At 41.1% G+C, this 126082-nt stretch overlaps 5 protein-coding genes and 1 long non-coding RNA gene across 12 annotated transcripts; 4 read left to right on the top strand and 2 right to left on the bottom strand.

Annotated features, from left to right (window-relative positions):
* Positions 1 to 11230: 11230 nt before the first annotated feature.
* Positions 11231 to 76571, bottom strand: LOC124252789 (monocarboxylate transporter 12-like). Of its 7 annotated transcripts, none has more exons than XM_046686448.1 (6): positions 76066 to 76571; positions 17663 to 17892; positions 15660 to 15803; positions 14164 to 15190; positions 12174 to 12224; positions 11231 to 11920 (listed from the first exon to the last, which is right to left on the bottom strand). In XM_046686448.1, exons 4-6 carry the CDS (start codon positions 14855 to 14857, stop codon positions 11844 to 11846), a joined length of 822 nt encoding a protein of 273 aa, XP_046542404.1. In that variant the 5' UTR covers positions 14858 to 15190; positions 15660 to 15803; positions 17663 to 17892; positions 76066 to 76571; the 3' UTR covers positions 11231 to 11843. The 7 variants fall into 7 exon arrangements, with proteins under 7 accessions (XP_046542404.1, XP_046542402.1, XP_046542406.1 ...); XM_046686446.1 differs by lacking the exon at positions 76066 to 76571 and adding an exon at positions 31864 to 32181; XM_046686450.1 differs by lacking the exon at positions 76066 to 76571 and adding an exon at positions 31831 to 32181.
* Positions 42745 to 44814, top strand: LOC124252791 (complement C1q-like protein 3). The gene is made up of 2 exons (XM_046686455.1): positions 42745 to 43423; positions 44366 to 44814. The coding sequence occupies exons 1-2, from the start codon at positions 43081 to 43083 to the stop codon at positions 44773 to 44775; spliced, it is 753 nt and encodes a 250-aa protein (XP_046542411.1). The 5' UTR covers positions 42745 to 43080; the 3' UTR covers positions 44776 to 44814.
* On the top strand, positions 56245 to 58587 carry LOC124252790. The gene is made up of 2 exons (XM_046686454.1): positions 56245 to 56644; positions 57537 to 58587. Exons 1-2 carry the CDS (start codon positions 56302 to 56304, stop codon positions 57944 to 57946), a joined length of 753 nt encoding a protein of 250 aa, XP_046542410.1. The 5' UTR covers positions 56245 to 56301; the 3' UTR covers positions 57947 to 58587.
* On the top strand, positions 73083 to 78543 carry LOC124252794. Its single transcript, XR_006892028.1, has 3 exons — positions 73083 to 73366; positions 73872 to 73966; positions 78122 to 78543. It is a non-coding gene; the product is annotated as an uncharacterized LOC124252794 (long non-coding RNA).
* Positions 78544 to 83660: 5117 nt separating this feature from the next.
* Positions 83661 to 99232, bottom strand: LOC124252793 (peroxynitrite isomerase THAP4-like). The gene is made up of 6 exons (XM_046686458.1): positions 99148 to 99232; positions 97063 to 97104; positions 94664 to 94817; positions 93571 to 93680; positions 86775 to 86878; positions 83661 to 83954 (listed from the first exon to the last, which is right to left on the bottom strand). Exons 2-6 carry the CDS (start codon positions 97073 to 97075, stop codon positions 83844 to 83846), a joined length of 492 nt encoding a protein of 163 aa, XP_046542414.1. The 5' UTR covers positions 97076 to 97104; positions 99148 to 99232; the 3' UTR covers positions 83661 to 83843.
* Positions 99233 to 99549: 317 nt separating this feature from the next.
* On the top strand, positions 99550 to 117084 carry LOC124252787 (cysteine protease ATG4B-like). Its single transcript, XM_046686442.1, is given in 13 exon segments — positions 99550 to 99586; positions 101989 to 102100; positions 102671 to 102742; positions 104856 to 104954; positions 106862 to 106960; positions 107798 to 107841; positions 107843 to 107871; positions 108885 to 108964; positions 110675 to 110979; positions 111914 to 111992; positions 112825 to 112964; positions 114294 to 114459; positions 116812 to 117084. Coding segments are annotated over 13 exon segments (1299 nt in total). The 5' UTR covers positions 99550 to 99583; the 3' UTR covers positions 116883 to 117084.
* The last annotated feature ends 8998 nt before the right edge of the window (positions 117085 to 126082 follow it).

A 126082-nucleotide genomic window follows, 5' to 3' on the forward strand; every position in this document is an offset into this window, starting at 1 on the left:
TATTCTCTCGCTGCGTCGTCGACATCGTGGAATGTTTTAACGGCATGGTTCTCACGCCTGAGTTGTTCGTTAATGTAATCGATCCTCTGGACACGTTTTTTCGTGTACTCAGATTGAGCTGCTTGTAATTTCTCCACGGCCAGGTCATGCCGCTTACGCTCTGCCTGAATCTCAGCCGCGTGTGACTCCCTTAGTTTCGAGAAGAGGAAATTACTCCCGGAAAATGCCAGGGCGTTTACTAACGCCCCGCCGACCATCATGGCGATCGTAGCCATCCTATATATAATTACATTTACTTCAAAATATTTTCCGGCAGGATGCCTTGTTTTACTAGGATGTCCTTGGTGGCCATCGCCATACCCAGGTTCATTATGAGCATACCCATATCCTGCAGGTTTAAATCTAGCTTGATAGTCGGTTGTTTAAGCACCATTTTGGTCAACCTAGCGTACCCTTCAGCTAGACCGGCGACCACGTCGGCGTGGTATGAGTCGTTGACAAACGTTTTCCCCTCAGACATTATGTATATTATAAAAAATATATATTTATAACATGATATGTGGGTTGACCTCTAATTGTGGGGGTTCCTCCCGGGGCTCCCTGGGTGGTTGCTTGTTATATAACCATGAGATAGGCACGACAGCAGTTGCGCCTGCAATCAACAGGAGTGGAGCCCGGCTCCACGTGTTACTTTTATGTTGGTTAGACCACCTTTTTTTACCGGCAGCTACTCTCTTAGGGTTCTTCTGCCTGGTGACTGTAGGGGGTTGGAGTTCCCCCAACGTGGGGGTTTCCTCTGAAGGGGTCTGGGGTTCCCCCAGTTGGGGTGGGGTCTCCTCCTGAGGTGTCACCTCCTGTGCAGCATCCATCTTGTATACTATTTTTATTATTTTTCCCCTCCTTAAATTGGCAATGCTTTGCCGTGATAATCGCCGCCGTCACGGGGCTAAAAACATACCGTATTTGTGGTACAGCACGCAGCTGATAGAGCTCAAGGCGTGTTCAATAAAAGGGTCTTTCTCAAGGTCCTCCCACAGGTAAAGTCGGCGTTCCTGGGGAATGGGAAGGAAGTACGACGCAATACCAGTGTATATCTGGGTCATAGCCGATCCTATAGTCTTTGTCATCTCGGCTCCGAGTCTAGCCTCGTATCTAGCGTACAGCTTATCGATTTCTTCGGTTGACATTTTGTGAATTTTATGGGAGTGTATTCCCCAAAGTAATGTTTGGCTTTACCACCGACTGCCAACGCCACCAGTCTCTCTCGCTTGTCGTCACTCACCTGTGGCGATAGTTGATCCTGTGGCACAAACAGTTGTTCTAGCAATTCATCACACTCCATCTTATAATGTAATAAGCAAGTTTTAGTTTTAATAATATAATACCCGATGCAGGCGAAACACAGCGAAATGAACGTTAAATTGCACACGACGAGAACTTCAAAAACAACCATCACCCTATAGAACTGTAATAATTAATTGCTAAGCATTGCTAAGCATTGCTAAGCTTTGCTAAGCTTTGCTAAGCATTTGCTAAGCTTTGCTAAGCATTTGCTAAGCTTTACTTAGCATTGCTAAGCTAAAACACCCTATAGGCCACGGGTTGGTCGGTCTTGAGCACTAGCTTAGCATGTTTAGTTTCAGCGAGCTGTTTCTTCACACGTTCCGTATCATGTTTGCTCATCACATCGTTCTCTCTCAAACACTCCTCGAACAAATCCCTGTCCTTGCAGTGGAATAAGGCCACCCATCGCGTCTGCTCCCTGAGGTCTTTCAACACCGAGTTGAACTTCTGCGTTAGTACCCAGACGCTGTGTTTTGCATGCCGGCCGGAGAAGGCCAGGTACGATAGCATGTCTCTCTTTTTGTTATCTCGCGATTAGAGCTGCAGTCGTCCAGTATGAACAGCGTCGACTCCCCTTTAATTTGTTGTGATAAGCCTTCAACGTCTGTGTCCGTCATCACCCAAGGTCTTTCCGTGTACGTGCTATTCATGTGCAGGGTAGGGCACATGATAACGATGTTATCGAACACATCCCGGTAGTACCCCTCCAACTGATCCAGCACGAAAACGGTCTTCCCACAGCCCGTCTGCCCGCACACTATGGCGCAGTGTGGGTCGCGGGGCAAATCAATGCAGGGGGGCAAATCAGTAGATGGCTTGCACGAATCTCCCATTGTCTATATTAAGTTGCACGTGCATAATAACGTACAGATATAATTTCAACTTGCCCGCAGGTTGAGCCTTCTTGGTGATCTGGATTGTTATCCCCTCGCTGCCGTTGTCGATGCGGCGACCGCTACCGTGCAGTTTCTCGTCATCCGTGGATCGCATGTCCAACCATAGCGCGTACTTGGTGGTCAGGTATTCACCGATCTGCATGGAGGATAGGTCCAGGTCTTTGGTTATGTGGTGTTGTTTGGCCGGTAGCTTTTTTATCTCATCCCACAGCTGGTATGCCCTCATACTATGACTGAACAGCTGGTTGGGCATGCCCTCGATGGTCCCGTCCACCTTTTCAATCTCGGGGTTGAAAAACTTCTCGCTGTCCCTTCGGAACGGCTCGTAATCCTCCATGGGGACGACCAGGATACCTTTCATCGATCGCGCTGGCACGTTTAGGTTGATATTCCACACAGTGTCGCTCTTATCCCGCACGACCGATCTATGCCGCAGGACCCTATCGTACAGGATGGCCACCTTCCCCGAGTACTGGCTTCGAACCTGCCTGGCCAGCTCCTGGCTAGTGACCATGTCGAACTCCAGAGAGATGTTGTCGATGGTGTAACTGGCCTCATCACCGTTCAGCGTACGCACAACTTTGCTGTAGTCATTAAACGTGAGCTCGTATTCAAGCCTATCACCCAGCCCGGCCTGGTAAAACGGCGCGTGTTCCTTGAGCAACTCGAAGTCGAGCGGCACGCAGAACCTGTTTCCGTATGCTTGGGCGATGGCCCTTTTCACCGTCCGTGATCTTGTCTAACTTGTCTTGCGTGAAGCCGTATCCCACGCGCAATCGGGTCGATTTGCTGATGCCTTGGTTCACGTCATTGACACGTTCTCCCTCGCTTTTCCAGAGGTCCCCGTAGCAGTGAAACACGTCGCTGTCGTCGATGCTCAGCACTTCGTTACCGCTGATCTTGATGGTGGTTTTCTTGATGATGGCCCGACCTACGTTCCGCACTAGCTCGCGTTTGTCGTTGTCGGAGGTCAACGTGAGGTTGAACGTCAGTCGAACCGTGCCTGGTACGATAAGGTCCTTCTCGCCCAGGTTTGGGAATCTAACCAGCAGCGTTTGGTTCTTGTCTATCTTGCTGGGATTGTTGGTGATGGTCACCGACTGGCGCACAGCTCTGACGCCTAGAGGCTCTCTTGATCTTCGGAAAGGATCTAGTTTCCTACCATACATTGTTATATAGATAAAATATAAAAGTTCAATATTAAATAATGGCTGAAGGTGGTCATGAGTACATCCCGATGGATGATATGTGGGATGATAGTGCCCAGGCGTTCGGGGAGGATGACATTCACGAACAACCCCTTAAGTGCTGAACTTGTACAGCCGGCCGTCGATGATTATTACGATGCAGTTGAAAAGAGAGACAACATCAAGCCGTTGGGGCGAGACTATGCCAAGTTTACCATCGATAAGAAGGGTACGCTGCGATTGAAGGCTCACCCGGGTGTCGATATCATGAAAAAAGACGCGAAAGGACCGTATGCTTTGTCAACACTCACCAGTCGCCCTGGTGGGAGTCAACTGATCCGTGATGAACTAGGCTTCATAGATTACGGTGGCGCACGGCCTAAGCTTCCCCCGAAGGTCGTCCAAGATCTGCAAGCAGCCAGGGCCGAACTCAGTAATACCGGGGACGTACCCCAACGTGCTAAAGAAACATCTGACAGTCTCGAAAAAATATTGGCCACGTACCATGCCAACCCCTTGCTGGGTCTCGAATTTACCCTGAGGGAACTGCGAGGCCTAGACGAAGCCTTGAAACATGTACGCGGAGAACTCGTGAACAACATGGGGAAACTGAACGAAGTCGACGAGCACATCGCTCGCGAGAAAATAAAACTCGCCGAATCGGACGGTGATATGAAACGTCGTATCGAAGAGAGAATAAAAAACTTGGAAGACGAGACACGGACTCGGTTGGAATCCACTTCCTCTAACGGGGAAGCCCTCCAATCCCAGATCAGCCGCGTGCGGGGAAACCATCGATCGAGTCCTAAATGAAGACACCACGTTGGCCAACAGGATCCGAATCCTCTTCCGAGAGCAAGGGATCACCATCGCCAGCATTCTGACTGCATTGGGCTTCATCATATCAACCCTGGTGGTGTCATTGACGCCTGTCGGCGGCAGTGGTACACCAGCACCAACACCCCCAAGTGGTGGTGGCGTCAGAGACTGGATAAAAAAACACCTGAAATCCTTCGGGGAGGCCCTGGCTAAACTGGCTGGTAAGGCCGCCGAAGCCCTTCCCGGCATACTGGGTAGCATCGTCTCGTGGCTGCTGAACGCTCTGGCTAAAACTACCACGTGGCTCGGCCAAAACCTGTGGGCAGCCATCGTCGCCGTTGCGGGTCTGGTGTACGTAGCGGCTAAGGAATTTTTTACCAAAAGAGTCCCAAACCGGCCGCGACCCCGCCAACCACCAAGGCTTTTTTACGGTCGATGTGCTGCTGATTGGATTGTGGGGGCTGGGGCTGTGGGGTGTTGGTTGAACCCTAGGCTCCGGGGATGGTACGACTATACCCGTTTCACCGGTCGTGGGTGGTGGGACGTGCGGGGTGTTAACATCGGGGTTGACACCCAACTTTTGGTCTGCCGTGGCTATGACTATTTCGTTGTTGTAGCCCACCACTTTTTACTCTCAGTTGCATATCGCTCGGAGCCGTGTACAGTCCCACGTCGAAGACGTAGTCGACTTTCGACCAGGCGTATTCCAACACGTCTTGGTAGCGTTTGATGGCACTCGGGAGATCAACTGGACCATTGATAGCATCCTCAACGTTAACAACGAACTGCGCGTCTGCGCGCCCAACAGCACCCTCACGTACGTTCGAATCGAGTCGTTCAATCTGGTGACACCGTCACGCACGAGTAATTCTTTCGACGCGTCCAGCATGAACATTTTCCAACCGTCTGCGGTTGACTGCTCCACTTTCTGGACGGTGAAAGCAACACCACCTTTAAAGTTCATACGGTCATCCCGCCATTCATTACTCGACAAAGCAAAGTCCTGGCGTAGTACATCTCGTTTCAGTAAAACATCACTGACTTCTTTCACGGGTCGCCCCCCATTATATGGAATACCCAACCCGTGGTTCGGCCCCGGCAAATGCCAATCCGTCTTCGGGTTTAGTTCGAATTCGTTGCAAATACGTTCGTAGGCCCGTCTATCGTACTGGCTGTTTACTGCGTCCCACGCCTTGTCCTGTGGGAGCGGGGCGCTGATCTCTTTAAGGATACGCCTGACCTGGTAGTACACGTGAAACATGAACACAGACTGACTCAGCGGTCCACGCCAAGTGTCGGTCAATGCCACACCACACCCCGTTGTAGCGCACCACACGGCGAAGTTGAGTTGATTCTGCCAGAACTGCATCGGGTTGTTGAACCAAGCGTGGACTGCCTTGACGTTAGTCACCGAAAGCTTATACCGGTCGAACACATCTATAAACTGGGCGTCGAAATACATCCCAGCAGCGACCACAATCTTCATGTGGGGGAAATCTATGTCCAGTTTAGGGTAAAACACTCCCGGGGAGTACATTTTAAAAGTATTATATAATGAGTATATATACTCTAACATGTACATAACACTTCCAGGAATAACGAGCGGCGAGGCCGTTCAGCTGATGCACGCGATCGATAAATCGTCGGGTCAACTCGAAGTCGCACTCTGTGACATCACCTACCTACCACGATGGACTAACATCAACGTCAACAACAACAAGCTGTTCGTCAGTGGCGCCCGCAACCAGATAACTGGCGGTTACTACAGCGTGTGCTCGCTAAGCGACGAGGTCTTCAAACCCTTGGGAGCCGAACTCAAGATGAACGACTCAAACGGCACAGTGGTGTTAATCAACAACGGAAGAAACTCCTTGAGGCTCGGCCGACCATTGGCGAGGACACTCGGTATGCTGCCGGACGAGATAAAACCCACAACTACCGTCACAGGCACGAAGTTACCCAACCTAGTACTGTACCGAGAGCTGTGCATTCATCTCGGCCAGCTAAGCACAACGGACAACATTCAAGGGGGCCCCCTTCCACGATACTGAGAGCCGTACCGGTGAAAACGGAGAAATACAACGACGGTAGAACCGAGTCGTTTTCACCGCGGCAGTATAAGAGGTTAACCCGGGGCAACATCCCTGAGCTGATAATATCGGTGTTAGATATAAATCATAACCCTGTGAATCTAGGGTACCTCAGCATAATGCTGCACATAAAATGACTAGCGCACAAGGCCCCGGGATGAGGTTGAAAAAATGCATCAATACGGGGATCTCCGACCTCGGGGACACACGCGGATTCGACGACCCCGGAGAAGATGGTAAATTATACGCCTTGCAACAGAAAAACAACATTTACAAACGCGTTGAAGTCCCCTCCGGTGGAACCCTAGGTGATATAGTAGATACCTCAAGAGCGGTCGTCAACACTCGGTACGCCCTAGTCAGCACCGGTGATGATAAATGGATAGTATACCCATCGTTCGGGGGCAAACTGTTCGACTTAGATGTTGAGAGCACTACCGTCGCCCGAAACAAGCCATAGACGCCCGTCCTCACCGACGATGATAAGTGGGTGTTGTTACCCGCTAAAGTCGACTGGTTTCTCAATATTAGGCTCGGCTCCCCCTACGTGTTCATGGAGAACAAAGACAACTACCTAAACAAAGTCGTGAACAACGGAACCCTGCTCGTGGCTTACGTCCCGGCTCAGAGGCGTAGCGTAGTCATCAGCCCAGCCGCCAGTATGGCAGCCCACATACTGTCGAGTAAACCGGGAGTCGAAATCGTGAAGGGGGTCAAACTCAGGTGGGTGAAACGGCACCAGTATCAGGTTTGCACTGTTTACGTACGGGTGGGTGCTGACTCCCACACCAGTCTGCAGGGGGTCATCGTGTCCGTGGAAGACACAATATCACTCACCAAGATCTTCCTACCCAACAACATACACTTCATGGGGTTGAAGTGCGCCCCTGAGAAATTATCAGAAAAACAATTGGAAACTATCTCGTAATAGTAATATATCAATGTCCAATCATCACCCCAACGCCACACTTAACGATCTAGGGGACACGGAGGGATTCGATCAGCCTGGCGAGGAAGACACCTTGTACGTCCTACACTTGAAAGACAACGTTTATAGTCGAGCAGCAATGGCCGATCATCTACCCAAAATCACACTCGGGGGTCTAGGAGGCATAGAGGGTTTCGATCAGCCCGGCGAGGAAGACACCTAGTACGTCCTACACTTAAGAAACGGCGTGTACATGCGGCGGCGTCTGCCAGACCACTTTATAGAACCCAAATGGTTGCTCAACATGACCCTCACCAAACTTTATATCTCGTTTGACAAAGATAGGCATATCTCCGAAATTAGGAACAATGGTATCTTGTTCGGGGCTTTCGTTCCGAAGTATGCTATAAGGGCTCAACTAATGGGGGATCTTAGTTACTTCAGGCTTGGAGGATGAGTTAAAGTTTGACGTCCCCAATTCCCAATTGGACCTTATGAAGGTGAAACCAGGCTCCACACTCGCCATAGAAGTCTTCTTCATGGGGGGTGATCCTGTAGAACAGCAACTTTACCCAGGGTGACAAGCGCGGGCAAACATTGCCGTATCGTCATACAACCGGACCCCTCAACGGGTTCTATAGTGCCCTCAATACACTCCTTAGAAGGCTCCCTCGATAGGGTTCATGTGAACGCACAGTTACCTATTTACCTCTCCCCTATTTCCCTGTACAAGGGTCTAAGACTTGTAAGCTTCAAATACACTGAGCAAAAAGTAAATAACGCACATTTTAAAGATATTTTTAGAATATATTATATGCACAGTATGGGTCTGTACCCAGTCGCAGAGAAGTAGCGAAGCCCCTGGAAACCGTAGACGGGTTCCGCTTGAGCCAGTTATGCGACATAAAACGCCAACTAGAACAAGACCGCGACACACGGGCAGCATTGTATAAGAAGTACCATAGAGCTTTCAAAGTCGTGGATGGTGTTGATACTGCCCTTATGGCTACCAGTATGGGGTTAGGGGCAGTAGGTGTGGGGTTGTTGGCCACCATCATAGCCGCAACCGCAGTGCTAGGCATTGAAATAACAGCTGGGGTGTCAGGGTTGGCTGGATTGGTGTTTAAGTTTGTGTCACGCAGACTGCACCGGAAGGCATTGAAACACGACGAGATCAGGATTCTGGCTGAAGCAAAGCTGAACACGGTAAGTGAGCGTATTTCTACAGCATTCACTGACAGTAAGATCTCAGAGGAGGAATCTCGTTCAATCCTCTCTGAACTCGACAAGTACCGTAAGATGAAACAAGAAATCCGGCTCAAGTCTCGTAAGTCTGCTATCGGCGAAGAGGAGAAAAAAAAGTACATAGAACAAGGGGTGCGAAACATTAAACTGTTTCACAACACATAGTGCCACGTGATCAGGTTCGAGGTCATAGCTGCACAATAGTGCCACGTGGAGCCGGGGAGTTAACTGGGGGTTCAAAAGTAGTAGATACAATGGTGGCGAGATCTAAGGGCTTGACAAAAGCTTTTTTTGTGAAGTAAAGCTTTGCAGAGGCTTTTGTTGGACTTGATCCCGGACTATCATTATATATACTACTAAAAACATTGAAATTTAAAAATAAAAAAAGGAAAAATTCAGGTTCTGTCCAACAACCTTGGCACGCTTAAAATATCTGTGGAATTCCTTGCTTTTATCATGAGTCTTGACATGCACCACCAGAGGATCATCCAATAAATAAATATGTGCAAAAGTACACAATAAAATTCTATCATGAAGAGCCTCCACATTAATCAAACCCCGATCTCCCGAAGTGATTGGCATATATAATCGATTGAGAGAGGACCGAGGGTGGTGAGCTCTATTATCAGACAGGATCCTTCTGGTCAGGCGGTCAAGACTCTGGATGTCTTGTTTAGTCCAATCAACTACTCCAAAGGAATAGGAAAGGACTGGCACAGTAAAAGTATTGGTGGCTTTGACCTTGTTTCGATCATATAGCTCTGAGCTCCAGATTTCCTTTAAGCGAGTTTTATACTCGGCCAAAAGTTTATCATTATTATGAGTTTATGACCGCTAACCATGACATATTATTGACGTGAATAGCGAACCTTGTATCTTGACATACCGTGTTATAGCAAAAATTACTTTGTGAGCAAAATGAATTGAAGGTAGGCAGTTCAAGACAGAATGTAATTTTAGTGCATTCTAAAGTGTCCGTGAAATAAAATAATTTAAGCTTGTGAGGTTAGCTCGACACTTACTTTGAATGAGACACAAATGCATATATCTACACACCCACACCCCCCTCTGTGTCCAACTGGTTCACATCAGTCCTTGTTCATTTTGCGTCAAGTTTCGACTTACCGCTCCACTATACACCATACTTTCATATTCACAAACATGCACAAAAAGCATTTCAGCTCCCAAAGGTCCATTCATGCAGACAGGATTTCGAGATTACATTTTTCACACATGATCACCCAAGCTCTCAGTCACATGTGCTAAAAAAAGTGTATTTTCTGAATAGAGGCATTGTGTAATCATATTTTCTGAACTTAGCTAAAATACACTTCAGCTGATTCAATAATAAATGTCAGATCATTCCGTGTAGGTTATCGGACAAAATGTTTCGAAATATTGATCTGTCGATCCTTCATAAATTATGCCACTGAAAGTGATTTCACATAGGCCTTTGTACAGTGGGGCTCAGTGGAGGAAAATCTGGTCAGTTAACAAGGGAAGTTAACTTGATATTCAGAAAGTCAAATATCTGGACAATATTTGAGAAAAGCCAAGTGTTGCTTTAGGTTATTGCCTTTAGGTTATACTTTCAAATCTAGCAAGTCATGATGCTATATCGAGGTTTACTGACATGGTTGATGCATGTCATCGTATCCCAATTGCACAAATCGTGTTCATCACATCAACCACTAGCTTGTCTGGTCCAGGTTCTGTTATTTACAGACCGCCGTCATACAGCTGGACTATAACGGTGTTTAACAACAAGCGAACTTGATTCGCAACCGCATGTTTGTAAAATTCATATCATGCTATGCTTTCAGACATTAACGTGACATGACCAAATGGGAAATGTAACACGTCCCACATACTGTTCACACTAAACTCACAGATAACCGCAAGGTTCGGGTTAGAACTGGTCTTTAGTAACCCGTGTTTGTCCTGAGAGGGGACTAACGGGATCGGGTGGCAAGGCACGCTGACTTGGTTGAGGCAGGTCAGTGTATTCCAGTTGCTCATGATGTCAGTCGTTGTATTATCTGATCCAGACTAGAATGTTTAGTCCAATGTCATAGAGCAGTCTAGCCTGCTTTACAGGCAAGTCATACTTCCTCGTTGAGACTAACTTGCAACTCAGATACCACCATTTCAAGCGCAGTGTTGCAGTCAGAAGTAAATACAAAATACAAAACAACACAAAAATACAACACAATTTAGACAACAGATGGTGTGAACGATAATAAAACATTCTTGTTCATTCCGGCAAGTCCAGACACACTAGATAACCAAGGCATACTAAACATTCGGCCCGACAACATGTAACAGATCAGTGGCAACAGAGCTGGAATGATACATGCCACATAAGCTTGATTCCATTAAAGTGAGTGAGTGAGTTGGGTTTTACGCCGCTTTTTAGCAATATTCCAGCAATATCACAGCGGGGGACACCATAAATGGGCTTCACACATTGTGCCCATATGGGGATTCGAACCCGGGTCGTCAGCGTGACGAGATTCCATTAAACCCAACATTTGACAGGATCCCCTTACTGGACCAGCTCAACGCATTCGTTTTAAAAAAGGATCCACCAGCATGCATACCCTGCTACAGGCCAAGTTGCAGCACGCATATATTGCTGGAATGTGTTGATTTTGTACGATGTCCCTACTTTAGGTCCTAACTATAATTTTAGCATATTAAAAAGAAATCAAACTCCATGAGAAATATATAGATGTTTATTTCAGCAGTCATTTTACATTTGAATGTGACATTTCACCGAGATTTTAGTGATTTTGAACATCACATTCATTGTGTTTAATATTCTTTCCGTCGTGATATTGCTGGAATATTGCTAAAAGCGGCGTAAAACTAAACTCACTCACTCACTCACTAATATTCTTTATAGCAAAAGACATTTCTCGCCGATCTTTGCTTAAGCAATATTCACTCACTCACACACTCGCTAAAAACCGGAAATAGAGACTACTATATCTGTGTGTCTTGCTATTGCAAATTACACATTAGGGATAGAAACTGTCAACAATTTGACGGTAGTTGGACGAGACTAGTCGCATTCACTTAGCAGTAATATCTTACCCTCGCCATTTAGCTGGGACCCGTTTCACAAAGCTATCGTAGCACTACGACTGTCGTAAGTCTATGTTACAGGGGCCCGTTTCACAAAGCTCTCGAGCTCGTAACTCTAAGATCTCGTAACTTTTCTCGTAGCATTCATACTTCATACACTGTAACATTGACTTGCGATAGTCGTAGCGCTACGTGAGCTTTGTGAAACGGGCACCTGGAGTGCGGCGTAAGATAACAAACCAACCAGCTAATAGTAATATCCATGTGACCTCCGGTATACGGGAACAGCTGCTGCACACACTGAAGCTGCCATTAGACATCCGCCTGTACAAAGTAAATATTCCGTTATAACTGATAATGAAATATACATGTTAAATGGAGCATGTAAAATGAAATATACATGTTAAATGGAGCATCTATATGCTGTTGGTACCACTTGTATGGCCATTTTCACTAGCAATACAATTATCCAGCGTAAATGTGATTCACACAATACAGAACTAAATCGTATGAACCAACATTAGATGGTTTAAGTTTCTAGATTTTTGTTTCTGCAGTAACCTGTCTGACGTCTCACCTCCAAAGAAATAAGTGTGGTCGTAGTCCTTACTGCTTTCATAGATCATACCTTAAAAGGAAGGAAAAATACTTGTTCATGATCCATTGGAATGTATGTTGCGTTTCTATTATCTTATCAAATAAATACTATTTTCCCCTAACATCAGTAGATCGGGGAAGGGGGGCTTCACACCGATGTGTTGAATGGAACCCAGGTCTTTACCCATTAGGATGCCCCACCACGCAGTACCCAGGAAGACACTTAGATTTAAACACACATACCCAGGTGTCATTAAAACCCTGCATGTTCCCGCAAGAGAATATAACGTTGAATACGTGATCCGTTGTAGAAAGTCCTCATTTCGTCGATTAATTTCGCATCTGAAGCCTGTTCTCGACCTAACGGCCTCGACCATAATCATGATCGAAACTAAACTAAACGAATCTTACGTCACTATAACCTGCCATGTAGCTGTCAGTGTTCAAGCTGACGCATATACATCTACTGTTAGCTTTGCTTGTAGATATACTGTAATGAAAATTTATGGATATTTCGATTCCATTTAGGTTTAGTAAATAATTATATCAGTTAAAGGTCACATGCAACGTAAAACACAACTTTGCAGATTCTGATACCTTTCGGTATGGACTTACCGAAAAAAAGCGTCAAAAATGCAAATTCAACTTATAAAGTTGAAAAATAACGCGATGAAAAAAAACGCGCGAAATCGGAGTTCAAACGTTTCACTAATTTTCCCCAGACTTTTCTGGGGAATACGGGTTTCAACAGCTGGCTGCGCTCATAGCACGTGCGCAGTGAAATAGGTTCGCGCAACTTGGAAGCGGGCTGTCTGGTGAATACTCGGTGAAGGCTTTGGTGTGAGCTAGTTTCATAATGTTTTGTTGATATCTCACAGGCGCGAGCTTTTTATATGTTATGACAGTAAATAAACTGTTTATATAATTTCATTTGTCTATTTCACCACACGTTCTTCTTACCGAGTCACTTTCTCAGTTCGATACTTAAAAGCAATGTCATTATTTATCGTTGACACAATTTCTAACTGTGATTTAGATATGTCGCTGTCACAGACAAAACTCAATGTCTTGTTTTATTGACACCAGTGTGTCTGCCTGCCTGTCTGCTAATGACAATATTCAATACACAACTGCGATCACTGACCACATGCAATTTGAACTTAACGCCAATCAGGCTATACACCATAAATAAAACGCATTGATTTATGGCCCGAGTTCGGTCTCTGTCACATTATGTAATTACACAGACAGGCAGGTGTGATACTTGAACACATGACATGTTATGATGTCTGTTGATTGCAAAATGTTATACACAAAAAATGAGCATGTATTTACAAAACCCAACTTTCTATATATACACACACACAATGACCCGTGAAGGCGGCATCAGCTAATGAACCAGCCGTTACACTTGAGTGCACACCCACCCGCTCTGACTTGGTTCGGTATCCCGGCTGCTTCGTTTCGAGGGAGGTAAACCCAAGTACAAAATATTGCACTTTTGATTTGTGATTATACGCTTATAATTTTGTTTATATGTTTTTTCATAATCAGCAATGCATATTATATGTCATGAAGAAGTGATAATTGTGTTTTAATTATGTTTGATTTTTTGGTTGCATGTGACCTTTAATAATTATATATTTATAGACGATAAAGAAAGTATATTGAGTGTATTGTACACTAGTATACCTCTCCAACATGTTTCCCCAAGAGAACAAACGTTGACGTCCTGTTCAGTTGCAGAAACTCCTTATTTCGTCGATTAGTTTCGCATCTGAAGCTTGTTCTCGACCTAAAGGCCTCGAACCATCCTCATGATCGAAACTAAACCACAGATTTCGGACTTATAACTACACGTATCTTAAACGTAGTGATATGCACTGTACGTTTAATGATTATCCAATACCCCAAAGAGCAAACATTCAGCATCCTAAACCTGAATGCAAGATTACATTAATACATCTTACTTGCGAGTGGCGGGCCAAGAATATATCCAATTCCTATGGCGAAATGAGTCATCCCGTATCCAACAGCTAGATGAGACACCCCTACACATTCCACAGTCATTGGGCTCAGGATGCTATGAAGGCCTCCCCCATACAAGCCATACAGCGCACTGAACAACATCTGGAGAGGATATGTATGTGAGAACAGTGGGAACAACAGGGTCAGGATTCCTGCTATTCCCAATAAGCTGACATGGAGCAAGGTGATGCTTATCTCTTTGTCGTTGGATATGATACCGGTGATTAATCTCGACAACAGACTACATATACCCATTGCAGTAAACAGATTCGCTGACTGAAGGCGAGGGGTCTTCTTTGAGTGAGCGTAATTAGGTAGATGGAAGAGGATAGCATTTTCACCCAGACCCATGAACAGAAGACTGATGTTGTAGAAAAGAAATCCATTCGCTGTTATTAGAAACAAGTTTCTTCTCAAATAATTCAAACATCTTGGCAAGTTTGAATTACGAGTTTCGGAATGTAAAATTCCTGAATCCGTTTTAATGTTTTCACTTCCTTCGGTCACAAACTTACTTCTGGAATATTTAGTTTCCTCGCAGGTCCCAGGTTTGTTTTCGGTTACCTCAATCTGAATCTTGTCATGCAAATTTTGGTCATCAAAGTCATCCTCCACATTTTCATAATGTTCCCTCATCGTATTCGATTCATCCTGAACTTTGTTACCTTCAATAAAGAGCGGATCTGACTGGTAATCGTGGTTGTTCTGTGATAGTTGCTTCCAATGCTGCTTCTCGTCGTGGTCTCATCAGAGATCCTGCCACACAGAAGTTACTCGCAATGCCACCAAATATGAGAAACGCACCACTGAGAGAATAGGTTTGTAGTAATATTGCAACTAAAGGGCCACCAGCAAACAAACCCATGGCGGTTCCGGCTGTGGACACTCCAAATGAAATGGGGAGACGTTTTTTAAAATAATACCCAGGTATGGTACCCGCTGCATTTACTGCCAGACAAGCTCCCAGGCCTGGATAAAAAACAACAACAGCAACAAAAATACACCCAAAAATATGGAGAAGGTTGAATGTATTTTGAAGTTAAGTACCACTGTGCGTTAAACCTGATCCAATCAGTCAATCACTAATTTGGATATCTCAACATCTACATATTACGAATTGTCTCCTCATAATATCCATCTCATTCTGTCTCCTTTTGATAACTTGTGCTTGAATAATGTATTAATACTAAATATGGTATGTTTGGATATTGTAATGTCCTAAATAATGTATACTTTTAAGTCACATGCTAGTTTTAAATCTCTAACTGTGATATTTTAGTTCTTTTACTGTCCTTCGCAGACAGACTTTAAGATATAACATCATAAATTATTTAAATATGATCCTTTTCAGTCACGATATGGCTGAAACATTGCCAAAGTGACTATAGATTTTAACTCACTCACGCTCACTTTATAATTTTACAACGTCTGATATTACCTGTCAGGATGCCATTCGTGAGCAGTAGACCATTAACACTCTTTATAAAGGAAGCTGCACTCATCCCAATTAGAACCAACATTCCTCCGGTACATGTAGCCACCTTGCAGCCAAATCTGTTTGTGAAAACTCCAGCTACTGGACCTGATGAAATAACGGTCAATTTGGGGGGAAGTAATCAATAATCAATCAAAATATGCAAAATACACACACGTAAGAGTACCTAGACATTCAACCACGGTAATACACGTGTTCTCTACACAAACGTAAGAGTACTTAGACAGTCAACTACGGTAATACACGTGTTCTCTACACAAACGTAAGAGTACTTAGATTCTTTATCATAGATGACGTCTTCAATGCAAAATAAAACCAATCCGTTATACTCGTTTGGGCTAAATAAACAGAAGTGTAATTTTACCAAAGTCCTCGTACAGAACACCTACCACCTGGGATTGTGATTTTTCCGACCAATGTTCTCGTACAGAACACCTACCACCTGGGATTGTGATTGTTCCGACCAATGTTCTCGTACAGAACACCTACCACCTGGGACTGTGATTGTTCCGACCAATGTTGTCGTACATAACACCTACCACCTGGGACTGTGATTGTTCCGACCAAAGTCCTCGTACAGAACACCTACCACCTGGGACTGTGATTGTTCCGACCAATGTTCTCGTACATAACACCTACCACCTGGGACTGTGATTGTTCCGACCAATGTTCTCGTACATAACACCTACCACCTGGGACTGTGATTGTTCCGACCAAAGTCCTCGTACAGAACACCTACCACCTGGGACTGTGATTGTTCCGACCAATGTTCTCGTACAGAACACCTACCACCTGGGACTGTGATTGTTCCGACCAATGTTCTCGTACAGAACACCTACCACCTGGGACTGTGATTATTCCGACCAAAGTCCTCGTACAGAACACCTACCACCTGGGACTGTGATTGTTCCGACCAATGTTCTCGTACATAACACCTACCACCTGGGACTGTGATTATTCCGACCAAAGTCCTCGTACAGAACACAACGTCCACCTGGGACTGTGATTATTCCGACCAATGTTCTCGTACAGAACACCTACCACCTGGGACTGTGATTGTTCCGACCAATGTTCTCGTACAGAACACCTACCACCTGGGACTGTGATTGTTCCGACCAATGTTCTCGTATTACCAGAACACCTACCACCTGGGACTGTGATTGTTCCGACCAATGTTCTCGTACAGAACACCTACCACCTGGGACTGTGATTGTTCCGACCAATGTTGTTCGTACAGAACACCTACCACCTGGGACTGTGATTGTTCCGACCAATGTTCTCGTACAGAACACCTACCACCTGGGACTGTGATTGTTCCGACCAATGTTCTCGTACAGAACACCTACCACCTGGGACTGTGATTGTTCCGACCAATGTTCTCGTACAGAACACCTACCACCTGGGACTGTGATTATTCCGACCAAAGTCCTCGTACAGAACACCTACCACCTGGGACTGTGATTGTTCCGACCAATGTTCTCGTACATAACACCTACCACCTGGGACTGTGATTGTTCCGACCAAAGTCCTCGTACAGAACACCTACCACCTGGGACTGTGATTGTTCCGACCAATGTTCTCGTACAGAACACCTACCACCTGGGACTGTGATTGTTCCGACCAATGTTCTCGTACAGAACACCTACCACCTGGGACTGTGATTGTTCCGACCAATGTTCTCGTACATAACACCTACCACCTGGGACTGTGATTGTTCCGACCAAAGTCCTCGTACAGAACACCTACCACCTGGGACTGTGATTGTTCCGACCAATGTTCTCGTACAGAACACCTACCACCTGGGACTGTGATTGTTCCGACCAATGTTCTCGTACAGAACACCTACCACCTGGGACTGTGATTATTCCGACCAAAGTCCTCGTACAGAACACCTACCACCTGGGACTGTGATTGTTCCGACCAATGTTCTCGTACAGAACGCCTACCTAACATTGTGATTGTTCCCACCAAAGTTGAGCCAATCCAAGAAGTCCGTGACAGATCATGTTCTACCTCCTCCAAGATGGCGGTGTTGAACACACCAGGAGAGTATACCAACATCCCTGTGATGAAGTTGGAAAATGTGGCAGCAAACAAAACGACCCAGGCATATCCACGGTCAATGTCCCTGTCTTGGTCGGTATCCATGACAATAGTACCTCCTTGACTATTAGCGCTGCAAGTCACACAAAGAAAAACCACGGCATAGAATGTGTTAGCTTGATAATACCAAACTGACGAATTCATATTGATGAGTTATATATAAATTTATTTGAATTTACAATACATATTCCCCTATAAAGAAAACACATTGTGCATCCTTAATGGATAGTAACTGATATTAATACATTAAGCATTGAACATATTACAGCAAGCACTCATAGAAATGAGTTGTTTGTTTGTTGTTTTAACGCCACACTCAGCAATATTCCAGGCATCAGATCGTGTACTTAGGAAGACGAACTTACTCTAAAATAACGACTGGATCAAGTTCTGAAGCAGCTTCTCAGACGCCCAATGGGAATCACCCCACTTACATCAAGCAGGCTACTTTTGAAAGCGACAGACAGCTATCCAGTGTAACATGAAACAGTCGCCCATGAATACAAACATTTTTTTCACACGAAGGAACAGTATTTCCCAAATTTAACCATGATAGGAAATCATCCGAGGCCCATGTGACCAACGTTTGAAATGTACGTATCATTTGGCCTCCAAATTTACATTTTTTGTGGCAGGTCATTCATTGATGGCACATGTTTAAATACCCTTGAATCGTACTTGAAAGATTTACAGTTTACTTTCTTCCATAATCTCCCAAATGTTCGGTCATAGGTAACTAAATTAATACCAATCCGACAGAAATTAGCGTTTATTTAAATGGTTCGGTAATATAACTGCATTAATATTACCAGCGATTGCTGGTTAGCGCGCAGCATCCACATCAGTGACGTAATGATGTAATTGGTAACATGTGGCGTGGAGATCCACAGACATTTCAAGATTCCTTGGTTGAGTATTTCTTAAACCAGACTTCATCGACGCACTGCAGTAAATAGATAGGAGGTTTAACTTATCTAAGCCTTACAGGGAGTATAGTGACATAAGTCTTTGATATGACTAAATAATGCTAAACGTATGGGATGATAAAATTGGTCATTGGTAGAATTGGAATAAACCCATTCTGTCCGCATGAAACGTTTGTAGTTTTTCCCACTGACAAGGCCACAGATATCATAACCATTATATGTGAACATCATTGCATAAATTGTTTGATCCAAGAGTTGGTATACGTGACATGTCAAATAATACCACATATAAGACCAGTATGTTAACTGAGGAAGAAATCTGCCTAAACCATTCAACGGTGCTATCAACGTTTGACTTGACTCTAAAAGCTGAGGACATGTCCATTCCTCTTTCTTACTGGATTCCAAAACTACATAAAAAATCCGTACAAGGAGAGATTTATTGCTGGTTACAGCAAATGTACCACCAAATCCCAGTCTCAGAGATTAACCATAATCCTTAATACTATCAAGGAAGGAACTTCTCGATATTCACAGAACATTTTTTGAGACAAGAGGAATTAATACCATGTAGATTCCCCAAAACTCAAAGGATTTGCGTATATTTTTAGAATCTCAGAAACGGACCGAGTTCTGTCAGAGTTAAAACATTTGACTTTTCAACATCGTATACCACTATCCCACATAACAAACTCAAGGAAAAGCTTCATCCCTCGATTCATGGAGCTTTTGTAAACAAACGTGGTGAATAAAGATATACCTGCATATCTATCTTCAGAGGTTCAGGACAATTTGTCATGAAATGGAAACAAACGTCATTTGAAGTGTACCGAGAAAACAATACTTGAAATGCTGGACTTTCTGATTGATAACATCTTTGTGAAATTTGAGGATAAACCATTTCGCCAAGAAATAGGCATCCCCATGGGCACCGATTGTGCTCCCCTCCTTGCGGATCTGTCTCTTTATGCATATGAATCAGAATTTCTGCTTGGGTTGGCTAACTCAAAACAAGGTAATTTATCAAGAAGTTTAACTTAAGCTTCCGGTACATCGAAGATTTAATATCGTCCAATAACTATCAAATGGCCAATTGCCTTCCACTGATTTACTAACCTGAACTTGAAATTAAGGAGACAAGTGAGACCGCCTCAACTGTCTCATATTTAGCTATATTCAAAAAGGTTCAAAGTGACAAAAAATCTCCACAAAGCTGTATGATAAAAGGGATGATTTCAACTTTTCAATAGTCAACTTCCCTTTCATGTCGAACAATATTCCAACAGCTCCAGCCTTTGTTGTTTACTTTTCACAACTTGTGAGGTACAATCGAGTGTACTTTTTTAAGGATTTCAAAGAGCGCCGTGCCACTCTCGCTCAGAGGTTGTTTGAGCAAGGTTACAACATTCAAGGCCTCAGTTTAGCTTTCAAGAAGTTTTATGGTAGACATGTGGAGGAAATTTCCAAATTGGATGCACCAGTGGCAAAAATGATATCCGATGCAATTCCCTATTTTGCCTTATACCATACGTTCCCGAATTATTTCAGGTGAACAAATGACTAGACTTAGCATGTGTTTATGACGGGTGCCAGCAGATATGATTGCTTAAAGGAAATGATGTATGTTTCCATACACATAATCCAAGCACCGACATCTGCCATCCCATAATATCATAGTCAATTCCAAAGTTAAATGAGGATTTTAATTTTAACTTATGCCGTTTTTTAATCCTACTTTGTCAGATTGGATCATTCACGTCAGTCACATGCGGAAGTTTGTAAGATATGGCGCGGAGAACCATTTTTTCAGTGACCTTTCAGATTTCCTCACCAGGCTGAGTATTTGTTACCCCAGACTTTATCGGCTCATTGCATTGAATTGATATCATGTTTTAGCTTTACAAAGGCATACGGAGAGCATATAGAGATTATTTTACACGAGCAAGTGTGTCATACGACCTGTGCGAAACGAGTGTGAATTTTTGTAAATTTTGCACGAGTTTTGTATGAGCCATATGACACACTTTCTCGAGTGTAATAATTTCTTTATTATCCATTTTATTCATGTACATTTGTGCAGTAAAACACGGTAAGGAAGTGTGGCGAGCCTCTTCATTGACGTCACGTTCAAATGTTTAATGACGTCACAGACGACGAAATACAGAAACAATGGTTGCAAGACAAAAGCGATATGTGCACATATGATATATATAACACTGGTTATGTTCCATCATACGGGTATTAAAGTGATATATGTATTTGACATGAAATAACGATATAAATGTTTCATATGACTTAAATGTGCTAAACGTGAGGGTACACTCCCCAAAACAGTTATGGCCATGCCGGGTACATCTGGAACAATAATTTGTTAAACAGTCAAATGATTTTACAGTTGCATCATAAGAAAATTTGATTAAAACCCGAACATCCGCTACCCCCAGAATATCATGATCAATTGCAAAGTAAATTCAGGGTTTTATTTTAAACTTATGGTGGGGCACGTAAGTCCCAAAACTTTCAAAGTAGATTTAAGCTTACCAATTTTTGAAACGTAGTATTTTTCTTATTTCAAATTTCAGGTAAATTTTACTACTGTCACCAGCGGTTGAAGGGATGGTGTAAATCCAGCTAGGGTCCATGCAGGTACCAAAAGCACTGTAAGTCCCCATGGTCCCTAGTATGGTGATCAACCTTCAGTTGTTGGCGACCTATAGCCTTTCTTTATATTGTATTGTCTTCGTCAAATAGTTTTAGATTTACATGCTAGTTTTAGACACAATCTGCGGTAGTCTAGTTATTTTACAGTCCTTCGATGACTGATTATTTAGCATTAGTGTATGCAAAACATTTCTCGTCACTATATGGATGAAATATTGCCGAGGTGGAAAGGGTTATGGGGATTTCTATTTGACACGACATAGGGCGTAATTGGATGAGCTTTTTGGGCCATCCTACACATTCTAGTTGAATGGCTGTTGACCATGTTGCAATTTAGACATACATGTACTTAAGAAAAACCTGCCAATTAAATCCAATACAGTTCTCAACACAGTGCTAACATGGCGAATGTGAGTATGCAGCTCTTATGCCCCTGTACTGTTGAGGTGTCTCGATCTGACGTCTTGGCTGGTACTGGCGGGGAAAGTCCTGACAGCAATCCTGCATATGTTGTGACTAAAATTGTTGCTGTCGATAAGACTTATAGTTGTTTCTTCACGTACGTGATGGTGGTACTGAATATGCAGTCTGCTCTGGTACTCTGCTGGCTCCGGGATTGTTGGTAGCTTTGACTTTGATACCCTGGCATTGGAAGAGGATGAGGTCTGAAGGGTCGTCTGTACTGTTCATGCCTGGCCGTTGTCAGTTGGTCTTGTTTTGGTTTGGTGGTTTGTCACTTTCAAGACATTCACGAGGCTGCCCATTTGTTGATCCTTAGTAGACATGGCACTGACGGCAGCGTGTATGAAGGTCACTATCTCTTTGATGTTAGGCTGGAGTCCGTCTATGATAAGGGTTACTGCATAAGTTTCATCCATATTAATGTGTTGAAAGTAAGAATTGGCTCTCAGTAGTCTTCTATACTTTTGTCCTTCTTTTGCCCAGGGTGCACATTGGATGCATTTAACTTCCTGCTTGTAATATACTTAATTTCGAAGGCGGGAGATAAATGCTGAAATGTGTCTTTTGGCCTGCTTCTAACTTTGTCCGCCACATGTGTGAGCCATCCTTCATAGACAACATAAATGCAGCTCACTTTTTCTGGTCATTATCCGTGTCATTTAGCCCACTGGTCAAATCTACTGAGCCAGGTTGTGGCACAGGCTTGCTCCTGGCCATGAAATTCTGGCAGTGTCAGCAGGGCAAGTGTGGTGGCCATGTTCTTACTTCGTTGGTGGTACTGGGTGTGCTGGATTTGTTGTACATGTTCTTGTTCTTCTTGTTGAATTTGTAGATGTTCTTGTTGTTCTTCTGGTTGTAGTTCTTTATGTGATAGCCTGGTTTGTGATTGTTCTTGCTCTGCTTGGACTGGTCTGAGTTTCCACAGATGATGACTGTTCGTAGGCGTCGCTCCTCTAGACATGTAGTGCTTTTTCGAGGAACGAGTCCACCAACTATAATCAAGCTTATGACCTGTGTTTGGGAACTTGATTATACCCTTAATAATAAGAAGAGGAACGATTACAGTCAGTGGTTTTGTGTCCACAAATTGAATACGAATCATAAACAGCAATACATGACATATAGATTGACGATTATAAGAATACATGCAATACATACAAACAGGCTAAACAGTAATTTAATAGTTGTTATACTTAAGGGGAAGCTAGATAGATACGGGATATAGCTATAGGTAGAGCTATAGGTATCAATCAGTTTATTTCGTCAAAAGGCCTTAGGTCCACGTACAAAAACATAATATACTCAGCAGCAAAACAAACGTCAGTACGAATTCAAAATTTAATAGGAACTGTAATCAAATCATTACAGAAATGGACATAATAAGAGGATCAAAAATATGTTTGGTGTACAGTATCTTGACACATCAATGAATAACTCAGCACAATTACAAGACATTACGTGAACGTTTGCAGTCCATTCAGACCTTTGACTTCAGTATCTAGTGTGACCACCACGAGCGGCAATAACTGCAGCACAGCGTCTATGCATTGAGTGCACCAATCAATTGATGAAGGCCACTGGCACCTGGAATCACACACTGAGAAAGGCCTCTGAATTTCATTCCAAAGATGTCCAATTGGGTTTAAATCAGGACTAAGGGCTGGCCACTGCATAATGTTGACACAGTTCTGCTGAAGAAAGTCCCGTGTAGCTCTGCCAGTATGGGCCCCGGCGTTATCATGCTGGAAAATGTTCCGGTGACGAGCGAAATGTGGTATGACGTGGGGTCTGAGAGCTTGGTCGATGTAGCGCACCACTGTGATGCCACCTCCTCTCCCTAGACCAAGGTTCTGGAACACCACAGGACCCACTCTCTGGTTCAAGCCTATTCTACCCCATACCATGATGCTTGCACCTCCCCATGAGTCTCTCTCCATAACACATTGGCCTGAGTAACGCTGGCCACATCGTCGCCATATTCTTGTTCTGCCATCTGCAGTTGATATGCAGAAGAGAACAGTTCTCCATTCCCGTATCGCCAGTTTTGGTGTTATAGGGCAAACTGTAGACGTTCACGCCGATGACGAGGGATGAGGATAGGTCCACGGTAAGGACTACGGCAATGGAGGTTCCCGCTGTTAAGACGTCGGCATACTGTATCAGTACTGATTGGTTTTCCGTGTGTTCCCACTGTCTGGCGTGCTGTTTCGGATGCCTGCAAGAAGGGATTCTGTACATGCTGTCGCACAACATGGCGGTCTTGTCGTCTTATGGTCACACTTGGTCTGCCAGTACGGGGGCGATCATTTGTGGTGTTGGTGGCCTGGAAATGTTGCTGCAGCCTGTAGATGGTCCGAACGTTGACCTGGAAGTGATTGGCAACGGCTTGTGCAGTGTGACCAGCTTCAAGTCTTCTTAGCGCCTGGTTCCTCTGATCTGTCGTGAGAAATGGCATCCTGCTGACGTTGTAATGTGAATGTTTCAACCAGGTTTGGGGGTGCATTTTATAGGGATGGTCTTTGAGAACAGCACATGCAGCATGAGTTGCATCAAAAACACGGAGAACACCGTACCATCTCCGAGATCAGGTTGTGTGTTTGAGACCATTTCCTGGGTTCCTGCTCAGGTACAGTTGGAGATGTTGTCAAAAATATGCAATCAAAACATTAAATGAGTTTACAGTTGTCCGTCTCTGCGAAGGAAAATTCCAAACTGACGTTTCTTTTGCTGCTTAGTATATTTCAATATTAAGTTTGTACTACATATATGCTGTACGTAATGCAAGCGCATCTTACTATCTTACAATACTATTACAAAATCTACAAAGTCTTTGCTGCCTGGGTACTCCATCCTGTCTACCAGTATTTTTAAATAAAGGAAGTCAGAACTTCTTAAATTTGATGAAACATTATCACTAATGTCATCAAACTTCACATTGCTTGCACTTTCATCAATATTGTCAACATGTTCACCATTGTCTTCAGTACAATCAGTAACTGGAGAGAGTGTGGCAATACAATTGACCTGTTCGGTTTCTAACCTGTCATGGTATTTCTTAATCATGTTTACATGACACAATCTCTTTTGCTTACGATGGCCAGGCGTCAGGATAACATAGTCTGTGTCGCTAACCTGTTTGTCAACAATATATGGACCTTGATATCTAGCTCTCAGTGGTGGCCAGGAATGGGAAGTAAGACTCACACTTTCTCACCATGAATGAAATTTCTCACTTTTGGCTTTCTGTCATAACTTAACTCAACATCCTCAACCTGCACACTAATAAGCTGTTCTCTTGAAAGAATGTGATCACCACCTGACAAACTATCAGACTTATCAAGAAGACCTGAAGAGTTACTACTCTTTGAAGATAAGTCATCAGCCTCTGCCTCATGAAAAGAATGATCCATTAAAGTATCTGACAAATCATTAATGGAATCATTCGGCAAAGAAGTCTTGGAAGAAATGCCTTTCGACATTGAATGAGTCACTGCACAAGAAGGAAAAATACCCGGAAATTCATCCTCCAACTTTTCTGTACTAACTGAACTCTCCGTGAAACAGTGACAAAGGGATCAGCACCAACTTTCGCCCCTATAAGATCATTACCGATCAACAAATCGACACCCGGAACTGGGAGAGAGTCAAGAACTTTCACCTTACCAGATCAGATCAGATCTGAAGTCAAATTCACAAAATGGAGAGGAGCAGAAGAATTGCCACCTATACCCTGAAGCAAAACATCCGAGTTTGCTGAAGACTCATCAGAAAAAGGCAAAATATCCTCAAAATCAGAGATTGGAGAGCTCCCGTATCCCTCAAGATAATAACCGGCAGTGGGGTAGACTTATGTCCCATAAGCGACACAGAATCCTTAGAAACAACGGGCAAATACTCCTTCGAAATTACAGAATCTGGGGACTTACTCTCACAGGGAAAACTCTCCTCAGAACCACCTAGAAAGAAAGGCTTAGGCGCGATAGACACAAAAGCATTTGGGGAACCTGCAGCCTGATTTTTAAACTGGAGTTTGTAACATACAGAAATCAAATGACCTGGCTTCTTACAATATGCAGAGGATCAGAACCACTGGATGTCTTAGGCTTAGACTGAAAATAATGTGACTGCTTGTCAGAAGAGTTTGAACCTGTTCTAACACCACTGTAACCTGCATGTCCTAAAGTCTTACCCGGGGAAAAGCCCTTTTGGCCAGAAATCTTGGTATAACCCGGAGACCTAAAAGAACTCTTGTGAGTCAAACAATAATCATCTGCCATCATCGCTGCCTCATGTAAGTCATTAACCTTATGTTCATCCAAATAAGTCTTGAAATCAGAATGAACACTCTGCTTGAATTCGTCCATCAAAACTAAATGTCTCAAACCATCAATATCTGTGACTTCCTTAGACCCACACCACCTGTCAAACAAGGTTTCCTTTTCTCTAGCAAATTCTACAAAAGTCTCATTGTCCCTTTTATGAGCATTTCTGACGATAAGCTTCAGGCACTAACTCATAAGCTTTTAAAAGTGTCTTTTTGACAAGATCATAGTCTGAGATTTGCTGTATCGACAAGGCCGAATAAGCATCCTGAGCTTTACCCTTCAAAACAGCTTGCAGTAGCATAGTCGATGATTCCCTAGGCCACTTGAGGTTTTCAGCAACTTTTTCAAAATGTAGAAAGTATTTGTCTGCTTCTTTCTCATTAAAAGGGGGTACCAGTCTGGCATGTCTTGCAATGTCAAAAGAGGAATGGTTTGAGGGAGGAGAAGGGTTTTCAACCTTTTTCAGTTCAATTTCTTTGTCAATTTTCAGTTTTCTTAATTCTCCATTTCCAACTTTTTCAACTCCATTTCTTCCTTTTGAATTTATAGTTGGATTTCAAGTTTTTTCATCTCAAAATTTTCTTCTTTCACCATTTCCAAAACCTCATGCCAAAAACCTCCGTCATCAATAAAGTGATTCAACACAAATTTCAAAATCTGAAATTTCCTCATAGCAAGTTTGGCCTCAAGTTTGAAATGTGCAGAAATTTGCAATAAATCTGATTTGCGCAAATCACCGACTGTTTCAGGGATAGGGGATTTCAGAAACTTCTCAAGTTCAAACACCATTTTGCTGGTTTCACAATTTACTTGTTTGCAAAATTGCAGAAATTTGAAAGACATTTCACAATAGGTCTCCAATGTCAAATGAATTCTATCCCGGACGAGCCCCAAATTTTGTTATGGTTAATAAATTGCCGTGATAGAAGGTTTAAGAGTTCCCTTTTGAACTAGCAGAAATAGAACACAGACAAGTCTAAAATAATCAATAATATATGGAACAAACAATGAGCAAGCTACAACGAATGACAATACATATCAGGTCGGGGAAAACCGCAAAACGACCTATAATAGTTAGAGCGAGCTATAGTAGTTCAAACGAGCTATATGCCTATAGGTTGATCGAGCTATAATAGCACACACATGGAAGAGGCACTTTAAGAACAACTTTCCGCACCGCCGTCATGGCATTGCTACACACGACTGGAATCGTCTTACCCATATTTGAAGCGACTTGCACCACAAACCCGAGCGTTTGTGATATATGAGCTGCTAAACTACCTAACCCTATGGACAGTTACACTTGGGAGACAATATAACACACCTGAAAACTGAAAATATACCCCAAAACTTGGAGTCCCACTTCGCGAACAGCTGAACTTGACGATTGCATGACTTCCGGTTTGGAAATAGTACTCGTTACACGTGTATTTTTTGTTTTCCACTACCGTTAGACGAATAAACAAAAACACTATGCAAGCCCAGTGTGGGACACATTTATCTGTCGCGCGAATTCTGGATCTGTTGCGTAGTGATCAATAAATAAGGTCTATCCTTGTTTTGTATCGCGTTTGGATGTATATGTGTACTGTCGCCTTATAATATCACGCTTTGAAACCAGGGCTGGCTAGAAAGATCGATAATCGGAAATATCGTCAATGGGAAAAATATTATCGATATGAAAATTGTATTACCGATAATATTTTTCATGAACTATTGTGATGAAAAATAGTTTTGATTTAAACAGACAATACACTCGTACGTCTTCATTCATGGGCTGCCTCTAAATGATTTCCAAAACGTTATTTTGTTGGTAATCTTTGTATAGATATTTTAACACGCATCAGCTACATAAAATATGTTGATATTATTTAATAGACCTTTTCTGCATTTTTCGTCAAAGAAACTTCTCCGATTTTTATCGACAATCGATCGATAGTTAGTTAACGATTATCGGTTTCCATGATCTATATCGATAGCCCGCCCTACTTGAAACAGATACACAGCCACATGTCAATATACCAAAATTGGTTTACAGTGTCACACGGTCTCGTTTACAAGTTAGTTGTAAAATATTCCCAGTCGTGATACAGGTCACATCTGTTCAGTCAAAGAAGTTGTTATTGTCATCTCTAACCATGACACGTCCACGGCCCAGATCAAGCAATTGTGGGATGGCATGCGCATCACACATGTACCATATGAAAGAAGGCACACCTGTCCTGCGTTCTCATATATTATCACACGATATTCGAGATTAAACTCGTCATCAGCAGTTTGTTTTGTTGTTTAACGCCGCACTCAGCAATATTCCAGCTATATGGCGGCGGTCTGTAAATAATGAAGACTGGACCAGACAATTCAGTGATCAACATTATGAGCATATATCTACGCACAATAATTGTAAATCTAACAACAAATAGATCTAATTACTTTTGCAGAATTTTGAAAATCAAGACAATATGTAAAAACTAACGCAATATGTAAAAACTTAACGCTAAACGTAAAATATAACGCAATATGTAAAAGATTAACGCCAAATGTAAAAAATGGTTTTAACGCAATATGTAAACACCTAACGCAAAATGTAAAAACAATTTTTAACGCAATTTGTAAAAGATTAACGGAATCTGTAAAATACAGCTTTATTGTAGTTTATTGTTTTGGCGACTGAAATTGATTTTTTTAGAAACTTTATTTAATTGTGTTTCAAAATAACCAAGCTATTGCAATATTTCTGACAAACTAACCTCATTTCTAACTTAACTGATATCTGATCTTTTGGGTCGTTTAACATCAAAGTAAAGCCGATAATTGTGTAATATACATATACATAGGGATACTTGATATCATAATCTATTTTCGACAGTATCCAAGGAAATAATTTTATTCTTCATAGTATTTTTACATAAATGGTCATATGGGTTGTAATTATTATGTCCTAGGAGGATTTACCTTTTGGCCGTTTTTTAAAGTTGGGGACAGAAAATGACCCTCCGCATTGGGTACGGTGACCAAGGTTCAACTTGGAATTCGGTAGATAGAAGTTTTTGTATTTTCTTTCATTTTCTTTTCATTGTTTTGGCTGAGAGACCAGTTTTGCTTTCAAATTTGCCCTATTTAGTGGTGAATTAATAGCAAAACATGTTCCTTTATTGAATTATTGCATAAGTTATTTTCCTGGCAGTGTGTTTTTTAATCTCACCTCAAAATACTTAAATGAAATGCAACAAATCCTGATAAAAAGTTTGAGCCATCCAATAGACATTACGAGAGACTTTTTCTGAATTTGTTTCACAAACACTTTGAATGAATTTTAGAGAAAATACCATTTTTATCATGATGTATTTACAAATATTATATTACTCCAAAATGTGAAAATTACTGTTTAAGTATAAATGTGTCGCTGGACACAAGTATCTTTGATTTAGAAATGGTAAATCCATCTTGCAGTTTTAGGTATAATGGACATGCAAGATGCATTCCTTCAATCAAGTCACAGGTAATATTGCTGCCAATGAAATCGAGTATTACCAGAGACCTTTGAGATTGGATCCCGATGCTGATCGCTCAAATTTAATGAAATAAAGTTATTGTATTTGATGCAATTTAAGTAATATGTAATATTGATGTAAACGGGTAACATGACTTGTTCAATCCATCAAACATGCCAATGCCAAGATCAATGATACCTGAATTGAATTGCAAAATCACAAAGCACGCCTAAGAGATTATATCGTAATTCACCATTTAATCAGATAGATTGCCATTCGCTGTGTATTCTGTGACATTCATGTGATTATTTGACGTAGTACCAAACATTAGTATAAATGGAACCAGTTATTCTATTGCTTATCTAAGTCGAGACATCTCTGTGTAATTAACGTCTTCAATATCTGAAAAAGTGCTGAAGGGGTGTTTAACCATATTAACTCACTCACTCACTCACGGGACGTATGGTGATCACCTAGTTTTCACGGTTGTATCAGGAATCATATGACAGAGGTCACAATCTTTGATGTAAACGGAACAGTGACACAAGTTCATCCAAAACAGATTCTACCCGGACAGAGTCCAGTTATATATCTTGACTACTTTCCTGAAAATGAAGGGAAACACTACATGACCCTAAATCCACCTGATCAAATTAAGAGTGGAACAGGTAGAATGGGCAAAGAGTGAGAGAGAGTCATTTAATAAATGTACACATTGGTTTACTTAAGTTGTTTCCCACCCGCAAATGAAGCTATGACATCTAGGTACTATTCTAGTATTCCCTTAAACCGCCCATCGTTGTTTCATGTACATAGTCAAATCATAACTTGTGGCGCTCTCTCCTAGATCAGTTGCTAGGTCCGAAGTCCAATGGTCAGAGCTACCATCTCGATGCCAAGTACCAATTGCAATTAATTCCAACCCCCATACACAATGAATTAAAATTGGAAACATTACTAAAACATGCATGTTATTTCAAACCAAATTAAGAAGGATCAATAAGTGGTTTTCTTTAAAACCCAAATTCGGTAATCACAGATTATCAACAACGGAATGGACAGTTTCAAGGAAAGGTCCATCCTCCTTGAATAAGACATAATGAATATAACCAAAAATACAATTTATGAAAACAAGTTTGAAGAATAAAATTATTCCTTTAAAACTTTCGAAAATAGACTATAAGATCGATTAAAATATCTCTATATACAAGGAAATTATATGTTTATCGACTCTGCTTACATGTATACTGAACGAGGTAAAATTTTGCATAAAAAGGTAATATGAAGTTTATTTTGTAAGAAACATTGCGATATCTTAGTTTTTGTAAATAAAGTTAATGTTTGCCAAATTTGTGACCTAAAGCTGGATTTTACATATTGCGTTAATTTTTTACATATTAAGTTAAAAAAACGTTTTTACATTTTGCGTTAGGTGTTGTACTTTTTGCGTTAAAGACATCTTTTACATATTGCGTTAATATTTAACATATTGCGTTAGTTTTTACATATTGTCTTGATTTTACATATTGGGGTTGTACAGACCCTGCTGTGCTCTAATGTGTATGTGTTTGTTTCAATTTCAGTTTTGTTGATTTTAAAGGGTGATTAATGATCCCATACAGGTACACAATTAGCTATCAACAACGCCATACAGCTGGACTATTGCTGATTACGTCGAATCACCAATCATCTGTCGAAATCACAACATGTTACATATACATAAGACATGGAATGTACTATTTGGGCTACTCAGTCATAAACATTGCGCCATTGTGACAGTTTCAAAGAAAGGAAAAACAAATCGAAATCAAACTTCTTCAGTCAGCTGCAAACACTCAAGAGTCTGTGGTTGTATTGTTGTATCTCGTGTCTTATCGACAGAATCTGGGACGGATAGCGTTAAATGATGTCAAACAAGCCTTTACACACTATTTGTTTACAAAATGGCGTCCACTCGTTAGATCTATCGTGCTACAATTTTGAACATGCCATGACATACAGTCTATAGTAACTCTTAATGTTCAGGTTCAGCTTGATATTTTTCGTGTATATCAAATATAATATTCACGTTAACCTGTGTATAATTAATAGGGAACATCCCACTGTCGCCAAGGACAACACAATTTGGTGTTGATTGTCTTACCTCAAATACGTGGATTGCAAAAGGTGCACTTACGATATCGCTGTTTCCTTCTGGTGATTGAGGAGGCAGCCCCGTACAACACAACGTGATTATAGCTGGTGTATTATGAGGTCACTGTACCAACTAACCAGAGTTAGCTCATCCAGGCACCAGCTTGTTTGCATGTGGCGGGTTCAGCGATTCGGAGAAAGGTGGATGTCGGAGCTTCTTGGTCGACTGTCTGACGGAGAGACTGTTTGTTGCTGTGATAGTTTACTGCATAATCTCACACGTGACTACTTCGTTCACTGAGAACAGCTTGTACTTCCATGGTACTGGGTTACTGGGTTACTAGCGCGTTTTGAACAAACAATGCACGGAGCTTATATGTGGTTCAACGAACGTTACGTCACCGTAAAGCATCCACGGATCGCTAAGTGAACGGCCATTTGGTAAACCGTTAAGTTTTTGACAATACTGGATTCAATACAGTGAAAAAATATAGCTGCGAGCAGCGATGTAGGGCTCCTTGGATTTACTTCTTTGGAGCCTTGTGCATCTCTCACATATCTCATGAAAGTAGTAATGGTATTAGTTAATATGAATCATATCACTGCTAGTCGAATGCTCTTCGACTGGAAGTACTGGGAGGTCATTAAATTTCGATATACTCATCAAAAAATCCTATTTTCGTAGATTAAATAATATCACTTAGGTACAATGAATATCAAAACAGAAGAACCCTTTGTTCAAACAGTCAGAGAAACAGAAAATTTTGTGGCCTGAACGAAATAATTTGAAAGGTTCACTGTGACTGACATTATGTGAATTTAAATGTACGTCACATGTAGCTGACAAGTCGTGATTCACATTTAACGGTCAGTAAACACAACTCATGTGCCATTTTACGGAAAGAATGACATTTTCGTGCTCTTTATTATGGTGCATTGCCTACTGATAGAGGTACCTGGCGAGTTTAGTGCGGATTTTTTCTGCACTGTTGGTAGACACCATTTCCATCTAAATATCAACAGCAACCAAAAAAGACATGTCGACACGAAGCACTCGTGCTCTGTATTTCGGTAGCGTTTATCAATATCCATAACACTGTTCCTCTCACGCTGACACAAGTGAACATGTGGTTTTACAGCAACTAACGTACTCCAGTAGGGGTATTCTCGGGACGTGGACATCCTAAGTCGTGTAAAAGCAAGTAATTTGAAGTAATTTGTAATCTAACTGTAGCAACAATTTCCTGACAGTGATTATTACTCACCTAGCGTGTACACTTATCGGAGTGAACACATTTTATGAAATCAGTCAACACTACAAGCGATTTCTGAGTGAACTCACTCACCTATCATAGTCACATGCTAACCACGCTTACCAGAGTGAACTACCAGAGTGAACAGACTCACGAAACCTTCACAATTCCGGTAACAGTTAGGATTTTAACACTTCCCGACCAGTTAATCCCTTACTTAAAAACAGACGACATCAAAGGAAACCCGTCTGTCCACGTCCTGAGAAGACAGACAAATATTTTCCTTAAGTCTCACCTCATGTAAAAGTACAGAAGTGGCATATATGATAAAAGGTACACTATGGATTTAGCCGCATAAAATAAGTTTTCTTCTTTGAAGAACGCAGGTTTTGGCTGTAAAATAAACATGTTCTTTAAATAGTAAAATCATTTCTTCATTATCACATATATCTAAGAAGTTGGGATAGCTGAAACACATATGGCAATATAAACTTTCACGTAGATCATCGTACAGCGCACATGCCAACAGTACATGACGTTCGACTTAAATCTTATCACTACATTGAAAACACACTCTTTCATTTACATGCATATTTGAATATCTGCCTGTTTCCAACTTTAGAGGTGCAGAACCGGATCTAAACTTGGAAAGGGCAGATCGATAGGAGCGCGGCATTTGCACACTTACATAGCTTTCGCAACCATACACACTTCTCTCGCCTCCCATACCTGCACGTGAACCACGCTTTGCAGTGGTAGTCTCTTTATTGGACATATCATGAGGGGGAAATTAAGCCGACAAACAGTCGCCAAGGTATCCCATGCACATGTTGATATGTAGATATAGATGTAGATGTTATGACTGCATACTTACCTATTACTTTTCAAGTGCTATCCATGCTGACACGGTGAATAAACGTGCACAACTTGTCTGCGTTTGTGTGGAATCGATAACAAACAGCGCGTTTCAAGGAGCGGCTATAATCGTCCTCGCGCTTTTCTTCAGACTGTCGCATGTTTTGCACGGGTAATGTGCCGTGTGTCGTAAATGTGTGAGAAACTCTTTGAAACATTCGGCAATGTATCCCTGGGCCTTCGGTGATGTAAAGTACTGCCATATAGCTTGAATATTGCTGACTCCGGCGTAAAACTAAACTCACTCACTCACTCTCACGCTGATGCAAGTGAACTTGTAATTTCACAGCAATGAAGGTACTTCAGTAGTTTGTATTAGTATCCATTACACTGTTACACTCGGGCTGTTGCAAATGAATAGTGAATCGAGAGCAGGTATATATACTGGAAATACACCTAACAGCTCGATAAAGGTCACCTATGAAGTTTTAAAATCCATGCAAACAGCACCGAATTGTTAGCAAAAGCGTATTACTCTTCGGGCATTGCAAAGTCGGCGCCTGGTCTTCGTTGAACGATTTTACTAGCGCTTACTTCAGCTAGACCAGAGTTTTCCCCCTTAGACCACAGCTACAACTTTTACCCTGACCCGGAACGCTCAATCATTGACAATCTTTAAAAGCTGCCTAAAGACATACCCCTTACAAAAGATTCAATTACAATGAAGGAATAGCACCTCTACTGCAGTGTATTTTAATTTTGTGTAGCGCTAGCGCTCGTCATTGTCAATTGAAATTTACATCGTCTCCCATATCTGCACGTGGACCACGCTTTGCAGTGGTAGTCTCTTTATAGGAGATATCGTCCTTGCGCCTTCCTTCAGACTGTCGCATGCTTTGCACGGGTAATCTGCCGTGCCGTAAATGTCGATGAAACTTATGACACATTCGGCAATGTATCCCTGGGCCGTCGGTGATAAAAAGAAGTCCCTATTTTGTTAAATCTGTCCAAACTTTGGGGTATTTACTGTAAGTATTATTTATGATCACTGGTACGTTGTTGGAAGCCTCTTTGCGTAATGTTTGGCGTGGTGTGCCTGGAGGTGTGGGTCAGTTTGTTTGGCACTCTTTTTCTTTCGTTTGGGGTTCGTCTCAAATAGTATTTTTTCCTTTTAGCTCCCATACGTTGTATTCACACGGATAATGTTGAACGCCGTAGCGCTTGCAGTGACTTTTGACATAGGACCAAGAACAGAAAATGTTCAACAACCAAAGGCCACTTCAGAACAAGCGTTTAAAGTGTTGTATGTGCTAAGTTTAGTTTGGCACAAAATGGCAAAGAAGCCCGTGAAAGTTTTTGAAGACAACTTTTGCCCAGAAGTAGCGTCCAACATGGCGGCCATCAAATACACATAGCCACATTTGACGATGCTACTGTGTAGTAAGGTGCATAGACACAAAGTATGCAAAGTTTGAAAGCCGTAGCTCTTGAAGTTTCAGTGCAGCACATTTTGGGAGGAAAGTAGTCAGCATTTTGCTGAAAAACATCACCAAAAACTTCAATCCAAAATAGCGGCCAAACGGTGCATTTTAGCGACTTGAGCCGTCCAGGCGAAATTGTAGGCATTTTGATTGCGCATCTGCTCCAGAACTTTGGCACACATTGGAGCATTAGTTTTGGAGAAATTTGCATTTGAAATTGAAATTTTTGAATTAATTTTGAATTATCTGCCCTTTGCTATTGGTCCTACAGCCTACAGATTTTAAAGCGCGATATGTACCCCTCGGTGGGCATTTGGGTGATTTTTGTCAAGGCATTCTGTCCAGCGGTGCTCTCTGTAGCTCAGTTACAAAATACGGCGGAAGAATAAATAATAATAATAATAATAATAATAAAAACACGAACGATTACAATAGGTCTCCTGCCTAATGGCAAGGAGCCCTAATAAAGTCGCTTATTTTTGAGTTTTCGGGTTTTAACCCGGAACTTGATAGTATGTCAAAATGCTTTCTAATGGTCAAGGTCACCAAGGTCACGGGGTCAAGGTCATTTGACCGGTCCGTCACAGGACAAAACACGTTTTTGGCGAGCTAAGACGCCGTTGTTATTGCCTCTAGGGTAAAAGGAATTAGTGTTTCTGCTTTGCCCAGACCCGATGTATCATATGCGCTGGTCAGATTTAGTGACAAATATGTCCGCCGTCTGTCCGCATGTCTGTCCGCCAAAATACTGTATAGTTAGTATCTCCGGAACTATGAAATGTACAGAGTTGAGATTTTGCACACAGCATTCCACTGACTGTGCCTAACGATGCTGTAAAAGTCAAGTCATTTAAATTTCAACTGTTGTTGTTATGGCAACCTGAAAATGAAAAAACTTTAATCCAAGATGGCGGCCAAACGGCTAGAGATATCGATCTGGGACAACCAGACAAAAATGATCGGCATCTCATGACCAAGTCACATACCAAATATGGAAGCGATTGGAGCAATAGTGGTGGAGTTATATGCTGTTTTATGCCGTTTTGGACACATAATGCATTTGTGCAATTTTCAATGCCATATGGCTGCCAAACGATCACACTTTTGAAATACATGTAAGAACACGAAATGTTAAGCATCCTATGTTGATGCATACTGCCAAGTTTAAATGCCTTCTGTGCAGAACCTGACCAGTTATGCTGTTTATAAGGTAGTATCATCAGAATCTGACGTAATCAATATGGCCGCCAAGCAATACACATTTTGACATGAACCCAAGAACAAAAATGTTCAACATACCAAGTTACTTCGTACTGCCAGATTCTAGCTGCATAGTTGAAATAGTAATGACGCTGCCATTTTGAAAATACATTTTAGTACAAAATAAACAACAGAAACAAACATCTAGATATCCGTAACTAATCACGATATCGCAAACATAGCTTATGGGCAATAATATTTGAGGTATACATTGTACATCGGCTCATTTACAGCGTTCTGCAGTTCATACATTCAGAGTTATGGATTGCGAAAATGCCTACCCTACAAAATCTGCACATTTCCGATAAACATCTTCAATCCAATATGGCCGCCGCATCTGCGTGACTTTTGACATAGGACCAAGAACAGAAAATGTTCCACAACCAAAGGCCACTTCAGAACAAGCGTTTAAAGTGTTGTATGTGCTAAGTTTAGTTTGGCACAAAATGGCAAAGAAGCCCGTGAAAGTTTTGAAGACAACTTTTGCCCAGAAGTAGCGTCAACATGGCGGCCATCAAATACACATAGCCACATTTGACGATGCTACTGTGTAGTAAGGTGCATAGACACAAAGTATGCAAAGTTTGAAAGCCGTAGCTCTTGAAGTTTCAGTGCAGCACATTTTGGGAGGAAAGTAGTCAGCATTTTGCTGAAAAACATCACCAAAAACTTCAATCCAAAATAGCGGCCAAACGGTGCATTTTAGCGACTTGAGCCGTCCAGGCGAAATTGTAGGCATTTTGATTGCGCATCTGCTCCAGAACTTTGGCACACATTGGAGCATTAGTTTTGGAGAAATTTGCATTTGAAATTGAAATTTTTGAATTAATTTTGAATTATCTGCCCTTTGCTATTGGTCCTACAGCCTACAGATTTTAAAGCGCGATATGTACCCCTCGGTGGGCATTTGGGTGATTTTTGTCAAGGCATTCTGTCCAGCGGTGCTCTCTGTAGCTCAGTTACAAAATACGGCGGAAGAATAAATAATAATAATAATAATAATAATAAAAACACGAACGATTACAATAGGTCTCCTGCCTAATGGCAAGGAGCCCTAAAAATGTAATTTCAAACCCAAACCCTCCACCAATAACTAGCGTTTAGCTCTATCGAATATATGACACTCCATATTATGAATGTATTCGCTTTTAGGCAGACTATGTAGGCAAATGAACCTTCATAGACATACCGGTATGTACAGTTGGTCAACTTGTCACTTGCAAAAGACTCGTGAAGATCCGGGGTAGAAAAGGTCTTCAGCAACCCAGGCTTGCCACAAAAGGCGACTATGCTTGTAAGAGGCGACTAACGGGATCGGGTGGTCAGGCTGCTGACTTCATTGACACATGTTATCGGTTCCCAATTGCGCAGATCGATGGTCATGCTGTTGATCACTGGATTGTCTGGTCCAGACTCGATTATTTACAGACCGCCGCCATATAGCTGGAATATTGCTGAGTGCGGCGTAAAACTCAACTCACTCACTCACTCTCTCACTCACTTGCAAAACATGTCTCCCGACATATGTAACAAACAGCAAAATTAAATACAGACATCCTTCACTTTCTTGCTTACTGCGATTATGTGCCTGACTCTAAGGGTGTGGGTTGAAATCCCGGATGGGACTAGAAGCTGTACTTTATTTAGAAAGTGTAATCTAAAATAAACCATATGTTACATTTGACCACTTTCTACATGGCGATGTGTATTCATACTGTTTCAAGATACATCAGAACAGTACACATTCAACATCTGTGTGGATGCCATGAGTGAGAGCAAGAGTCAAGTTATAAATAAGCAGGTGCGCCTCATATAACAAATTAATTACTGCTATTATATTGATTATTGATTGCTGAATGACTGTGTAACCCAATAGTCCCGGGTTACCATCCAAACATCTTCCTTCCTTCCGTGTGACCCGTGAAGATCCGGACTAGAACTGATCTTTCACAACCCATGCTTATTATAAGATTCGATTTATGGGATCTGGGTCAGTCTCGCGGACTTAGTTGACACATGTCTGCATGTCCCGGTTGCGTAGTTTGGTGCTCATGATGTCAATCCCTGGATTGTCTGGTCATGACTTGATATTTACAGATCGCCGTCATATGTCGACACTATTGCTGAGTGTGGCGTTAAACAACAAACAAACATCATGATCACTGGATTGACTGGTCCAGACACGGCTATTTAGTCCGTCGTCATAAAGCTAGTATATTGGCGAGTGTGGTCTAAAACAAACAAAAAACAAGAAACCACTAATTGGATATACGATACTGCAGACTCCATGACCCGTAACCATTAACGTACAAAACATCTTTATTCCATGCTCCCGTGTATTGACATTGAAGGGAAAATAATGTGCTTCAGGAACTGTGAGACAGAATAAACAGCTGTGACTTATCATATGAAATTGATAACCATGCGTTGGAAATAACTATATCTATTACTTTGTTAAGATTACATGCTATTCACAACTGTTCATCACAGTTGTCCTTACTCTGACAAATATTCAAAACTTCATCTGTTCTCGATGGCGTGTGGACTGTCTGTTTGCAGACTGTTTGTACCTCCTGATACAACGGCGAAGTGTCCTCAAAGGTGGAAGTTGGGAGGAGGAAGCTTCATCTATGGTTGTTACGCCCTGCATGAGAATCTGTTGGGGTGTTTCTAAAGTGTCAACTGCCTTACGCTTAATGGTATTTCTCACTTTAGCAACTTTTGCTTCTCTCAAGTCAGGTGCATGTGTGTGATCATGCAGTTTAATAAAAACAATCCTATCAAGAAGGGGTGGGGGTGGAGGGGTTGGGTTGGGAGTGCGTGTGTGTCACTTTTAGTTGATGGGGGCACTTGTCCGGGGGCACAATGGACGGGGGCAGGTAGCCTGGGGGCAGTTGTCGGGGGGGCAGTTAGCCTGATACCGTTTTCGAGTTAGTTTGCAATTCATCGGACTGTAATATGGTAATATTTATCTATGAGCAACAGTAATCCAACTTGCAACTAGACCCGGGAGGGTGTACATCATACACAGTGTAATTTGAAATGTAATGGTTGGTTGGTTTTATAGTTTTAGGGCGACGTGGGCCAATAAGAGGCCTATTTGCGCCCTTGAAATGTAATGTGAGAGGTAGGAGTTAACTCCCCTTATAAGCCTAAAAAAGATACATGTACTAGAAAATTCTGCACACGGCAGATGATTCTGGAATAAACTCCTTGCAGCGCTTTCCAGATCTTTCTGTATAAATCTAGCACAAGTCTAACAGCACACAACAGCCCCTCACTGACTATCCACATATGCAATGTATCACACATGAAATATTGTTATAAAATCGAGTAAATACAGCCTAACGGTATCCTAAAACGAACATCAGTGATAATCCTCGAGGATTGGTCCACGTGACCCTGAACAAAATTCCATATACACCGCCCACCAGGTGGATACAGTTTTACCCCAAAGCAGGTCTGATGGAAACACTATTGGAACTCATAACAGACCTGTTAGTGTAAATACAACACGACATCGATTCATTTTTGGGGAATGCTTTCGTTGTCTCTTAAATGACCAACCAAATGGTGTAATCTAACGACGTCTTATTGACATTACGTAACACGTCTGGTATAATAATGTCATTGTATTCACTTCCAAGGACTCGCGTTTGTTTGCAAGTAAACACCAGTCTCTTTATTCACTGTGCATCACAGTTTTACGTGAACATCCTATCACCAACACATACAAGTATGTATCTACATTGGATCCAGCTTATTACTTCCTAAATCCTGCCATCACACTCCAAATCTGCCCCCACATCCTAATCCAGCTATTACTTTCCAAATCCTGCTATCACACTCCAAATCCTGCTCCCACATCCAAATCATTACTTTTAAAGCTATCACACCCAAATCTTCGCCCCATCCTAATCCAGCTTATTACTCTTAAATCCAGCTTACTACACCCAAATTGCTGCTGTCTATATTGTCCAGCTATTACATCCTCCAGCCATCACACCTAAAATCTTGCCCCTACATCCTAATCCAGCTATTACTTTCCAAATCCCAAGCTATCAATCCAAATCCCACAATCCAAATCATCATCCCCAAATCCAGCTCCACAATCCAGCATATCTCCAAACATCACACTCCAATATCTAAATCTTCCAAAGCCCCCACATCCAAACCAAGAACCCATCACTATCAACATGCCCCACATCCTAATCCAGTCCAAATCCAGCTATCACACCCAAATCTCTACAATCCAGGATCACACTCATCTTGCCCCACATCCTAATCCAGCACATTCAAACACATCCAGCTATCATCACACTCCAAATCTCTGTACATCTCCAGCCATTATTTCCAAATCCTGAACCAAATCCTCTGCCATATTTCCAAATCCCAAGAACATCAAAATCGGCTATCACACCCAAATCTTCTCACATCCAAATCCAGCCCACATTCCAAATCCAGCCATCACACCCAAATCTCGCCCCACATCCCAATCCAGCCATTACTTCCAAATCCAGCCATCACACCCAAATCTCGCCCCACATCCCAATCCAGCCATTACTTCCAAATCCAGCCATCACACCAAATCTCGCCCCACATCCCAATCCAGCCATCACCAAAATCCATTCGCCCCACACCTAAATTCCCCACAGCCCCACATCCAATCCAGCCATCACACCCAAATCTCGCCCCACATCCCAATCCAGCCATTACTTCCAAATCCAGCCATCACACCCAAATCTCAGCCATTGCTTCCCCCAGCCATCACACCCAAATCCAGCCATTACTTCCAAATCCAGCCATCACACCCAAATCTCTCCAAATCCCCACATTTCGTCTCCACTTCCCAATCCAGCCATTAATCTTCCAAATCCAGCCATCACACCCAAATCTCGCCCCACATCCCAATCCAGCCATTACTTCCAAATCCAGCCATCACACCCAAATCTCGCCCCACATCCCAATCCAGCCATTACTTCCAAATCCAGCCATCACACCCAAATCTCGCCCCACATCCCAATCCAGCCATTATCTTCCAAATCCAAAGCCATCACACCAAATCTCGCCCCACATCCCAATCCAAATCTCGCCCCACATCCCAATCCAGCCATTACTTCCAAATCCAGCCATCACACCCAAATCTCGCCCCACATCCCAATCCAGCCATTACTTCCAAATCCTGCCATCACACCTAAATCAAGCCCCAAATCAAGCCTTAACATCCAAGTCTATCCCTCATTCTACATCCAAATGCAGCTTCCATATCCAAACCAATACATCACATTCAAATGTCGCCCCACACTCAAATCCATTCCTCACATCCAAACAAATTCCTCGCATCCAAATCCAACACTCACATCGAATTCCAGCATTCACATCATGTGGTGTTAAGTATAGTGATAACTATACGTCTGTGATAATTTTATTTAATTGCACCTCGTTGACAGGTTTTTATGTAGTTTGATTATGTTTCCTATTAGTGAGGTTGACAACACATGGCTGGAATACTGCCGATGTGAGTATATACCTTAACTCGCTAAGTCATTCTAATCACTTTTTTAAAGAAAGACTATGCCTTATCTGCTATAATTTAATGCAAAAGTAATTACAAAACCCAGTTAGATAGATCAAAGTAAACAAAAATGACCTTTCATAACCGTTCCTGGCAAAGGAATTACACATTATAACCTGATATAAATCAAGCCTTAAATTTAAACACATTAAATTTGTTGGGCCAGGGCAAGCTAGGCAAGCGTGCTGTTTCATTCCTTTTCGGTCATCGGTCCTGAAGGGAGCCTTGGAATATGCTTGAATTTCGCTCAAATGTTCAGTGTACAGTGATACAATTAGGCAGGTAGGGAATTCCATCCACTGTAACGTTAATTCCCAGGAATTACGTACGTAGTGGTGAAAGTAGTTCGCTTCAGTGCGCGGGACCAAATCATCCTACATGAATGCAAGAATGTGAAAATAATGAAAATGTAATAATTCACTGACTCACTTCCTATTCACATAACCACATCCAGTCATTAGATCCACGTTCAACCCTCGCACCTACACCCAAACATGTATCCAACTTCTTGGAATTAGAAGTATGCAGTGAAGTCTCACTGGAAGGACTCATTACCTGTCTCTTAAGGCTTGTCATTTATGTCCTTCCAGAAGACATACATTGTGTTATCTTATGACCTCATTCTAAACCTCATGCATGTATGTTTTAAATAGCTTCAGTAAAATTCAAGTACAACATTATCATCGCCAGGAGTGCCACATTGTCTGCACTTTAACCTTACAGTCGATAGCATTATAGTCGGCGCACCTGTAGAGGAAACAACTACGTGTGTACATATATACAAAGAGCATAAGAGAGTAGCACGACACATAGATATTATATCCAGGTCTTACATCATGTTTTGGGCAGTCTTATTTGTATGCCTTTTGCAACCTTGGAGTCTCTCTGGAATTATTATGCCAAACCCGAGTGGCAGTACAAAAGCGCCTAGCCTACAAAATGACATCACACGCCTGACACAGACCATCCAGTCAATGCAACAACAGTCAGCTGCTGAAATGTCTTCCCTGAAAGCTGAAATCCAGGCCATGAAAACCGAACTACAGCAATCATCGGATGAACTGATCCAGGTGAGGTCAGAACTGGACAGCATGAAACAAAATGTATCAGTACAAATGGAGCAGCTTGCAGATCTGCAATCGGTCGAGGAACAGGTATACAATTTGTCCGAAACCCTTGGTGAGTTATTTGTATACATTAATCATATACTTCCCATCAAAAGTTTAGACTCACTAGTGTTAATATAGCCACTTACTTCAGACAACTACTGTTCTAAACTTTATTGCGAAATATTCCATACTGTTTAAAGGTACTGTTTAAAGGTACTGTTTACACATGAACTGATGATGTATTGTAAAACATATTCGTAACGTTGGAAAGATTATTGTCATGAGTTCAGTAAATGATGAAAATCAGTGAAATTTGGCGAATTCTTAGCAAAACTAAACACCACAACGCAGCTGTTCACATGCACGATGTTTGCAGATTTTCAGCAATTTGCAATTGATGTATGATCCTCGTGCAATTCATCTGCATAAAGTTTGCAGTTGGTTCTCCCAAGTGTTCATAGAGAAAGCAATTTCCGATGTAAACCATACACACACACACACACACACACACACACACACACACACACACACACACACACACATATACATAACATATAGTGAGTGTTTTAAGTGAATCTAAACTTTTGAAAAGAGGTATATTAAAAGTAAGTTTCATCCTTCAAATATTTAAGCCACACGAGAATCAAATTGCCTTTGTGAGCATGAGAAAATTAGCATACAATCCACAAACTGACCACAATCAATTCCACCTTCCTATATCGGAATCCAATCATGTGATCCCTCAGTACTCCATGGGTCGGTGGAATTATTATCAAATTTCAACTTATAGGTAAGTTTTGTTTAATTTTATAATCAATGTATGTTACTATATCATACTGTGTGGCATATATGAGTGTTTTCACATAAGGACACTGAAATGTATAACATTTACAGCTCAGACAATCAACGCGCATAAAGGTGGGGGTGGGGGTGGGGTGGGGAGTAATGAGGGTGGCATTTCTCATTCATTATCTTTGTTAGGATAGCACATTTTTTCAACTCTATTATACAGCATCGAAAACCAGAGATGTGGCGTTTCACGTAAGCCAGCTTGACGGTGAACAGACAACCTACATACCTCTGAAATACCTCAAAATCCTCTACAACTCTGGGGATGGCTATAACTCCACCTCAGGGACGTTCACAGCACCCGTCTCGGGAACATACATGTTCTGGACACAGATACAAAATAGTCAGGCAAACACCTACATGGATGTCTGGATCATGAAGACTGGGAGAGGAGATATCCTGGCCAATGGTTGGGTGTTAACAGATTCTACTATCGTCGACGCTGATGCTAATGCCCAGACTGTCCTACACTTGGAAATGGGCGAGGAGGTATGGGTGGAGATAACCGTGGAACACGAGCTAAAGGATAGTGACGCATCATACTTTGGTGGAGTCCTGTTGTCAGTTCAATGACCACGAGTCCACAATAAAGCAACACGTCTTCAAAGATTATATGTGTGATGATTACCTGATCTAAAGTCAGTCAGTCGCCTTCATGATTAGTATAGTGTTCATCAGTATTAACTAAACAATCCCAAACAGTAATAGAGTATATGAAAAATAGATTAAAGTATGCCACGTTCCACTTAAAACTGAAGGTAGTGCCAAGGATCGTAACAGAGTTAAGGTACGATAGATTCAAATTAAGACAAAATAGCATAAAGATTTTAACAAAGTAGAGGAAAGTAAAGTTTCTTACCTGAGTGAATTGACTAGACAGCCACCGATTGTTATTGTGTTATTGTGAAGTTAGGATTATATCATTTAGTTTGACCGAAGCAACGATGATAAATATGGACAATGGATGACCAGTTGCGAGTATACCACGAATGTATATTTGGCACGAGCGTGATTTGACAAACGTGGAATACAAACAGCCGTTTATGTCCGATGCTCGTTATCAATGTGACCCTTGGCAAGTTTAAGACTGAGGAACGTGGTCAGTTAGTCTGCAATATTCCAGCTATATGGCGGCGGTCTGTAAATAATGAAGACTGGACCAGACAATTCAGTGATCAACATCATGAGCATATATCTACGCACAATAATTGTAAATCTAACAACAAATAGATCTAATTACTTTTGCAGAATTTTGGGATTACGGACCCCGCTGTGCTCTAATGTGTATGTCTTTGTTTCAATTTCAGTTTTGTTGATTTTAAAGGGTGATTTATGATCCCATACAGGTACACAATTAGCTATCAACAACGCCATACAGCTGGAATATTGCTGATTACGTCGAATCATCAGTCATCTGTCGAAATCACAACATGTTACATATACATAAGACATGGAATGTACTATTTGGGCTACTCAGTCATAAACATAGCGCCATTATGACAGTTTCAAAGAAAGGAAAAACAAATCGAAATCAAACTTGACATAGTATTCTTTCAGTCAGTTGCAAACACTCAAAGGGTCTGTGGTTGTATTTTTGTATCTCGTGTCTTATCGACAGAATCTGGGACGGATAGCGTCACATCATTTCAAACAAGCCTTTACACACTATTTGTTTACAAAATGGCGTCCACTCGTTTGATCTATCGTGCTACAATTTTGAACATGCCATGACATACAGTCTATAGTAACTCGTAAAATGTTCAGGTTCAACTTGACATCTTTCGTGTATATCAAATATAGTATTCACGTAAACCTGTGTATAAAAATGTGTTTATAGGGAACATCCCACTGTCGCCAAGGACAACACAATTTGGTGTTGATTGTCTTACCTCAAATACGTGGATTGCAAAAGGTGCACTTACGATATCGCTGTCTCCTGGTGATTGAGGACGCAGCCCCGTACAACACAACGTGATTATGGCTGGTGCATTATGAGGTCACTGTACCATCTAACCAGAGTTAGCTCATCCTGGCGCAAGCTTGATTTCATGTGGCGGGTTCAGCGATTCGGAGAAAGGTGGATGTCGGAGCTTCTCGGTCGACTGTCTGACGGAGAGACTGTTTGTTGCTGTGATAGTTTACTGCATAATCTCACACGTGACTACTTCGTTCACTGAGAACAGCTTGTGCTTTCATGTTACTGGGTTCGGTACTTGTGCGTTTTGAACAAACAATCCACGGAGCTTTTATGTGGTTCAACGAACGTGACGTCACTGTAAAGCATCCACGGATCGCTAAGTGAACGGCCATTTGGTAAACCGTTAAGTTTTTGACAATATTGGATTCAATACAGTGAAAAAAATGTAATTTCAAACCAAAACCCTCCACCAATAACTATAGTTTAGCTCTATCGAATATGACACTCCATATTATGAATGTATTCGCTTTTAGGCAGACTATGTAGGCAAATGAACCTTCATAGACACCGGTATGTACAGTTGTTCAACTTGTCACTTGCAAAAGACCCGTGAAGATCCGGGGTAGAAAAGGTCTTCAGCAACCCAGGCTTGCCACAAAAGGCGACTATGCTTGTCGTAAGAGGCGACTAACGGGATCGGGTGGTCAGGCTCGCTGACTTGGTTGACACATGTCATCGGTTCCCAATTGCGCAGATCGATGGTCATGCTGTTGATCACTGGATTGTCTGGTCCAGACTCGATTATTTACAGACCGCCGCCATATAGCTGGAATATTGCTGAGTAAATCTCAACTCACTCACTCACTCTCTCACTCACTTGCAAAACATGTCTCCCGACATATGTAACAAACAGCAAAATTAAATACAGACATCCTTCACTTTATTGCTTACTGCGATTATGTGCCTGACTCTAAGGGTGTGGGTTGAAATCCCGGATGGGACTCAACCTAACAACAGTACTAGAAGCTGTAATTTATTTAGAAAGTGTAATCTAAAATAAACCATATGTTACATTTGACCACTTTCTACATGGCGTTGTGTATTCATACTGTTTCAAGATACAGTACACATTCAACATCTGTGTGGATGCCATGAGTGAGAGCAAGAGTCAAGTTATAAATAAGCAGGTGCGCCTCATATAACAAATTAATTACTGCTATTATATTGATTATTGATTGCTGAATGACTGTGTAACCCAATAGTCCCGTGTTACCATCCAAACATCTTCCTTCCTTCCGTGTGACCCGTGAAGATCCGGACTAGAACTGATCTTTCACAACCCATGCTTATTATAAGATTCGATTTATGGGATCTGGGTCAGTCTCGCGGACTTTGTTGACACATGTCTGCATGTCCTGGTTGCGTAGTTTGGTGCTCATGATGTCAATCCCTGAATTGTCTGGTCATGACTTGATATTTACAGATCGCCGTCATATGTCGACACTATTGCTGCGTGCGGCGTTAAACAACAAACAAACATCATGATCACTGGATTGACTGGTCCAGACACGGTTATTTAGTCCGTCGTCATAAAGCTAGTATATTGGCGAGTTTGGTCTAAAACAAACAAAAAACAACAAACCACTAATTGGATATACGATACTGCAGACTCCATGACCCGTAACCATTAACGTACAAAACATCTTTATTCCATGCTCCCGTGTGTTGACATTACAGTGTCATACTAAAACGTTGTATAAGTTATAATATTAAAAAGTAAAATGAAACCAAAAGTCCCGTTCAGTATGCAGAGCAGTACATCGATCCACAGCGCAGTCGTGACGCACATGTGCAAAAGGTATTTTAATGAGATTTCAGTTTTAGAATAGCCAACATCACAGTTCTAAGTGTTATCGCTCATCCAGCGGGGGCAGCTGTACAGTGAGTGAGTGAGTGAGTTTAGATCTTCACGGGTCTCAGCTGTACAGCGGATGATAGAGACATACACTCAGTCGCTACATATATATATAAGTTTGATGGAAAACAATAATTCCATTTACACTGAAGAAGAGCCAGTGAGATGGGAGATTCGGGGGAAAATAATTATTTGCTTTCCCATTGCAGAGAGGGCTGGGTGGAAGGGAAAATAATGTGCTTCAGGAACTGTGAGACAGAATACGCAGCTGTGGCTTATCATATGAAATTGATAACCATCCATGCTTTGCAAATAACTATATCTATTACATTGTTAAGATTACATGCTATTCACAACTGTTCATAACAGTTGTCCTTACTCTGACAAATATTCAAAACTTCATCTGTTCTCGTCACGATATGGCTGAAATATTGCCGATGTGACGATAAATATTAACTCACTCACTCGCTCAAAACTCATCCTTTACAACCAAAGATAAAGTACTTTGGGTTACTCATTGTTACAGCTAGCTTTGATACATATATTCAGTACAATATTATATTGTTTATAATAATATTGTCACGTTTTGATTCTCAAGTTGTAACAAGAAGACAAAGTCATCAATATCCCCCGCAATGGCAAAATACTCTTCATGATTATGTCTACGAGGTATGATTATGTCAAATATTTAGGTGTGTATTATAGAAAAGTGGAAGGAGAGTATTGAAAGGTTTTTAAAGTTCTGCTCCAGAAAGGAGCACCAATTCCAAAACTACCAAAAAGGAACCAGTACACCACTAGACTAATCTATGTGTCAAGTTTGGTGAAGAAATAGTGAACGGTTTTAGAATTTAGCTCCGGAAAAGTGCACTACCACCAATTTCAGGCTAAGTCAACTTGTTGCCATGGAAACGCCAAAAATATTTTATTCAGAATTCCAAAACTACCAAAAGGCACCAGTACACCACCAGACCAATCTATGTGCCAAGTTTAGTGAAGAAATAGTTAACGGTTTTAGAGTTCACCTCCGGAAAAGAGCACAACCACCAATTTCAGGCTAAGTCAAATTTGTTGCCATGGTGCCATGGAAATGCCAAAAATATTTTATTCAGAATTCCAAAACTACCCAAAGGCACCAGTACACCACCTGATCTATCTATGTGCCAAGTTTGGTGAAGAAATAGTTAACGGTTTTAGAGTTCTGCTCCGGAAAAGTGCACTACCACCAATTTCAGGCTAAGTCAAACTTGTTGCCACAGAAATGCCAAAAATATTTTATTCAGAAATCCAAAACTACCAAAAGGCACCAGTACACCACCAGATCTATCTATGTGCCAAGTTTGGTGAAGAAATAGTTAACGGTTTTAGAGTTCTGCTCCGGAAAAGTGCACTACCACCAATTTCAGGCTAAGTCGAACTTTTTGCTATGGAAACGCCAAAAATGTTTTATTCAGAATTCCAAAACTACCAAAAGGCACCAGTACACCACCAGATCTATCTATGTGCCAAGTTTGGTGAAGAAATATTGAACAGTTTTAGAGTTCTGCTCCGGAAAAGACAAATGTGCACGGACAGACGGACGGACGGACGGACGGACGGACGCACGCACGGACGGAGTCCATTTTAATACCCCCCGCAAAACGCGTTGCGGGGGATAACTAAAAGCGTATGCGGGAATCAATCTGTGAAAGACCTAGGTGTGAAACCAAGAAACCAATCTGTGTGATGTAATTTGTATTGTAAAATTTACAAAGTTCACAATCGACAAACATGTATCACTATTGCAGTACAAAATAAGCTGCAGTACAATTTCACAGGTAATATAACACTAGAGCAATGATTACAGCAATTACAGCCCGTTTGGAGCAAAGGCGGACCGATGAATAGCGATCTCACCCTAATTATTAGTTTTCGAGGGGCCTAGGCTAACTGCCCCCCGGAACTGCTGCCCTGCTGTCCCCGACAACTGCCCTGGTTATCTGTCCCCGTCCATTGAAGCAAATATATCCAAGAAAGCCCACACAAGTCTAGGACAACTGCTCCCTGGGTTAATTGGCCCCGGACAGACTAGTTGTTAGTCTGCCCCCCATCATAACAAAAACACACAAGTTCTCCCTGCAATGTTTGTGTAAGTTCCTCTGGGACTATCAGGTCGGTACTGGTTTAGGTATGGCGTATGGACTGTCTGTTTGCAGACTGTTTGTACCTCCTGATACAACGGCGAAGTGTCCTCAAAGGTGGTAGTTGGAAGGAGGAAGCTTCATCTATGGTTGTTACGCCCTGCATGAGAATCTGTTGGGGTGTTTCTAAAGTGTCAACTGCCTTACGCTTAATGGTATTTCTCACTTTAGGCACTTCTGCTTCTCTCAAGTCAGGTGCATGTGTGTGATCATGCAGTTTAATAAAAACAATCCTATCAAGAGGTGGGGGTGGGGGTGGGGGGGTGTGTGTGTGTGTGTGTGTGTGTGTGTGTGTGTGTGTGTGTGTGTGTGTGTGTGTGTGTGTGTGTGTGTGTGTGTGTGTGTGTGTGTGTGTGTGTGTGTGTGTGTGTGTGTGTGACTTTTAGTTTTGATGGGGGCACTTGTCCTAGGGGGCGATTAGCCAAGGGGGCAGTTGTACAGGGGGCACAATGGAAGGGGGGCAGATAGCCTGGGGGCAGTTGTCCGGGGTTCAGTTAGCCTGATAACGTTTTCGAGTTAGTATGCAATTCATCGGACTGTAAGGTATGGTAATATTCATCTATGAGCAACAGTAATCCAACTTGCAACTAGACCCGGGAGGTGTACTGCTCATCATACACAGTGTAATTTGAAATGTAATGTGAGAGGTAGGAGTTAACTCCCGTTATAAGCCTAAAAAACATACATGTACTAGAAAATTCTGCACTCGGCAGATGATTCTGGAATAAACTCCTTGCAGCGCTTTCCAGATCTTTCTGTATAAATCTAGCACAAGTCTAACAGCACATCACAGCCCCTCACTGACTATCGACATATGCAATGTATCACACATGAAATATTGTTATAAAATAGATAGCATTGCTGTTTTACAATATCGCCCATATAATATGAACTGATGGTCAATATATATGCGCAAAGAACCTATTTGCAAATCGTGTCTCTCATTGGAATGAAGGCTGACATTTCAGTGGAGCGCAGTTCACAAACTCATGGAAGAAGTTTGGGCCAATCTTTATCACCACGCCAATAAGATGTTACCGATTTAGAACAATCACAATGTTTTGAAGTCTACACACAAATTACGGAAGTGCAAAATCGGTAAACTGTCTAACGTGATTTCATTTTCCTTGTGAAGCAGGCGCTTAGCAAGCCATTTTTTCGTATAGGCCCGATATGTTGCAAAGCTTTATGTTTAGATAGTATTGAGGGCTTCCCCAACCTTTAAAGCAACATTCACGTGTAAACCCGGGCTATTTTTATAATGGTAGCTACGCTCCTGTGATGTTCACATTCTAGTCTTGCTGGGGTTGATTTATGCATCCAAATCAAACCCCAACCTGCCCGCTTAGCGAGTTGCCCAGCAATATGGCGTTCACAAGTCATAACTGTATACAGACTTGAATCTTATCGTCAAGTGAGTGAATCTGAGTAAATACAGCTTAACGGTATCCTAAAACGAACAACGTCAGTGATAATCCTCGAGGATTGGTCCACGTGACCCTGAACAAAATTACATATACATCGCCCACCAGGTGGATAATGTTCTACCCCAAACGCGGGTCGGATGGAAACACTAGTGGAACTCATAACAGACCAGTTAGTGTAAATACAACACGACATCGATTCATTTTGGGGGGAATGCTTTCGTTGTCTCTTAAATGACCAACCAAATGGTGTAATCTAACGACGTCTTATTGACATTACGTAACACGTCTGGGAAAAAATGTCATTGTATTCACTTCAAGGACTCGTGTTTGTTTGCAAGTAAACATCAGTCTCTCTATTCTCTGTGCATCACAGTTTTACGTGATTCGCGTTTCCTTTGCAACTGTGTATATTCAGGTCTCACAATCACACCCGACCCTAATACCCACATCCAGCTGCCACACGAACATGAGGTCTTACACCCATATCAAATCTTCATGTAGCTCATACAAACCGAACCCTATCACCAACATCCCAAGTATGTATCTACATGGATCAGTCGCATTCACACACAAATAAAGTTCTCAGAACCAAATCCTCCGAACATCCAAAACCAGTTCTCACATCCAAGTGCAGCCCTTACATCCAATTCCAGCCATGACAACCAAATCAGGCCCCACATCCAAATCCAGCCATCACACCCAAATCTCGCCCCACATCCCAATCCAGCCATTACTTCCAAATCCAGCCATCACACCCAAATCTCGCCCCACATCCCAATCCAGCCATTACTTCCAAATCCAGCCATCACACCTAAATCTCGCCCCACATCCCAATCCAGCCATTACTTCCAAATCCTGCCATCACACCTAAATCTCGCCCCACATCCCAATCCAGCCATTACTTCCAAATCCAGCCATCACACCTAAATCTCGCCCCACATCCCAATCCAGCCATTACTTCCAAATCCTGCCATCACACCTAAATCTCGCCCCACATCCCAATCCAGCCATTACTTCCAAATCCTGCCATCACACCTAAATCTCGCCCCACATCCCAATCCAGCCATTACTTCCAAATCCAGCCATCACACACCTAAATCTCGCCCCACATCCCAATCCAGCCATTGCTTCCAAATCCAGCCATCACACCTAAATCTCGCCCCACATCCCAATCCAGCCCAAATCCAGCCACACACCCAAATCTCTGCCCACATCCCAATCCAGCCATCACACCCAAATCTCGCCCCACATCCCAATCCAGCCATTACTTCCAAATCCTGCCATCACACCTAAATCTCTGCCCCATCCCAATCCCCAATTAAATCCATCACACCTAAATCTCGCCCCACATCCCAATCCAGCCATTACTTCCAAATCCTGCCATCACACCTAAATCTCGCCCCACATCCCAATCCAGCCATCATCCAAATCCATGCCCACATCCCAATCCAGCCATTACTTCCAAATCCTGCCATCACACCCAAATCTGCCCCACATCCCAATCCAGCCATTACTTCCAAATCCAGCCTGCCATCACACCTAAATCTCGCCCCACATCCCAATCCAGCCATTACTTCCAAATCCTGCCATCACACCCAAATCTCTGCCCCACATCCCAATCCAGCCATTACTTCCAAATCCTGCCATCACACCTAAATCTCTGCCCCACATCCCAATCCAGCCCATTTCCAAATCCTGCCATCACACCTAAATCTGCCCCACATCCCAATCCAGCCATTACTTCCAAATCCTGCCATCACACCTAAATCTCTGCCTCCCACATCCCAATCCAGCCATTACTTCCAAATCCTGCCATCACACCTAAATCTCGCCCACATCCCAATCCAGCCATTACTTCCAAATCCTGCCATCACACCCAAATCTCGCCCCACATCCCAATCCAGCCATGACATCCAAATCCTGCCATCACACCTAAATCTCGCCCCACATCCCAATCCACCAAATCCCAATCCCTGCCCCACATCCCAATCCAGCCATTTCTACATCCTAAATCCTGCCATCACACCTAAATCTCGCCCATCCCAATCCAGCCATTACTTCCAAATCCTGCCATCACACCTAAATCTCGCCCCCACATCCAATCCAGCCATTACTTCCAAATCCTGCCATCACACCTAAATCTCGCCCCACATCCCAATCCAGCCATTACTTCCAAATCCTGCCATCACACCTAAATCTCTGCCCCACATCCCAATCCAGCCATTACTTCCAAATCCTGCCATCACACCTAAATCTGCCCCCACATCCCAATCCAGCCATTACTCCCAAATGCCATCATCACACCTAAATCTCGCCCCACATCCCAATCCAGCCATTACTTTCCAAATCCCAGCCATCACACCAAATCTCGCCCCACATCCCAATCCAGCCATTACTTCCAAATCCTGCCATCACACCTAAATCTCGCCCCACATCCCAATCCAGCCATTACTTCCAAATCCTGCCATCACACTAAATCTCGCCCCACATCCCAATCCAGCCATTACTTCCAAATCCTGCCATCACACCTAAATCTCGCCCCACATCCCAATCCAGCCATTACTTCCAAATCCTGCCATCACACCCAAATCTCGCCCCACATCCCAATCCAGCCATTACTTCCAAATCCTGCCATCACACCCAAATCTCGCCCCACATCCCAATCCAGCCATTACTTCCAAATCCTGCCATCACACCTAAATCTCGCCCCACATCCCAATCCAGCCATTACTTCCAAATCCTGCCATGCCACACCTAAATCTCGCCCCACATCCAAATCCAGCCATTACTTCCAAATCCTGCCATCACACCTAAATCTCGCCCCACATCCCAATCCAGCCATTACTTCCAAATCCTGCCATCACACCCAAATCTCGCCCCACATCCAAATCCAGCCATTACTTCCAAATCCAGCCATCACACCCAAATCTCGCCCCACATCCCAATCCAGCCATTACTTCCAAATCCTGCCATCACACCCAAATCTCGCCCCACATCCCAATCCAGCCATTGCTTCCAAATCCTGCCATCACACCTAAATCTCGCAATCCCCACATCCAAATCCAGCCATTGCCCCACATTACCCTTCCAATCCAGCCATCACACCCAAATCTCGCCCCACATCCCAATCCAGCCATTACTTCCAAATCCTGCCATCACACCCAAATCTCGCCCCACATCCCAATCCAGCCATTACTTCCAAATCCTGCCATCACACCCAAATCTCGCCCCACATCCCAATCCAGCCATTACTTCCAAATCCTGCCATCACACCTAAATCTCGCCCCACATCCCAATCCAGCCATTACTTCCAAATCCTGCCATCACACCCAAATCTCGCCCCACATCCAAATCCAGCCATTACTTCCAAATCCTGCCATCACACCTAAATCTCGCCCCACATCCAAATCCAGCCATCACTTCCAAATCCTGCCATCACACCTAAATCTCGCCCCAAATCAAGCCTTAACATCCAAGTCTATCCCTCATTCTACATCCAAATGCAGCTTTCATATCCAAACCAAAACATCACAGTCAAATGTCGCTCCACACTCAAATCCATTCCTCACATCCAAACAAATTCCTCGCATCCAAATGAAACACTCAATTCCAGCATTCACATCCACATCGATCATGTGGTGTTAAGTATAGTGATAAATATACGTCTGTGATAGTTTTATTTAATTGCACCTCGTTGACAGGTTTTTATGTAGTTTGATTATGTTTCTTATTAGTGAGGTTGACAACACATGGCTGAAATACTGCCCATGTGAGTATAAACCTTAACTCCTAAGTCATTCTAATCACTTTTTAAAGAAAGACTATGCCTTATCTGCTATAATTTAATGCAAAAGTAATTACAAAACCCAGTTAGATAGATCAAAGTAAACAAAAATGACCTTTCATAACCGTTCCTGGCAAAGGAATTACACATTATAACCTGATATAAATCAGTTGACGTTTTAAACACATTAAATTTGTTGGGCCTGGGCAAGCTAGGCAAGCGTGCTGTTTCATTCCTTCTCGGCCATCGGTCCTGAAGGGAGCCTTGGAATATGCATGAATTTCACTCAAATGTTCTGTGTACAGTGATACAATTAGGCGGGTAGGGAATTCCATCCACTGTAACGTTTATTCCCAGGAGGTACGTACGTAGTGGTGGAAGTAGTTCGCTTCAGTGCGCGTGACCAAATCATCCTACATGAATGCAAGAATGTGAAAATAATGAAAATGTAATAATTCACTGACTCACTTCCTATTCACACAACCACATCCAGTCATTAGATCCACGTTCAACCCTCGCACCTACACCCAAGGATGTATCCAACTCCTTGGAATTAGAAGTATGCAGTGAAGTCTCACTGGAAGGACTTATTACCTGTCTCTTAAGGCTTGTCATTTATGTCCTTCCAGAAGACATACATTGTGTTATCATATGACCTCATTCTAAACCTCATGCATGTATGTTTAAAATAGCTTCAGTAAAATTCAAGTACAACTTTATCATCGCCAGGAGTGCCACATTGTCTGCACTTTAACCTTACAGTCGATAGCATTATAGTCGGCGCACCTGTAGAGGAAACAACTACGTGTGTACATATATACAGAGAACATAAGAGTGTAGCACGACACATAGATATTATATCCAGGTCTTACATCATGTTTTGGGCAGTCTTATTTGTATGCCTTTTGCAACCTTGGAGTCTCTCTGGAATTATTATGCCAAACCCGAGTGGCAGTACAAAAGCGCCTAGCCTACAAAATGACATCACAAGCCTGACACAGACCATCCAGTCAATGCAACAACAGTCAGCTGCTGAAATTTCTTCCCTGAAAGCTGAAATCCAGGCCATGAGAACTAAACTACAGCAATCATCGGATGAACTGATCCAGGTGAGGTCAGAACTGGACAGCATGAAACAAAATGCATCAGTACAAATGGAGCAGCTTGCAGATCTGCAATCGGTCAAGGAACAGGTATTCAATTTGTCCGAAACCCTTGGTGAGTTATTTGTATACATTAATCATATACTTCCCATCAAAAGTTTAGACTCACTAGTGTAAATATAGCCACTTACTTCAGACAACTGTTCTAAACTTTATTGCGAAATATTCCATACTGTTTAAAGGTACTGTTTACACATGAACTGATGTATTGTAAAACATATTCGTAACGTTGGAAAAGATTATTGTCATGACTTCAGTAAATGATGAAAATCAGTGAAATTTGGCCAATTCTTAGCAAAACTAAACACCACAACGCAGCTGTTCACATGCACGATGATTGCAGATTTTCAGCAATTTGCAATTGATGTATGATCCTCGTGCAATTCATCTGCATAAAGTTTGCAGTTGGTTCTCCCAAGTGTTCGTAGAGAAAGCAATTTTCGATGTAACCATATATATATATACACACACACATATACATAACATATAGTGAGTGTTTTAAGTGAATCTAAACTTTTGAAAAGAGGTATATTAAAAGTAAGTTTCATCCTTCAATGATTTAAGCCACACGAGAATCAAATTGCCTTTGTGAGCATGAGAAAATTAGCATACAATCCACAAACTGACCACAATCAATTCCACCTTCCTATATCGGAATCCAATCATGTGATCCCTCAGTACTCCATGGGTCGGTGGAATTATTATCAAACTTCAACTTATAGGTAAGTCTTGTTTAATTTTATAATCAATGTATGTTACTATATCATACTGTGTGGCATATATGAGTGTTTTCACATAAGGACACTGAAATGTATAACATTTACAGCTCAGACAATCAACGCGCATAAAGGTGGGGGTTGGGGTGGGGTTTGGGTTAGTAATGAGGGTGGCATTTCTCATCCATTATCTTTGTTAGTATAGCACATTTATTCAACTCTATTATTCAGCATCGAAAACCAGAGATGTGGCGTTTCACGTAAGCCGGCTTGACGGTGAACAGACAACCTACATACCTCTGAAATACCTCAAAATCCTCTACAACTCTGGGGATGGCTATAACTCCACCTCAGGGACGTTCACAGCACCCGTCTCGGGAACATACATGTTCTGGACACAGATAGAAAATATTGAGCCAAACACCTACATGGATGTCTGGATCATGAAGACTGGGAGAGGAGATATCCTGGCCAATGGTTGGGTGTTAACAGATTCTACTATCGACGACGCTGTTGCTAATGCCCAGACTGTCCTACACTTGGAAATGGGCGAGGAGGTATGGGTGGAGATAACCGTGGAACACGAGCTAAAGGATAGTGACTCATCATACTTTGGTGGAGTCCTGTTGTCAGTTCAATGACCACGAGTCCACAATAAAGCAACACGTCTTCAAAGAATATATGTGTGATGATTACCTGATCTAAAGTCAGTCAGTCGCCTTCATGATTAGTATAGTGTTCATCAGTATTAACTAAACAATCCCAAACAGTAATAGAGTATATGAAAAATATATTAAAGTATGCCACGTTCCACTTAAAACTGAAGGTAGTGCCAAGGATCGTAACAGAGTTAAGGTACGATAGATTCAAATTAAGACAAAATAGCATAAAGATTTTAACAAAGTAGAGGAAAGTAAAGTTTCTTACCTGAGCGAATTGACTAGACAGCCACCGATTGTTATTGTGTTATTGTGAAGTTAGGATTATATCATTTAGTTTGACCGAAGCAACGATGATAAATATGGACAATAGCTGACCAGTTGCGAGTATACCACGAATGTATATTTGGCACGAGCGTGATTTGACAAATGTGGAATACAAACAGCCGTTTATGTCCGATGCTCGTTATCAATGTGACCCTTGGCAGGTTACAGATTGAGGAACGTGGTCAGTTAGTCTCTAATATTTCCAGTTTTCAATAACATAACATCATAAGATATTGGTAAAAATATTGGGTAGAGATAACCGTGGAACAATGATTAAAGGATAGTGACGCATCATACTTTGGTGGAGTCCTGTTGTCGGTCAGTCGCCTTCAGGATTCCGTGTTAGAATTGGAACCAAGCAAAGGATGTTGGCACTGAACTAGACAAATACAGCAGGTGGTCGGACAAGGTGCAATGTTGATTGGTCATTTAGAACTCAACTGTGCTGATTCATGATCACAATATCTTTCATTGCATCATCAGCCAATATTAAACAATTTGATTTGCAACTGCTAATGTTTTTGACATGGAAAGTGAAATGGAGATAGGATGCAGGAACATATTCTATTTCAGGGTACTGTTGGTGGTAATGGTGTGTGTAAATGAAACAAATTGTTTTGTGACTGGATTTTAGATTCTTTACATCATGCTTGCCAATAAAGAGTCCTTTTATATTCATTTTACTAGGATGCAGCATGTGGTATTTCATGCAGCAAGACTTTATCTCATTAATAAACCTACACACCTCTGACTTTTGACAAGACCCGCAACAGCTCTGACTCAGGGTGTAACTCGCTTCAGGGATATTCACAGTACCAATTTCGGGAAGCTACATATTCTTGACATAGATAGAAATGAATTAACTAGACACCTACATGAATGTTTAAATCAGGAAATCTGGAAGAGGAGTGATTCCGGACACTGATAACGCTTCTGTTCTTCTCAAACTTAACAAGTTCTTGGCACAGACGTGCGAATCAAATGTTCAAATAAATATTTGGTTAATAACGTCGAAGGGTTTTAACAGACTCGAATATTTGGCTCAGGTTGTCCAACATTTGACGAGCAACATTTGAAAACACAAACAACTTGAAAATGACAGATCAAACTTTTGTGGCGTACTGTTGTCGACCAACGTTCACAGTATCCCATGCTGGTCAGGGTGCCGTTCCACTAATCGATCTTAACAAAGATCAATCTTAGCAAGTTACGCCAATTTTACAATCGTCTTAGCTAAAAGTTACACCCGTTCCACTAACCGATCTTAGGCCGATCGTAGCCGGTCCCGATCTTACGATCCGATCCAAGCTTAGATCGAGACTCTTTCGTGCGAGAGATAGAGGAATGCGAGGCACGAGTTATCTCCCTTTGCATAGTCTAGCAAATGATGGAAGTACTACGAGTACTACGAGTAGTTTACGAACCAACTGAGTGAGTGAGTGAGTTTAGATTTACGCTGCCCTCAGCAATAGTCCAGCTATATGGCGGCGGTCTGTAAATAATCTAGCTAAGATGCATAGCGTTCACTAGCATGAGCGTTCATGTTAGTGAACGCTATGTATCTTAGCTATAAATAATCGAGTCTAAACCAGACAATCCAGTGATCAACAGCATGCGCATCAATCTGCGCAGTTGGGAACCGATGACATGTGTCAACCAAGTCAGCGAGCCTGACCACCCGATCCCGTTAGTGGCCTCTTACCACAGGCATGGGTTATTGAAGTTCAATATTCTAACCCGGGCCTTCATGGGTATTTTTCCAACCAAGTGTAAACGTGGAGAAAAAACCTAGAGCAAAATATTAGGGTAGTGAGCACCTTGGTTTCAGGTGCAAGTGCGTGAGAACGCTGGGTATCAAGCATAATATAATATTAATAAATGCATATTTATAGTGCGCCTATTCCACATCCTTGGGCATGCTCAAAGCGCTGTGTACAGATAATTTACACAAGAATATTTACAGCCGAGATTATAAGTAATATACTGAGAACAGGTTTTAAGTCTGGACTTTAAAAATGTCAATTGTGTCAGAGCTTTTAATATGTGCCTGAACATTGTCAATCAGAATAAACAAGGCGTGACGAGGCTATAACGTATGTAGAATCTGTCAGTGGTCTTGAATAACACGCGGCCTGCCTTTAGAATCCCCCACCAAATATGCGCAGTGAAATCAAACATATTTGTATCTTTTTGCTTCAGAACATTGTTCACTTCACGGCTGTCCCTATTCTTAACCATGACGTTGCAATATTGTTGTACAAATGTGTTACACCGACTCGCTCGGTTGTGTTCCCATGACGACAGTGGTCAGACTGGCCTGACATTTGTAAGGCTTCAGTGCAGTGTTTGTTTACATCACAGAAATATACAAATTCATTTCATGGGGGGACTTTAGGGGACGCTTACGGTGAAATGCTCGCTCTTATTTTTCACAAAGAATAGGAAAGTCACCATTTTGGTTTCTCTACGATTGATTTTAGCTATCCTAAGTTGGTCATGAGCAACTTAGACTTTGAATCTTAACTTTACGATTGACTTAGGTAAGATTGGTTAGTGGAACGATGTGCCGATCGTAACGTCACGCTAAGATTGGGATTTTAGGGGTTTACGATTGGCATAGGGCTAAGATCGGTTAGTGGAACGGCACCCAGGTCCGGTGGCATTGTTGATGGGTTGGCATCTTATCAATACTACAATCTGGCGCCATGCAGCTTGGATCCTAAATTCGCACTGGTTTTAGAACAGGATCGGCATGTACTTTTTCTATTTCTATTTTTCATGACCACAGTGGCACATAGCTTTACTAAACAAATATGTATGACGTCATCTGGCCTGCTATACCCATACCTAGTATTAAAACGCGAGTGTTAGGGATTCAGCTTGCTTGGCAAGAGGTTGACAATACCAACCCCCTCACAGCACATCAACTAAGTAAATGAACGAGGAGTTTATTACACAGCCACTGAATGATCTTGTACATAATCGGTCAATAATAGAAAAGTTTACAATTAGTTATTAGAGCATGTTCACAATACAATCATCAATCAAAGTACACAACCAACACATGTAGATTCGTTACACATACTACATTAATCACGATACACATTCAAAAGTATGCAACGTAATTAAAATTGTTCAATACTGTACACATCATCCTAGTGGACCTTCATACAATCTACATTCTATAACAGTCACAAATAAGTAGAGTGTTGATCAGTATTAAATAAACAATCCGAAACAGTAATACAGGGTATATGAAATATATATTAAAGGATGCCTCGTTCCACATAAACCTGAAGGTAGTGCCAAGGGTCGAAACATATAGTTAAGGTAAGATAAATTCAACTTAAGACAAAGTAGGATAAATATTTTAACAAAGTAGAAGAAAGTAAAGTTTCTTACTTGAGTGAATTGACAGCCACCGATTGTTATTGTGTTATTGTGAACTTGCGATTAAATTATCATTTAGTTTGACCGAAGCAACGATGATAAATATGGACAGTGGATGACCAGTTGCGAGTATACCACGAATGTATATTTGGCACGAGCGTGATTTGACAAACGTGGAATACAAACAGCCGTTTATGTCCGATGCTCGTTATCAATGTGACCCTTGGCAGGTTACAGATTGAGGAACGTGGTCAGTTAATCTGTAATATTTCCAGTTTTCAATGAAATATTAGTAAAACTTTGTCCAGTTTTCCGTGTTAATACTAGGGTGACCTTCCGCTCAAACGCATCGGTAATACAAGAGTATTATCACAACTAAGGTGATAATAAACACAAGATAAGACCTAAGAACATTTATCTATATCCGTAAACTTCCGACTTTGCCGTGCCTAATTCATCAATATATACTGCCCATCAAAAGTTTAGACTTACTAGTGTAAATATAGCCACTTACTTCAGGCAACTGTTCTAAACTAAAGCTTGCCAAATAGTCCATACTGTTTACACATAAACTGACATATTGTAAAATAAAGTCGTACAGTTGAAAAGATTATTGTCATGATTTTATTAAATGATAAAAAAATTGGCGAATTCTTAACAAAACTTTACACCAAAATGCAGTTTTTCACATGCTCGATATTGCACATGCTTTTCAGCAATTTGACGCCTGATCCTCGTGTTAGTCATCTGCATAAGGTTTGCAGTTGGTTCTCCAAAGTTATTGGAGAAATCGATCTTCGATGTAACCATATATATATACATAACATAAAGTGACTGTTTTCAGTGAGTCTAAAACTTTGATGGGAAGTATATTACAATCAGAAAACAAGTCTGTCACAAGTTCATCTTTGGCCATCCCGTGAAGTAGCCCTGGAATTCGATATCGCACAAATGTTTCATATAAGTTATCTCACTCACACCTATGTCAGAAATTGTATTCTGTAAAAGTGACCAGATATCGAACCTATCCGCCTTGATTAGGTGACTAACCAACCGACCAACCAGCCGAAGAAATGTGATATTTTAGATTATCAAATGTAAGTATGAATATACCACAATGAACACAACATTCAAGCTTTTGGATAATGAGCAAACGGCCAATGTCCGACCACTGCCCCTTCGGAACTAGACTGACTGACTGAGTTTTGGTTTTACACCGCTTTTAGCAATATTCCAGCTACATCAAGGCGGGGGACACCAGAAATGGGCTTCACACATTGTACCCATGTGGGGATTCGAACCCGGGTCTTCGGCGTGACGAGCCAACGCTTTAACCACTAGGCTACCCCACCGCCCCCCTTCGGAACTAGAAGTGAGAGACGCCAATGAAATCGCCACGAGTGACATATTTAGATCTATGCATATAGATAAACAGTCACACTGGCCCACCTCCTCCCCCTCCAAAGAAAAAAATAAAAGAAGGAAAAGACCCTTTCCATTTTGTCGAGTATTATTCCACCTGTATCTGGCTTTGGTATCTACATTTCACATTCGAGGCACAATCCAATGGGTTCTTTATGTGAAGATTTCAACAACAGACATTGCCACTTTTGATCATTATTAGACATGGTTTCAACAATCAAGTTTTCAGCAACGATTTAAGATGTTTTATGGTAGACGTATCGAGGACATTTTGGCATTTGACGCATACGTGACAAAATATGATGAACATTTTAACGTGGTCCGGTGCTTTTGTCAGGTGAACAATTGACATGCCTGTGCCTGTGTTTGTCTCGTGTGTCACTACGATGGGGCAAGATTCGCTCAACGTTTCGCGAGCACCTGATATCATCACTATTTAGATAGTGATTAATGAACACCTGCGTATGATATATTCGTCATCGTACACTTCACTCTGAGATTTCCTATGAATAATAAAGTTCCGTATCTTGTCACATTGGCTACACAGACGGTTAGGTTCATGCACATTTACAAAGGTTCTTACTGTAACATTCAGATACATTGCGGTCTTCTATTTCAATACATGGAACATGATACTGTATGGTTAAAAGTATCAAGGAGGTGACATGACATTGTGAAGTTGGTTAGTTAGTTGTTTGTTTAACGCCACACTCAGCAATATTCCAGTTTTATGGCGGCGGTATGTAAATAATCGAGACTGGACCAGACAAGCCAGTGATCAACAGCATGAGCATCGATCTACGCAATTGGGATAGGACGATGTGTCAGCGAGTCTGACCACCCGACAGTCGCCTTTACGACAAGCATGGGTAGCTGAAGGTCAATTCTAACCCGTATCTTCTCGGTCTGAATTGTTTTAAGAATACCTCAAACAGATTATGATTTTACGGGGTTACTCAAACTGCCAAAGGGTAGCTTCTATAATTCGACTGCATGTGTCTTCAAATGGTTCCAATTATTTTGATGTGGAACGCACGAGTCGAAAACACTTTATAAATTATAAAAGATGAAGAAATTCAAGTTGATCTGTTCGTTTAATGTGTCGAATGGTGAACACTTTCTAGTCACGTCAGGGCAGTCATGTACACAGCAGCATGGACAACACAGACAGAAACATCGGAATGAAATTTCAGGACAGGAAACACAGAAAAATATACGGACACTCAAATGGGTAGATTGGGGCCCACAGCAAGACTTAGTACATCCCGTGGCTTTTTGCGTTATGACTGCTACAATGTTTAAGCCGGTTATAGATTAAACCCCTGTTAAACAGCATCAGTACTTACCACAGATCATAAGCAAATCCAAATGTCGTCAAATCACAATGTGAATAAATGAATAAATGAAACTATCCCTGCCATCGAGGAAGGGCACATTTTTAGTTGACCCGTGGTACGTGCCTGGGAATGTAATCCAACTTGGAATTGCCACCGACTGTCAATATTCGTATGTGTTTAACATGCTTAATGAAAAGATTATACTTGGAGGCCTATATATTTTTGACTGTTTATGCCGCAATGAATGAATAGGTTAGGCTATTCATTGGATATAAAAGCTTCCTTTCATCACACTAACCTCAACAGGTTATGCGTACAAGCAGGTATCCTTTTAAGTGTGCTAGTACGGTGATCTACCTTCAGTTGTTGATGATCTATAGCCCGTTTTTATTTTGTATTGTCTATAGTGAATTAATTTTATAACAGCGTACTAGTTTTAAATGTATATCTGTGATGCTCTAGTATTTTTACTGTCCTTCGATGACAGGTTTTTACATTCTAAATTTATCTTAATATTGATATAAATTGAATTGTTCGCGTCACGATATTGCTGAAATATTGCCGATGTGACACTAAATATTAACTCACTCACTATTAAGCGGCATGTGATATACATGTCATAGAGTAAACCATTTCAATAAGTTTTTGTAAAACTTCATATATTCAAACAACATAATTGTGTCAATATATATCCAAAGTGCACCGAAATTCTATCCCCTTCTTCTGTGTAATGTATTCAGCAATCATTCGGTGTAGCCCTCTTATCATAAACCCACTCCGGGCAGGATGTCCCTATGCATAATAATTGTCAGTGCTGTCAGTAAAGTGTCAATAAACACCTCGTACCCACGTCTATGAATAATAAAGCGGATCTTATATTGGCTACACAGTATGGTTCATGCACAGGTCAGTGACCGGTCTGCACAACATGGAACATGATACTGTATGGTTAAAAGTATCAAGGAGGTGACATGCATAAAGTTGGTTAGTTAGTTGTTTTGTTTAACGCCACACCCAGCAATATTCCAGTTTTATGGCGGCGGTATGTAAATAATCGAGTCTGGACCAGACAAGCCAGTGATCAACAGCATAAGCATCGATCTACGCAACTGGGATAGGACGATGTGTCAGCGAGTCTGACCATCCGACAGTCGCCTTTTACAACAAGCATGGGTAGCTGAAGGTCAATTCTAACCTGTATCTTCTCGGGCTGAATTGTTTAAAGAATACCTCGAACAGATAATGATTTTACGGGGTTACTCAAACTGCCAAAGGGTAGCTTGTATTATTCGACTGCATGTGTCTTCAAAGGGTTCCAAGTATTTTGATGTGGAACGCACAATCGAAAACACTTTATAAATTAAAAAAGATGAAGAAATTCAAGTTGATCTGTTTGTTTAATGTGTCGAATGGTGAACACTTTCTTGTCACGTCAGGGCAGTCATTTTCACAGCTGCATGGACAACACAGACAGAAACATCGGATGAAATGTCAAAATGTCAGGACACGAAACACAGAAAAATATACGGACACTCAAATGGGTAGATTGGGGCCCACAACAAGACTTAGTACATCCCATGGCTTTTTGCGTAGTGTCCCTATGCATAAAACCGGACTGACATGGTCAGTCTGGGAGACCAAACAGGGAGACCAGACAGAGACAAGGCCAGGAGACGGGCCCAGATCATGGACAGAAGCGGACAGTTTGTGCGGCTAGTCGGGGCGCGGCTAAGGCCGTCGCCTCACCAACGACTAAGTTGACGATGAAGGACCGCCGTCCGACTTCTGAATGTGTGTAAGTGACAGAGCGGGTCTCCACATCAGGAACATTGGCCACTCGGTCCGATGTGCGTTCTGTCACGTGATTTCAATCTTATGTACCATTTCTACCATTATTCCCCAACCATAATAAACATGGCTGCTGCTGTCTTTAACTCTACCGCTGACTTTGTCCTCCATCTCTTGTCCACCATCCTGAACAACCATCTGAGAGTACCCCGACGAACGCTCTTTGACAGATGGTGGAGAATCCGGGTAGCGTGAGTTTGCTGTGAATCACACACGATCCCCCTACCCTAACTCGCAGCAAAGCAACCGGTAGTTCAGAGATGGTGAGAGACAAGAGCAGCGTCAACGCCGTCCGCCATCTTGGCGGAAGAACGAAGAAAACAACATGCAAACAGACCAGCCGACCCGACGATCAGCAGCGAGACAGTAGCCCATAGCCAGCAAACTTCACAAAGTCATCCACAACAACAACCAGACCGAGCAAAGTCCATTTGTGAGTACAACAACTTTCAACACCATCCTTTAAGATCAAGTCATCAAGAGTCAAGATTCTTCAGCAAGTGCTTCCCGTTATGTGTTTTTTACAATATATGTGAACTCTCGTTCGAACTCTCTCAAATTTTCTTGTTTATACATAATCCCTCGGACATTCTTGTTCATTTCAGGTATGTGAATTTTCTCCAATCATTGTTTCGTGTGTGTTTATATTTGTCATATTTTTCATCTACTGAGTATGTATTGCAATCTGTCAGTGATGTTATGAGACGTACATCTATATTACATTAAGTTTTTGAAATCGGTTAGGCTCTTACTCTACTACATATACTACGACTTACGCATATACACATTTGATGCAGATCAACGATATCTGCGCGTTCCGAGTCGTCCCATTCAAATCAGACTCCCGGTTTCAAGGATTTTTCTAACAATTTGTTCCTCTATAACTACTGCTATAGACAATAGCTTATAACGAGTTATGCAATACCATATTTACTCTTTGTGAAAAACGACGAAATCTTTTCATGTGGTAATAGCAGTTGCAGAAGTATAAGTTATGGCTTACCAAGCTTATTTTGTGGAGACTGTTTATCCAGTCTATATCCTACTTCTTCGTTTTGCCAACGGGTTTTTGTGCTTAATATGATACCAGCGAAAATTTAGTATCCTTGTGCATAATTCTTTTATGGTCTCTGGCACACAATATACAAATTGCTAAAATATCTTCGAGCCAATTCACTTGAATTGATTTTTCATTAACTTTCGGCTATACTTTTGAAGTTGGTTAGGTTGGTTTTTTTTCTCATGCTAATTCTACTTTTAGTGCAGATCACATCTACATCTGCTAGCCTTGCCGAGTCTAGGCTCACCAATATAAGACTCCCAATTTCAGAGATCTTACTGTTGTCATGATGTCATAGAGTAAACCATTTCAATAAGTTTTTGTAAAACTTCATGTATTCAAACAACATAATTGTGTCAATATATATCCAAAGTGCACCGAAATTCTATCCCCTTCTTCTGTGTAATGTATTCAGCAATCATTCGGTGTAGCCCTCTTATCATAAACCCCCTCCGGGCAGGACCCTTAATTGTCAGTGCTGTCAGTAAATGTCAATAAACACCTCCCCACGTCGGCGGATCTTACGTATGTACATGTGCACAGGTCAGTGACCTTGCACAACGTGGCGTAATGTCCCTATGCATAAAACCGGACTGACGTGGTCAGTCAGGGAGACCAAGCAGGGAGACCAGACAGAGACGAGGCCAGGAGACGGATCGACAGAAGCGGACAGATTGTGCGGTTGGTCGGGGCGTCGCCTCACCAACGACTAACTTGACGATGAAGAACCGCCGTCCGACTTCTGAATGTGTGTAAGTGACAGAGCGGGTCTCCACATCGGGAACATTGGCCACTCGGTCCCGATGTGCGTTCTGTCACGTGATTTCCATCTTATGTACCATTTCTATCATTATTCCCCAACCATAATAAACATGGCTGCTGCTGTCTTCAACTCTACCGCTGACTTTGTCCTCCATCTCTTGTCCACCATCCTTAACTACCATCCGAGAGTACCCCGACGAACGCTCTTGGACATGCACATGAAACACAGTATAGCAACACCTATGATTTATAACCCCCATATAGCATATGTATTCATATCACAATGGAGTTTGTTTGTATAATTATATTGACCCTTCTGGTGCAGCACTACATTGACTTACACATGCACATGCATGTGCAAAGGACGGGCGTCACGTGCAATACATGTACTCGTCATCAAGCAAATATTAAGTTTCAGTACGGTCGATAACTTGAAAAATCAGTTGATTCCGGTTTTGATAAGCAAAAGTGGACCCTCCTCAACTGACAACCACTCAAGGATATGTTACGGAATGTTGGCATGCCACTGAGGGCTATTGGGAGATGTTGTTTGTCCTCCATCGACTATCAGCCAATCAGCCAGAAAACATCAGCACACTAATGACGTTAAGGACCGTCAGAGTTCAGATCCACCACGAGTAACAACTCCTGGGGAGGAAACAGCCCTTCTCAAATCTCAAGACTTGCAATTGTTTCGATCATGTCAAATCTCGTGATAAAAAAACGATTGGGTCCCACATCGTCGTTTGTTCAAAATTGGCCGTGTTTAGAACCAGACGACCTGTTAGGCGTCTGTCGTTATCCCCAGGGTAACTAACCTTTGACGTCATGAAGGGTCCCCTCGCCGTTGGTTCATGACTGATGGCCGAGCTAGTGTTTGGCGCCGCAGAGACACTGCATATGCACATTGGAATATCTTGGAGCAAGTACCGTTTGGCGGGGGTTCATTCATGGTGTTGACGTGCTTCTCAAGTGACTGCAAACGTGGCCTTGTGACGATCGGCCAAATCTGAATGGACAACGGTACAACACTGACATCCTAGAAAGAGTTGTTGTACCACATTTCGATGACCATCCTCTGACCACATCCTCTTCATGATCTCCCCATGATCATCCTCTTCATGACCTCCATTGGTTGCCCATTCCACAGCGCATCACTTTTAAACTCTGCATTCTCGCCTTCAGATGTCTCTCTGGAAGTGCACCTCAATATCTGTCCGACCTCCTTTCTCCATACAAACCAACAAGATCCCTCCGCTCCGAGAAACATAATCTTCTGTGTATTCCTAAAGTCAGAACAGTTAAATTTGGTCAAAGAACTTTCTCTTATGCTGCAGCCTCTGAGTGGAATCATCTCCCACAACATTAGAGAGAAATCACAGAACTTTCAACCTTTCGAACTTCTCTAAAGACCCACCTTTTCCAAAAAGTCTTTTCGTCCTGACATCAGCGCTTTGAGCATGCATTGTGCATGGAAATATGCGCTTTATAAATGAACTATTGTTATTATTATTATTATGATCGGCAATGCAAGGCCACTGGCCGTTGATGATTTCTTTCGTGAGGAGAGGGCAGCATCTCCACCTTGGTCCTCCAGATCTCCATCCCACAAAGCATGTTTGGGATATTATGGGTCGAAAATACCCCATAGAGATCCTCCAGTACAAAATATTGATGCATTGGAACCTGCCTTCCATCACGAATGGAACGAGTACCCCATGGGACTCAGTACTCGTACTGCTGCCACTCGCTCTTCAATTTGCTTCGCCGGGTGGCCTTCGAGGACCATAAACTTGATGACTTCTCTGTACTCAAGCTTATCCATTTCTGCAGTTTTAATAGGGGTACATGTGATTAGATGACACGTGACAGGAAACTAGCGACATGTGCATGTCAATATTACGCTTATGTGAATGATAAATACCATTCTTCAATTATATCATTCACTTATGTATCATGCACATATCTGCGAAACCGTGCTCTCGTCGCGCCGAAGACCCGGGTTAGATTCCCTACATGGGTACAATGTGTGAAGCCCATTTCTGGTGTCTCCCGCCGTGATATTAATGGCGCTCGGCATTAATGGGTTCAACAAGGACTGGTCAGCTAGGAGTCAGTATAATGTGTCTGAGTGGGGTATTCATGCTTAACTGCGGCATAGTATCTCCGTGAGCTAGCACTATAAAACCAGCTTAAGTCTGGGCTAGTGCAAGCAGCCACACATACACATGCATGCACGTTGACATATGAGCGAAATATAAGAACGACGTTAAACCCATGGGCGGATCCAGGAATTTTGAAAAGGGGTGGGGGGTCCCAAGGGTTTCGAACCCCCTGAACCCCCCATTTGCTCCGCCAATGCAAAAATTAAATCTTCAATGTGGTCTTAAGTCATTTTCCAAAAAGCAGGGGGGTGGCAGGGTTCGAAACACACACACACACACACCCCCCTTTGAATCCGCCAATGAAATCCCATTTCACCTCACCTCACCTTAGTGCCATGACTAATTACATGGTCCCGGATTATTTCTTGTTGTCGACAGTCCGGGCATAAACCCGTGAAAATGCCCCTAGTGAACACAAAATATTGTTTTTGAGATGACCCCCGACTCAAAATGCTTTACAGTACACCACATCATATACCCTGGACATGTCGAGGATGCGAGGACTATCAACTGAGATGTCACGGGTGTCATTACAAGAATTATAACTATCACCTCCCCACCGATCTCCGCTCCAACGTCCTGTAACTAATACTTCATATTGTGTTACAGCTTGAGAATTAAGCTGAGATTAGTAAAGTAGTTACCGTGCGAATGACGGTGATTTTTTTCATAACGCACACGTCACGAACACCAATCTATTTACGTATCAGCCAAGTTGAAATAGAGATATGATCAGGCTGCTAGGCAATATTTACTTTACAGTGATTTGCCTGAAACATTTCACCTTTAGCCTGCAAAGGAGGTTTTCAGTTCAAACATTGCATGCATTTTCGACTGTGGGTGATGGCGATTTAGCACAGCGGTCGGAACTAAACGCCTGAGCATGTAGTCATTCTGTTTATGATGCAGAACGTCAGAAAATGTTTAAATCTAGATAAGGGAAAGACAGCATAAGGTGTGATCACGACTGTATATTGTAAACAAATTGTGTCAAGGTCGGTTTCACATGTCCCACCTTTCTGTCGATAGTAGTGAGTGAGTGAGTTTTTAGTTTCACGCCGCTTTTAGCAATATTCCAGCAATATCACGGCGGGGGACACCACAAATGGGCATACACATTGTACCCATGTGGGAATCAAACCCAGGCCTTCGGCGTAACGAGCGAACGATTTATCCACAAGGCTACCCTTACAGCCCCTCTCATGTTTGTCGATAGTAGACGCGGTTCAGAAATAACGTAACAACAAGAAAGTATCAACGTAACTTCTTAAATGATGAAATCTATTGAGGTTAATAGTGTATCCATACGATGTAGTTTAAGTTGGGTTTCGAATTGTATTTCCATTCATTCAAAGAATGATAAATGACGCTTTGATTGGTAAAATTGGGTTTAAAATGTGCCTAATGTACATATTAAATGCTGCGATTGTACAACATGGTATTAATTCTCCTCAGAAATTAGAATATGATCGTGACATCACGATAATATTCGTTTGTCAAACACCTGCTTGGATTCAAGATCAAATTTATATTTTAGATTTACAAATTATTGAAGACTATATTCACGGTTGATTTCTGATATTCTGCGAACGCATTATTGTTACGTTTAATTATTTCAGTTGGCTTATGTAGACAAGTCGCTCATGTCCCGCCGCTGTGAATTTGTCGTGGAAACAGATGCGCGTGTAACATATACTCATAGAAATGAAAGTGTTCCTTTATTTATTTCCAGAATTTCACTCACAGTGCAATACATACCTTGTGAAGAAACCTGGAAAAGAATAAAGGAACACTTCTTCCTTCATGTGTTCCCTCATTCGTTTCCATGTTATATTTGGGATTACACTTTCTCAGTAAAGTGCAAGATTTTAGTACTTTTGTGGAAGCCGTGGTGGCTGAGTGGGTTAGGTGTCTGACTTTCTGTGCTGGCGATTAGGTGCCTGACTCTGAGGGTGTGGGTTCAAATCCCGGATGGGACTCAACATAACAAAAGTAACTTTATACACCGTTACTCTGCCTGTAAAGATCCGGGTTAGAATTGGTCTTCAGCAACCCATGATAGTCGTAAGAGGCGACTAACGGGATCGGGTGGTCAGGCTCGCTGACTTGGCTGGCAATATGTCATCGTATCCAAATGCGTAGATTAATGCTCATTCTGTTGATCACTGGATTGTCTGGTCCAGACTCGATTAATAACTGACCGCCGCCATATAGCTGGAATATTACTGAGTGCGGCGTAAAACAACCAACCAACTCACCGAGGGTCAGTTAGTCCATATGTTTTTATCGTGTATTGGGTAGGTTTTTTGGCAGAATTAACTAAGTAGATTGATTCCAAACAATATGGAATACTGAGAAACTACTGGAATAATTGCTATAATATACAAACAATAGTCTAAGATACTGAAAATTTGAACGACTTTGGCTGCTAAATACAACGTCTATTCCGAACACAGTAAACTATGATAACAAACATACGTATAACGAGATGAAACGAATTGTGTTTGGTCCCGACTACTTGCTGTAGGCTTTACTGGAAATGCATTGACAAACTACGGGTATAACGAATTGAATATAGCCGAGTTCGCCATTGCCGTAGTGACCCGTGACGATCCGGGTTAGAATTGATCTTCAGTTACCCATGCTTGTCGTAAGAGACTATCAACGGGGTCGGGTGATCTGGCTCGCTGACCTGACAATATATCGGTTGACACATGTCATCGTATCTCATTTGCGTGGATCGATGCTCATGCTGTTGATCACTGGATTGTCTGGTCCAGACTCGATTATTTACAGACCGCCGCCTTATAGCTGGAACATTGATGAGTGCGGCGTAAAACTAAACTCACTCACTCATTGCCGTAGTTCACTGTACATGCTATTCACATCCCCCAAAACACTTCAATGGTAACATCTATTTATACAACGTATGACACCCTGCGCCCGTTCTATGATTTCCATGGCAACGACACAGTTGACGTCATAACATAGCATGATGACGTCATCATTGCAGCGAAGAATGTGACGCCGTCAAGATTGTATTTACATAGTACATTTGTCGTAATTCAAACTCAGGCAGTTGATTCATGTGGTATGTATTTGTGTCAATGTTTTTTGGAGTGACACGTTTGGTAAGCCCGAACTTTCATATGCATGAAAATCAAGGTAATTTTACCTGTATTTCTCTCTCCTTGTATCAGAATCAGTCGTGAACATATTTCGAATCTGAAGGACAATGTGTGCGATCCCTACGCAATCCTGTTAGGAACTTTATAGCGTTGGGTCAGCGATGAAGGTTAAAACGGACAGGACGGGCGTGATAATATGTACACCACCCCTCCCTTCTTTCTGCAAAATATTACGAGCATTGAGTTCAAATAATATGTTTAATCATCCGCGTGACTGTTACGTCTTTTCGCAAATCTGTAATATTTATAGGGTCGCCAAACAGGGTGGCCTGAACATTATAGACAAACCAGTTGTTATATCCCACAAACGTACGTGATAATATGACAGTCGAACATATTGGTGCAACTTTGCTATTGGATCGCCTCTTGTTAAAACATCATATTATTATCCAGAATGTTACGTTTGAGGAACCATTTTACATGAATACGTTGGACTGGATAATGTCTATGGGGAAATTACAGAAAGGCAGACTTTCATGAAATAACGGCTGTCATTTAAAACAGTATGTGAACCTTCCAATTTTAATCAAGTTGGAATTAGCTATTGATATATCTGTAGCCTTAGATATGACTACATGTATATGTTACAGGGAATGTGTGAAATTCCCTAAAATTTCCAGGGATTTCATGAAATTACTGATTTTATTTGTGTTCGATTACACACATTCCCTGTTAGGATATCAGTGAATGTGTGAAATTAATGTTTGTAGCTTAATACTTTACTTGCGGCAGCATCACACTAGTGCATCTTATTGTTATGATTAATAATTTAATCAATATTCCTTTTGTAGTTTCAAAAGTTACAGACGTTGTTTTTAGCGATTTCGTATATAAATGGAAACAGGACCTTTTACAAGTTGGTAGTTTAACTAGTAGGGGAGGTAATAAGTTACACACGTACTGTACTTTAAAGGTGGATTTTTGCAGTGATTTTTATGTTAATTGTAATGTCTCGCTCTATGAGAAAAGCAATAGCTTTGTTTAGATGTGCGGTAGCGCCGCTTAGAATCGAAACTGTTAAGATTTTAATGAAGATGAGTGTCATGTTTTATTGCATTGTCCTTTGTATGCTGATGAGCGATTGCAACTTTTATCTAAGTGTACAAGTCTTTTACATGTGTTTTTGAAAATCTGGGTATGTTGAAAAGTTAGTTTTCTTCTAGCTTGTCCAGGTGTATCGTTTTTATCCGCCCAAACCTGCCTTAATATTCTTAAAAAGCGTACTGCAAATTTGTATATATCTTCTTAATGTAACTTGTACCCTTATTATTGCATTTTTAATATTCGTATATTATACTCTGTATATTGTGGCACAAGTGTCTCTCATAATTCCGTACGGAATGGCTCAACATTTTACTGTGATATAGCATTTAAAAAATTAGCGAGTTTTTTCAAACATTTTGTTTTCTTTATTGAAAATAGACGTTTAAGTATAAACAGACTAGACCATTCATAGAAATAACTTGGAATATACATCATCCCGCTGTTGAAGTAGAGCTTTGGGATATGGGTTTGGGAAGGAAAAGGTATTTTTCAAACCATATATTTCATGTTTGTCCTCAGGGTCTTCTTTCTACGAGGGGCGGTGGGGTAGCCTAGTGGTTAAAGCGTTGGCTCGTCACGCCGAAGACCCGGGTTCGAATCCCCACATGGGTACATTGTGTGAAGCCCATTTCTGGTGTCCCCCGCCGTGATGTTGCTGAAATATTGCTAAAAGCGGCGTAAAACCAAACTCACTCACTCACTCACTCTTTCTACGAATGATGTGACAATGGACAAAGAACTGTTTCTCCACACAGCTGTGATTTTCGAGTCGAATTGTGGTGGTCTGGGTGTCCAGAAATGTATCTGTTGTCCTAACTAGTGTAAATCAATACGTTGTAAATGTTACTGTAAAGTGCTACTGAAGTGTAATAGCTTGTATGATAACACTCTATCTTGTCCCAACAAATGAATTTTATCAGGAAATACTCTGTACTCGCATTATAAATTTGGTGTTCTCTATTTCAATAAGGGCTTACAGGGATTTCATGAAATCACTGAGCTAATATTTCAGTAATTTCATGAAATCCCTGGAAATTTTAGGGAATACATGTACATGAAATCCCTGGGGGTCACAGGGATTTCATGAAATCACTGACTCTTTCAGGGATTACGTGAAATCCCTGGTTTCACACATTCCCTGTAACATATATATCTTAAAACCAATAGCCAGATTTCATGTATTTGCATACAATGCGGACATGTTTATCACTATAACAAGTAAACTTTTGAAGTCCATATACCTCCAAATGTACCGCTCCAAGTACTTTGCACTGAAATTGAAAAGTACCTGTCCTGGTAGTACATATTTGGGTTAGAATGTGGAACTCCCCGTTTGCCACCGGTATTAATATTGATCAAAGCGTCATAACATTCACCTTACCCAGCCTAAACATAAACATATGTACCTTCCTCGATTAATAAAATATTGTCTAACCGTTTATCACGTTATAGTCCCGGATCATATAGTGTTTCCACAAGACTGCTGTTTCAGTGAAAACTAGTGAGAAGTACAACTGGTTGAAAATGTAAATTGTACAAATAAATATTGAGTACGTACCTGCAACTGTTTACTTCAAACTTGACTGAACCAGAAGCGGAGAATTACAACAATCTTCCCTGCACTATGTATCCAGGGCTGCTATTGTGGGATAAATGTGTGGGTCCACAACAGACGTGGGTCCGCAACACTTTATTTCCTGTCCATTCTGTGATTCTATACAGATATGAGATTGCATCACAGGTGGCTCGCGCAGACGACAGTACGCCGAACTACCTCAACCTTGTCAGCAGGTAAACGGTCCCGACTGATTCGTCACATTCACTGAACCATATCATTTTCCCTTCCTCTTGCCTTTTCTGTGTTCACAATCTAATTATGTTTCTCCAGTTTGCTAAACCCCTTTCTTTCCGGTCAACCATTAAGCTGACGACATACTATCCAAAGGGAGATAATTTGTCCTATTTCTGGTACATAAACAACAGGTGCTAGCCCTAAAAGTGTGCTCATGCAAAAGTTCCCCGAAAAAGAGTATATTATCAAACGGGACTTAAAAACTGAATTACTGAAACCATCCTGTGGAATCAATTTTTGCAATTGCTAGCACAAAAGTGAATGAAATAATATGGTTTTGCAGCACTTTCACCAATATCACAAAAATGGACTGCTACACAAAAGACATAATTCATCAACTGTATTCCCAATTAAAGACATTGGAATCTTTTAAATACTATGAAGCATTTTTTAATTGCACTACAAGCCTTCTGTGAATCACAAGCAAACTGGGGGTTGGAGTTTAAATCAATAGTAGACTTTTGTTCAATCCACTGCACATATTTTCTTGAATATTTAAAAACATAATGAAAAATGGAATAAATGTTTAAGAATAAAAGTATCCATGGGTTGCAAGGAAGGCGGGGTGGGGGTCGGGTTGTCTTCACCCATTCTGGGGAGGAAAGGGGTCATCAATTTTGTACACGTCACTTACTTTGTACTTAAATTTAAGGGGGTGATCAATTTTGTACACATGTCACTTACTTTGTACTTAAATGTTAGGGGGTCATTCACATTGTGCATGCTTTTCCATAAAAATCATCATCCACCACCCCCCCCCCAGCCATAAATTCTGAACGTTACCTAAGCACTTCTTTCATAAACATGCCTTTTTAATCGGTGCTATAGTATAAGAACAATAACTGAACACAGACTGCTTATACCATCTGAACACCCCACAATTTCTAGCTGACCTTGGTATCGGTCAAGCAGGTAGCAGTAGTCCTTGATCAGTTCTATTGATTGTCCTTACCTCAACCATGATGAATGGTGAGTGAATGAGGTTTTACGCCGCTTTTAGCAATATTCAAGCAACATTATGGCGGGGGACACCAGAAATGTACCCATGTGGTCAATCAACCCCAGACCTTCGACAAGTGAACAGTTTAACCACTAGGCTACCCCAACGCTATATGCTCAGGTAAGGGGAATTGAACCAGAAATGGGCTTCACACATTGTACCCATGTGGGGAATCAAACCTGGGCCTTTATCCTGACGAGTGAACACTTTAATTACATGGCTACCCTATGATAATAGGTTTGGTTCAAGTGGCAATGCTTCTTGCCTGCAGTCCCCTGTGCGTCATATTAAAACCGGGTTTTGGTTGGTCTGGTCTTGTCTCACCATGCATCGTCAAACTTCCATTGAGGATCGTATATCATTGCCAGGGCCACAACCAATATTGAGTATTGCTGACTGCAGTGTTGAAAAACAAATCCCGAAGATAACCACTCGAAACCTTTGAGTGAGACGCAATCATGACATGTAAATCCTGGATAACCAGATCAGCATGCCATGGCAGTGTGTACTGTGAGTTCATGCATTCACTCAGTGCACAGGACATATTTAAACATGTTAGGATAACACTGTTATCTACCCGGTAGCTGTATTCATCATGGCAGTTTGTCAATAAGCATAGTCTTAACCAAGCATATTGGTAGTTCACACTGGGAGTATCATCAATGAATTGTAAAGTGCTGGACACTCACACAGCAATATTCACATTAGAGTATTTTTATATTCTGGCCTATTTCAAATAACTTATTTCATATTTTGTTTCAGAACACAGCAATGACCTCGTCGGAGAAGCCCACCAGTTCTCCCATCACCATAGCAAGAGAGGATCTGATATGTCCTCTCTGCAGGCTGGAATTCCGTGAACCCAAAATGCTCCCATGTTGTCACACATTTTGCCGCATGTGCATCGCCACTGAGTGTGCTGTGCTGCACACTGACCAATATGTTTTCTGGTGTCCTACCTGCTACAGTGAAAGCGAGACCTATGACGTCACAGGATTCACTCTTCAACCTAACATATACATCACTGGGCTCCAAGAGGTGAAAGCCTGTCGAAAAGTCGACAAGGAATACTGTCTGGTTTGCTCTGTGAAAAGAAAGAAGTCATCAGCTTCCTATAAATGTCTAGACTGTGGTGACAAGCTTTGCCAAGCTTGCAGTAAGGGTCACAACTCCTCAACAACCACCTCCAATCACTTCCTTGCTTGCTTAACTGATTTGGCTAAAGGTCGCCATGATATGCAGATCATGAGCAGGCAGAGGATTGTGTGTGTAATTCACAGAGAGAATTACAAATTTTATTGTGCTACATGTTCAGTTCTAATCTGTGAACGCTGTGCCCTTGATGAACACAGAACACACCTTCACAAATCAGTAGAAGAGGCTGTCCAGGAAAGGAAAATTGCTTTGGAAAAGGTTGTGCCTAAGAACTTCTCAGTGAACCAAATTAAGAAAAGGTTACGCAACTTAGAAAAAGAAGAAAAGCAATTTAGCAAGAAGCTGACAGAAGAAACAACAGCCTATGTACAGCAAATTCACACAGAAAACAAACAGATGCAGAAAAAGGGCCATGGTTTCTTTCAGAAAGAGCGTGCTATCCTTAACAATCACCTGAGCAGTTTGTCCACAGGGGTGTTTGGAATGTACAATAAGGTGATGGAGTGTGGGGGGTTGCAGGTGCTTGTTATGGGGGATGCATTAGAGGTAGGCATGAAGTCTCTGCCAGATGATGTTGTAAACAACCCTTTACTTTACCACAAGAAACTCAGGGTCAATATTGTAGGGTATTCTCCAGGATCAGATGTGTTATCATGTTCAGAAGAACTGGAAGAAGACGAGGCAGATGAAGCCATATCCAGGGCTGGTCGGAATGGAATTTACTCATTCATAGCTCCGAAAGTCAGCAGCAAGACTGGAAGTGTTGCATTTCTCTCAAAGTCTGATTCAACAAAAGCTGTTAAACAAATTCATGGTAGAAAAAATGCATGCGTTGACAGTAAGACTAATGATGAAGAAACTGACATGACTGGAGACGTTATAGAAACAATCGATCCAGATGATAACATCATGGTTGACAAGGCTATGAACATGGTTGATGTCGTTACAGAAGATTCAGACACTGGCAAGGCTAAAGATACAGATGACAAGGATACAGACATTCCCAAGGCCAACAACAAAGTTGATGTGAGGCCTGAAAACACAAGTGATGTCCAAGCAAAAAACAGCAGTGGATGTCAAGGCTGAAGACAAGGGTAATGTTGAAGTGAAGAGTAAAGATACAGTTGATACCATACACGAAGATGTGGTGAAAAATGAGGAAAACGTTGTTGCCAGAGTCTCAGTGGATGTCAAGACTAAAGACAAGGTCAACAGGACTGATGCTAATGTCAAGTGTAAAGATGGAGTTGTACAAAGGAAGGGAATGGTAAAAAATACTGACAAGGATATTGTTACACTCTCTGAGGCACATTCAGACATTGATGGAGAAGGAAAGGATTGTATGACACATAAAGGTGTCCCAGAAACTAACCCAGCCTGTGCAGCACAGTCTTCTAATAGCATCATCGACAGCTTATCAGAACTTGACATTGAGGTGGTTTCACCTTCAGACAAAAGCAACACAAGACAATTTGTTGGGAAAAATATTGACACACTTGCTGAAAAAACATGTTTATCTAAAAACATTGAGAAGAGGGTTTGGGCTGCTGTGGGTACAGTAGGAGACACAGATTTGGACAATTCTGAATTGGATTTGGTTGTCAATGAAGAAGAAAGTCTTTGTGTGAAAGTCTTCCAACATGAAGAAGGCATGACACTTGATAATTGTACCAACATGAAACCAGGTGAAACGAACAAAGATGAAGGAGACTGCCTTAATTATGAAGTGGAAACTGCATCCATGGTAACCGATGAATGGAGTTCAAGCCAAGGTTCTTGTTGCAGTGTAGATGGTGAGAATGGTGAGAAAAACATCACACAGAGAGCGTGACGGGCATCACAGACAAATACAAGGAGATGTAGACCGACGATTAAAACACTGATCTACATGCATCACTTCTTCACTCGACTGCACAGCGACTGGAACATCCCCAACATAACCTGCATGGTGTTTGGCAGGGATGACAGCATCTACTTCATTGATGAAAACAACTACAAGATCGAAATGGTGAACAAATTTGGGGATTTTCTGGCAGGTGCAAGAAAAACTGAAACAACATTTTTCAACTATATGACATCGTATTACAAAGGTTTTGCCGCTGTGCATGGAAATGTCTTGTTGTACTACAACAATGACATGATTGTCACCCAAACAACCAGTCTGTCTAAAGATACAACCCCCATTACATCATTTCCGGTTGTCTCAAACTTTCAAGATGGCATCCTCATTGGAAACTTGCCCCGAAATGAGATGAAGCTTTTCAATATATACGGAAGCTTAAAGCGATGCTGGACTAGTAAGGTGCCTGGTCCGCTTATGTCCTTGAAGTATGTACACAGTGACAAGGTTATCATGGCCACATGGGCAAATGATGGAGCAGTGTACATCGAGTCGGAATCTCAGGGTATAGTGTTGGAGATATACAGACAGTTCTCCTCTGGGAACAACGTTGTAGGGTGGCACCCCTGGGATGCCTCTGTCACTGTGGACGGGCGTGTCATTGTGTCAGATAGTCTACGGAATGAGATATCCATCTTTGATCAAGAGGGCAATTTGTTGTATACAAAGAACACTGCAGAACGTCATCTTCTGGAGCCAAGATGTCTTCTGGTGGACAAAAATAACAGAGTGTTTGTGTCTGGGAAATATGGGACAGTTTTTCAGTATGGCTTTGTTTAAAACACATCAACTTCCTTCAGGATCTGTCAGTCCACTTGACATCATCAGTATCAAAATAGAAGAAATGCTGAATACAAGCTGTCATTATAGCAAAGGAAGACTCTCAAAAGAAAAGGGGTTCCTTAAAAGATAGAAATCTTTCCTGAAAAATAAAGTATATTCATAGTGTTTTCCATTGTGTGCCAACTCACTATGGTCAAACAGCAGCTGAGATATTCAGAAGTTTGTGGAAAATAAACATGCGCAAATAAAATATGTTTATCAGTACAACAAACACTAAATTTCAAATTCAAAGTTTCACTGAAAGAAGACAATATTTGGCTTACTTTTTTCTGAATCATGCAGATCCCTTTTTTAAAATCATTCCTCGAGACAACACATTTTCAACATGCAAAATGAAAAGTGATATGTAAAATTATATGTTCATGAATCTCACCCATACGGTATACTACTTGGGTAAAACAAACTTCTTAGGCTCAAACACCCTGCTATTGATCCAATGATAAATGATTGAACCTCTCCAGTCAAAACACGCTGCACATGATCAGTGATCAACCTTTCAGACAGCTTGATATTTCAGTTTAGGAACTTGTGTCCAGGGTGCCGTTCCACTAACCGATCTTAGCCCTATGCCAATCGTAAACCCCTAAAATCCCAATCTTAGTGTGACGTTACGATCGGCATACCGTTCCACTAACCAATCTTACCTAAGTCAATCGTAAAGTTAAGATTCAAAGTCTAAGTTGCTCATGACCAACTTAGGATAGCTAAAATCAATCGTAGAGAAACCAAAATGGTGGCTTTCCTATTCTATGTGAAAAATAAGAGTGAGCATTTCACCGTGAGCGTCCCCTAAAGTCCCCCATGAAATGAATTTGTATATTTCTGTGATGTAAACAAACACTGCGCTGAACAAGCCTTACAAATGTCAGGCCAGTCTGACCACTGTCGTCATGGGAACACAAGCGAGCGAGTCGGTGTAACACATTTGTACAACAATATTGCAACGTCATGGTTAAGAATAGGGACAGCCATGAAGTGAACAATGTTCTGAAGCAAAAAGATACAAATATGCTTGATTTCACTGCGCATATTTGGTGGGGGATTCTGAAGGCAGGCCGCGTGTTATTCAAGACCACTGACAGATTCTACATACGTTATAGCCTCGTCACGCCTTGTTTATTCTGATTGACAAGGTTCAGGCACATATTAAAAGCTCTGACACAATTGACATTTTTAAAGTCCAGACTTAAAACCTGTTCTCAGTATATTACTTATAATCTCGGCTGTAAATATTCTCGTGTAAATTATAGATCTGTACACAGCGCTTTGAGCATGCCCACTGATGTGGAATAGGCACACTATAAATATGCAATTATTATTATTATATTATGCTTGATACCCAGCGTTCTCACGCACACTTGCACCTGAAACCAAGGTGCTCAGTACCCTAATATTTTGCTCTAGGTTTTTTCTCCACGTTTACACTTGGTTGGAAAAATACCCATGAAGGACCGTGTTAGAATATTGAACTTCAATAACCCATGCCTCGTGAAGAGGCCACTAACGGATCGGGTGGTCAGGCTCGCTGACTTGGTTGACACATGTCATCGGTTCCCAACTGCGCGAGATCGACGCGCATGCTGTTGATCACTGGATTGTTTGGTCCAGACTTCGATTATTTATAGCTAAGATACATAGCGTTCACTAACATGAACGCCATGTTAGTGAACGCTATGCATCTTAGCTAGATTATTTACAGACCGCCGCCATATAGCTGGACTATCGCTGAGTGCGCGGGCGAAATCTAAACTCACTCACTCACTCAGTTGGTTCAGTAAACTACTTTCTATCATTTGCTAGACTATGCAAAGGGAGATAACGCGTGCCTCGCATTCCTCTATCTCTCGCACGAAAGAGTCTCGATCTAAGCTTGGATCGGATCGTAAGATCGGGACCGGCTACGATCGGCCTAAGATCGGTTAGTGGAACGGGTGTAACTTTTAGCTAAGGCGATTGTAAAATTGGCGTAACTTACTAAGATTGATCTTAGATAAGATCGGTTAGTGGAACGGCACCCTCGGCCCTTATTCTCGAAACGTTCGTAGCCCTAAGAATTCTTAACTTTGATCGTAGCCAGTGTGTTAAGAATGGGCTTAAGAAGTTCGTAGGGCTATGAACGTTTCGAGAATAAGGGCCCTGATCCACAAAGTGTTCATAGTGCTACGACACTGGTAAGCCTATGATAAACTATAGAGATATGACAGGTCGTAAGCTTTATGGATTGGGTCCCTGGTTTCTTGAACAGATCGGAGGTTGGTGAAAATTTAACAATGAAACTTTTGATCGTTATTTGTCTTCTGACACTACCTGTAGATTTTTTATTACTGTGAGATGATTACCACTTGTAAGGTCTTTCATTACTGAAATCAGTTTGGGAGTATTTAACAAGACCAGAACAACAAGTTAGTTGATAGTAATTTATTAAGTAAAAAGACCCGTCTAAACTGAAAAAACATGAAAAGATAAAAAAATACATAAAATGGGCAACCAGTGCCATTTTTTGTACATAGAAATAGGTTGTTCTGTATACATTGTATATAACAAACATAAACTAATGAAAAAACCAGTGCGTGAACAAAAGTGTAATTAAATCTTCTTGTACTTTATACGCAGGTGCTCTGTCATGTCTGTGTTCTCTGTCTTCATGGAGACAACTTGTTCAAGGATGTCACCAGATCTTCGGAATTCTCTCATTATCTGAAAAAGATTTCACACTGTATGTAGTGGTTGAAAACAGCAATCAGCTTCATATAAGACCTGCTCTATTGTGTCGAGATGTAAAGTGACTTGGTCATCACAATAAATCAAAACACAGTACATACACCACTAGTGTGTCATACAGACCCTGAAACAAATATTTCTGTCATACAGACACTGAAACAAAATATATCCAATACAAGTTTATAATATGTGGCAAGCCTGGATTACTGTCATACAGACCCTGAAACAAACACACCCAATATATCCCATGCAAGTCTAGAATATGTGGGAAGTCTGGATTACTGTCATACAGACCCTGAAACAAACACACCCAATATATCCCATGCAAGTCTAGAATATGTGGCAGGTCTGGATTACTGTCATACAGACCCTGAAACAAACACACCCAATATATCCCATGCAAGTCTAGAATATGTGGCAAGTCTGGATTACTGTCATACAGACCCTGAAACAAACACACCCAATATATCCCATGCAAGTCTAGAATATGTGGCAAGTCTGGATTACTGTCATACAGACCCTGAAACAAACACACCCAATATATCCCATGCAAGTCTAGAATATGTGGCAAGTCTGGATTACTGTCATACAGACCCTGAAACAAAACACACCCAATATATCCCATGCAAGTCTAGAATATGTGGCAAGTCTGGATTACTGTCATACAGACCCTGAAACAAACACACCCAATATATCCCATGCAAGTCTAGAATATGTGGCAAGTCTGGATTACTGTCATACAGACCCTGAAACAAACACACCCAATATATCCCATGCAAGTCTAGAATATGTGGCAAGTCTGGATTACTGTCATACAGACCCTGAAACAAACACACCCAATATATCCCATGCAAGTCTAGAATATGTGGCAGGTCTGGATTACTGTCATACAGACCCTGAAACAAACACACCAATATATCCCATGCAAGTCTAGAATATGTGGCAGGTCTGGATTACTGTCATACAGACCCTGAAACAAACACACCCAATATATCCCCCATGCAAGTCTAGAATATGTGGCAGAAGTCTGGATTACTGTCATACAGACCCTGAAACAAACACACCCAATATATCCCATGCAAGTCTAGAATATGTGGAAAGTCTGGATTACTGTCATACAGACCCTGAAACAAACACACCCAATATATCCCATGCAAGTCTAGAATATGTGGCAAGTCTGGATTACTGTCATACAGACCCTGAAACAAACACACCCAATATATCCCATGCAAGTCTAGAATATGTGGCAAGGTCTGGATTACTGTCATACAGACCCTGAAAACAAACACACCCAATATATCCCATGCCTGAATAAGTCTGGATTACTGTCATACAGACCCTGAAACAAACACACCCAATATATCCCATGCAAGTCATCAGACCCTGAAACAAACACACATGCAAATCTAGAATATGTGGCAGGTCTGGAACTGTCATACCCCTGAATATGTGGCAAGTCTGGATTACTGTCATACAGACCCTGAAACAAACACACCCAATATATCCCATGCAAGTCTAGAATATGTGGCAAGTCTGGATTACTATCATACAGACCCTGAAACAAACACACCCAATATATCCCATGCAAGTCTAGAATATGTGGAAAGTCTGGATTACTGTCATACAGACCCTGAAACAAACACACCCAATATATCCCATGCAAGTCTAGAATATGTGGCAAGTCTGGATTACTGTCATACAGACCCTGAAACAAACACACCCAATATATCCCATGCAAGTCTAGAATATGTGGCAAGTCTGGATTACCACAGTTTATGTATGAAGAAAGTCTTTGGGCTCCTTTTTATTAGAGTGCAATAGTGCAGTGGTAAGGCGTCTGCCTATCACACTGAAGGCCCGGGTTCGATACTTGGTGGAAGCACCTAGGTTCGGGTCCCGAGGTGGGAACACTTGCGTAGTATCCTTGGACAAGATACTTAGATCCACATGTTCTCAGTTCACCCAGCTGTAAAATGGGTACCCGTGAGGATGTGCTGGGATTGTGAGTGTTTAGTTCATTGCGCCTAACAGGCAGCATGGCTGTATGCTCCCTAGGGAGTTGAAAAAGTATTGAAAAGTATGATAGTGTCCTATGACCGGGAATAGTCATGTACGTAGCGCCGTGAGTAGGCAATGTGCCTGGATATGAGCGCCATATAAGCGGACTATAACTATTACTATTATACTTATTGAACATAAATTAGGAGCTTTTTTTTTTCTGTAAAATATGTTCACTTCAGAGACTTGAGACCTGTGACGATTCGAGTAAAAATCGATCTTCAGTAGCCCATGCTTGTCGTAAGAGGCAACTAATGAGATGAGGTGGTCTGGCTTGCTGACTTGGTTGACACACGTCATCGTATCCTAACTGTTTAGATCTCAATGCACATGTTTGCTCTTGATCACTGGATTGTCTGGTCCAGACTCGATTATTTACAGACAGACGCCATATAGCTGGAATATTGCTGAGCGCGGTGTAAAAATCACTCTCACTCACTCACTCACTTACTCAGAGACTTGAGGTTAGTCTAGTACACCGAAAGTATGAAAGTCAGTCAGGTCTCAAACATTTAGACTCACTTATTATTACAAAAGTGAATTCCAAGAAACAAATTTGTACTGCATGCTTCCTATCCAAATTCAACTTATTTTATCAAAAACATATCACAGGTTTGTGTTGTTTCTGAAAATATCACAGTCATGTTTCATTTTCCAAAACACAATTTTCTTTTTAAACTGGAAGTTAAACAGCAATGGAAGTTTAATATTACATATTGCAATGTTCCAGTTTCTCACCTGTTTTGTCTGGGGCGGCTTTCCAAACGTCAGTCTTCCCACAGTATGTGATGTCGTCTTTAGTGACTCCCCAGTTACCTCCCCTTCTTCGATCTCACTCAGTCCTGGCAGAGAACATTTGAACATGTGAAACATCTGGAATATATACCTTCAGGCTACCTCAGATGTCATTGTTTATTCAAGTGAGTGAGTGAGCGAGTTTAGTTTTACGCCACATTCAGCAATATTCCAGCTATATGGTGGCAGTCTGTAAATAATCGAGTCTGGACCAGACAAACCAGTGATCAACAGCATGAGTATCGATCTACGCAATTGGGATACGATGACATGTGTCAACCAAGTCAGTGAGTCTGACCACCCGATCCCGTTAGCCGCCTCAAGCATGGGTTACTGAAGATCAATATTCTAACCCGGACCTGCACGGGTAGCCGCACTCAGCAATATTCCAGCTATATAGCGGTGGTCTGTTTATTCAAGTCTGTGTTGTGTTCAGTCTTACAAGACACATCACAAATTCAAATACTATTATCACATCACTGCAAGCAACCGTTGTTGTGATTCATTCAAGTGCTCAGTGAACCAAACCGTTTCCCTTCATGAATTCAATTCATTATTTGCGATCAACTAATTAAATGAATTTTGGAAAGGAGTTCTTTTTACTTGAATTTGGTGTTATTCATCAACAGTGTGCAATTTTGCTATTGACAACCTGCAATGGTGTATGTGTACAATGGCTGTGTACAGCCGTGCAGGTTACCTTCAGTAACAGGTTGCACTTGGTGCAGGTAACAATAAATCTTCCATCTTATAACTGTCATTGTGTGTTTTATTTGGGAAGTAAGTGACTGTAAGTAATACATTTCTCTCCGCATGACTTGTTACACCATGAACATTTGTGTACTCAGTAATCATTTAATTGAGATTTATAAATATAGGTAATGCAAAATTGAATCCCTCATCATGTATCGTCATTGGGTCAGGTTCTGTATGTATCTGATTCTGAGGACTTGTTATAAAAAATTTAAACAAGTATTTATGTTACTTTTTAGAACCAGTGAAATTTTGATGGTGCAACCAAAATTTTGATGGTGCAGCCAAACCTATAACCCAGGTTGCTCTGTGGGCAGGTACTGAATTTTTTTCGAAATCCCACCCTGATCTAAGTGAGATATGTAAATTGGAAATTTTAACTATAAATTGTATATTTATATACTTATCCTATCTCACGGTATGCACCTCTCTTCTTCTACGACCATGTGTGGAAACGTGGTGTAGGCTAGGTTGAATCAAAGCCCCTGACCTCTGCCGCCACTCCAATAGCACAACCTGTCAATAATCTCATAAGCGTGCTGGTTGCTCAGATGATTACGTGACGCTCTGTGCCTGTCATTCTCGTCTTGGAACTTCCAGTAATCTGTGATGTGGAGCAGGTTGGGTGGGTATCCATCGTGTGAGATAGGATAAGTATATAAGTATACAATTTATAGTTAAATTTTCCAAATTTTTAAACTTATCCTATTTCACGGTATGCATTATCTCACGGTTGGCAGGTGGGCCACAGATTACCCTGTGTAAACTCTACAACTGTGAGGATGCATAACACAAGGAGGCCAGGAGAAAGCACCAACTTCCGATATGCTAACTCTGAACTTGTGATGGGTTGCTTCAGATAACCCCTTAGCTTACACAGCACAAAAACTCTAGGTAGTGGGCGGTCCTGAATTAATGTGGTTTTCAGCCGCAACTTTTGACAAGCAAAAGGACGCAGTTTGGCAAGTAGACCTCGCCTCCCCACTATTTATCCAGTGACCCCAGTGAATTAAAGTCGAAGACCTTAATCTGGACAGTCCCTGCTTCGAAACTATCCCCCCCACACACACGCTGGAAGGCGGTAAAAGAGGGAACAGCCCGGTTGATCAACTCGTTTAACGTTCAGTACCAATCCCCCTAAAGACCAAAGGTGAGAAAGGACTTAGGAGTGGAACATTTCGAAAACCAAGCAGGTAATCGGAAATCAACACTACACTGACGTAATTGCTCAGAGAGTAGAGGTCAGTAAGCGGAGTGTCGACCACCTCTGCATGTAGCACAAGACTGGCCTCTCAGTCTATCGAGTCATGGGTATGACAGTGCAAACACGTCCTAGTTCCCTAGGTGAGGTGATCTATGCCCAAATATAATCCATACCAATAAGAAAGATAGGACTGATATCTTTCATGATATAGAGAATGCAAGACCTCAACGAAGGTAAGAAATGCATCTTATCTGCGTTTGCGAGCCGACGACAACTGCTGCGCCAGAACCAATGGACCCAGTTGGTGAAGACCTTCCACGTCAGTGGCAGACAGATCCCGGAGGTAGGGTGAGACGAAGACCGTGTCCAATCTCCAATACAACCCTCCATGATGCCGTGAAGGGAACAGTTCTATGTAGAGCCATCATAGAGGTCAAGCCTCTTGTCTCATGAGGGTTGGCTGTAGTAGCATGAAGGATGGTAGATCGGATCCAGAATGCCAGTGTGGTACGAGAGACTTCTGTAGATGAGGTATGTGACAGAGAAATCAACAGTCTCTTGCGTAACCTACGACGGTCCTTGGAGGCAGCTAATAGACCCGTAAAGTCCGGACAGGACATAGGGAGAGATCCTCGGTGTCGTCAGGGCCCAGAATAGTAGACGGCGGCGCGGGAAGGCGAATAGTCTGTCCGGCTATCCAGGCAACTGGTTTCAGCGACGAGATCCCACATCAAACCAGGGAGGACTTTGGTATCACTGGTCCTCTCGACGCGCAACCGGGTGACATCCAGTGCGTGAAGTTCGTAGATGCTGGCAGCAGTCGCAAGAGCCAGGAGGAAGAAAGACTAAGACGTGACATGCTTGAAATCCTTCTCTGCCAGAGGTTCATACTCCTCTGACGTGAGATGATTAAGAACCACGGAAAGGTCCCAGGCTGGTGGCCGGAACTTCCGGGATTTATCAGCAACTTTGTAAGATCTCAGAAGAGACTGGAGCTCAGGGACAGTTGACACCTTCGCACCCGTAGCCGGCGCAATAACTGTGTTACGCATGGCCAGGTATGTAGACAAGGTAGAACCCTTCAATTCCTTGGAAGTTCTAGGATGCTGGAGGTACACCCCGCGACCATCTGCGGTGATGCTGTAGTGGGACATATAATACCCATCGTCTTGTAGTACGCTTCAAAATTCTTCCATAGTCATCACAATGTGGCCTGGTAGAAGTTCGGTGCACCATGGTAATCGCCGTAGCGACTTGCTTGGAATATCCCTTTGCAGTTAGCAATTCATGTAAATGCACCAGGCAAGAAGATTAAGTGAGAGCAGAGACCAATGCTGCTGATCAGAGTGAAGATGAACCAAAAGAGCGGCGTGATCGCGAAGTGGTACTGAAATGGGTCGGCCAAGTCTTGCAGGTCTAGGAACAAACTACTGACGGGCGAAAAGGTGCGACCCAAAATCAGCTGCGTCGTGCGTAACTTGAACAGTATGCATGGAAGTAGCGCCACTGGTGGAAACGCACATGCGTTCAAGTCATCCCAGGGGATGGCTAGAGCGTCGTGTTCCCAGGACAAAGGATCCGGGATCGGGGACCCCAATATTGGCAGCTGGTAATGGAAGCGGGTAGCAAACAGATCCACTGTCGGGTTAGACATCGGAAGGCACAAGGTCTGGAACACCTGCGGATGCAGTTTCCACTCCGTCGGGTATGGTCGAGCCGGAAAGAATCTGCAATGACGTACTTCACCCCTGGGATGTGATTGGCCTGGACCGTGATGTTGAGAGAGTCCACTAAGTGGAAAAACTGTTGTGTCCACTGAAGAAGCTAAGGAGACCCCGTGGATCCCATTCAATTGATGTGCCACACGACTGCAGCATAGTCCGATCGAATCAAAAGCTTGGTTGATTGTAACAGGTGTTGTCAATGAGTGATCGCAAGAATCACTGCCCTGAGCTCCAAAACGTTGATGTGACATGCGCGGTCTGCGGGAGACCACAGCCCTGCCAACTGCTGATCGAGAAAGTGAGCTCCCCAACCATGTCGAGAGGCGTCTACGTACAGGTGAGGTACTGTAGCAAACGGCCTTCGCCGCAAACATTCAACACGTCCAAACACCACTGGCGATGGGGATGGAGCACTGGAGAAAGAAAGATCAATGCGTGAGGGTCGCCGATCCTGATGTGCAGACACAGAAAATATTGGAGAGGCCGTAGTTGAAGCTATCCCCTGAGAGTCACAACTTGAGCTGACGTCAACAGAAAAAGATCTTGTAACTGACAAAGAATCTTGGTTTGCGAAAGCGCTAGGGGTACCATAGAAACTCCAGCGCAGACATTCAGTTCACGGAGCCACCACTGAAGGACTGGACGAAGCGGTTCTGGAAGGCGACCCAATTCCTTCGGCAAACTAGGAGTCTGTGAAATCGTCACCAAGGTAGAAGGCCGAGACTGTGCTGCAGAGGTTGTTAGCACTACCACTCTCGGAGGAGATAAAACTTGTCTGGAGACGGGACTAGACGTTTGAGGACGAAAGAGACGACGGAGATTCTCGCTCAAGTAGGAGTCTGAGGCCACCTCTAAAAAATCTTCGTCCAGGGACGGTGATTTAGATCAACGAACTGCTCTCTTCGAACGGCGTTCTGATTTAGCACGCTTAGAAGTTGAAGGACCGTCAGCAGTTGTACGCCGATCTCTGTCCGATCTACGTCTAGATGCAACCAGTCGATATTCAGAAAAGTCATCATCATTCAAGTGTGAACAAACAGAACACCGATGTGACCAACTCCAACAGCCTATACAATCCACACACAAAGCATGTGGATCAGCAGCGGAAAAGTTGCTGTTGCACTGATCACAGTGTTTGCGTTTCTTAGAAGAACTTCGATTCAATTTTCCCATATTGACAATCAAATAAAGTCTAACTGAGAGAACAACACACGTCCACTCGGTGTAGCGACAAGAAAGAGAATGACAGGCACAGAGCATCACGTGATCATCTGAGCAACCGGCACGCTTATGAGATGATTGACAGGTCGTGCTATCAGAGTGGGGGCAGAGGTCAGGAGGTACATGCCAGAAAGCTTTGATTCAACTTAGCCTACAGCACGTTTCCACACATGGTCGTAGAGGGAGAAGAGAGGTGCATACCGTGAGATAGGATAAGTTTAAAAATTTGGAATATATCCAAGTCAGGCAACACTCTTAAACATGTATATGTAATTTGACATTAATATGGTCACTGGTCACTTTCATGTAAATTTAACACCACCAACAAGGTCAAAACATATTAATGAAATTATTTTTTTATTTCACTGAATATAATGAAGGTTACATCAACTGCTGACTTGCTTTTGTATTTCATACCCAATATTCATACTTGTTATCAATACTTTTGATATGTATCAAGTTCATCTCAACGTGGTTTCATGGCAAGCCTTTATCTGTTGGAATTGGGTCAAATACTTGGGGCTTTTTACCCATAACTTTTCAGTATTTGCACATGTGCCTTCTAACTATTCTTGGTATTGATTAGTAAGCTGATTGATTTGATATAACAGTGATCCATTATCAATGATTATTGATATGAAATATGTCTTTGTTCATGGTGCCCATGATAATCTTGGTTAGAACTGTTCTTTAGCGACCCATGCTTGTTGTTAGAGGCAACCAACAGGATTAGGTGGTCAGCCTCGCTGACTTTGTTGATAGATGTTATCGTATCTTAATTCAACAAACCCTTCATAGGCAAGGAAAATTGCTAATTGCGTCAATAAACAACAGACAAACAAAACATTGTTCATGACACCAAAACTAGATACAGAACTGTAACCTAAATTTGTGGATAACCTTGATTCGTGGATCGCGGAAATTATCATGCTGGCTCGTAAATTAAGTCTCGACTGACCTCACGAAGTGGTACTTTGATGTACATACAATGCCATGCCTCGCTGACAAAAAAGTTCCGAATCTCTGCATTACATGCAAGTACACTAAATATAATTGTCCAGCATTGAGATAAATAGCCCCAGATCACTAATACCACCATTACCAAATTTTATTTTTACAAAATGTCAAGTACAAAAGATACCGTTAGCTCCAACCTTCTCGCTTCTCGCTGTCTGCTTTCCTTGGTGTCATAACTTACTGCAGTGGGATATCGTACATAGTGGTATAAAGTAACCGACTACGTAATCCATGAAACAAGGTGACGTCACATTTTGTGGGCACATGAATGGGTGATGATTGCAAATGGCTTCCGTAAACAAACGTTTCATTCACGAGTGGAGTATTAGGCATTTTCAATTTGCTGAATCAATGAATAAAATAATCAGTGCGTATACAAAATGAAATCATGCATTTAAAATATGAATTTCGCTGCCCTTATATCCATGAATCAAGGTTACGCGAGTGTAATATTACGTCATCAGAACATGACAGACTTCAGTGAAAGTTACATTGTAGGGTCAAGATTTTGTCCCCATTACCTCATATTCTGTTAACATGACGACATGTAATATACAACATATCCCAGTTACAACAAAATTAGAGACTGTTGGACCCTAGTCAAAAAGTGGTGTCAGTCTTTCTCCAAAAGCTTGGTAAAGCAAATAATGGTTATAACAAACTCAAAGCAACCACTTATTAGAGTTCATAGTTCATTGTATTTGCAGGTTTGTTATAAACTTAGTTTACTGTACCTATAATTCTCTACTTGGAACAGATGATCCATAATCCGTATTTTTGCTCTTTTCGAAATAACCTACTTGTGTCATGAAACACTCACCTATGTTTTGAGCAAGTACAAAAGCCACTTGGTTTGTCCCAGGCTTGATGCGAACAAATCCAACTTCTCTGTGGAGGGGCATCTTATTTTCTAAATGCCAAGAGTAGGCGCTGAAGATAAACACAGTTGATAACAGTACTCATACATCTTGTACTAAAATATGAAACTATTACAAAATACAAGTGTCTAAACAAACACAGACCTTAACATTTATATGTATCAGTCAAAATATGGGCACGACGTGACACGTGTCTATGGAAGTCAGTGAAGAAACTGATGGGGGGGATAGAAGGAGACAATCTAAAACAAATATTTGACCTGACAATCCGGTTATCAATATTATGAACATCGATCTATGCAATGGGCATACAATGACTTCTGTCAAAATATTCAGCAAGTCTGACCACCTAATTCCATTAGTCGCCTTTTACAAGTGAGCGAGTTTAGTTTTACGCCGCATTCAGTAATATTCCAGCTGAATGGCGACAGTCTGTAAATAATCAAATTTGGACCAGACAATCCAGTGATCAACATCATGAGCATCGTTCTACACAGTTGGGATGTGTCAACCAAGTCAGCGAGTCTGACCACCTGATCCCGTTAGTTGCCTCTTACGACATGTCATGGCTTCTTCAGAGAAAAATCACTTCAATGTCTCTGCCATTAGGTCAATCAGGAACATTTATGTAAGCATTTTCTGTGCAGGTTATACGTTTAACAACACAAACAATAATGCCAAAAATATTCCAGAGCACAGAAAACATATCCCAAAACATGATCTGAAGTGAGTGAGTGAGTGAGTTTAGTGTTACGCCGCACTCAGCAATATTCCAGCTATATGGCAGCAGTCTGTAAATAATCGAATCTGGACCAGACGACCCAGTGATCAACAGCATGAGCATCGATCTGTGCAATTGGGAACCGATGACATGTGTCAACCACGTCAGCGAGCCTGACCACCCGATCCCGTTAGTCGCCTCTTACGACAAGCATGGGTTACTGAAGATCAATATTCTAACCCGGACCTTCACGGGTATGATCTGAAGTGAGTACTGAAGTGTATTGGTAATACTGCACAGCCATACTAGCGTACCTGAACTGTAAGTTTGGTTGTCCAACATGAGAAAACTCAACCTCCTCTCCATACTTGAAGTCTTTCAAAGTTGGGTATTTGCCCTGGCCCTCTTCCGATCTCCACTTCCCCAGCAACCACCCCAGGGGCTTGACCATGTCATGAAGAGCAGCACCTGCAACATAACACTCACATCCTTAAGTACAAGGCTAGTGTATCAGCAAAGAGACTGTACTACAATATATTGTGACACAAAAAATCTGTATTGGACACAAAACACTTGCTGTGGTGCCAGTTTTTTTGTTTGTTGTTTAACGCCACACTCAGCAATATTCCAACTATATTGCAACGGCCTGTAAATAATCGAGTCTGAACCTGACAATCCAGTGATCATGAGCATTGATCAACGGAATTGGGATACAGTGACATGTGCCAACCTAGTCAGCACTTTGGAAAAGAGATCTTAGCCTGTTTAATGGAATTCCATGTTAGAAACAGAAGAAACAACTAAGATATGGAGCTGCAACTGTTGTAGATAATGGAGTCTGGACCAGACAATATCAGCGTTTAAAATTCCCGCCTGCCCGACCATCAGGAACGGTCTATTTTCATCTTGGACGGTCAAATTTCAAAAGTAGCCAGTCCGGTGGTCTGGTAGATGTTTTTTAACAGAAAATATTTCATAATATCAGACAGGTTCTCTTGTAGTCAGTTTGAGGTGTTTAAGGTATTAGGATAATTATGTTAAACTATTTACGATTGGACAGTTCATTTTACAATAACCAATCACAACACATGTACTTTCAGTTTACCTAAACTCAGTGCATTGCCTGTTAGTGCTATGTTGTTCATTGCGATGCCTACAAACAGTAAAGTATTCAGAAACCTGATTATTTTTTTTTCATTGTTGAAAACCAGACAGGCAAGTTTGTATCCGGACTGGTAATTTTTTAAAGTTACCAGTCCGGGAGTCTGGCTGGGAATTTTGTGAGTTATAAACACTGACAATATAGTGATTGACAGCATGAGCATTGTTCTACGCAATTGGGATACGATGGCATGTGTCTACCAAGTCAGCGAGCCTGACCACCGGATCCTGTTAGTTGCCTCATAAGACAAGCATGGGTTACTGAAGATCAATTCTAACCCGGATCTTCACTGCTTATGGTACCAGTAAAAGCAATCTCAAAATTACAATTGGCAGGTAGGGATTATTTCGTTTTAGATTTATTAAGTTATGGTTCAAAAACTGAATGATTGCAAAACTGAATGCTATGCTCTTTGTCACCCTTCATGCTTCCTAACACATCCTGTGTCTTCCAATAAGATTTACCGGTATATCATAAACAAATTATTTTATTTTCAGAGTGACAGGTAAATTCTTGTTTGTGTCTTAAAGCTTGCAAGACAAATCTTTTGTATGAACATAAATTTTCTGGATTTCATCTTCCTTTTATTCTGATTATTAAGAATAAAAAGATGACGAAATCCAGAAAATTCTTAATGTTCATCAAATAGCATCTTCTAAAATGCCAATCAAGCATCTAATCTTTTGTATGTTACAACTTCTTTTCATACATTCGACTGCTGCAGATGTTAACTGTTTCTCTTGGTCTTATCCAGAAGCCCAGAAATAAACTACAGAGATAATAACTAAAGTTGTTTTATGTTTTCGCCAATATACTGGTACACGGAAAAATTGCATAATCAGTTCTACAGAAAATGTTACAAACATAATATTTAAACTAAATGAAATAGAATTATATTTCAGTCAAAAAATTGGTTGGTTAGTTGGTTGGTTGGTTGATTGATCGATTCTGCACTCAGCAATATTCCAGCTATATGGCAGCGGACTGTAAATAATCGAGTCTGGACCAGACAATCCAGTGATCAACAGCATGAGCATCGATCTGCGCAATTTGGAACCGATGACATGTGTCAACCAAGTCAATGAGCCTGACCACCCGATCCCCTTAGTCGCCTCTTACGACAAGCATAGTCGCTTTTTGTGGCAAGCATGGGTTGCTGAAGGCCTATTCTACCCGGATCGTCACGGGTGTACTGCAGTATGTACCTGAACCAGATCATCACGTGACTGACATCATGAGCATCACTTTACCAACTGGAACATAATGTCATACATCAACTAAGTCTGATTCTGCCACTTGCCTCTTTAAAAAAATCCATCCACCTTATCTTCACGGGATGCATAAACAGTTCTACAGAAAATGTTACAAACGTAATATTTAAACTAAATGAAATAAAATTATATTTCAGTCAAAAATTGGTTGGTTGGTTGGTTGGTTGATTCTACACTCAGCAATATTCCAGCTATATGGTGGTGGTTTGTATATAATCGAGTCTGGACCAGACAATCCAGTGATCAACAGTATGAGCATTGTAAATGGAATGAGCACTACCTTGCACAGCCATGTCTTTTGTTCTATGAGACTTCTCCAAAACTGAAACAAAAGATAATATGACAATCTTTACCTACAACAGCACGTTTAGTACAAGTAATCATGAAATCAAAAGTACTGGCTTAACTTGCCTTACATTGTCATTTAAAGAGTGAGTGGGTGAAGTTTTGAGCTGGATTTTGCTATTTTCCAGCAATGTCAAAGTTGGTGGCAGACAGAAAATTCTAAATAAATAATATCCAACTGATAAAAAAACAATTAGAATTATGGAAATGAATTATGGCATACATAAAACATGTCCATCTGACATTTCTAATGTCCTGTAAATGAAATGAAGAAAACCAGCCAGTGACATACATAAAAGAATAAATGCTAAATGTTTCGAGTGATGTAGTTTTGGTGGATTAGAAAAAGAATACTTCAACATTCAAAAAGGTCAAACAAAATAGTTAAGTTAATCATGCACAAAATTTTAAAGCAATCATTTCCGTAACATGACAGAAAGATCCCCAGAAATATGAAAGACGCAGATTTGGATGTTAGGTGCATGTTAAGCTTCTAAGTGAAAACAAAATGAAACATCTGTAATGGCCATATACAGTGTTCACGAATAGTGTCTGACCCCCTGACAAATCCGGCAGATTCGCCAACGGTCCAATAGAAGTCCACAACCCGCCGATGTTAAATCTGAAATGTGTATTTATAAATTTTATTCTATGGGTCCTGTGAATTTTCAATGGGTCAGACAGACATCTGGAACTTACAGGAAACGATGTCCTGTTACTTTGAAACACCATTCGTGAACACTGCATATACAAAAATATTCTTGTTTCTCATTAATGGCCGACACAAAAATTTGACCCATCCCTAAGATTTTTTATATTTTTTCACTAGAGAAAATGCAACTTTGACTCTCAAAATGTACATGAATTTTTCACACTTCTGTTTTGAGTTTCTATCGGAGAAAAGGTGCAAATTTCGACAGAAATGAAGGGGTTATGAACATAAAATAAAACGTAAAAATAAAATCTGCCTGCCCAACCCATATTTTTTTTAAGAAGTGATGAGAAACAAGAATATTTTTTTTATGTGGCCTAATGAATATTATATGACTTCACAAGATATAAATTATTTTGTTGTTGGTGGTGGCAGGTGTTATTCACAATAAAGAAGTTGACATCCACAAAATCTTGCTTTTCCTAGGAACTATACTTCCCATCAAAAGTTTAGACTCACTAGTGTAAATATAGCCACTTACTTCTGGCAACTGTTCTAAACTAAATTTTGCAAAATATTCCATACTGTTTAAAGGTACTGCATGTTTACACATGAGCTGATGTATTGTAAAACAAATTCGTAACGTTGAAAAGATTATTGTCATGAGTTCAATAAATGATAAAAATCAGTAACAAAACAAAACTTTACATCAGAACGTAGCTGTTCACATGCATGATATTTGAACATGCTTTTCAGCAATTTGATGCATGATCCTCGTGCAATTCATCTGCATAAGGTTTGCATGCAATTGGTTCCCCCCAAGTTAGTGGAGAAATCAATCTTCGATGTAACCATATATATATATATATAAAGAAAGTGTTGAGAATACCGAGCGTACAGTAGTACATATATAAGATATAGTGAGTGTTTTAAGTGAGTCTAAACTATTGATGGGAAGTATATTTGTAAATATACAAATATATTTTACAGAAATGTCACATGTATGACGGTCACAGTCGTAATTTAAAATGTGTGCCAGTATATCTTCATCACAGCTCTAATTTTCATACAGTTTGATAGACTGTTTGATCCCAGCGGTTTTGCGACAGTGCCGTTTTAGTATATCCCGATATCTCTTCAGGACAAGCGAGGCGTGAAGTCGGCGGGCAATGCTTGTCGACACCCGCGATGGATCAATACATGATCATGCGTGACGTTGAATCATGCACAGCCGCGAATGGCGCGATGGGGTTTTCGGCAATGTGCCATCGCCATTGCACTGGACCTCCTTGCATCACCCAACACTCTAAGAACCGTATACACGTATTTCTTTCATACACGTGAATACACGTGCAAATATACTGTTACCTTTCACCTGAGCACTCTCCTCCCACGTCAGCAACCTGGGCAACCTGTTGCATGAAGGGAATTCCCCGTTTTGGAATACAACATTATCAGCCTAGGTAGAAGGTATTGTTTGTGTGCAGTAAAAACTTCACGGAACTACAATATTGTACGTCAATTTTATATAAACAGATACAGTGCCTATTTTTCGATAAATACATAACCTATATACAGACTACTGTTTCAGATTGCTGGGATTTTCCTTTAGTAAACAACGCAAGTAAAAGAATTGTGGCACCTTAAAATAAATAAACTCTACCATGTTCCTTTACAAGTAACGGAATATTTGATTGGATAAAGCAAATCGGATTGGCCAATCATCGGTGTTATCACATACGCATTACAGTTATCCGGTCATGCGTAGAACAAATGTTATGATTTTGCAAGGAAATGGAGTTTGATGGTAAGTATAATATCGAACAGAAACTACGCCGTTACGTTATTAAATATGTTGATTGTAGTGGTTTGTTAATGGAGAATGTTCAGCCAGTTTAATCTCTCCACTCATAGCTCCAGAGAAATTGGCTCTCATTTATTTTGGGGTCAAGTAGAAACAGCTGACGTCTCAGTCACTGACGAGAATAGGGAAATGACAGGTCATCTGATTATGAGTGAGCAGTCCCGAGTGTTGGCTATTGTTACTAAATTTACATACCCATTGTTACGAGCAACAGCCCCGACATCAACGAGGACGTGTAATCAGGGAAGAGTTCACAACGTAAATCATATTTGCAGCAATGTTGATAAAGTACGTCATCACTGTTTACGTGCATAATTTCCTTTTTGCTGATACCAAAATAGCCCCCGAGTCGAGTCGCTCGGGACACAGAGTGGATTGTTGTAGAAGTTATTAATGAAACATGTGGAAACACTCATTCGGGGATCATCTCATACTGGGGAAGATGCGTCCAGACTTTGCTGCCATGTCCATGTGTTTTTGGTTAATTTCAATCTCAGTCAGTCACATGTGTTTAGTAACTTGAGTAATGCAGCATAAACATATTTTCTAATATTACATAATCATGATAATAGTGCATCCTCCATCCTCCTTCAGTTTACACTGATTGGACAACTAAAACCAGTGATTATGATAATGCTGGCTTTGGCGTATATGCTACATGGGCACAACATGTCCACCCTGATGATATCTGCATGGGGAGAGGTAGCAGTTGTGACATGAAGTTAAACTGCACAGACTGTGGCTGGAACTTTTTCAAGATAATCTTTGGTTCAGGTTGTCGCTAAAGTAACCACTCATGCTTCATTGTTTTAACATGTTTGAGTTTCATCATCATGATCCTAGATGATTGATATTTCTGTGTACATTTCATGAATTTAAGAAATGATTGAACAAAAACCACTGCTTTGGATTTAGTCAATTTTCCAAAAGGGCCCATGAAATACAAATCTGAATAGAACTGAGGATTAGTTTGAGTTAGCACGTTTATGTCCACATTTACTTTGTCTATCCTGTTTCATGTTTATTCATCTATCATATGATGGCTAGTACTTCTTGATGAAGAATTCTTGTTGAATCCAATCTGTAATTGATGCCTTGCCTACCTTAGATATGTTTAGACTGTCATGACATAATGAAAGTAAATCATTTTTTTTAACACTTTTCATCATTACGATATTTGCTCAAGACTCGGTACCACAATGCAAATTAGTCAGTCTCTAACGAGGCTATGTTTATATGCATCAGATTGCACGCATATGGCATGTATCATGTGTAGTAAAGACTGTCATTATGTTCCCTTCTGTAGACAATGGATTCATGCATGATAGTTGCCATGGTTGCTTGTAAATTGTCTCACCACACTCGTGATATTGTTATCTCAAAGGCCAAACTTTGCACATAACATCATTTTCAGTGCATTTCTGTCTTACTATAGTGAGTTTAATCAGCTGATCTTAGCAGACTCAAAAGAACAAACTCTGGTTTCAGACTAGTTACCATGGTTACTCCATGCAGTGTTTGATGTTGAGCCTGTAAGTCAAACAGTTTTAGATCAGTTCATTTTCTAGGAATGGTGACTGGTTGACATCCAAGATGTTTTGGAATTTTTTTCAGTTTAATAATGGTAAACAAGAATGTCCTATCTTCCTGTGATGATAAAATCATCAAGAAATATCCTTTTGTCATTTGATTCTGTCATTTTGACTTAACACCAGGGACCCATTCCACACAGCGATCTTGGTGCTATGATGATCGTAAGTCCATGTTAAAGTATGGGAGTTCACCTTAGAGCTAAGATCACTTTGTGCGAGAGGGACCAAGGGAACTGGTGTTACAAGTTGTGGAGTTAATAAGTCCCTGTGGGTAAAGTCATGTGACTATTAATCTTCTAGTGCCTCACAGTCAGCTTGGGTTATCCGGGGTAATAATAATCAGACTGTGTGCTTTGAGCATGCTTATGTATGGAAATAGCACCATAGAAATGCACTATTATTATTATATTCAAATTCTACTGCAAACAAAACTCACGGGCCCCAGAACTCTCCTTAATTTGAGATACTGGCAGGCCACTTAAAGTCCAGTCAGTATCTGACAGGAGTGTATACGGGGAAACCAAAGACCTCGGTTCGATTCCCCACATGGGCACAATGTGGAAACAAAATGTTACCTTGTCCATAAGTGAATGTTCTTTTCATGCTTATGCTCAAGAAAAATTCAATGTATAGTGCATGTTTTGTTTTGTAATTAATGTTTTTGCTGTGTGGGTTTTATTCCCTGTTGCTATTTGCATGATGATTTTGTTTGTAATGTTTCTGCACTGTGAGTTATTATTTGTAAATTTTCAGTGTTTTTTGCAGCAACGTTCACGTATGAAAGTGGTCCCTTACAGTATGTGGAATTTCCAAAGACAGAGGAACCCCTGTACATCCTGGGGGGAGAAGTACAGTACGCTGTATGGTAAGTGTTGATATAGGGCATGGGGAGTAGTATAGTATACACTTCAGTATAGTGTTCATACTGTGATATATCATTATATGTCAGATAAATCAACATGGTTTTATTTGTTGCAGAAATGTGCTTCCAGTATGCACAAACTTACATCATGGAGGAAAAAAAAAAGTCATATACAATATTATTCATTATGGCAAATTCTGATAAATACATTATAAAATACAGTACTCTTCCCTGTATATCATTACTTTACAAGACCATCACATTTCCTGTAAGGACTCTTGTAGTTCGTATTCGGCGTCCTCTGGAACCTTAGTTTTGCAGGGCAAGGTAAAACCTGTGTCAATGTTATTACTGTAGCAGGACGTGGAGTCATTCCACAGATGACATCCTTACCTTCTCAGCTTGCTGACACTAGGGTTGTAGGGCAAGGTTAAACCTGTGTCTATGTTGTTACCGCCCGCATAGGCAGATCCAGTTTATTAAATGACCCATGAAAAGTGTGCACTCGCCCTTTCTCAAAAAGCTGTATCCGCCCCTGCACCCTACAAGTAATGGAGCGTTTGTTGTTTTCAGACATGGAGGACCTGAAACATGACATAGTGACAAGGCTGTGGTTTACATACAGGAAGAACTTCGCACACATAGGTAGGACAAGTTGTACCTGCAGTAGTAGTAGTTGAAGTGATTTTCCTTTTGCTGTAGCTAAAGAAAGCATTTAAAATTTCTGCTCAGAATAATTCCTCAGTGACTGAAAACGTAGGTGATCAGGTTTTGCATTTCTGGTTGTGAGGATCTTTGCTCATTATGTCAATCACTGGATTGTTTAGTTACATATCTGTATTATGTTACCTCACACATAAATGTCGCTTTCTGACTGGCTGAGCGCGCTCTTCTATTATGTTCAATGTACCCAGCTTACAAACGAGTAACATTTCAATGTGCCCCACTGTCAATGGCAACTCATTTGGTACTTCGTGGTAGTAATTCTTTATCTCGAATAACATTGAATCACATATGATGTACGGAAATTACCGATGTTTTGCGAATGCAAATCGATGGAAGGGGATAACTCTAAATCTGTTTTTCTTGTCAGCAAAATCTAGCGATGGCTACAAAAAGATTTGTACCTGTGCTTCAAACAATTCAAAATTAACATTAAGGTGTTCGGTAAGATAAATACGTTGTTCACTGGTCCCTCGGGGCCCATGGGTTGATGTACCCTCGATGTTTGTTAACATAAACAAACATCGAGGGTACATCAACCCATGCCCCCCTGTGACCAGTGAACAACTTATATTGTATACTTTGAATGTTGCTGAGTGTGGCGTTAAACAACCAGCAACAAAAGTGTATTGACCTATAGTACGGTGGCTAGATGCTGTGCAGAAATTGTCTGTTTCCTATTTGCCTTCTTAACGGGAAAATCTGATTGCACAAAGGGTGAAATGATCCCTATTTTGCAGCTCTGTCCTAAGTGAGTGAGTGAGTTTAGTTTTACGCCGCACTCGGCAATATTCCAGGCGGGGGTCTGTAAATAATCGAGTTTGGACCAGACAATCCAGTGATCAACAGCATGAGCATCGATCTGTGAAATTGGGAATCGATGACATGTGTCAACCAAGTCAGCGAGCCTGACCACCCGATTCCGTTTGTCGCCTCTTACGACAAGCATGGGTTACTGAAGATCAATATTCTAACCTGGACCTTCACGGGTACTGTCCTAAGTAATGGGATACATGATCAAGTTAGACAGTCACATTGATTGTCATGACAAGTCCTTTGTCATATCCTTGTATTTGTTAAACAAGCCCACCAGAGCTGAAGGTAGCATGGTGTGTGACAGGTCATCGTGGATGTACTTGAAAAATACTGCAATTTACACGTCAAGTTTGGAATCCTGGATGTGTTTTGTATTCTGCTTGTTTAGACCAAACAATGAAAACCATCAGAAAAAACTCATTTTAAATAAAAATAGGTACACATATTCCAAGCAAGACGCAATACTCACAAAGTGTGCATCTTGATAACTAAAATACACTATGTTTTCTATGGAGACCGGGGACATTAGGGTACCAAGTGGTTATAGTGTTCACTCATGATGCTGAAGATCTAGGTTCTATTCCCCACATGGAAAGAATGTGTGAAACCCATATTTGGTGTCCCAAACGTTATATTGGTGAAATATTCCTAACAGCGGCGCTAAACCACTCACTCGCTCGTGATTCCATAGTTTGGTTGCCCTCTGCTGGTCTTCATTGGCAGGTCTATGCCTGAGTGTGGCATCCTGTGTGCTGTAGTGTTGGGAATTGGTTAAAATCTCATAATTGATGATTGGTCCATTACAACCGATCAATCATCGAAAATAATTGGTTAGTATCAAATGTTCCTGTTATCTTTGATAATGCACACAAACATGTAGTAATTTGGGTTTTCCAAACTGCACAACATCCATTTGCAAATTTTGAATATTTAAAGGAAGATTAGTATGTTAGGAACACAGATTTCCTGGATTGTTTAGATAAATTCAATCATGACTTGTAAGGAGCTTGTGGTGCTTATGAAATGTAAACTTAATGACACTGACAAAACCAACCTTGTGAAAAATGTTGTTGATGCAAACAAGTGTTCCAAGATTGGTTGCATTCGATTATGAGAAAACGTGTTCGATTGCTTGGTAGTTTAGTCATTGCGACCAACCTTCGATTATTTCAATTAGTCGGACCACCACTAGTGTGCTGAGTCTCTGTTGTGTATGCAGGTGGTTCAGGCCCCAACTCAGACCAGGGATGGGGCTGTATGCTGAGATGTGGGCAGATGATGCTGGCCCAAGCCCTGTGCAGCAGGCATCTAGGAAGAGGTGGGTACTGTGTGGGTTAAGACTGACTTGTAAACCAAAAGTCACCGTGTTCTATAATGACTGGTTGAAAAACATGATCGAATGGCATTCGATTCACGGAAATTGTAAGACTTTTCTCTGCATATTGACACATACAAATATCGCACACAATTGTATCGTTGCGTCGTCAGCAGTGGTGACGTCATTCAAATCACATTGTGACGTAAAATTGGAATGACGTCACAAATGAGCAGTTCCAGATGCTACCATGGGAACCAGCTGAAACGGCCAGCTGATGACACTTCACTGCTGTACCCATACACGATGTCAATGAGTGCAGACAGTAAAACCCATGTGGGCCTTTTGGTTTACTTTTGTGTTTACAATATCGATAAACATCATGTGTTGGCCAATTTCCATGTGTTGTTGAGTATTTGAAGCACGGGAATATTTCATTTGAAACCTTCGGCTAACGCCGTTGGTTCCAAATAAATTCCTGTGCTTCAAATACTCAATAACACCCGGAAATTGGCCAACACATGATGTATATCTCCTAAATGATACATTGCTCACGATACAAAACATATCACGATACACTGCTCACGATACAAAACATATCGCGATACACTGCTCACGATACAAAACATATCATGATACATCCCTCACGATACAAAACATATCACAATACACTGCTCATGATACAAAACATAACATATACACTGCTCGCGATACACTGCTCATGATACAAAACATATCACAATACACTGCTCATGATACAAAACATATCGCGATACACTGCTCACGATACAAAACATATCGCGATACACTGCTCACGATACAAAACATATTGCGATACACTGCTCACGATACAAAACATATCGCGATACACTGCTCACGATACAAAACATATCGCGATACACTGCTCACGATACAAAACATATCATGATACACTGCTCACGATACAAAACATATTGCGATACACTGCTCACGATACAAAACATATTATGATACACTGCTCACGATATAAAACATAACATATCGCGATACACTGCTCACTTATACAAAACATATCACTGATACACTGCTCACGATACAAAACATATCGCGATACACTGCTCACGATACAAAACATATCGCGATACACTGCTCACGATACAAAACATATCGCGATACACTGCTCACGATACAAAACATTCGCGATACACTGCTCACGATACAAAACATATCGCGATACACTGCTCACGATACAAAACATATCGCGATACACTGCTCACGATACAAAACATATCGCGATACACTGCTCACGATACAATATGTATCTCAGTACGCACTGTCCAGGCATGTGGAATCTATTGACTATGAATATTTCATAGCAGGATCAAAAGGAAAAAAGCCAGCTAGTAGTGAAAAAATGTTTTTCAATATTTGACTGACTAAAACAGTCAAAAGAGGAGCAAAATGACCGTACAGTCAAACACCATTGTGTTGAAGTTAATGGGACCTTGGTAAATACATCAAGTTATCCAAGGTTTAACACAACCAACAAAATATGATTGAGGAGAGAGATCATAAGTTTGACACATAAAACTTTAAGATGTCGACACCACATTGATTGACTGTATATCCAGTTGACTTTACATTGACTGCATTAAATGTGTACTATGAATGAGAGGAACACAGCAAAGGGAGACAATTTAAACAGCTCACTCTCCTGTGTTTAGTGTCATTGAACCAACAAATGATTCCCTCATGGGTAGAATCTTACAAAGTCCATTACTGGTCTTCCCTGCTGAAATATTGGCGACTTAAATCCCAAAACACTCGCTTCGTGTCATTTCAAAGTGTAATATGAGTAATGTACACAGCTTCTCTACAGGAAGAAACTTTGTTTTGATGATTTGACTGATTTCAAATAATATACATTGCAGCATGGAGGTGGGAGGCCAAGGAAGATAACTCTGACTACTGGCGACTACTGAAGATGTTCCAGGATAAGAAGAGTAGTGTTTACTCCATACATCAGATAGGTAGGCAGGGCATTGCCTCAGAGTTCAGCTGTGACACTGTTTCTTGGAGGGAGGGTGGAATTTTATCTTCAGGTCTTGTTCTCACAGCTCCAGGTTCAGAAATTGTATACTATGAGAGGATTCTGCAATCTTAAAATATGATGTTAAATATTAAATGTACTTCTCAACTCATTGACCTGGTTGGTGGTAGGGTAGCCTAGTGGTTAAAGCCTTCGCTTGTAACGCTGAAGACCTGGGTTTGATTCTCCTCATGGGTACAATGCATGAAGCCAATTTCTTGTGTCCCTTGTCGTGATAATGCTGGAATATTGCTAAAAGCGGCCTAAAACTAAAACTCACTCATTGACCTGGTTCAGAGTTCTCATGAGTGCATGGAGCTACGGGGTAGCCTTATTGTCTGCTCATCAGCTTGAAGACCGGGTTCGATTCTCTGAGAACCATGTGTGAAGCCCATTTCTGGTGTGATATTGCTGGAATATTGCTAAAAGTGGTACTCACTCAGTCACTGATGACAGCAGGGTTTTGTTGCTCTTACTATTAACCACTGTGTAAACCACATGAGTAACCAACATCAACTCATTGATCTATTTAGGCTCGACCAATTGTGCTTAAAAATAGTTTTGTAAAGATTATAGATTAGTAGATAGAAAATTGCTTGATACAATAGTTTTCAGAATATGCTTCTTCCACACCTTTTAATACTTTCATTATGATGGTTGGAATACTTAAACGGTACTTTGCTAAAGTGCTGTACTGTAGGTAAAAATAGAATATGTAACCTTGGTCTTTTTAAAAACACATAACATCTCACAATCTGATCATCTGTTGTGTTGACAGCCTCCATGGGCGAGTCTGAGGGCAAGGCGATTGGTCAGTGGTTCGGGACCAAACACAATAGCACAAGTACTCAAGTAAGCTTCATGATATGACATTATAAAATACTTGATTCTGATTGGTTAAAAAGCGGTATCCTTTACCAACTGAAACCTCTATAAACTTCAGTATTTGCACTAAAGCACTTAAGCCCTAAAAAGCAAAAAAAGGGTAGCCTTGTGGTTAAAGTGTTCACTCGTAATGCCGAAGTCTCTGATTTGAATCTCCAAATGGATACGTGTGATGCCCATTTCTGGTGTTCCAATGATATTGCTTGAATATTGCTAAAAGTGGTGTAAAACCCAACTCACTCATTTTGTCCATCGCCATTACCAATCAGTGCCATTAGCCACTGGCTTCCCTTCTTAAGAGCACGTTTGTTATGTTTTCACTTTTACACGGGTGAAAATAACCCATTGCCTGACGTCCAAGTCCAGTGTTTTTTTCTGTCGGGCATGCAAATTTGTATATCACGCTGTACCGGTGTCCAGTTGACTTTCCAATATTAATAATGTTATTTATTTAAAAAAATCAACACGAAAACGGCCGGTATAGTGGTCAAATTATTAGGGCAAGTGATTTTACATGTGCCACTGTACCGGAGTACACTAGCAATTTTAAAGTTATTTCCACCCCTGTTTTATTGCTTTCACATGGACAAATATAGCTATCTGCTTCCATGTTTTTCATTCACCTGATGAAGGAATAAGAATATACTCAATACATTGTGTTAATATAATTACAGAAGTTGACATTTATACAATTTTTCTTTTATGAAATAAATCAAGTTAAAAGGTTCAAAGTACTATTGTATTGTAATATGCTTAAAATTCTGTTATGTTCTCAACATGCCGAAAGGAGTATATGAGTGCCGAAAAATGCATTATCTTTAGTGCTATTTGTTAGAACCAGTGTATTAGTTGTTTATCGTTAGCTCATTCACTATTTCTCTTAATTATTATGATACAATGAATAGATGCAATAAGTATTCATGGAGTTAATGGTTTCCAACTTAGTTGACCCTCTTGTCTGCCATGTTTTTGTATTTTAGGAAGATTGCTGTATATGATGACTGGAGCTCGTTAGTTATCCATGTTGCTATGGACAACACTGTGATAGAAGATGATATCAGTAAGTTGTCTCGCCATGCCAATTGTAGACCTGGAACCTGTAAATATCTGGGTCTTCCGCAAGACCCATGCTTGTTGTAGATGGCAAATGGGATTGGGTAGGGGTGAAAAGGTACGCTCTTACCACGGTGTGTTACGTATTACGGTACAAAGTCTTCGGTTTGGTTCGGTACGGTTCGGTTCAGTTCGGTTCGGTATATGAGACATGATCATAATGCAGAAAATTGACAACAAGAGCAATCGAGCAAAGAAACGCATACATTTTGAAAAAATGATTTGATTTCCAGACATTTTAGAAAAAGTTTGAAAAGGTTAATAAAATGTTGGTTCGAAAACCGAAAATACTAAATTTTTGGATTGCATTACGGTATACCAAACCGAAAGCAAAATTCCGTGGTTATAATAATACCGCAGTATATCGTCTCACCCCTAGGATTGGGTTGTCAGACTCGCTGAGTTGGTTGATACATGTCATCATATCCCCATTGTATACATCAGTGTTCATGATGTCAATCACTGGATTGTCTGGTCCAGACTTGATTTTTGTATTGACCACTGCTGGAATAATGCTGAGTGAGGTGTTAAACAACAAATGAAAAAAAAACCAAAAACATTCAAAACCTGGGATGAGTTCTCAAGCTGATCTAAGTTGAGAGCTGAAGTTAAAGTAATAGAAGTGAAGTGTCTTGCATATTGTATTTTTATTTATTTCTATATCTTTAGGAGGTATTTGCTTGATAATTTTAGAAAGAAAAACTAAACTACAAAGGTTATTATAACATATGTTGTATACTTTCTCAGTGTAGTACAGATTCTGCTATATTTTGTGTTGAGTCCCATTCAGGATTTGAACCCACACTCTCAGAGTAAGACACCTGTAGTTTGTTTGCAGTGAGGGGCGGTGGGGTAGTCTAGTGGTTAAAGCGTTGGCTCGTCACGCTGAAGACCCGGGTTCGAATCCCCACATGGGTACAATGAGTGAAGCCCATTTCTGGTGTCCCCCGCCGTGATATTGCTGGAATATTGCTAAAAGCGGCGTAAAACCAAACTCAGTCAGTCAGTCAGTGTTTGCAGTGAAAACATACCGATGAATTTCTCTTTAAACAAAAAAGTAACTCGAATAAAGTGAAATTAAGATTGCGAATCATCATAATTTTACCTTAAAAACACGAGAACAAGTAGGGTTGGTCTAAGTTATTGTTCATCACGTTAATTTGATTCACTGTTCCAACTACTGTGCTTACCCCCTTATAATACAAATCAATAATAGCGATGTGAATCTATGATCGTTTGTTAAACAACTTTTTTCCTATGTTGAATAAAATTCTGAGATTTAAATGTTCAATTGGCAAGGTAAAATTATGAGGATTCACAATCTTCATTTCACTTTATGTGATTGACTATTTTGTTTAAAGTGAAATTCATCTGAACGTTTTCACTGCCAACAGACTATTGCCAGCACACAAAGTCAGTAATCTAACCCACTCAGCTACCACTTCCAGTTCTAAAAGCCGTTCAAAGAATATCAAAGTCGTTTAATTCAGATAATTATTGAAATTTACATCACAGTACACTACACCATTTCAGTACTTTACAGAACCTCATATTTCCTGTAAGGAGCCTTGAATAAATATTCAGAGGTCCCTTTGACCTGTATTATTGAAGGTCTGTTTAAAACTGTAAGACACTGAAATCTTTCCTTTCTCTGCAGGGAAATTATGCAGGCTTTTGCCAGAAAATGGCACGGAATATGTTGACATGAACGGATCAGACTCCAACGTCTTTCCCTCAACTCGGAGTTCCCGGAAGACACAGCCATTCACGATAAGTGGCAGCCTACAGACACAGCCGTTCTCACGGGGCGGCAGAACACATTCCCCAGGGAGCAGTCATTGTCTCGGTCGGTCGCCACCACGGAAACCTGTCAACTTGGACAAGTGGAAGCCCCTACTCCTTATCATTCCCCTCAGGTTGGGGCTGACAGACATCAACCCTGTATATTTTGATAGTTTAAAGGTATGACGAGGAACAAATTTGCTCTTTTTAGGAAACATCACAAACGATTTATTTCTATTGGTGTAACACAAAGCCCCATCAAGTGTGCAGGATGAGGTGAGCCCACAGCAAATGATTTTGGATTCATTTAGGAATTTGATGAATGTCACATCTAGATAGATAAGGTGAGATGGTTTTTTCGAAAGTTGCAACTTCCGTTTCTTTAGGCAGAACATCTTTATAAGTCTTCATGTCAGTTTGTACAGTCAGTGTGTTCGTATCTTTATTTTCATAGCTTTTGTCCAGGTGAGCTTTCAGTGGCTTCCGCCAACAGTTTTATGTCGACCATTAGTTTCAAAATATGCCCTTCCAGCACCAAGAACCTATTTTAGTAGTGCCAAAAGGACCCGTAAGTAGGCCACGGCACTTCACGAGACCTTAGTACTTCCGGTGACAAAGAAGTTTCATACTTTTTTGAATGATCTCATGGTTGTCAGTTGACATTAAGGAACCCATAATCCTTGCAGGAATAACACATTTCAGATCTAACCATCACCAAATTAGCCAACTATTATGACTGTCAATAGCTGTGAAGCCAAGAATGGTTGTACACTTGCTCCGGTCAAGAAAAGTCATATTTGGCAGTCGTGTAACTTTGAACTAGAACTGGTTCTTGAATATACGCTTGTCAGGGGAAATCTTTTACTGGAAGTAAGCTGGGCCCGGCTCAAAGGTAGCCGGGAACCAGCTTAACGAGACTTACAGGCCGTATACAAGGAGTTTCAAACACTGCAAATGATGAAAACGTACTGATACAACTGTCTATGAATGTCGAATACAAGTTTTTCTCTTCAAATCTAGATCTTAGTGCTCGCTACAAATAGGATCAGAGGACATCCCATTACAAATGTTGAGAGGTTTGGGACTTGTCATGAAGCCTGTGTATTTGTTTCAGAGCTGTCTTGCCTTGAAGCAGTCTGTGGGTATCATAGGAGGCAAGCCAAACCATGCCCACTGGTTCATAGGATATCTGGGTAGGTGGACAGCAGCGTCTCTGGTGTCATTATCTTGTCATTAGGTAATGTTAGTATTTTTGTTGAAAATGCTTACATGTTGTGTTGTGAATTCATTTTATTATGCAAGCATATTTTTCTGGCTACCTGATTGGTCTAGAGGCGGTCACGTGACCATCAACAGAAAAGCATATTGACTCCAACCCAGGTCCGACCAAAAGTCATATTGACCTGAGTTACTATGATGTCAAGCTATGACGTCATTCACGTCAAGCTATGACTTCATTCTATTGTTTACATGTCACAGTATTGTTGACATGACGTTATTGGTTTGTAGTGAAAATAAAATTACTTTTCTTGACTAAATGGACATGTTTTGGATTTTAGAAGCTTTTTTTCGGTAATTACATAACAAAACAATTATAGACTGGCAAGATCGGTCAATACCTGTTTTCATGGACCCGCGAAAAGCAATATTGATCGATAATTGTACAGTGTCATTTCCATGGTGATGCAAATTCACTGCATGTTCCCAGGGCTCTAAAAATTATATAAAAATGTTTAACAATATATATATATGCTTTGGATGTGATAGTTACCTGAAAGTGAAAAAAGAATCTGCAGAATAGAAACATTGATAATAGATGTTATTTGATGTATCTGAAATCTGAAACAACACTATCTAAATATATCCAGGGTTCTGGATGAAAATGAAGAGGTCCTTGTCATGGGCCAGTGTTAACTTAAAGGGTTCCTTCTACACAAATATCAGCCATGGCAATTAGGAACAGCAATTTAGTGAGCTGTAATTGTGATAGTCTTGCATCTTCATGTTTCTTAACTGATGTTCCAGGTGAAGAGCTTGTTTATCTTGATCCCCACACAACACAACAATACACTGACCTTGACCCCCGACTGGCCAATGATGACTCGTACCACTGCCCTTTCCCCAGTCGGATGAGACTGAGTCAGCTCGACCCATCGGTTGCTGTGGTAAGTCGAATGTGGTGTTTTGCACACAGTACCAGTTTCCCTAATTAGTCTCCTGATGCTAATGAAGGATGGGGATGGTGTTGTTGACTGTGGTGACGTCAGTATACGCGGTAATGTTGACTGAATATTGCCGAGGGTGGTGTGAAGCAACAACAATCAATGAACCGGTATTTACCGGTTCAGACATGAAAACGATACGTATTGCAATACGCTGATCGAAAACCGGTATTTTGACTTGCATTCGGAAAACTTCGTAACACTTGGAAGTCTTCGGGTATTTCCTTGTGTCATTTGTGCCAAATATTATTAAAATTTATATTTTGTCAGGATTAATAGTTTTTATTAAAGCTTAATCAAGCATAGTGATTTTGTTGTGTTCATGCTTTATGAATCAAGCATTAACTCGATTATAAAAATACTTCTTGCAATATATAGCAATACATATCACAATATATGCTTTCGCATCGCAATATATCGCAATATGAAAATTCTCTGCAATACCCACCCGTAATCATAACACAGGGTATTCAAAGTCATTTTAGGACTTCCGTGACTTTGCCATGTCGGATGAGTGGAGTGAATGTGCAGGAAATCATGTTCTCATTCCTAGTTCTATAGGTAACACCCGGGTTCGGTTCCCCACATGGGTACAATGTGTGGAGCCCATTTCTGGCGTCCCCCGCCGTGATATTGCTGGAATATTGCTAAAAGCAGCGTACAACTAAGCTCACTCTCTCACAATAGGTAACACACACAAACTGCAATTTGTTTTCGTACTTCGTTGCATATGTGTGCCGGCTTTTGACACTTTCTGTACTTGCATCAGTAGGTAGGTACAAGATGTACAAGTGCTATGTTGTCCATGTGAAGATCAGGTTTAGAATTGCTCTGCAGCAACCCATGCTTGTTATTACGGGATCGTTTGGTCAGGCTCACTGACTTGGTTGAAATGTCATTGTATCCCAATTACGTAGGTCGATGCTCATGATCTCAATCACTGGATTGTCTGGTCCAGACTTGATTTATTTACAGACTGCCGCCATCTGGCTGCAATTTTGCGGAGTAAACAACAAACAAACACAGCCATGTTGATCCTAATTATCAAATTTATCGTGACTGTTCTAATGACACAATAATATCCTTGTAAAAACTTTGCAGTATATCTTGCAATCTTGAACAAAGCAAATGATATGGCTGGAGCAATTTTAAATGGCCATTTAAATGTTTGTTCCTGTTTGTGCTATTTGGAAGTTATAGGATAAGATTTCTGTTTGAAATGTTTTTGTGTGGATGTTTTTGAGGCTGTAGTCTGTCTGTTGTTCTTGACAGGGGTTCTACTGTGGCACAGAGGAAGAGTTCACTGACCTGTGTCTGACATTCAACAAGTTCATCATCAAGGCCAGCAAGACGCCCATGTTTGAGTTGCACAAGGTCCGGCCTCCCCACTGGCCTCCAGTAGACACACCACCACGCAATAGGACAACATCAAACTCAGGTGGGCTTGCTCTTTGTGTCTGGGTTGTATCAGGATATGTGTCTGGGTTGTGTAGTGTAAGTGTCAGAGCTTATGTCAGGGTTGTGTTGGGTAAGTGTCAGAGCTTATGTCAGGGTTGTGTTGGGTAAGTGTCAGAGCTTATGTCTGGGTTGTGTTGGGTAAGTGTCAGAGCTTATGTCTATGTCGGGTTGTGTTGGGTAAGTGTCAGAGCTTATGTCAGGGTTGTGTTGGGTAAGTGTCAGAGCTTATGTCAGGGTTGTGTTGGGTAAGTGTCAGAGCTTATGTCTGGGTTGTGTTTGGGTTAGTGTCAGAGCTTATGTCAGGGTTGTGTTGGGTAAGTGTCAGAGCTTATGTCTGGGTTGTGTTGGGTAAGTGTCAGAGCTTATGTCAGGGTTGTGTTGGGTAAGTGTCAGAGCTTATGTCTGGGTTGTGTTGGGTAAGTGTCAGAGCTTATGTCAGGGTTGTGTTGGGTAAGTGTCAGAGCTTATGTCTGGGTTGTGTTGGGTAAGTGTCAGAGCTTATGTCTGGGTTGTGTTGGGTAAGTGTCAGAGCTTATGTCAGGGTTGTGTTGGGTAAGTGTCTGAGCTTATGTCAGGGTTGTGTTGTGTTGGGTAAGTGTCAGAGCTTTATGTCTGGGTTGTGTTGGGTTCAGTGTCAGAGCTTATGTCTGGGTTGTGTTGGGTCAAGTGTCTGAGTTGGGTATGTCAGGGTTGTGTTGTGTTGGGTAAGTGTCAGAGCTTATGTCTGGGTTGTGTTGGGTTAGTGTCAGAGCTTTGTCTGGGTTGTGTTGGGTAAATGTCAGAGCTTATGTCTGGGTTGTGTTGGGTAAGTGTCAGAGCTTATGTCTGGGTTGTGTTGGGTAAGTGTCAGAGCTTATGTCTGGGTTGTGTTGGGTAAGTGTCAGAGCTTTATGTCTGGGTTGTGTTGGGTAAGTGTCAGAGCTTATGTCTGGGTTTGTGTTGGGTAAGTGTCAGAGCTTATGTCTGGGTTGTGTTTGGTAAGTGTCAGAGCTTATGTGTCAGGTTGTGTTGGGTGTAGTGTCAGAGCTTATGTCTGGGTTGTGTTGGGTAAGTGTCAGAGCTTATGTCTGGGTTGTGTTGGGTAAGTGTCAGAGCTTATGTCTGGGTTGTGTTGGGTAAGTGTCAGAGCTTATGTCTGGGTTGTGTTTGGTAAGTGTCAGAGCTTATGTCAGGGTTGTGTTGGGTGTAAGTGTCAGAGCTTATGTCAGGGTTGTGTTGGGTAAGTGTCAGAGCTTATGTCAGGGTTTTGTTGGGTAAGTGTCAGAGCTTATGTCTGGGTTGTGTTGTGTTGGGTAAGGTCAGTGTCAGAGCTTATGTCTGGGTTGTGTTGGGTTAGTGTCTGAGCTTATGTCAGGGTTGTGTCTGGGTAAGTGTCAGAGCTTATGTCTGGGTTGTGTTGGGTAAGTGTCTGAGCTTATGTCTGGGTTGTGTTGGGTAAGTGTCAGAGCTTATGTCTGGGTTGTGTTGGGTAAGTGTCAGAGCTTATGTCTGGGTTGTGTTTGGTAAGTGTCAGAGCTTATGTCAGGGTTGTGTTGGGTTAGTGTCAGAGCTTATGTCTGGGTTGTGTTGGGTTAGTGTCAGAGCTTATGTCAGGGTTGTGTTGGGTAAGTGTCAGAGCTTATGTCTGGGTTGTGTTGGGTAAGTGTCAGAGCTTATGTCTGGGTTGTGTTGGGTAAGTGTCAGAGCTTATGTCTGGGTTGTGTTGGGTAAGTGTCAGAGCTTATGTCAGGGTTGTGTTGGGTAAGTGTCAGAGCTTATGTCTGGGTTGTGTTGGGTAAGTGTCAGAGCTTATGTCTGGGTTGTGTTGGGTTAGTGTCAGAGCTTATGTCAGGGTTGTGTTGGGTAAGTGTCAGAGCTTATGTCTGGGTTGTGTTGGGTAAGTGTCAGAGCTTATGTCAGGGTTGTGTTGGGTAAGTGTCAGAGCTTATGTCTGGGTTGTGTTGGGTAAGTGTCAGAGCTTATGTCAGGGTTGTCAGGGCTTATGTGTTGGGTAAGTGTCAGAGCTTATGTCTGGGTTGTGTTGGGTTAGTGTCAGAGCTTATGTCAGGGTTGTGTTGGGTAAGTGTCAGAGCTTATGTCTGGGTTGTGTTGGGTGAGTGTCAGAGCTTAATGTCTGGGTTGGCAACAGAAATGTTGTTTCTGACAATAGGCAAGATGTTCCTGACAATAGACAAGTTGTTCCTGACAATAGACAAGGTGTTCCTATTGTATTCCTGACAACACACAAGGTGTCTCTGACAATAGACTGGTTGGTCCTGACAATAGACAAGGTGTCTCTGACAATAGACTGGGTGGTCCTGACAACACACACTATTATCTGTATCTGTTCCAGATTTCACAGTGCTGGACAGTGCAGAAGGAGGGACCAAGTTCGACAGTGAAGAAGAATTCGAAATTTTATAGGGACGTTTTATCTGCAAGAAAACAAAGTATTTTATGGAGAGTCTTTATGTTGAATATTTTATGTGGCACCATTGTTACATAAACCTTTTATTATTGCATGCAATGCGAAAACAGCCAAATATTCACTGCAGATGGGAGAATATAAAATAACGTAGGAGGCACTTGTGTGTGAGACAGACGAGTTGCAGGACACTATGTGAAATAAGAATACCATCTCAAATGTTTTTCAGTAGTATTCCTCAAGACTTTTTAAATGTTGATACATTAAGTTCTGTATTATTATCAAAGCTTTATGCAAGTGTATTTGTGTTTTAAGTCATCCTAGGGTATCCAGTGAATTACATCGCCATGCCGTAACAATAATGGCCTCATTCAGTGCCTCGTCTTTGTGTTCCATGAGAAACAGTGCTTAGAGTCGGGAACAATGGATATGGTGATGTATCTTCAGCCAAAAAGCTGTGGTTGTGTATAGATTGTCAATATTGAGATACTTACATTTGATAATGAAGAATCCACAGTACATTTATCAAGATTTATGATTATATGACAGCGAGCTTCTAACATGACTGGGTGGTGGGGTAGCCTAGTGGTTGAAGCATTGGCTCATCATGCCAAAGACCCAGGTTCGATTTCCCATGTGGGTACAATATCTGAAGCCCACTTCTGGTGCCCCCACCATGATATTGCTGGAATATTGCTAAAAGACATGTTATACCAAACTTACTCACTGACTCTAACATGACTAACACTTGCTGTCCAACTGACAGAGTGAAGAAGCACATATGAGTGTTCTTTGAAACCCATTTGTTCACAAGAGTTATATTCAAAAAGTGATGCTAACAGCCATATTCCAGTGAGCAGAAACAATAGTGTGTGTCACAGAGTTTGGTTCAGATTGGGATGCCAGGTCAGGGCGCCACCAATTTTTCTTTTAATTCAAGCTGATTACAGACCTTGAGGTCAGGCTTCAGCTAGGGATGCTCCTTACGTTAATCACTGGTTTGTATGGTCCAGATTTGATTATTTACACATCACATGTCTAGATTACTGCTAAATGTGGTATTAAGCAACAAATGTACAAGAAAATATTAACTTCATTAAGCCAAGTTGTAATTTCACTTGTTTTCCAGAGCATCGTGATGGATATTCAGGTAAAGCAAATTGAAGGATATTAAAACAAATCTTTGCATGGGCAATAAATTTGAATGATCTGGAGATGAGGACGGTATCTAAGTTGTAGCAGAAACACAAGGGATATTTGTGATTTAATTCGTCCTGTGTTAGGTTGTATACCAAACTGCCATTGTGAAAGAATTAAATAAATACAATATTGATAAGAAACATGAGCTGAGGTATCGTGTGATTTCCATTGACTCGTAAGCATTTTGCAGCTTTTTCATTCAAAGAAGGTTAAAATGGTTTTATCTTCCTCAGAAATTTGTTTGCCTCTGAGGCAGGATACGTAGTAGTTTATGGCCATCATGTGAACCAATTGTATTTCAGCATTCTGACAAGGAGATAATCTAATAGTTATTATCATTATTATTAGATTAGTTTGTTTTTTTTGTTTTTTTTTTAAATTAAGACCAGCTGAGAGAATGGTGCCAAGCCCAGAATGGTTTTATGTGTTTAGGTATTTATCCTGATTACATTCGTTGAGTTGTTAGTTGATTATTTTTCCTTCAAGATATTTCATTTTGTGAACCTTGCATACAAGACCATTTTAGGTAAGAACGGTTGATGTTCTTTCCTTGTTGTTTCCTGTCATGGTTAGATACAGACACAGTTCATTTACTGACAGTAATGTACAGGGAGTGGTCGCAGATGTTTGTTGACAGCATTTGAGATCATACAGAATCTGATGGATTCGTAATATTCGAGGGGCGGTTGGGTGGCCTTGTGGTTCAAGTGTTCGCTTGTCATGCGAAAGGCCTGGGTTTGATTCCCCACATTGTGAAGCCCATTTCTGGTGTCCCACACCATGATATTGCTGGAATATTGCTAGAAGCGGTGTAAAACTAATTCACTCACTCACTTATATCAGGGATAGTTTTATCTTCCAGGAAACACTATTGTCAAGTGTATATTTTAATGGTGTGGCATATCTGATGATCCCTACCAAAGATCGGTGCTCATGATGTTGATCACTGGATTTTCTGGTCCAGACTCGATTATTTACTGACTGGAATATTGCTGAGTGCGGCATTAAATGACAAACACCAACAATCCTACCAAAAGTTGAGTGGTACATTTACCCTACAAGTTGATTTCAAGGTCATGTTAGAGCTAGTGAGAACTTGAGAACAGAAATGAAGCTAGGATGGTGAACATCCTGTGGGTATTTATCATAACAGAATCTAGATACACTGGATAATACTGGGTGATATGATAACTGTTAACATGTCAATATATTCCATCATGTGGTAACAAGTGTATTATAACTGCTAGTCATATTGGTCACCGATTTTTAATTTTGTAAGTACCTCATACATCTGTTTGCTGTTAGTCATCCCATTGTACTGCTCTACATCTGTTTCTGACATCAACTTGCTGATAACTGCTAGAAATCACTTCCTGACATGTCAGTGGCTTTGTAGACAACCCATGAAGATCCGGGTTAGAATTGGTCTTCAGCAACCCATGCTTGTCGTAAGAGGCGACTAACGGGATCGGGTTGTCAGGCATGGTGAGTTAGTTGACACATGTTATCGTGATACCAATTGCGTGATCGATGGGCATGCTGTTGATCACTTGATTGGTTTGGTCTGTCACACGATGTTATTGGTTTGGTCTGATTTTATCAATATCCTCTTAATATCCTAGCAAACCACCAACATTCTATGTCATTATTCCCAATGTGAATTCATCATATTGCATTAGTTATGTGCATCTTTCTGTACAAGGGATGTGTTCAAAGGGCTTCGCATATTTTTGTTTTATATTTGTACATAAGCATGTCAGTGATGAATGTACATAGAAAGTAGAATATCAGTAGGCTGCAAATCAGCTGACTTCACCAAGTCAAAAGTGAAAAACTGCAAAACTTTTGCAACCCCAAAAAGAATGTTTTATGTGAGTTTCAAAAGAAAGATTTGCTGGTAGATGAAAAACGAAAGAAGAATGGATTATTGGCATGGGGTAAGTATGGCCAGAAGTGATGTGTTCAATACACAATTATGCACTATTCATGTTATAAACCAACATGTGTCTCCTTATGAGTTATGGTAATATTACGTTTCTTCATTCTCTCATTAACTGGTTCATCATCACAAGCATCTCAAAGTAATTACAAACTTGATGCTTGAACTACACTGGGCTGAAGTGGTTCAGACACTGAAGAAACTCACCATGGTTACTGATGCAGGTTTTTAATGTTCAAAGAAATCTGAATTGATGGTATTTAGATACTTGAGGTAGATCCAGAAAATGGTTTTATCACCGAACTACATGATTGTATGTCCATACTAAGTATAAGGTACTCCATTTGTATTGCTTTGACCTTTGTAAGTCTGTTTTGATAGTAAACGTTCTGAACATTGCTCAACAGAAAGATTTAGGAATGATCTCACTTTGAGGAGCAGTGGGAATTAGAAACTCAAACTACTCCTTTTTGACTAACAAGAGTTGCAGCTTCATATCGTAGTCTTTTCTTCTGGTTCTAACATGGAATTCTATTAAACAGGCTAAGATCTCTTTTCAGAAGTGCTGACTAGGTTGACACATGTCATTGTATCCCAATTGCGTAGGACCCGTGAAGATCCGTGTTAGAATATTGATCTTCAGTAACCCATGCTTGTCGTAAGAGGCGACTAACCGGATCGGGTGGTCAGGCTCGCTGACTTGGTTGACACGTCATCGGTTCCCAATTTTGCAGGTCGATGCTCATGCTGTTGATCACTGGATTGTCTGGTCCAGACTCGATTATTTACAGACCGCTGCCATATAGCTGGAATATTGCTGAGTGTGGCGTAAAACTAAGCTCACTCACTCACTCCCCCCAATTGCGTAGGTCAGTGCTCATGATCACTGGATTGTCTGGTTCAGACTCGATTATTTACAGACCGTTGCCATATAACTGGAATATTGCTGAGTGCGACATTAAACTACAAACAAAAACAAATCTTTTCAGATTGGCATTATGTGTACTGGTCACAGAATGCAGATGCCATCAACGTATGGCTATATAATTAAGATATACTGAACCATTTTCCACCAATATGAAAACATGAAGTATATTACAAGTAATTCAAGCTGAATAATTTCTGTTGCTTATAACTATCATTTATCACGTTTGCAGTAATATGAAATTATCACGTTTCAGCTTGTGATTTTAGAAGTGTAGTGATAAAATGAACTGCAAAAGGGTATTTATGACAATGATACAGTCAATCATGCTTACATTGTATGGCTTCCAGATTGCTGACGTGGCATAAAGTTCCTCATAAGTAATGACAAATTTGTTTTTGACATATTCTATTGCCTAAAGTTTGTGTTGTCTTCTAAGAAAGCCCTTATGAGTACATGATGCGCCTTTTTATCTAAATTCTATAACTATAATTCTATAAGTTCTGGATGCAAACAATAAAGACTATGCTAAAAGTCGTATTGTCTTTATTGTATTAACCCTGTTATTTCTTAGTGCTATGGTGACGAAACATAAAGGGAATACCATCAAAGAAATATTTGTGCTAGTTACTCTTTTTTTTCTAAAAATCAGAATTTACTCTTTAAGATATGAAGCAAAATTGTTTTAGACAGCTTAGGCCAGACCATTTTATTTCTTGTTTTACGGATTTTTGTCCTCAGAAAACCTAAAGGCAGGACGGGAAAAAAAAAATTAAATACAAATCACCAGTCAAAGTAATATTCCTTTTAAATACTAAAAGTATTTTACTTTTGGCAATTTATGAAGTGTACATGGGGCAAAAAACAATCTAAAAACATATTCTTGCACAATTACATTTTGGCCATTAAAATATTAAAATTATATTTTTTGAGCAGGGAAAATTAATTAATTTTTTCTTATTCTTCAAAAAATGAGACCAGTGCATCCTTAAAACAAGAAATAAAATTGGTTTGGCCTTATCATAGGATCCAAGAACCTATATATCCTTATTTTATCCAAAAACATGGGTTAAGAGTTCATTTGATGAGACCATGCATTGAAGTGCACTCAGATATTCATGTAGAGAGGTAGTGTGTCAGTGTTAAATACGTGAATTTAATGAGATTTGAGTCGTGTCCTGGGACCTGTGAGGCGAATGAGTAAGTATTGTGGATAATGTGACTTCCAGTTTACAGTGAATGTTTATGAGTGACATTTCTCATTATTTCTCCGACTTCATATGTGTCCTCTATACTGGCTGACGAATGTGACTTTTACATGCAACTGTCTGTAGAATATGCTGACTGTACAGTTTGTGTATATTTTCTTGTTATTTTAATGTATATTGCATAATCATAAATGTATATATATTATTATTCAGTATAAAAAATAAAATGCTTTAAGTGTTGCTGATGTCTTACATTATTATTAAATATTTATAAAAAGAAATGAATATAATTTGGAGTGAGTGAATGAGTTGGGGTTTATGCCACTTTTTGCAATATTCCAGCAATATCATGGTTGGGGACACTACAGTACAAATAGACTTCACACATTTCACCCATGTAGGGAATGGAACCCAGGCTTTTGATGAGATGAGAGAATGCTATAACCACCGCTTTATTATAATTTACAGTGAGTGAGTATGGTTTTACGCCGCTTTTAGCTATATTCCAGCGACATCACAACAGGGGATACAATAAATGGGCTTCACACATTGTGCCCATGAGGGGAATCGAACCCGGGTATTCATTGTGACAAGCGAATGCTTTAACCACTATGCTACCCCATCGCCCCCAATATAATTTAGAATCAATCAAAGACCATGTCATCGTATCCCAATTGCATAGATCAATGCTCATGATGTCAGTCACAGGATTGTCTGGTTCAGACCACCATCACAAAGTGGGAATATTGCTTAGAGTGTTGTATAATGTTAAATAATAAACAAAAATTTGACTCATTCCTCAAAGTCATCGTAGCGCTGTGACTATTGTCTATGGTTGGTTGGTTTGTTGTTTAACGCCGCACTCAGCAATATTCCAGCTGTATAACGGTGGTCTATAAATAATCGAGTCGGGACCAGACAGTCCAGTGATCAATAGCATGCGTCATCGATCTACGCAATTGGGATACGATGACATGGTCTTAGATTGATTCAATTATAAGTGGGTAGCATAGTGGTTAACCAGACAATGAACCGGTTAATTCCCCTCATGGGCACAATACTCAATCCCGTTAGTCACCTGTAACGACAAGCATGGGTTGCTAAAGACCAATTCTAACCGGGATATTCACGGGTCTGATGTCTATGGTAAGCATGGGAGTTACAACATCTGAGTACCACAATAGCTTTGCTTCACTGAAGCCTCACTGGTGTCCATACTTCTGAGGATGTCACGAAATGTTGATGCAGGACATCGTCAAGACAACACAACAAGAAGGTTGGATAAGGCATTTTATTGCTGCATCCTCAGGGTGAATACTGCAATCTCATAAAACCAGATCTTTAACTCTGATCTAATACCCTTTCATCAAGATCATTGGATTTCACAATCGGTGAACTTTCCACTCTTCCAAAGGCTTCTCGTTCTTGGTATGAGAACCATTCAGACAAGCAATCTGATTTTTGTATCTTGAAAATAGATGTAAACAAGCAGTTCCAGATGGGAATAATAAGGGCAGCGGAATGCTGACGTTCTGATAAGCTTAAAACAGAGCATCCTTCCCACTGATTTGGTGACTGCTTGTGGTTCACCTGACAAGTTCTCCTGTAGGATCTTGATGGAGAGAGTACGGAATCGGACTAAAGATCTTCATTTAAGGAGGTTGTGTGTGAGTAGCCAATCACAGCAATGTCCTTGGGATTTACTGATCATCTTTGTTACAACAATGACTACACACTCATGGTGATATGTTGGTAAGATTCGGGCGGACGTCTTTCCGATATGTTTACAGCGCTTGGGTTCATGCTGAGCGGGTTAATCAGTGAGATGGGCGTAGGTTTGCTTTGGTTTTCATGTCAGCTAAAAGTGGTGTAGGTTGTCCATGTTTACCACTTTCGTGAATAAATGAGTACAGGTACAGTATGGATATGTTCAGAGTTTCTCTCTATCCATCAGCAGATCCTGGTGCAAATAAGGGAGGCAATTCTTAATAGCAGTTTAAATAATATCTAAATGGGTCTGGTTGAACGTCTATGATGTTGTATTTGTAGTTGGTCTAACTCTCGTGCCCTCACATGTAATGTAACATAGTTTGCCTACACAGTCTGAAGACAAGTTTGTAAAGTGGGAGAAATAGATTTGTTCTTTATTGTCAAAAATATGTCAGTCAACAAGTTTCCATTTTCAAACGTGATTTTGACCTGAGACAGGTCAGGATAGTTACAGGTCAGGCAGAAGTCAGGAAAACAATATTTTTTCAAGGTTAGGAAAATGTCTATTTTAAAAATATTAAATTTCTTTGACTATAAGGCGGAAAAAAACTACCTATTGTCAGAGAAAACAGAATTTGGTGGATGGATGTGCTTTTGCCTTTGTCAAAGAGCACTACCTTGTGCAGAAAGTAATCTTATGACTACTGACAGAGGCAAAAACAATTGTATTGCTTAATGTCAATTATAAATATAATTTTTCAAACACTTTACATAAGGAAGAGAAATATAAAAGTCTGTAATGGATCAAAATGATTATCCATTCCCTGTCTCAGTTCCCAGGGGTGGAAATAACTTGAAAATTGCTAGTGTACTCTGGTACAGTGGCACATGTAAAATCACTTGCCCTGATAATTTTTCCACTATACCGGCCGTTTTCTTGTTGATTTTTTACATAAACAACATAATTAACTTTGGAAAGTCAACTGGACACTGTTACAGTGTAATATACAAATTTGCTTGCCCAACACTGGACTCGGACGTCGGGCAATGGGTTATTTCCACCCCTGGTTCCACAGCACTTTTTGAGATGTACACGATTCAACATTTACAAGAATGAAAGATAACTATGAGGTGGCTGTTTGTCATTATCATTCAGTCTCCGTTTATACAACGATCCGAGTACAAAGTGTGGATACTGAGTACGGGTGTTAATCACTTGTTTTTGTGTTAAAGTTGATCAGCAAAAATGGAAAGGTGTCAGGTAAAAGTTACGGAAGGGACAGGTAATTGTAACTGATGTCAAGGCTATATTGCTTGTTGTTTATGACCAATCAGAAACAGCATAGGTATCACTTAATTTCAAACTTAATCTGCTACAAAATGGTGTCAATGCAGTGAAAAGGTACAAAGTAACAGCAACACAAATTTGTTGAGTGAAAACACAAGTTGACAAATTCCAAAAGGTTTGTCAACTTCTGAAACTGCCTTAAAAGGTCAATGTTATCCTCCACCCCAAAGTTCAAAAGGTCAAGGTGAAAGCTGTTATCCTTGACCTCATGGGAGGTGTAAAGGATCACTATTAACATATTACCATGATAAAGACCTCACACACAAGGTCAAGGTCAAATATAACTGAACAAACAGCATTCAATTTAATACAATTGGTCTTTTGAGCATAATAATCTTTACACAGACATAATACAAAAGATGCTAAAAAGAATTTACCTTGAGGATCATAATATATAAATTATAATGTTAGGATTAGCTACTTATTAATTATGAAGAACCTAGAAAAAGCTTCTGTTTGACATTATACAGTATTACAAATTCTCTTCTGCAGTTCATGTTTGGTTTAGTTGAAACTAATATATCTGGCATACAAAACGGATTTTATTAAACCAGTTGTTTTTTATATAATGCAAATGCAAAAAGTAGACTATTTGTCCCACAGCATGAACAGAAAATTGTGATTTTGAGAAAAAGGAATGTGAGACAAAAGAAGCACTGAAGAGACAGAGTATTAGATGAACATTCACATCAGTTCTGCAGATTGTGCTTGATAAGGGCCTTGACATTGTATTGCAAGGTGAGTTATAACACGACCTTGTACATCATTGAAACATGATACATTCAATATGAAAATATCACCAATAACACCACATTTCTTCAGTGACAAAATCACACACCAAAATATATACAAATATTTGACAATTGTAA

The sequence above is a fragment of the Haliotis rubra genome, unplaced genomic scaffold (genome assembly GCF_003918875.1).
Source record: "Haliotis rubra isolate DU_JTF1 unplaced genomic scaffold, ASM391887v1 Scf524, whole genome shotgun sequence".
Taxonomy (NCBI): domain Eukaryota; kingdom Metazoa; phylum Mollusca; class Gastropoda; order Lepetellida; family Haliotidae; genus Haliotis; species Haliotis rubra.

Bases quoted from the DNA above. Each gene is read 5' to 3' on its own strand.
- LOC124252793 (XM_046686458.1), bottom strand. The intron at 86,879-93,570 runs GTGAGTGTTTCA...GTTCTCTGCCAG, and splicing joins TGTACTTGCTCAAAACATAG to GACTGAGTGAGATCGAAGAA. The intron at 83,955-86,774 runs GTGAGAAACTGG...AATCTTTTTCAG, and splicing joins AGCCGCCCCAGACAAAACAG to ATAATGAGAGAATTCCGAAG.
- LOC124252789 (XM_046686448.1), bottom strand. From the start codon at position 14,857: ATGAGGGAACATTATGAAAATGTGGAGGATGACTTTGATGACCAAAAT. The intron at 12,225-14,163 runs GTAAGATGTATT...CTTCCTTTTAAG, and splicing joins TCTTGGCCCGCCACTCGCAA to GTATGATCTATGAAAGCAGT. The intron at 11,921-12,173 runs GTGAGACGTCAG...TACTTTGTACAG, and splicing joins CCACACTTATTTCTTTGGAG to GCGGATGTCTAATGGCAGCT.
- LOC124252791 (XM_046686455.1), top strand. From the start codon at position 43,081: ATGTTTTGGGCAGTCTTATTTGTATGCCTTTTGCAACCTTGGAGTCTC. The intron at 43,424-44,365 runs GTGAGTTATTTG...TCTATTATACAG, and splicing joins CAATTTGTCCGAAACCCTTG to CATCGAAAACCAGAGATGTG.
- LOC124252790 (XM_046686454.1), top strand. From the start codon at position 56,302: ATGTTTTGGGCAGTCTTATTTGTATGCCTTTTGCAACCTTGGAGTCTC. The intron at 56,645-57,536 runs GTGAGTTATTTG...TCTATTATTCAG, and splicing joins CAATTTGTCCGAAACCCTTG to CATCGAAAACCAGAGATGTG.